The 121,896-nt window shown below is 57.0% G+C and overlaps 12 protein-coding genes across 17 annotated transcripts; 6 read left to right on the forward strand and 6 right to left on the reverse strand.

Annotated features, from left to right (window-relative positions):
* Positions 1–12,943: 12,943 nt before the first annotated feature.
* On the reverse strand, positions 12,944–27,777 carry TADA1 (transcriptional adaptor 1). Its single transcript, XM_059822129.1, has 8 exons — positions 27,674–27,777; positions 27,321–27,412; positions 26,114–26,179; positions 19,843–19,940; positions 16,678–16,887; positions 15,445–15,596; positions 14,272–14,434; positions 12,944–13,252 (listed from the first exon to the last, which is right to left on the reverse strand). Exons 1-8 carry the CDS (start codon positions 27,745–27,747, stop codon positions 13,100–13,102), a joined length of 1,008 nt encoding a protein of 335 aa, XP_059678112.1. The 5' UTR covers positions 27,748–27,777; the 3' UTR covers positions 12,944–13,099.
* Positions 27,778–27,936: 159 nt separating this feature from the next.
* PRDX6 (peroxiredoxin 6) lies at positions 27,937–37,639 on the forward strand. Its single transcript, XM_059822006.1, has 5 exons — positions 27,937–28,054; positions 30,285–30,441; positions 34,598–34,744; positions 35,340–35,486; positions 36,920–37,639. The coding sequence occupies exons 1-5, from the start codon at positions 27,963–27,965 to the stop codon at positions 37,049–37,051; spliced, it is 675 nt and encodes a 224-aa protein (XP_059677989.1). The 5' UTR covers positions 27,937–27,962; the 3' UTR covers positions 37,052–37,639.
* Positions 37,640–43,156: 5,517 nt separating this feature from the next.
* Positions 43,157–45,490, reverse strand: FAM78B (family with sequence similarity 78 member B). The gene is made up of 2 exons (XM_059822234.1): positions 45,228–45,490; positions 43,157–43,692 (listed from the first exon to the last, which is right to left on the reverse strand). Exons 1-2 carry the CDS (start codon positions 45,488–45,490, stop codon positions 43,170–43,172), a joined length of 786 nt encoding a protein of 261 aa, XP_059678217.1. The 3' UTR covers positions 43,157–43,169.
* A 736-nt stretch (positions 45,491–46,226) lies between these two features.
* On the forward strand, positions 46,227–49,354 carry PLPP6 (phospholipid phosphatase 6). The gene is made up of 2 exons (XM_059822101.1): positions 46,227–46,632; positions 48,541–49,354. Exons 1-2 carry the CDS (start codon positions 46,230–46,232, stop codon positions 48,909–48,911), a joined length of 774 nt encoding a protein of 257 aa, XP_059678084.1. The 5' UTR covers positions 46,227–46,229; the 3' UTR covers positions 48,912–49,354.
* A 3,571-nt stretch (positions 49,355–52,925) lies between these two features.
* On the forward strand, positions 52,926–56,630 carry LOC104261370 (flavin-containing monooxygenase 5). The gene is made up of 8 exons (XM_059821620.1): positions 52,926–53,087; positions 53,306–53,494; positions 53,581–53,743; positions 53,982–54,124; positions 54,537–54,736; positions 55,111–55,460; positions 55,827–55,899; positions 56,144–56,630. Exons 1-8 carry the CDS (start codon positions 52,956–52,958, stop codon positions 56,487–56,489), a joined length of 1,596 nt encoding a protein of 531 aa, XP_059677603.1. The 5' UTR covers positions 52,926–52,955; the 3' UTR covers positions 56,490–56,630.
* An 846-nt stretch (positions 56,631–57,476) lies between these two features.
* Positions 57,477–62,191, forward strand: LOC104264178 (flavin-containing monooxygenase 5-like). The gene is given in 8 exon segments (XM_059821639.1): positions 57,477–57,806; positions 58,993–59,181; positions 59,266–59,428; positions 60,209–60,351; positions 60,609–60,808; positions 60,899–61,248; positions 61,661–61,733; positions 61,834–62,191. Coding segments are annotated over 8 exon segments (1,806 nt in total).
* An 881-nt stretch (positions 62,192–63,072) lies between these two features.
* PRKAB2 (protein kinase AMP-activated non-catalytic subunit beta 2) lies at positions 63,073–71,283 on the forward strand. Of its 6 annotated transcripts, none has more exons than XM_059821732.1 (8): positions 63,073–63,108; positions 65,908–66,085; positions 66,309–66,475; positions 67,365–67,458; positions 67,996–68,116; positions 69,353–69,486; positions 69,798–69,866; positions 70,330–71,283. In XM_059821732.1, exons 2-8 carry the CDS (start codon positions 65,924–65,926, stop codon positions 70,405–70,407), a joined length of 825 nt encoding a protein of 274 aa, XP_059677715.1. In that variant the 5' UTR covers positions 63,073–63,108; positions 65,908–65,923; the 3' UTR covers positions 70,408–71,283. The 6 variants fall into 6 exon arrangements, with proteins under 6 accessions (XP_059677715.1, XP_059677714.1, XP_059677713.1 ...); XM_059821731.1 differs by having other exon boundaries at positions 63,092–63,108; positions 65,757–66,085; XM_059821730.1 differs by lacking the exon at positions 63,073–63,108 and adding an exon at positions 64,859–64,961 and having other exon boundaries at positions 65,757–66,085.
* A 207-nt stretch (positions 71,284–71,490) lies between these two features.
* LOC104256112 (myomegalin) lies at positions 71,491–98,405 on the reverse strand. The gene is made up of 38 exons (XM_059822155.1): positions 97,201–98,405; positions 96,040–96,078; positions 93,483–93,602; positions 91,615–91,734; positions 91,292–91,384; positions 90,963–91,178; positions 90,257–90,415; positions 89,892–90,005; positions 89,519–89,656; positions 89,024–89,203; positions 88,554–88,748; positions 87,489–87,632; positions 86,350–86,428; positions 85,709–85,797; positions 85,416–85,532; positions 84,721–84,858; positions 84,270–84,382; positions 83,372–83,499; positions 79,101–79,241; positions 78,869–79,016; positions 78,448–78,763; positions 78,199–78,367; positions 77,950–78,066; positions 77,391–77,865; positions 76,919–77,154; positions 76,660–76,711; positions 76,152–76,369; positions 75,604–75,798; positions 74,823–75,044; positions 74,514–74,654; positions 74,244–74,363; positions 73,974–74,202; positions 73,765–73,889; positions 73,440–73,517; positions 72,741–73,315; positions 72,524–72,662; positions 72,351–72,397; positions 71,491–72,055 (listed from the first exon to the last, which is right to left on the reverse strand). Exons 1-38 carry the CDS (start codon positions 98,329–98,331, stop codon positions 72,023–72,025), a joined length of 7,089 nt encoding a protein of 2,362 aa, XP_059678138.1. The 5' UTR covers positions 98,332–98,405; the 3' UTR covers positions 71,491–72,022.
* Positions 98,406–98,781: 376 nt separating this feature from the next.
* Positions 98,782–102,311, reverse strand: LOC132317620 (myomegalin-like). The gene is made up of 6 exons (XM_059822157.1): positions 102,099–102,311; positions 101,564–101,640; positions 100,653–100,776; positions 100,484–100,577; positions 99,786–99,820; positions 98,782–98,838 (listed from the first exon to the last, which is right to left on the reverse strand). The coding sequence occupies exons 1-6, from the start codon at positions 102,237–102,239 to the stop codon at positions 98,782–98,784; spliced, it is 528 nt and encodes a 175-aa protein (XP_059678140.1). The 5' UTR covers positions 102,240–102,311.
* An 8,032-nt stretch (positions 102,312–110,343) lies between these two features.
* On the forward strand, positions 110,344–113,940 carry PHGDH (phosphoglycerate dehydrogenase). Its single transcript, XM_059822008.1, has 12 exons — positions 110,344–110,481; positions 110,747–110,898; positions 111,082–111,147; positions 111,229–111,283; positions 111,372–111,470; positions 111,574–111,706; positions 111,797–111,945; positions 112,158–112,310; positions 112,439–112,571; positions 112,913–113,040; positions 113,243–113,471; positions 113,762–113,940. Exons 1-12 carry the CDS (start codon positions 110,344–110,346, stop codon positions 113,914–113,916), a joined length of 1,590 nt encoding a protein of 529 aa, XP_059677991.1. The 3' UTR covers positions 113,917–113,940.
* Positions 113,941–114,827: 887 nt separating this feature from the next.
* HMGCS2 (3-hydroxy-3-methylglutaryl-CoA synthase 2) lies at positions 114,828–118,115 on the reverse strand. The gene is made up of 9 exons (XM_059822003.1): positions 118,003–118,115; positions 117,308–117,747; positions 116,926–117,051; positions 116,457–116,621; positions 116,217–116,385; positions 115,961–116,131; positions 115,245–115,351; positions 115,015–115,140; positions 114,828–114,934 (listed from the first exon to the last, which is right to left on the reverse strand). Exons 1-9 carry the CDS (start codon positions 118,113–118,115, stop codon positions 114,828–114,830), a joined length of 1,524 nt encoding a protein of 507 aa, XP_059677986.1.
* Positions 118,116–119,329: 1,214 nt separating this feature from the next.
* Positions 119,330–121,643, reverse strand: REG4 (regenerating family member 4; the record flags this gene model as incomplete). The annotated part of the gene is given in 7 exon segments (XM_059822158.1): positions 119,330–119,403; positions 119,567–119,672; positions 119,752–119,889; positions 119,969–120,066; positions 120,185–120,272; positions 121,023–121,116; positions 121,555–121,643. Coding segments are annotated over 7 exon segments (687 nt in total), but the record flags the coding sequence as incomplete, so codon positions are not given.
* Between the last annotated feature and the right edge of the window lie 253 nt (positions 121,644–121,896).

Consider the following 121,896-nt stretch of genomic DNA (forward strand, 5'->3'; position numbering starts at 1 on the left):
AGCCCAGGGCTCCAGCCCCGCAGTTGGGTGCAGGGCGCTCAGAGAAGCTTTCAGCCACCTGCAGCATCCCCTTTTCAGCCCATCCCTGCAGGCATCCCCACTGTCACTGCCAGCTCTCTGCCTACACACAGAGGCAGCGAGATCCCAGTGGGCTCCATTTAACCTCGCACTCCAGAGATGAGCTGCAAGAGTGGGCCAGGAGGAATCCCCCCCATTATCTTGCTGGTATTTGCGTCACAGCTTCATCAGGCTTTGGAGGAGTGTTTCCCACCACGCGTGGCTGCCCAGGGGTTGTGCAGGCATCCGTTGGGGTCTGGCCATGGCCTCGGCCGGGCTGGCTGGGGGCTGCAGTGATGGATCTCCTCTGCTCCATTGTTCTCTGACTCGCTGACATGAGTCTGAACCAAAGCGCTCGCAAAAATACTACAGGAAGAAGGATGGAAAGATCAAGATCTTGTTTACCCAGACACCGCTGAGTCCTCTGTTTTTTCACAGACACATAATTCACTGGGTCCAGCCCACAACAAGGGGAAAAGCAGCATCCTCGTGCTGAGTGAGACCCCGTATGCCCTCCCCAGACGAGCACTTAGCCAGGGGCCAGCAGGGACCAGGAAACACCAAGGACACGCATCAGTCTTTGTGCTCGAAGAGTGATGGGCTTCTGCCTGGTGAACCTGGGAAGGAATTAGACTTTAGATGATGTGCTTTAAATAGAAAACTCACTTCTGAAGTGAGCAGAAAACCACAGATAAGGGTAGTGCAAAGATGTGGCTAAACTGCTGAGGAATTCCCCCAATGGAGTGAGCTGTGGCAGAAGCCCCAGCGCTCCCTGATCTCCCCACTTGCCCCCCAGCCACAGTCTCCACTGGCCCCACGCAGCCACCACTGACGAGCGGAGGCACGAGGGGATTTCTGAAAGACCCAAAGCAATGCATGGAGACACAGAGCCTCCCACAGCAGCACACCATGGGCTGGTCCTGCACCTGGCCCACAGCACCATGGCCATTTGTTTGCACAGAGTCAGTGATGGGTCCTGCAGTGCGCACTCGGCAAGCCATGACCAACGGGGGGGGGACATTGGCCATGGCTCCCAGGCATACACCGACATCCACAGGGGCTAGGAGGAGATGGTGTAACGTGGCGTCAGCATCCAGACGGCTGCATCTTGGCGGTCATGCTCAGCCTGTATAGCCCAGTATTTCCCCAGATGTTTCGCCAGTGAACACAAAGGGGCGACTGCTGCATGGCACTCCCTCTCTCTCCCTTTGCAGTCAGCTGTCCTGTGTACTCGGCTTGGGGTGGGCTCCCTGCAGCTTTCTTAGCCCCTGCAGCTCTGGATTTGACAGCGATGCCAAATGGGGCTGCTACAACCCTCCACGGGCTTTTTTGGGTAGATGCAGCTGCGAAGCACTGCCCAGCTGCTGGGAGTCCCTGGGACTGCAGCTGTGAGGAAGGCAGCATTGGTCTGGCCAAGGCCTGTGGTTCCAGTAACGCACCCACTCCAGAAGGATAGACCGAGCCCCACTCCCAACTGGGCAGTGCAGCAAAAGGGGGCTTTTGGAACCCCCCCCCCATCTGTGCCACAGGAGGACAGCCACTGCTCCCCAGCCCCCCAGCTCCCTGTGAGCCCCTGGAGAGGCATGGAGACTGGTCACAGCCTCTTCCTTCGTGGCTGCCAGCAGGTGCAGTTCTTCCTGCTCACCCGGCCCCTTCCCACCGTACTGTAACACTGGCTTTCTCCGGACTTTAAACAAGCCAGCAAGCAGCATGCTCCAGCCCCACTGTAGCAGGCAGCAGAAGGCAGCACCGTTACCCTGGCCAAAGGGAGTAAACATGCCTCAGACATGCCCCAGACATGCCTCCACTCTCTGCTCTTTAAAACAAATCCTTAGTGCTTCTCTCCCTCCCCAGTTTCAGTTTCAAAAGCAGCTACAGCTCCTCTTGCCTGTGACACCTACAGGAAACACAGACCCCCCCATGGCCAGGGCATGCGTGTGCCCCAGGGTGCCAGGCTCACAGGTACAGGACACATGGTGCCCTCACTGCCCGGCCATGGGGCAAGCCTGGCCCCACGGCACTGACATTGGCTCGGCAGAGAGGGGACCACGAGACTGAGGACAAGTTTCTGCAGGGACTGGAAATTTTGTTCTTACAAAAAACTGTGATGGCCAGGGTCATCCCAGCCACTTCAGCTCAGCCTCTGGCTAAGGACCACTTTTTTTCCCTGTGGTTGCCATTTTCAGAAAACATTAACAAACAAACCATCAAAAGCCCAGAAAGCAGAAGCCATGCCTAACCGCCTTTGAGCTTCCTCCAAGTTTAATACCAGAGCACTAAACAGCTACAGGACTAGAAATGAGACCAGGCAGCAAGCGAGCAGTCACTGGGAGTGCCAAGCTGCTCCTCCATTGCCTGGACAATCTAGTATTTGGCTAGTCAGGCCCATGCTTTTATTTTTTACATTTGTAAAGCAATATTGTTCCATATTGTAAAGCAATAGCCATTAAGTGCTGGGGGTGGAGGGGGTGGGGGGAGGTGGGGGGCGCGCAGGGCAGACGTGTTGGGGCACCCAGTGTGCCTTTGCTGCAATGCCAGCAAAGCTGCCCATGGGAGCCATGCTCCGCCTGCTCCTGTCCCGGTCTCCAGCGATGCCTCAGGACCATGGAGGACCACAGTGCTCCAGAGTGCTGGGTCCATGCCTGGTCTGGCACCCCCTGCCCCAATGGTGGGGCCAAAGCCCTGAGGTAGACCATGAGCAGCTCTGAGCTCACATGAGAAGCTTCAGAAGGGAGACCTGTCAGCTTATTCCCACAGCACACGCAGAAGCACAGCTGTGGTTAAGCACCAGCTCTGAGGTATTGCTCATTTGCATTGTGCGCTTACCTCATCTGCTTTGATGTCACGCATGAGGTTATGGTGCCCAGGGTGCCTGGAGCTCCCATTTACTCCAGGAGAACAGGTATGCCCATCCTACTCTCTGGTGAACACGACCACCACCATCCAGGCAGCTTGGTTGGCTGCAGGCTCGTCCGTGTTCCCTCCCTGTCCCCACTGTTGCCAGCTGAGCCAGCAGCAGTATAGCACCCAGGGGACCCGGCCCCACTTGCCCTTCTCCACCTTTCCAGGAGCCAGCGAGGGCTTGGGGGGGGCAGGGGGTGGACTGCGGGCCAGGAGGGTGCCTGCGCCTTTTTAGACACTGGGGAGGCTGCTCCTTCTGCTCCTTCCTCAGCTTATGCCTTCATGTCGTTTCTGCAAGATGGGGTATGTCCCTGTGTGCTACATGGTCAGTGCCACACACCCCCCCTGCCCCTGTACCATCAAAGATGGCAAGCTTGCAAAAAAGGTGCCTCTCAGCACTCGCCCAACGGAATGGCAAGGTGGGCTTGGGCTGCTTAGACCTGGCAGCACACGGGGTGAAGCAGCAGCCACCAGCTGAGGGCTGAGTGACCACAGTACATGAGGGTAAGGCAAGCCCAAGGAGGGTGGGGAGGTGGTGTGTGTGATGCCAACAATGCCGATACCTCTCTGAGGCGAGAGAGACAGGGCTGACCTCGATGGACCCCAAACAGCCCTCAGACTGGGGGTTTGTCCCTCAGGGTCACTACAGACACCATTAGGTGCAAACTGGCCCCACTGGCTGCTTCTTGGTATTTAAAGGTGTGATTTCCAGATGGTTGTGGCTGCTCCGTATTAATGATGCGCTTCAGCCTTTGTTTGCTTGCTTTCTTTCTTTTTCGGTTGCGAATGCAGAGGTTTAGTTGTAATGGGCTCAGCTGTGTGCAGGGGCCAGCACCTCCTTTGAGCATCAAGGTGGAGGAGGCCAGTTTAGGTGACGCAGGACATGGACTTCTCTACAATGCCAAAGCTGCAAATACAGCCGCCACTCACACCCCAAATCCTCGGGAGCTGGAAATAGGTGACTGGGGTGAGCCGTAACACCCACCACACAGCAGAAAACAGCCAGGCTGAGCAACAGCCTGCAAGACGCAGTGCGTTCAGAGCAGCAGCTCCCGGCATGAGTGCAGTGGCTGTTCATCACCAGCAGCCAGCGACTGGCAATGGCTGGGTTGTGCTCAGGTGTTTTTTTGTGTATGTGCGCGCTACTGGGTGTTTGTCTTTGCCTCTTTTGTTATTTTCCACGCGTGGGTGTCCTGAAAACTCAAATAATGCAAATCACCCCCGTCACTGTCCGAGTGGGGCGAGGGGAGCTGGAGCCCACAAAACCACAGGGAGCACACGAGGCCAGAGGGTGCAGCTGCCCTGCCAGGCACTGACACTACCCTCTGGCACTGGCTGGCAGAGCCTGCCTGCACCCGCTGCATGAGGCTGGCCCAAAGGATCTCATCTGAAAGCTCATCTGAAAAAAACCCTCAATCAAGCTCTGTGTGTTGTGTTTTACTGGGAAGCTCCAGGAAAAGGCAAGAGAGCTGGTCCAGGAGGGCAGGGGGTGAAGCCTTGGCAGTGGCGATGGGCTTCCCGGCCATCCCCACACCCTTCAGGGGGGGCTCACAGTGCCAGGAAACCACAGGAGCTGCTGCACAACCACACGGCTCCCAGCAGCCAGCCAGCTGAGCAAAGGCTGCCCACAAAGCCCCTTGGGGTTTGGAGACCAGGTTCTACCCTTCCCTCCTGTCTGTTTCCTAAATTGGCTTTTTCAACTCTTATCAAAAAAAAAAAAAAGGAGGAGGGAGGGAATATTCTCACCTTCCTGTTCTCTCCCCTTCTGCCCAGCTCTCAAGCTCCCCACGTTTTTCCCTTGGGAACATGGATGCTGAAGACTACAGGGTTGCACCAGCTGTTTTGGAAACAGGAAACTGCATGTCTGGCTTTCGCAGCCGGCAGGAGTGAAACTGAGAAAGCCGAAGTGGAGGGATAACGCAGGCAGCGTACAAAGAGTCCCAGGACGTATGGCTCAGCCACACTGGGGGTGTGGGGACAAGCAGCGGCACCCCCTCAACCCTTCAAATGTGGGTCAGCGAAGAGAGCTGTGCCTCAGCAAACCAAACAGTATGGGGGGTACAGGGTGCCCCACATGGAGCCTTATATCCCAGCCATGCTGGCAAGAGCCCATGGCAGCAGGCAGATGGGAGGCAGGGGCAGCTGGCGAGCAGCAGCCAGCCAGCACAGCCTCCCACTCTGCGGAGTGCGGCATGGGGCACATGTCCCCTGCTGCCCTAGGGACAAGGACATGGCTGTTTGAGTCACTGCTAACATGATTTATGGCTCGCTGCATCAGTGTGTACAAGCTAGGTTTGGGCAAGAGAGTAAATACTTGATTTTTTCTGTCCCAAGGGCTTTTTCCCCCTTTTTTTCAGCACTGCCAATATCAAGAGCTATCTGAACTGCAGCTGCTGACCCCCAGGATGGCTCCCAGGGCTGCACACAATGCCTGTGGCAGCTCCAGAAAGGACACCAAGCCAAGCTCTGCTCCATGTTCCTGGCTTGGGGACAGACACACACCTTGTCTCCCTCCTCTCCTGACAGACAGTCCTGACAGAACAAGGGCCACCATACTGTGTAGTGTCTGCTGCCCATGATGGCGGTCCAGCCCCCACGCTCGTGCATCCCTTGCTCTCAGGCTCCAGGGAAAGGCAGGAGTCCAGCTGAGATATTTCGCAGGGCAGGAGGAATTCATACAGAGGAGTCCCTAACACATGAGAAAGGAGAAAACCTGCTAAAAGGCCCCTGGATCACTGACCCTCCTGTGCAAACCATCAACCATCTGCAAAACAGCTGTGCTGTACCTCCACTAAGCACTCCCAGGGCACAGGAGCAAAGCCAATCACTAGACAGTCATGCTTTTGCTCCCACTTTTCCACAGTAGAGAGTGGATAAGGACAGAGGGGAAGCTGGTGGATAAGCATTATTCTGGAGCCATTTATTATGGAGTTGTTTATTAACTCTATTTTTTTTATAGAGTTAAAAAAAAACAGGTTTGACAACTTGGAACAATCTTCTGGTGAGTTATTTTGGAGAGGTTGAGGGCAGAGGCAAAAATAAAGCAGGCTAAGCTGCCTTGTGATTTCTTTCTGGTGGGAAAAAAGCATTTTAGTGAGAAATGAGTTTCAGTGGAAAAAGGTCTGAAATCTTTGCTTTTCCCTAGAGCAACACAGAGTATCCGCTACCATCAGCATTTCGTATAGTCTAATAACAAAATATTAAAATCTGAAAATCGAGCCTACAGTTCACAGAAGGGCTTTAGGCCAACTCCTACAGTACACAGACAAGCACCTGCTGATGGCTCTGCCAAAACCTGTCTGGAGCATCTGTTTCCAAGATATAAATAAAACCATCTGGGAGACTGTTCCCTGCAGTGGCTTTACTGCTACTTTACTTCAGTCCAGCCCGCACTGAAATGGAAAGTCCTAAAGGAGCCTTTTCTGTAATTACCTGTAGCAGGATGACAACTTCAAGAACTGCCAGGGAAGACTGCTCAGCTGGGGCCAAACTACCTCCTGGGATGCAGGAGCAAGCTGGCCAGCTGTGCATGTGGAGTGAGGTGTTAAGGAAGGAAAAGGGGATTGGGCCTTTGCCTGCATGCACTGCTGCCAGGACTTGGACAGGGGCACTGCCTCCACACTCCAAAACAAGGTCTAAAAACCTTCAAAGGGTTTAAAGAGGTTATGGGCTGCTCCATGGCAAGGCCAGCAGCCCTTCCTGCGAGACGAAAGCAACCCCAGCTCCTTCTCTTTCTTCTTACCGAAGCAGCATTTCAGAAGTTGCTGTCATTGCACAGAAGCAGAGATCTGATTGTGGGAGCTTTTAAATTTAACAGAGACATAACAAAACCCACCAACGGGAAATTGGTTTCAGAAATTCAAATAGAAACATACTTTTTAATGATAACCAACAACACCCTCCCAGTGAGGCAGTCATTAAGCTGATGCCTGCCAGCTTTCTAGGGGAGCTCTCTTCAGAGACGATTCCTCCAGGACTTACCCAGGCACCAGATCCAGACGGAGCAGAGCAAGCTGCCAAGCACCCTCCCAGCCAGGCATCCAGCCCTGCTCCCAGGCACAGCACCCCAGCAGCTGGCTCCACAGGGCGAGGGTAAGGGCTAGATGTGTGGCAAAGGGTCTGCTCACAGGCTGTGCAATGGGAATGGCTCCACTTGGCACACCTGAGCTGGCAAGGGGGCCACAAACACTCCCTGCAGTGGCGGTTTCAAGTTCTCTTCCACACACTGTACCCACAGCAGGGAAGTCAAGGCTCTGAGCAGAGCCCCAGGAGCAGCTTGTACTGCTCAAAAGCAGGAACTTTTGTCCTCACTTAAATGGCCCTCAGGCAGAACAAGAGCCCAAGTCCAGGCCTCCAATACTCCACCTGAGCATCCTCAGACTAAGGATAGTCTGCAGTCATAAAACCCCCATTGGCCAGATGTTATCTGGAAACACACATTTCCTGGCAAGAAATGAATCAAAAATACAACAAAAAACTTCACTTGAATGGACTTCTTGGTGAAAAATTATTATTATACAAGTTTTTTTGTCCAGTTATAATTTGATGCTGCCTCTGCCTTTTGTGATCTAGAAAAGAAAAATTCATCATCTAATCAGGACCTTGGACCAAACTCAGGGCTGGGGCAGATTACAGAGGAAGGTCAGTGGTGGCCAGCAGCCTGCGCTTGACCCAGTAGAAATCTGTACCATGTTCCTGTCATTGCTACACAACCCCACCTGGAGCTGTGTCTGCATAGCGATGCCCAGGACACTTAACAGGACTCCCCAGAAAACGCAAAGTCTTGGAGGCAGCTGAAGTGCCCTGGTCTCAGCGTGAACTAAGGTCTGTGTTCACCTGAGGAAGGCAGACACTAGTGTTTGTGCCCTGACTTTGCATGCTTTGTTAATTGTTTGCTGCTGTGCAAACAAGCCCAAGGGGTGCCAAGCCCACAATGGTCCCTTCAGCCCACAGTGTGGCAAATACTGACCTCAGGGACACAAGGTCCTGACACTGCCTGGCTTCCCAGCCTGCCCCAGGCTACAGCTACGCACGAAGTCTTTTTCAGAAGTAACTGCAAGGCAGACTGATGAGTTCTTCCTCTCCTGCCAACCAGACCACACCAATAACCACACTGGTTAAGAACGGCAATGCCACAAGCAAACCTTTTGGCTCTGAGAAATTATTTCCTTGTAGGAGCCTGTTGGAAGTTATGCTGCCGAAGCCCTCCTCTAGCAGTACGAGCTGTGCCTCTCGCTGGGAGGAGAGCGTGCTGGCGTCATGCTACTGCTACAGCACCACTGCAAACTCTTCTGTCCATCACTTCAGGCCAGCGAGACACATCCATCATCGCCTACAAGTCCCTGACAGGAAACAGCTACCACCACCCCTCTGCAGCTGCCTTGTCAAAACTGGGGAGGCAGCCCCTCTTCTGTGGAGACTTTCTTCCTTCACAACATTGGACTGCAGCAATAGGTCGCCCGCTTTCTTCCACCCCAGGAGCACAAAAGGTGATCTTCCTTTCTTGGTATTGTTTTCACTTGGTAGGACAGCAGAGCATTTCTGCAACCCCGCTCTGGGGCATTCACAGTTAAGGACACAAACGCAAGCAGTCTCATTTCCTCATTTTCCTCTCTTTGCCAGAAGTTTCCTAGAGGTTAAGCAGGAAGAAGATGATGCAAAGTCACTAGTTTAAACTTTTCTCTATTGAGAAACCAGAACCTGCACTTTTAGGCACTGCTGGCACACAGTTTCTGGCCCTCAGCCTGAAAAGCCACTCTTTGCATCAAGCCCAATCCCAGCTTTCCACAACAGGGGGAATTTTCTGCTAGGAAGGAAGAATTGGTGCAACAACCAAAAAAGTCCACTTCAGCTGCAGAAGAAAGAGTGGGAAGGCTGGGAGGAGATAGATGAGCAGTTAAGCTAAGAAAAAGGCAGTGCAGTGCATGTTTGATATCAAGTGCTATGCTCCAGGTTTCTGCTGTGAACCAGCAATGAGAAACATCTTTCCTGGTCACCAGTCTTGGGAGCAAGAGTTTGGCTATTTGGGGGTGTTGAGGAGGCTACATTCACATCTCCAGGATCCGCCTTGGCACCCAGCTGGAAAGGCTTGGTCAGACTTAAGCCAGGTCTGGCAGCTGGAACTGTCTGAAAAATATAAGGTATTTTCTTTCTGCATCCTACAGTCCCAGGGGCGTTGACCACATCCTGAGATCAGATGGCCATCTTCACCCAAACTCAGGCCATGAAGTGAGCCCAGTGAAGCTCTCAAGCACCTTCCCCCCCTGCCCCCTTCATGTGGCGGCTAACGGTTTTCCACTGCAAATCTAGAAGTGGAAGCTAGAAGCACTAGAAGCTCCCAAGTGGCAACTCTCAGTACACTGCACAGTTCCTACTGGATTAAGAACACAGGATGCAATTCTCACTATTGGGGACATGACAGATGATGTCTCATTCCTTCCCTTCTGACTTTCCATACAATACTCTGGGGTGAATATAACAAGTTCTAGACCTAAGCTGCAACAAGTCTGTGGAAAAAGCCTTCAGTGGTGAAGACCGCTAAACAGCACAACAGGTTGCCTATGATAACTCAGAAAGCTTCCATTGTAAGTTTTGCAGCTAACATCCATCAGGAACAGTTTTGCTCAAGCTCAGCTTGACATAGACCTGGGCAGGTTCTTGGTGGATCTTGGGGCAGAAGATAGACCCTTCCAAACTAATTTCAGTGCTACTTTGAAATTCAGCAATCTTATTCATTTTAGAGGGCTGATTACTGTAGTAAAGGCAGACATATGTCATGTCACAGTGAAAGCCACCAGGCTAACAGTGATACATATCAGCACCATCATCCTGCTCTCAGGGCAGGTCTCCAAGAGCAGCAGTCAGTGATTCAGAGTCCAGCTGACTGCTGGTTACTAGTGGCACTCAATACTGGGACCAATAGTTAGGAGTGAATACTGGGGCTTCTTATGCTTTAATACCTTTGCTACTGACCTGGATGATAGGATGGAGCATATGGGCAGCAAGTCTGCAGATGATGCCACATTGGGAGGAGTGGTTCATACACTGAAGGGCAGAGCTGCTATTCAGACAGGTTGGAGAAATAGGCTGAGAGGAACCTTAAGAAGTTCAATGGCAGACATGCAGCCCTGCCACTGGGATGGAATAACCCCCCTGCAGCAGAACAGGCTGGAGACAACAGGCAAGAAAGCAGCTTTGCAGGAAAGGACCTGGAAGCGTGGGTGGACAAGCAACCTGGCAGTCAGCAGCACATCTGCGCAGCAAAGGCCAACTGCTAGCAGGAGTGCAGCCAGTGGGGCGCAGGGAGGGATCTGGCATCTCGGCTTAGCACTCGTGAGACCGTCTGCAGGGCTGGGTCCAGTTTGGGTTCCCCAGCACAAGGACAATGACATACCAGAGCAAATTCAGTGGAGGCTATCCAGATGGTTTGGGCTGGAGCACACAACATATAAGGAGAAGCTGAAAGAGCTGGGTTTGCTCAGCCTGGAGAGAAGGCAAAAGGGAGATCTTACTGTTATCTGCTACTCTCTGATGGGGAGCTGCAGAAACACACACAGGAAGCTGAAAGGCAACAGGCATAACATGAGAAATTCCGATGAGATGCAAGGAAAACCTTCATCATCAGCATGGTCACACACTGGAATAGGAAATGCCACCACTTCTCTGGTCCCATCTCCAGAGACGGACAACCTGCTCTAACTTTGAACTTAGCCCTTCTTTCAGCAGGGGGTGGACAAAGCAGCCTCCAGACATCCCTTCCAGCTAAATTACCCCAGAAGTCTATGAAGCATCACTTCGCATGAGACCTTACACTTCGTGGGAAAGTGCATTGTGAACATATGCCTTTTAGTTTTCCCATCTGTGAAATGGGGCTGACAGGATTTCCTTATTCAAACCTTTGCTGTCTAGCAGGTGTCCCAAATAACCCACTTTTTTCAGTGTGGAATAGATGACTCAGCTCTTCAGAAGATGAGGCTTTATCTGCAGAGCCTTGCCCCTAGCACATGCAAACAGAAGAGAGAGGCACTTCTTGTGCCATACTTGGTATTTTGTTTCAGAACTCACTCGTGATGCTGTCGGTGGCTGGGTGCTTTCTTCAGGTCTGAAATCCTCTGAGCTGCCCCAAAGTTTCTAGCAAACAAACTTAATGATTTCATTTCACACAAGAAGCATAACAATTATCTGGGAAATCCCCCTCCCACACCCCAGAGTCCGTACTTTGGGTGACTTGATGATCTCACCACATACAGTTACTCAGGTTCAAAGTTGCTTTTAAAAACTGTCATGTAAAAGCCACCGGGGTCAACTTTTAAGCTAAGGCTCACTCTGAACAGCTATGTATGCTTAAATACAGAAAAAATGGCAGTTGAGAGAAAGGGACCAAAAGAAGTCTTCCATCTCCTCTCTCCCACTCTCCTCTTAACCACACACTGCCATACCTTAAGAGACATGACCTACCAAGTACAACTACTCTCATCCTGCCAGGCCCTGCTGTACTTCTCTGCTGTTGCATTTCCCAGCTTACTTCATAATCCTACAATAGTCTTCTCATGATGACAGCCACCGATATCTGCAGGGGCACTGCCTCTTGCTATGCCTAACTCCACAGCACTTCCCACAGGGGGATGCAGGAAAGCCAGGAACACAGTGACAGCTGCACAGCCCCTTGCTACGACTCTGGTCCAACATGAACAGTCACGGGGGTCAAGAAAGGGAGTTATAAAAAAAGGTAACTGGGAGGAAACATCAGGGACCTGCACCCTCTTCAGTCCTGGGAGGACAGTAGAGAAGGAAACTGCACAGGAAAGGGGAAGATGACAGCTCTCCTGTCCAAATACTTCCCAAACAGAGGAAAACTAGAATGGAGGGGAACCATGAGCTTCCCCTTTCATATTCCCCCAGAGGAAGCTGTTTCAGTTCCGCTATCTGGAGGCACAATAAGCCAAGACATCCTTCAGCAGGCACCACCATAGGTGTGGTTAAAAACAGGTAACATAGTAATTAAGACATTTTAATAGAATTCTCTTGTTATAATACACCTGTTCCCTTCAGCATCTGAGGAGCACACAGCTGACTCAGGATGACAGTAGTTACCTGAAACACAGCAGGTGGAATTTCCCCTTTTACACACAGTGATCTGCACAGCTGCCCATCTGGAGAGGTGTGGCTGCATATTTTTACAATGAAGTAATACAAGGCTATGTATTTTTATCATAAAGTAATATGAGACATCTTGTTCATGCTGCAAATCCAAGGAGTCTGCAACACCAAGACAGTGAATTGGTGTATGCATTCGGGAGTTGCTGTCCCACCTCAGGGATGGTCAAGCTGTCTGCTGGGACGGCTAAATCGTTAGCTGTACTGACAGGCACAGAGGTTGCCTCTTGTCATAGGTCTAACAACTCCTAGAACATCTGATTACAACTACTACAAGACAGGGGTGAGTCCAGGACTAGGCTGATAGGAAAACATTACTCACAACCCTGATTTTATTGCGTATTTTGGTAACTGGCGACGGATTCCTACAACAGTGCGCACCTTCATGTTTTGTGATGCAAAACAGTTCAAAAGACAGGCTAGAAAAGACCTTTCCCTTTTTGCCTTGTTTTCTCAGAGTTTCTCATCAGAAGTTTCCCTGGTAGAAGAATGTCAGCTTACAGAATTGCTCATGTTCACTTCACAAGAGCCCACCCTGTTTCCAGTTAAAAAGAATGGAAGAGGATCCCACCAACTGCAACACAAGTTGTACGAGGCCCCTGGAGGCTGTGCTCAGAAGGGAAACTACCTAAGATGGGAGGATGAGGAGGCAGATTCCCTGTGCTCACAAAAGAAAACACAAATACACCTTATTTAAAACCAAGTCTTTCCACCCTCACATTTATTTTCCGTAAAAAACAGTCTTTGCAAACAAATCTCTTGTTTCTCCTTTCCAATTCAGTGGGATTGCTGCAAGCACTCCATGGCACGTGACTCTGGGGAAGCAGAGAAAGTGTACCGCAACTCAGTCATATTTCCATAGGAAAAGTTGACTCATAACTTACACCATCCTTGAAATGCTGACACAGATTTGCAAGAAGCATCTGAATGTGAAGTCCAAGGAACAGCACTGTAGCCATCTGAGGCCTGACATGGCTGCCTAGCTCTAGCAGAGTAGAAGGCCCTCCTTTGCTGCCAAGCGCTGGCGATGGATTTTATCCTGCTGTAGCTCCTCGTGGTTTGGATGCCACAGTTTCATGACAATTCTCTCAATGTTTAGAGCGTAGACAGTGTGCGCAGGAATAACTTCTTTGTGCACCTGGAGATACATGTTAGAAAACAATTTTCATGCTTTTGTACGCATTTCCCCATATAGCCCACGGAATAACCTCCCTCTACCACAAGACGATCAGAGAGCCAGCCCTGCAGAGCAGGAATGCAGGCTGTCACACACAAGGAGAACTGCAACTTGCCCGCACTGCCACACCAGCCAGCACAGAACAACTGTCTGTTACACCATTTTGTAAGGGAGTGGCATGGTAAAGAAATTGTCATTTCGCTCTTATGATGACAAACAACAATTTGTCATCAAAATCTTACAAACAACAGTTCTATCTGACCAAACACATGAGATGAATATTTGATTACAGCTCTTACAAAGAATGGTCTGCCTCCACAGCCTTGAGACAAAATCCCAAGGCCTACTCACATTAGCAGAAATCAAGGGAGACTTTCTCACAGCTAAGCTTAGACATTCAAAGCAGTCTGAATGTCCCCAGAGCTGCCAGAGAGGGAATGAACCACAGGCATGCCTCTCCGCAGGAAGATTCATCCAGCCTACCTTAGATACCTCCCCAGGGCTGGGGTGATCATAGCTAAACCACTGCAGCAGCCTGCATGCCAGGACCAAGGATTCCTCCAACTACTCAGGGCAGAACACAAGGAGTAAGAAGGGACATGCCAGGCAAGTCATTTTGTTGCATCACTGTCAAAATCTCAGTCTAGCTCAGTTCTGACATAATCACTGCAGTCTTGCTACAGAGGAAGAGTTCACCCTTCTTATGTAACTATAAAAAGAGACCGGGATTTCCTCATCAACTCTCTGACCAAGAGGAGCAGAACAGGCATTAAACCATTAGCTGACTTTATGTTAACCGTTACCTAATAGTGGGAACAAGTCAAAGCCAAAGAATTGTACATTTGAGAGGGCAAGAAAGAAACAGACTGTAGGAGGAGAAATCAAATCCCCCTCTATGCATGTAAACCAAATCCGAGACTGCTAGCTGGTACTCAGGACAGCACTGCCTGCGACACAACAGTGTAACACAAACAGCTTACCTGTAATGCTTCAAAAAGGTCATACATGTTCACTGGCGGGAGGGATGCTGGTAAGGTGTCTCCAGAGCATGCTAGAAGTAGAGCTGCCTGCTGCTCAGCATCATCGGGCGGGGGCTGGGGAGCTAGACTCTGGCTGGCAGAAGGTGTTGCGCAGGTTGGAGGGCTGTAGACAGAGCAGGCAGTAAAACCTTCCCGTCAAGAAAATAGCACCACCTTTGGAAGTCACACGGGAGGGGCCTGGCCCCAGGGTTTGCTTTTCTGTATCAGCTGACTTAGCCCTTATGTACATGAGATTATTTCAGCTGTAACTAAAATCTCTTTAAAATTCCAGTTTAATAAAAATAGTGTAAACCAATCCTCAACACGCTTCAAACCTGCTTTGTAACTGATCTTGATTGGGCAACTTGTTATTTACAGCCAACAGTTTCTAGCCAGCACAAAAGTTAAGGCACCCACAATGTTAAATTGAAAGACATTAGCTGTTAGGCAGAATTGTTTGGAGTGGATTGCATTTGTAGTGTTTGTAGTGCTATAATCAAGTCTTGAAACACCCACGACCTTCTGTCAACTGCTAGAAGCTGTCATAGACAAACCCAACTGCCTTCTCATACACACACGCTGCCAGATGCACAGCACAAGCTGTTTGACATTGAGGCTCTGGAAAACAAGATGACCTTGAAGCTCTGCTAACTGAAAAGGCCTGCCAAGGAACCATAAATACATTTGGATGCATGAAATGACAGGATGGCAGTGTCCCACAGGTCTTCACTGACATTTCATTCCTGTAGCACAACAGCGGTGCACCCACAAAGGCCGGGCTCTTCTGCCCAGGGGCAGTTTCCCTGAGAGCAGCAAAATTCCTGTGTCACTCACTACAACTTCCAAAAAGCAGTAATTACTAAGGACATTCAGAGGGCCAGGGGTCACCTTCATAAACTGATGGGCAAGCACAGGCAAGGAAGGGAGACTTAACACTGTCCTAAACTCCACTGCTGAGAAACGCCCACATTCTTCCCTCCCTGTTTAGCTGTACAGTCCTCCGTATGATACCTTCTTAGTGTGTAAAAGCTAAACACCATTAACTAACAGGTGTTTAAGCAAAAAGAGAAACCGAACCATGGAGTAACTTCGCCACTAGTAAACTGCATTTGAAATTAGCCGAGAGCTCCTTACCACTCAATTAAATTGTTATAAGCAACAACACTGTTCTTCAGATACGGCTGAGGGTTAACATTGCTTCCGAAGGCATACTTGAAATGGCCATCTCTCAGACGATAGGCTTTCCGCCTGGATATCACAGATGTCAGAATATCCTTAAGATGGTTCTGCAATAAAAAACAATCTTATTACACATGCCAATTTATTCACCCTACCAAGCAACAGCTATGAGAAGTGCCTCACCAAACAGCAAGACAGAAGTAGTGCTGCTATGACCACAAGGACCTAAAGGCATAAGGGAACCAAGATCTGGACAAGTTATAGTATGTTTTCACTATCTGACACAGTTGGATACAGAGAACATGGCACTGTGTGAGAGTACTGTATGCATTAGCCTGTGAACTGTACTTTAATATCTGATGCGCTGCTTCAAACGTCAAAGAGGTTTCTTAAATGCTAGGAAATTCCCAACCCCTGATCCCTTTGATAAAGAGTTAAGAGATTTCTTAACCAGCACTAGATGTTACACTTGTACTGAAACACTGGCCTTAAAACTACAGTGAAAAGCCACTCGCTCCTCCTTTTCAGACTGTTCAGTTGCCTGGAAAGTGCCGGAGAAGCAACTGTCTGACAGACAGGCAGACAACTGCTTCTTAATCTGGCCTCGCTCCCAGATGGGGAATTCAGGTCTGCCTCCACCATCCTGATTCCAGAATACCATCCACACATCAACGTGCCAAGTAATGGCTGTATCATTCCTGGGATATGTCAGGTAATGCACCACTGATGGCTAAAACCAGCAACAGCAGGCACTTCACCTGCAGGTATTACCTGATTCTGTCACTTCACTTCCATGCCAGATACTTGCGCCTATAATGGATTATTTTTTATAGAACTGTTTAAAACTGGAGCTCCTATTCTGTCCCTGCTTTTAAGTCGAGCTCCCGTTCTGTCCCTGCTTTTAAGTGACAGGAACAGCATTTTCCAAAACGGCTACTTAAGCATGCCTGGAGTTCTTCATATGCAAGTACTTCAAAATTAACACTTGCAGGCAGAAATCCAAGACTTTACATTTATGATGCCACAAACGTGGAAGCCCTTTGATTCTCACCTTACTCCTCCTGAGGCAAACAGACAATTAGAGAAGCAGGTTTCTTCTCCCCGTTGAGGGACACTACCCCATACCGCACACAGAGCCTTTTGTTGCTGGTATAATGAGAACACCACGGCTGCCCAGCCCAGTCTCACCTCCACAGCATAAACAACCGCGGTCACCGCCTCCTCTGTGACATTATCTAGCCCATGCTCGTACGCAGTTACGATCATCCTTCCTTCTAACTGGCCACGTGTAGGAAGCATCATGGTATGAGAACAGAGCTTCAAATCATCATCCTCCTGCGGATCCTTTGCCACAAATTGCTGGGCTCCAGACAACGGATTCTGAGGTTGGAACCGGTGCTGTTATGAACACAACATTAGAGCATAAGACAACAAATACTCAGTCAGACCCTTTAGCTCATCTAGCCAAACACCCCTTCTCCAGTCAGAAAGCAAACACCTATAAAAACACATCACAGTAGTACAAGCAGAGTGATATTCCTCCCTAGGATACTCTCCCAACCCCCAATGATTTGCGACTGAAAAAAATTCTAAACCAATGTAGGTGTCCTTTTATTAAACAGCCCACGACCTTGTCCAGCAGCGCCCTGAACCACCTAAACTTTGGGTATCCGCAACATCCTGCGGCAAGAAATTCTACAGTATAACAACACACCACATGAGGAGTCACTTCCTCTGGTTTGCTCTGTACTTCCCACCTGCTAGATTAATTTGATTCTCCTGTAAGTCTCAAATGTGGTCAGTCATTGTCCCTCTTATCTCTGTTCACACTATTCAGGCCAGTTATGATTTTATGGACTTTTACATCTCTCAGTGACCTCCTTCCATGCTGAAGAGTTCTCATCTATTTAGTCATTTCTTGTACAGAAGGGTGCATTTTTACTTACTAACTGCACAGTTTCCATCAAGATTAAAAACCATAATCCTAAGCTTATGTGATTCAGTGGCTTATGTGATTCTTAAGTCATTCTTACATTTCTTTCAAGCTTTAAATGCAACAACTTAACCAAATTCCAGTTCTGAATTTCATACTCTAGTCTCCCCATGCACTTTCAATACTCTAAGCAGAGCTGTGTTACTGAGCAGCCACTGATTCTGAGATGGATTATGGCTATTTTTCAGAACTGACTCAGTTATTTAGAAAAAAAACAACAAAACATCACATCACAGAACAGGAATCCATACCAGCAGGTGGCAACCCCCATTTCCCAGGCCACGTGTACTCCAGCACAATTCCCTTGATATGCTGGTGTTTCATGCTCTGAGTGCTTGTGGTGGCTCCTGGGAAGTCCCAGTTCCCAGGTACAGGGGGGGAAAAAAAGCAGATGGGAATGATTGATCCTTGGGCTCAGGCAAGCGCTTGGCCCAGCCCCAACCCACAAGAGAGCAACACGGCCCTGGCTCATCAAGTACTCCCACATGTCCTGTCTCCTGTCCCTCAGTTCTCCAAGCCACAAATCTGGTGAGTCTGGAATGATGACTGCCACAAGGCTCTTACGGGGCATCAAGACAAACACATACTTTAAATATAAACAATGAACATACAGCAAAGTGGATTTCTCGCGTCTTAGTTTCAGGAGAGGAAGAGGGGCTGCTTTATTCAAAGGACAGTGTGGCATTTAACTCAGAGTGAAAAACCCATCCACCCACTAATGATGTGAAAGCAGGTTTCCCTCCCTGTAGTTCTGAAGACTTATGCTTTCATTACAGGAAAGCTACATGCCTGCATGCCTGGAAAAAAAGACCTTCAAAATGTAAGCAACTCTTTAGAGGAATGTGGTTTGGGAGAGCTGAAGCCAACTGGAATGAACCTGTGGTCATACACAGCTGTTATTCTGAGCAATGAGGGAAACATAAGGAAATACCAAGGCACTTCAAATTCACACTATTCAGGAATGCGACTAGGAATAGACAAGCCCATTAATCCTAACATACACTTCATAGAGTACTTACTACCAAGGATTCCAGAAACACGTGTATAAACACATGCTAGAAACATGGTGTAACGTAGGGGTATCTGAGTAAACCAAATTTCAAGACTTCCACTAAGTCATGATTTGCTTCTCAAACTCTCTTCTACTTGCTACTGAAAAGTTATGATGAAGTTTTAAAACAAAAAGATAACAGAGACTGCCATCAGAATTCAGGTCACAGCTGTGAACACTGCAAAATATTCCAGCAGTTTCTAAATACAACGAGCCTTCAGCTGGACTCGCATCCCTTAGAAACACTAGTCTCTAAAACACACACATATAATGCCTAATTATAGTCCCAAAAGTGTGTTATGCACCTTGGCTGAGCCAAGCTACCTTCTCACAGTGTACGAGCAGGAGGTTTCACATGCCCACTTTTCTCCCCTATCTCCAGCCACACAGCTGCCCCTTCTCCCTTTGCTTTGGCTTTGATATTCATCCAACCGCATGGAATGCTGATCCAGCTGAATAAACCAGCAAGAAAATCTTGGGGTTTGGGGTCTTTTTTGCTTGGTTAGTTTTCTGCCTTGTCAGAGAACCGAGCCAGATCACAATGTGCTCAGACACCTGATAAACCTGGCTCAGTAAGAAGACAGACACTCTCCCTTGCAACAAACTGTTAAATCACTTTGAACCATCTTACCAAACCCTACCTGTGGAAGACAGTGCCCCATCCCAATCATCTTTCACACCCACCCCCTGCCCCTGGTCTGGCAGCACAGAAACAACCATGGAACAGATGTGTGACAACACCAGATGGATGTACAGAGCCTTTGCTGCAAAATTAACTGGATCTTGTGAGTTTCTCTGCCACATACTAGAAGACAGCATCTTTGCAAAGCATTTTCAATTCTGAAACTTGACCCTCAGAAAAATTCCACCCAAGAAGCATCTTACTTCTAATACTTCAGATTGCAGAGTCCTGTGGAGGGGATCATGCAATCACAGAATTCTGCCTGACTGCCTGAATAAGGAAGTCACTTTTTCTTCAAGAATTCAGCAGTTGTGTGAAGTGAAGTTGGTTCCCGGAACACAAGCTTTTGCAACTTTGACATGTAGGTGTACTTCCATGGATTCTCTGGTGTCTGACAAAGCCAGGTCACACTGTAGCCTTTCTCCCAAGAGGCTTCCACAAGAGAGGCAGCAGCTACTAACCCCCAGCTCCAGCCCCAATCCAGAACTCAAAACAAGGATAACATACATCATTGCATGTCATGGACTTTCATCATCCCTGGCAGTAACAAAAACTGCATGCTGTGCAGAGCTCCTCACCCCCAACACAATGTCAGAGAGCCACGACCGTTTGACCGTGGACACTTACATCAAACTTTTGTCGAACCGAAGAAATCTTTTTCTTTCCTTTGGGTTTTCCAGGTTTAGTTGCAGAGCCACCTGGCCATGGCAGAGATCCAGCACCTTCTACAAATTGAAAAGAAAAAAACCAAACCACTTGATAGGTATTGCTGATTTAGGGCCAGGATGAAACTGTCCACACAGGAAAACCCTTAACTTTTGGCCCCCAGCTAAGCCTTAACCCAAAACCAACAGCCATGGCCCAGAGAAAGGGCTTCTCAGGGGAGAATGCTTTTGGCTGCCCTTCCCTTCCCTTGTCAGCCCCCTGTCAGCTTGACTTACTCATGACCCAGTACTTAAGTAGAAATTTCTGTCCACACACCACACAAAAACCCATGGTGGAAGGACAGAAACAAGCACAGCCTCCAAGGAAAGCCACAAGGAAGGAACAAGCCATTTGTTCCATCAGGAAGACAATAGGAGCTTGCCCAGAGCAGGATTCTCCTCCCAGCTACTCCTGGATCAGGTCAGGTGCTAACCAGCAGGATCAAGCAGTCTGACTCATTACACCTGCCTTTACAGTTCCCCATCAACTTTAGCAAGCTTTGTCTCGGCCCCCTGTTAAACATCATGGCTTATCGTTCTTGTTACACTGAGGGGAAAGGGGCGAGGGGGGAAGAACTGCAAAGGCCGCTGAGCCTAGGAGCAGGACAACACCAGTGTGAGCAGTGAGCTTGTGACTGACCAGAACTGGCAAGCAGCTGAAAAAGAGATTACCATGTAGTATCAATAAATAAATACATTTGGCTACATCACCTTGAGGAGACTGTTCAAAAGTCCACTGTATGCTTTTTGACAGCTACACTAACAGTAGGCCAAACCACATCCTGACAATCATACAGCTCTTGGCAAGGACAGCCTAGCAGATTTCCCACTGACAGGTTTACAGGATCCGTGCACAATTCCTTCAGATACGCTGGGGCTTAAGACAATGTTGCACTGGATGCATATGCGCTTGCTGACAGTGAACAAGTGCAACCCAAAGACTGGACAGCCCTCTGGTGGCTACAGAGACAGCCTCCGCTTTGTGTCACCAGTATCCTCCCCCCTTGGCTTTGCACAGGAACGGAGCATCCTTTTTCCTCAGAGCATCCTTCTTCCTCAGAGCAGAGTGTGCCCTGTGCCAGGGTCACTGCCCACCTCCAGGGAGCTCGGACAACTCAGCTCTGAAGGTACTTCAGTCGTCTCTGAAGTGGAGGCTGGAGCTCTGCTGCCAGGTACTGCTGACAGCATGTCCATGTCTCAGGCATTCCCTGGCTGCACCTGAGCCAGCATTTGCCACTTCCTCCAGACACAGAGGAGAAGTGACAGCAGCCATCCCACAGCTCGCCATCCACAACTTAACCAGCCTCAGGCACATTCACTGAGTACTGACAAACAACCAGCTCGGGCTCTCTCCTGTTACTGCAGGCTGCCACAGCTCAACACCAACCAGCATGTTTACCTCTGGTTCTCACAACTATGCTTAATTAATCAGGAATTCATAAATACAGTTATACTACAGCACTGTTTATAGGGAACGAGGCTGACTGGAAGTCCTTGGCTATGTGGAGCTTCCCACACTCATGGTTGAAGCATGAGCACAGTGTTCTCTGCCATGAAAAAAAAAAATTCTAAAACATGACTTTAAGGATCAGGCTAAACCAGAGGATTCAGGTGAACTTTATGGTTGGCTGCTAAAAAGGTATTAGAAACAACCTATACATACAGAGAGAGATGCCATATATTCCCTATTAAAAAAAGTTTGTTAAAAAGTTTAGCTACGTCCTACTAGTGAGGTGAAAGTCAATAGTCTACAAACCCTGTTGTCAAAATCCACCAGTCAATTATAGGAAATGAAAAGATAATAAATAAACCCTCTCCAAAAAAAAAAAATCAAAGCTGGTGTCACTACTCATCACTACTACGTAGCAGTAGAGGCCCTAACAAAGGGCTGTGGGAAAACACTGTGGACAATCATCTCAAGGACCAGTCTTGCCCTTCATTGAGATCTCAGGACTTACATCTTAGGATCTATCAATATAACGCTACTTTTCTCACAGGATGTTTTGCTCTTTACAGATGAGTCCTTTCTTCTTACTCCTGCTCTCCTCCATAGCAGATCAGAACCCTTCTAGGCAGGGGGGACTAGGTGTGTTAAGGACAGACAGAGAAATTACCTGGCCCTTTTCAAAGCTTTCAATAAAAGCACATCTCTCTAGCTTGCAACGTCACCCTACCCCAGGCCCTTCCTCCTTGTCAGAAGTCTCACACAGCTCCTTCGCAACCTCACTTACAAAAGTGTCCTTAGCCAACTGTGTGACGGGTGGTGGAGGCAGAGAAACTAAAACGGATGGAGACAGAAATAGCAAACACCACCCTTTCATCTGACAATGTCTTACAGATGAATAGGTTATAGCAGAGTCTGAATTTTAAAAATGCCTTATTAAAAAAAATAACATAGTAACTTTTAAACTAAATGGCAACTAAATTTTTAGGCTTTGACAGTAGACCCTGAAAGACACAACTTAATTGAATCTTAGCCTGCACAGTTAACAAAATCTTAGCCAGATTTAGCTTAGAACAAGGGAAAGGTGAGATACTATCTCCTATTCACCATTACAAAGAGCCAGAGTAGAACTTTTTTTGGCTCCTTTTCCAGGTTTTCATATTACCAAGCCTGGCTTGAACTAGATGAAGACAGCAAAATTTCCCTCTAGTATTCTAAGAAAACCCGTATTCGCCTTCCTGGCCACAAATGACAAGGCTGAGTTGGCTCAAGCGTGAAACTTCAGAGATGTTAGCAGTTTTTATTTAATCTTGCTAGCAAGAGAATTAGATCTTAACAAGCCACAGCAGTGGCTGCTGATATGCCTTCAAAGATGAGCAACAGATAAGAATTTTTTTCTAAGAGCTGCCACATCTCTCAGTGATGGCACCAGCCAGTCCAGACAGAACATGTCAGTTTTCCTGCCATGCTGCACCAGCACCACACAGGAGGAAAGGACAAATATACAAACAGAGAAGGGCACAACAGAGAAAAACAGCCAGGCCCAGGAAACATTCATTTTCCCACCCTTGTTTATTTGATCTTCAGTTGTTTTGGGTTTTTTTTTACCTTCTTGCAGGGGCAAGGGTTTAGTCAAATATATTCTGATGTTGACAGAGGTGGGACAACTCACACTCCCATTTTCTTCCTTTTCCTCCCTTCCCAGCTCTCTGGAGAGAAGCGGAACAGGAGCAACCTGAGCCCGTCTCACAGTTGGCAGCCCTTCAAGCAAAAGCATGTGGGCAGCCCTGATATAATAAAATGCTCCTGCTATCCTAGCAGGAGTTCAAATTCACTGAACCTTCTCTTAGCTGGCTCCAGATTACCAGTAAATAAGTTAAATCCTTACATCACTAACTCAAGTGCTTGCAGTTGTCTCAGTTTTATTGTTAACGTTTAGCTAAGGAGGGAGGTAACAGTTCAGCTGAGATACGTGTTAACTCAAGAAATCTTGCTAACTTCCTTGCTTACAATCGTCCAACAAACAAGATAAGCTTAGTGACAAGCCCATGCAAGGTTAAGAAAGGCTTTAAACTGGAGTTCCTTTTGATGGAATTTTGGGGAGAAGACAAACCCCAGACACAAAAATTCAGAAAAGCACTTCTGAAAATATTGGTAAAAAGAGAATACCAAAGAAAACAATTTTCTTGTAACGGAAAGTGTGCCACACCGCTCAGGCTGGCATAGTCAGCCTAAAACCAACATTAAGTCACTCTCTAGCATTTCGGATGGCACATTTCTGGGAACTTGCTCTCTCTTCAGGCACTTCGCAGCTTCCCAGCTATGTTACAGCTGGGTGCCACTTGAGTATTTATGGGTGTCTTTACAAACATGGCTACCAGAGGGAGCAGCATCACCCATTTTTAAAAAGGGCAGAGAAGTCAGATTTAGGATTCCTCAGGATCCTGCTGTGCCCTCAGTGGGAGCTCAGCAGGAATTAAAGAAGCTGGTCATTCTTCACATCGGAATAGACATGAACCTTCCTCCCTCTCCATCAAGCCCTAAATATGCCATGCCACACAGGTTGTTGAACTGGGATTTGAAGTTGCATGACCAACAGCCTAAGCAGATGAGAGGGAGAAATGGAAAGCATTCTCACAAAGGGTCACATTCACCCAGTGTTCCCTTATAAGCCCAGGTGGAACCACTACTACCAGAGGCAGCAAAACTTGGATCAGAAGGGTTTGTTTGCTTGGTTCAACATGTGTTACAATCGCTCCTTAAAAATACCTTCCCCAAGGTTTCCTATTCCAAATGCCACAATATCAAGTACACTTGTAATGCCAACCACGTTTTTTTTAAATACAAACTGGCATTTTAAAGATGGTTCTTTCCCCCTTGTCTCTCTCACACGAAGGCGGAAAGTACATGCATCAGTAACCCTTGTGATGGCGTGCCAAGCGCACCGAGCACACTTCTTTAAAGTTACTTGTTTCCACGAATCATGAAGTAAACACCTTCTACCCAAAGACAGTGCTGGAGACAAAAGCCTGTTAGCTTTCCGCTCTTACATTGTAGGGGGGTGGGGAGGCGGTGGGACATGACAGACCAACAGAAAACTATCAGTTATCAGACTGGTATCTAGGGGGAGAAAAAGAAATCTAGAAACAACATCTCTTATTCCATTTGTACTGCACTTTTTTGGGTTTGCATGTACAATCCACTATGCCACACACAGCAGACTGGCAAGTAAAACACAAGTGTAATAGATCTACCAGTCAATGGCCCTTGCAAGGAAATTAAAAAAGGTCAGGTGGGAAATAAGAGCCTAAGGAAGGCGCCTGTGGAGCACAATACTGCTTTGTGCTGGGGCTCATACTTTTAACACATTTCTAGACAGCCTTGGAAAAAGGAGGTACTGGGGAGCTGGTAGAGTTTGCTGACAAATTGGAGCTATTCAAGCCAGGGAAGATGAAGCCTGACTGAGCTGCACAAGACTGAGTGACTGGATAAAGCAACAAATGAAATTCAATACAGTTACACACAGAGTGGTGCACACAGGAATAAACCACCCCAACTTCAGTCACACAGCAACAGGCTCTAACCTGACTAAAGCCACTCAGAAGCAAGACCTCCGTGCTACGACCTCTACTCCAGCATTCACATTAGCTCAGTGCTGAGCTCAGAGAACACAGGCTCTCTCCCCCCCGCCTCCTAGACTCAGCTAGTTCAGGTAATACTCACAGGGGAATCACTGTTCTTGTGCTTTCTTTTCATAATCCAGTTGTAAGTACTCCAAGTCAAAAGCAAGGAGCAGGAAGATTTAGACGTAAATCTTCTGAATTACATGAGTGCAGAACACTAAAGAGGACAAGTCTGAGACTCAAAAGGTGTTTGTAAAGTTCAAGAGCAAAGAAAGCGCGTTTGGAGGTGGGGGAGATTAGCATTTAATTAGCACAGCTGGTATAGTTAACAACCAGCTACAACACAAAAAGCTGTGGGTATCCGCAAGTTTTTGCTTTTTTTTTCCCCTCCTCCAGCTACATCAGGTACTCTAATAACAGGTATTTTCTCCTTCCAAAAAACTCGTCTCTCAGGTCTCAGCCCGTCAAAGCTACCACACAGCAGTTTCATATCTTGAATTGCAGCTCAATTGTCTTTCCTATCAGATCTCTGGATTGAGAGTTCTTTCGAAGACCAAAACTTGTCCTGCAACCCTGACAACAGCCATTCTAAATGCTTACAAAGTTAAAATGTTAACTGTCTGCAGAAGGTTGAGTTAATTGGCCATAGCTCAATCAAGACTCACTGTAAGCATTCCCAGTAAGCATTCTTCTATCAGATAGGTACTTGATTTCATGATCAGTCAGGAAAATCCAGCTCCCCAAAATGATATCCCCAGCAGAGAGAACAAAGAGCATCACCAAGTTCAGAAGAGAGAGGAAGTGGTAAGCAAAGCAAATCAAAGACAAAGCAGCATCTCCCTTTACACTTCAGCTTGCAGCACACACCCAATCCAGAAATCAAACCAGTTTATCACACAGAGCAATCCAGCATTAGCCTCTAATCAAGCACATGAAGCTTATCTATAAAAGCATCTCTGCTGAAATCAGCCGGATCACTACTACTTTGCTACCCTTCTGCCTGCGTGGCAAAAAGAACATGAATATTAAGGCTCAGAAGATTAAGAGTGCTTTGTACAAAACCCAAACACACACGTGGGAAAGCGTTACTACCCGGTTGTTTTTAAGTGAGGCTTCTCGGGACTTACCTGGTGCGGAAACCAAGATCTGGCATCGGGTAAGAATGGCCAGGAGGAAATCGTTGTGAGAGTGGACTGCGTAAAGACAGACAGTTCATTAGCAACACATCAGTGCCCTAAGGGACCCCTCAAAGCAATCTGAAAGTAGCTCGCTATGCCTTTCCACAGTCGTGTTTCCCCACATGCTTAACTACATATGCACAACTTCCAGTTTAAGTTTTTTTGAGAGTTTTCTTCTACTGGATCCAGAATCTGCTAGTACCACACTAACAAAAAGGATACTACACATCACGGAAACAAGTTAAGTCACTTCTCAGTGTGCCACACACACAAATCCAGCCCTACAGCATGCAATATGAAACATCTGGTATATTTAGCCAGTCAGGGGAGGATCAGCTGTCCCTCCTACCCTGGTAGCAGGGCTTTTGGTTTTGCTAGAAAACGAACAGTAAGAGCCAGCCCCAGAAAGGTGAAGTTAAATCAAATAGGTTCAAGACAAAATACAACTTCCTCGCAGAGGGGTTACTGGAACACAGTGAGCAATTACACATTAGAAAGAACAAAGACAAACTTCATAAGCCAGGGTCAGAGGGTTACAGGATCCCCTTTGGCCTTTGAACCTGAGCACTGACAAATTCCCTGCCTTTCCCCACAGAGGTCCCAAAGGTAAAAGTCAGGAGCCCCCACAACACTCTCAGCAACGCCTACCAACATTTGCAGACCCGCACAGAGGTGAATACAAACTAATCTCACCCTTCAGCACCCCAACCTGCCACCCCCAAAGGCCAGGAAGGGGATCTGCCTGCTGCATAACTGCCTAGGTGAATTCAGGGTTTCCCTCCCCAACTTCAGCCACAGCACCAGTTCAGTCCCAGGCAAGAGGAGGGTGCAGTATGGAAACGAATGTGTCTCTACAGTGACATAAAAATAGGGCTTCTTGGTTGCTGGGACAGCATATTTTACCTTTTTACCGTATTTATGTAACACCAAATTGCCTGTCAGTGCCAAGGCCACAAAAGGACTTTCCCCTGCAGGCCAGGGCACCTCCCATCTTTTTAACTCTACTGCCAGAGAGAGCCCTGGTCATTCTTATTTCCCTCACAGCAATTTCCCTGTTTGGAAAGCAACATGCAGCAGGGAGGAGCTCCCCCCAGGCATGGCGGGGGTAAGGCAGCATTAGGGACAGTAGGAAAACAAACACAAGATGTCCGTTTACCATTGTCTTGCGTGAGAAGCCTGCGTGCTTCCAGGTCAAACTCCTCCTTACTGATTTTTTGCTTGAACCAGAGCTTCAAGTTGGCCCAGTACCTAGGGGAGAGCGGGGAAGGTGCAGACACCAAACGAAAAGCGTTGTTCCTAAGCCCACCGCTTTCCCCCAACGGACATGCCAGCGCTGAAGCTTCACCACAGACACGGTACAAACGCGCGGCCCTTTGAAGACCGGAAGAAGACGAACGGGCCGCGCAGCACCCAGGCCCAGTCAGCGCCGCCCTCACAGGCCCGGCCCGGCGTGACGCCCCGACCACAGCTCGGCCTCGGCCTCGCCCCACCCTCTCCCGCCACACTTACTGCTTCACATTCTCGCCCAGCGCCTCGCTCAGGCTCTTTTTGGCCGCCTCCAGCTCGCTCACGTACGTCGCCATCACCACCGCCGCCACCGGAGAGAGCGGCAACAGCACCGCCCGCCTCCCTGCCCCGCGCCGCAAAGCGCCATAAAGCGCGGTGGCAGCCGTAAAGCGCGGGGGGCGCCCATCACGTGACATCCCGCCGGGCGCCACCGCCCGAGGTTGCGCGGAGGGGGGCGCGCATGCGCAGAGGCGCCGGGAGCCCCGGTAGCGAGCGGAGCGGAGCCGCAGCCATGCCGGGCTTGCTGCTGGGCGACGAGGCGCCCAACTTCGAGGCGGAGACCACGCAGGGCCGCATCCGCTTCCACGACTTCCTGGGAGACTCGTGAGCACGGGGAGGGGGGGGGGGGCAGCGGGATCGGGAGGGCGGGGAGCTCCGCACCCCCGGCTGAGCGCCGGCGGTGCCCGGGGAGCAGGGGGAGCTCGGCGGAGAGGGATCGGGGCAGGGGGTGACCCTAGGGCCGGCCCCGGGAGGAGGGGGCCGCTCACCGGGCAGCACCGCGGGGCACGGTCCCCGGGGGCCGGTTGTCCTCCCGCGCCGGCGGGCAGAGCCGGGCCTGGCTGCGGGGCGCCGAGGGCGAAGGGTTTCTTTCCCGATGAGCACAACGGTGAATTCCGTGTGCGAGCCCGGCTCGACCGCGGGTGGGAGCCCTGCAGGCCTTGTCGCTCCCAGGGGTGCGTGACCGGCGCCAGGAGGCAGAGCTGGGCCAGTCCGTGCCACGGGCTTGTTCCAAAAATGGTGGTTTCTCAACGTCGAGCCGCAGCGGCAGCCCTGACGGTGTGCCCGCGGGGCGAGGGAGGCGGCCGCGCCTGGGCCGGGCAGCCGGACGCTGCGATTTCCCAGGGGAGCGCGGCGGCGCGGTGCACACAGGCCGCTCCGAGCGGGCAGAGCCACCTCTCCCCATCTTCCCCCATCCCCTCCTGCGGGCTGCACGGCAAGAGGGCGAGCCGAGCGCTCGAGGAGAGGGAAGAGGCGCTCTGGAAGCGGCAGAGCCCAGGGAAGGGGAAAGCCAGGCTTGCCAGAGCAGCGCTTAGTCCAGGCCGGTCCCAGCGATCAGCGCGTGTGTCACGTACATCCCTTGTGAGTGGGCCCGGGCGTGCGAAGGTGCGTAATCGAGCAGCGGCAAAGGGCTCTGGTCCTGTTTGACCCCGACGTGGAAAGCCACATGCCTTCAGGCGCTGTTTCCCGCAAAGCCTGTTGCTCCATTTCTGGCAGGAGCAGGAGGGTGCTGGCACTGCACGTTTGGGACTCGGTCCCGGCAGCGCTTGGCAGGCTTGAATCAGCGTTTGAGTCAGCGTTGTGAACTTGGGCAGACTGGGAAAAATGAACCCTCTTAGCGAGAAAATAAGCTGCGCGGCTTCTTAAAACTGGCTGTTCCAGCCTGATCACCCACATGGCAGCTTTCCTGGCCAGCTTCTACCCAGTTGTTTGCTGCCTTTTTATTCAAGTAGTATTTTTATTTTATAAAGAGACTTGTAGCACCAGTGGCTGGGTAGCTGTCCCATAACTTCATGGTGAGCCGTGGCAATCACACAGCTCTGGTAGACCTACAGGGTGCCTCACTTGATCCCTCCAGCTCTGTTCCCAAATCTCTAAGACAGGACTTTCTCCAGCTGCTCTGGCATGCGGCTGCATTTACTGAGTGCAGGGGGCCAGATGGAGAGCGGTGCAGTAAGACCTGTGAATGCTGAGCTGAGAAATGGTGCAACAACTCCCTGGTAGGGAATTCTAAGTGCTGGGGGTGGCTTTGCGTTAGCCTCTGGGAACTCCTGGGAGCTGGGAGCCATTTTGCCGTAAGCCCATCTCGCTGCTGGGCTGTACTGCTGCCTTTCTCTATGTGCCAGTTGCCTTACCTGTAAAGCGGGGTGACTTGTATTTGCCTGCTCTAAAGACTGCAAAATCCACTGATGGGAAGCAGTGGGGAAAAGTGAGGTGGCAGTAGTGTTGTAAGTGTAGCCATAATGTGATGTTAACTTCTGGCCTCCCCCATCAGTTGATTAATTCTTCATGAAGTACATTCAGCAGCTCATGGCAGCGGTTGGGTTAAGGCTTGGTCCTATACCATTCTTTTAAGTTGGGTGTTTAATGGGTGTTTCTCCTCACAGTGGTCGATGAGGTATGCAGGATAGTGAATAGCCTTGTAAATCAGTAATGATCTCCGCAATAACGTGGCCGGCAGGTTGGCATCTACATGCCCTCGCACATGTGGTCTCTGGGGTGCAGAGTGTACATGTGGCTCCCCAAAACTTCTTCACAAGGCATGGTGTCCACCTCCACATCAGGAATGGTGGGCTATTCCAGCATCCCCTGGGGGATCCAGGAGGGAGACAGGGAGCAAGGCTGAGGGAGTTTCTCAGAGCACGATGAACAGGGCTCGTCTTGTGAAGGTTTCTAGTGATAGGAAAAGAAGAGTTCCCAGGGCAGGATTTCCGCGTAACAGAATGACGAGCTGTTCCTACAGTAGTCTCCGTGCAGTGCCCTCTGTACAGCTTTTTGTCTGGAGTACAAACAGAAACGACATCTCACCCTAATGCCATCTGCTGTCTTCTTTCAGATGGGGCATCCTCTTCTCCCACCCGAGGGACTTCACACCCGTCTGCACCACAGAGCTTGGCCGGGCAGCGAAGCTGGCACCTGAGTTCAGCAAGCGCAACGTGAAGATGATCGCCCTCTCCATTGACAGCGTCCAAGACCACCTCTCCTGGAGCAAGGTGCGGGGCGTGGGGAGGCGCGAGGGGAGCTTGCACTGCTGCCTTGCTCTGAAGGCCAGAGGAAAAGCCCACACAGAATAGAGCACAGGCTCGGAACTACATATCTTGAATCCCAAAGCATGTGGGATAGGAGGTGCTAAAATTCAGAGCAGAAACAGGAAGGTCTGCTCCGTCTTCACAGAGCACTCCACAAAGTTCAGGGTACTCTGTGCACTGATGCTTTAAAACAAGAGGAGAACAATATTACTGCTCTCCTACCAATACCTGAAAGGGTAAAACGTATATGAAGGTGGTGCCAAAAGATCAGAGGAAGGCAGTATATCCACAAACCCTCAAAAAGTTCTGTAGTAAAACAGGAAAGGAAAGGAGGCATCAGAAGTGAAGAGGCAGTCTTCAAAGGGTGCAATTCATGCCCAGGCAGGGAAAAGAAATGGGAGAACAAACAGGGGCATGTTAAATGTAAAACCACAAATAGGAGCATGTTAAATATAAAATCATCATAAGGGAGTATAAAAAAAGATGGTAACAAAATAGCTTGCTGAAGGAACATAAAAGAAACTAATGAAAAACTTCAAAAGCAGCCTCAGCAGTGGTGTGCTTCCAGGAGTATGACTCCAGGGCTCATAGGTCGTAGGGGTGTAAAATAAGCATTTCAGACAGATATGGCCGGAGTGCAAAAATGCCTGGGTGAATTACCTGCCTCTTTCTTTGCTCTTAAAATTGGGAATGTTCTCACGCATTTTCCAGGAGTGGGACATGCATGCAATAAGAGGTAGTAAAGGTGAGAGACTTCCACACTCAAACATTGTTTCATGTCTGACTGGCTTTAGAAATTACCTGACTGCCTTATTGCTTAAACTGACCTTCATACCTGAGTGGTGCATGGCTGGTGTCCCACCAAGCCTTGGAAGGGCCTGGGAAGAACAGCATACAAATCCCACACCAGTTAATGAGGTTTCTGTGCTGGTCAAACTGGCTGAAACCACCAGTCAAATTAGCAGATAACATCCTGTTAAATATAGCAGAAAGTTTGGGTTTTGCTTTTGTAAGGGAGTCTCATCTCCTGGTTGGCTAAAGCCCTTTGAATAACTATAGGGTATTGTTGACTTTTACAAAGTCCTTGAATTTCCAAGAAGCTTTTCAAAGGAATCAGCTTTTTGAAGGGCAGGCTCATTTCTGCAGGGAGACAGGAGGAAGCAATAAGTTGGGACATGTGGGGTACAGCATACTTGGGTGATCTGGAAAAGAGATGAACAACAAGCTGACTTTGCTGATGCTATGGAATTATTCAGCACAACCTCAGGTAAAACCAGGAGAAGTTGCAGAACAGCCTCTCAACATTGACTGATGGGAGGCCGAGTAGCATGTTTGGAAAACTTTCAAGAACAAGTGCGGAGGAAGGCAGAGGGCAGCATTCCAAGCTGCGGTGAGCTTTCTGTCAGGCTGGGAGAGGCCTCAGAGACAGTGGTTTGGAAACGTCAGCTCAGCACCTGTCAAAAAGAAAATCGTGAAAGTCCTCCCGAGCAAAAGGTCCAATTGGTGAGGACAAATCCATAGCAGACTAGAGTCTTCCATGCAGCCTGTGTTTGAAATCGCTCATCTCGCAGACTACAGGGGAACAAGAAAAGGTGCAGAGGGGGAGCAAAGCTGCCTGCAGATTTGGGCGGGTTTGCTTCAGTGTAGAGCAACTGGGACTCTTTAGCCTGGGAACAGGAGGACGTGTCAGGCTGTGACACCATGAGCAGTGCAGAGAGCAATGAACGCAGCACGTGTGCATTGTGGAGGGCATAAGAGAGGACAGGGATGTGATTGCTCTGCTCTTAGACCTTGTCCATATATGTGATCCTTTTCCTTTGTCCTTGACAAAGCAGAGAACAACTTCAGGTAACACGGAGAGCCAAAGAGCTGAACTAGGAAGGCAGGTGTTAAGACCTACCACAAGTCTGGGACCAGGGGCAGTGCCCCAAAGGTTCTCGTGCCCAGCCATGGGGAAAAAAAGAGCTTAACAGAGATACCAAGCCTTGGCAGAAGCTGCCTGTCTGAACAAAAGCAGTCTGCCTTGAATGCTAGATTGGGATCTAGAAATTGCAGTTTCCTTCACTAAATCTTAACTTAAAGAGAAGTCCTAGGAGTGAGCAAAACTTTGGGCAAGCAGAGCTCTTTGTGCAACGTTCCCTTACATAGGTATGCTTTCTCTTTGGATGAAGCTCCTAGCAGTAATGAGAGGATGAAGCTGTTTTTATCTGGAGCACAGTCTGTGAGGAAGTAAGTGGGTGGGAGGGATGGCTGAAATCCTGCGTGAAACAACAAAGAAACTTCTGCTTGCTTTGCTGCCAAATTTCAGTGGGCAGATGGGGCCTGGAAAGGTGAGACCAGGTGGGACCAGAGTTTAGCCAATAATTCTCATGTCACTTTGCTCAGCTCTGCTTTCCCAGCCAAAGATGTCACTGCTGTTCTTAGCCATCCCTAGCCAAGACCCAGAAGCTTGCTCCAGGATTCAGAACAAGCTTGTAGCTCAGCCAGGGATTGATCCCACTCTCCTACCTCCCCAGTCTGTGCACTGCTTCTCCAAGGATTGGATGAATGCACGAGCTCCGTAAGCAGGGTTGACTGGCATGTGGTGCATGTCAGAGGAGGTTTTAGTGCTCCCTTTGGCCACTGATGCCTTTGCCTTGGTGAGTCAGGAGTAAGTAAATCACTCCAGTGATGTCTGGTTGCAGCTGGGACTCTGGGAAAAAAAAAAAAGTTCACAGGGAAGTGAGTGAGTCTTAAGTGTCTTATTGCAAAATAAGGTGGGGTTTGTGATGCTGTTTCGTACAGAGATCCCCCGGTCATGAAATTACGTGCATTTTTGAATGAGTTACAGTCTGTAGGATTCGGATAGTGCTTTTCAGAAGCTCTCTTCATCCTCCAGCCCCCAACTCTGAAGGGGGGGGCGGGGGGCATGTGTCACTGTCTGATCTTCATCTACTGCCTCCTGCGACTGTGTGGGGCATTTGGAAGCATTTCGCCTGGGCTGGCCTCTCCGGCTCTGCTTTCCTTCCCTGCTCTGCTTTGACAAGGCAGATCTGCAGGAGAACAGAACCAGTTCCTTCCTTCCACAACCTGACCTGACCACAACCCAGCTGAGATAAACAGCCCCTTTTGGCAGTGCAGTGCTGACTCAGAAAGCCCTGGGGAGAAAACAAGCAAAGAGGAAAGCTGGAAAAGAAACATCTTGCCATGTGTGCACCACTTGACCTGCTTGCAGCATCCTGAGCAGCCAGGGCAGGGTTACAGCCCCTTATGTCACCACCGTCAGCCTACGAGGGCTGAGGAGTGGTGCGGGGCCTGCCTGCTCTTGCTGCCTCTGGTGTGCTCTGAGCAGCAGCGGGCAGTGCCAAGGGGCAGCATTTCCAACCCTGCCCTCCCTGAGTTCCCTCCGAGCAGGCCCCAGCCTGTTCCCCCACATTCAAAGCCCAGGGCAGGCGGAGAGACTTGTACATTCAAATTATCAGCTCAGCTGATAACGCACCACAGTTGTGCGTGAGAGGCTTGCGTCAGTGCTGGAGTCAGTTTTGTCCCCTTGTAGCCTAAGGAGGATGGAGGGAACAGGCAGCTCTGTTCTGGGGCAGAAACCTTGGATTAAACTTGCTTTAATGCTGGCAGCTGCTCTGCTTGTGCTGCCTTGAGCAGGCTCCTCCCAGCCCTGCTGTGGCTCAGCGTGACCTGTACGGGTGGTACCGCAAACTACAAGGATAACTTCAATGCTTTGACCAAGTCCAGACCAGATTCAGAGATGCTCAAAATACAGTTTCCCTGTGAAGCAGGTCAAGTTTGGACTATCACAGAGAGCAATCTCATAAACCGTGGTCACAAGGGAGAGCGTGCCCAGCTATGGAAGGGGATGGTTTTCTGTCCCAGCCATGATTCAGAAAGGAACGTGCAGTGTCCCAGCACCTGCACTCAGGCTTTCACTCTGTTTTCAAGAGCCTTTAGTTAAGCAAGTCACAAGCTCTTGTAGAGCAGCTGCTGAACGTGTTTCTGCATGGCCCCTCTGCAGGAGCTTGCCCCACACACATAAAGCCTGCATGGAGGTCTCCCTGCCTGGCCTCTGTCTCCTGTGGTGGTACCCACAACAGGGAGCATGAGCATGCCAATGGTTTTGTCTCTACAGGACATCAACGCATACAACGGGGAACAACCTGAGGAGAAACTCCCCTTCCCCATCATTGCTGATGCGAACCGGGAGCTCGCTGTCAAGCTGGGCATGCTGGACCCAGATGAGCGGGACAAGGATGGCATGCCCCTGACTGCTCGTGTGGTGAGTATCTGGCCCTGGAGCACCGCTGCGCAGCAGCCTTCTCAGCAGTAGGCATCACCTGCCATCCTGCCCTGTGTCTGTGGGGCTGGGCTTGAAGATGGGGGCAGCTTACCTGGATGGACAGGACCATCTTCAGGAGCTAGGTTGACTTCCTCGGGCTAGATCCATGGGTTGTGCTGCAGGAAGAGGCTGGCACAGCGCTAGCCTGCTGGCAACAGCTCCATCTTACTGTTGCTGCCTGCTCATCCTGGTTGTGCCTGTCAGAGGGGACAAAAGTGCTTGATCTGCTGGACTTTCCTTCTCCCCTCCCATGCTTGCATTAGAAGGGCACAGGTGAAGAGGAGCAAACATTTCAAATAGCAAAACAAGCTGGCATTGGAAACGGGAGCTCCCAGAGGAAACGCAGTGTACCCTGTGCCTGGGCATCACTTGTTGCTCTAGGAGATCCCCACCATGGCACCTCCCCTGTCCCAACACCTGCCATCAAGCAGGCCACCTCCCAGGAAAGGGAGGAGCAGCAGGGCTGAGCAGATCCAGCAGGGCAGTTGGACAAACATCTTCTGCCCAGCCCCTGACTCTGTCTCCCTGTGCTCAGGTGTTCGTTTTTGGCCCAGATAAGAAGCTGAAACTCTCCATCCTGTACCCAGCCACCACCGGGAGAAACTTTGATGAGATCCTGAGAGTGGTGGACTCCCTGCAGCTGACAGCGTACAAGAAGGTCGCTACCCCTGTGGACTGGAAGGTGAGGAGGGGAGCAAAGCTCACTGCCAGGCGCTGAAAACATGCATTGAAATGTCAACCACCCTCCCTTGGAGGGGGACCCACAGGGTGGGGAAAGCTGCTGAGGTCCTGGGGTATGAGTTAGATCCCAGCCGAGGCCCCAGGGCTGTTGCAGTCTGGAGCCAGTCATAGGAACCTCCTTTCCCTGCCCTTAGTCCCTGGTGCCAGCAAACGCTGGGCTTGGCCCTTCTGGCTATTAGGACTTCAGCTTTGGGCCAAGGCAGGTCCTGCCCTTGTTGTCTGTGATAAGGAACGGCATTACTAGGAGTCAGTGTGCCAAAGTCCACTCAAAGCCAGCAAAGCAGCAAGCATGGGGCACTCCTCCCTGGGCCGGCTTGCTGCCCTCCTGCCTTTGAGCCAGGAAGGGTCAGTATGGGCATGGCCCCACTTTGCCCAGCATGTACACAGCCAAGTCCTATCCTCGTGGAAAATTACTAGTTGAAGTTGCTTAGTTGTGGCCATCCCTGTTCAGTAGCATTACTTAAAACTCCCAAAAAACAGTTTGGGCAGCCAAGGTAAAGCAAGAACAAGCAGCACAGTCTGGCTGCTTTAGCTAGCCAGTGTTTCCTCAGCCCAGCAGAGCTGCTTAGCTCCTGGACCTGTCCTGCTGCTGGCTTTGATAGCTGTTACTGGGGAAGCCTGCCTGTCTGAAGCCAGACACAGTCCTGCTGTTATAAAGCATCCTGGAGAAGTCATACTGTGTTATGAGGCAGGACCAGGCTCCCAGAGCATTGTCCCAAACAGCCGCTCCATCTGGGCACAAGCCCCATAGGCACACAAGCCTCGGAGGCTGAGTAACTTGGGCATTGGTGCACTTCACTGGGCCTCTCCACCCTTCAACACCAGCGTCCAACAAACTGCACCAGGGCAAAGCAGATTGTGGAGGCAGCCTTGCCTCTGAATATTCCTGTTTCCTGCAGCATAAGCTCCCAGCAACGTGGGGCCAGCTCACCCACCAGCCCACCTCCCAGGGAAGTACACCTTTCCCCGTGGCTTGGCATGCCAAGGGGGAGCCAGCACCGCCTGTCCAGGGGCACCTGAGCAGTAGGAATGGATGAGCAGACTCGGGCAAGCTGTGCTCTCTCTTGCTTTGTAGAGATGCCCAAATTCCTCCCTTGTTACTCCCCGTTCCTGTGGGGAAGAGCTGGGCTGTGGGATCCTGTTGGCAGGGCTGGCAGATGGCACAGCTCTCCCTTTCAACATCACCCACACCTCCTAGTGTAGCTTCCACTCAGTCCTCACTGTTGGCTCCAGGCAGAGCTGCAGCGGACATGCCTGGGGCGCTGCGGCTGAGTGTTCATGGGGAGGCAGTGTCACCTGCCAGCAGGGACGTGCCACCTGCATCCAAGCCTGCCAGCTCCTCTGCTGCTCTCATGGTTCCCATTTTCTCCCCAGCCTGGTGACAGTGTCATGGTTGTGCCCACCTTACCTGACGAGGAAGCCAAGAAGCTCTTCCCCAAAGGAGTCTTCACGAAAGACCTCCCATCGGGCAAGAAGTACCTGCGTTACACCCCGCAGCCGGAGTGAGCGGGCCTGCCCGTCTGCCCCGCCAGGCTGCAGGTCGTTCAGCGTTGGGAGCCTTCCCCGTGCCCGGCTCCTGCCTCCCTGACACCGTGTGATAAGCAGCCTCATACTGTCACACTCACTGATGGCGCGCTGCAATACTAAACCAATCCTCCCCATCCCTTTCATCCCCCACGTCCCCTCAAAACTAAAACCTGTGTGTTTTCTTGCCTTGAATCAGCCCTGCAAGGAAGAGGTTAGCAGACCTGTGGGGGCTCCAGGGTTCACACTGTGGAGTTTCTCCTGTTCGGCACCAGCCGAATTTTTTTCCGAAGGCATGGTGAGGAGCGTGGTGTCAGCAGCCAGGCTCCCGAGGGGTGTTCTGTTGGACTCACACACCTGCCATCAGGGAGCTTTGGGGCCTCCAAACTGCTGCGTGCCTTTCGGAGCAGCCCTCACTAACGCATTAACACCTTTGGTCCTGTGTGTAGGGGAGGAGCTGCAGAGCCAAATCTCTCACTTCTTACTGCTTTCTCATCTCTTGTTGGAAGTTGATTGTTTTCAGGTTTTACGGAAGAGGGAATAGAGCAAATAAACTGATCTTCAGTACTACCTGCAGTATCTCTCGTCTGCCTCTGCTGGTGTCCATGGCACCCTGCATCATTTACTTTGTTCCCTAGGCCTTGCAGCTGGGATGTGTGCCCATGCCCATGGGCTGGTTGCAGTGGTACAGATTGCCCTTGTTCTTGTTCTGTAAATAAGGCACTTGGGAAACACAGGTCAGCCCAGGGCACATAGTCTCAGACAAGGCAGCGGGGCCCAGGGCAGTTCTGCTGCCCCTGCTTTGCAGCAGAGCCTCGGTGGGGGGCAGGAAGAGATGTCTGCTCAGGGAACATACCTCCACCTGCCCTGCTGTTAGCTGCTGGGTGGGAGTCCTATCCTGCTTCCCAGGGCACGAGCAGGCACGATACAAGCCATGCGAACATCTCCCTGCTCTCCCGCACCTACACCTCAGGGATCTGTCGAGAGATGAGCGATGTTTTAATAACACTAGGAAAAACCTGCTCACTGAAGAGCTCACAGGCTGTCTGCCAGCATCTCTTTGTGCCCAGCACAATCAGCAACACTCAAAATGAGCAACAGTTAGTTAAAGAAATTGGCTGGCTCAGGCACAAATGTACCTCACAGCAAGCAGGGGCTAGCAGGGTTGATGCTCATGGTAAGGAATACACTGCATGCCATGAGCTACCCTCCAGCATCCTGCAGGCTCTAATCCTGGAGCAGCACCCACACCCACCTGGGACACGGCCCATCAGTCCTTGGACAATGTCCAGAGCTGCTGCCTTCTGCCAGCACCCATCGCTGTCCTCCATCACCCCAGCGTGAACACCAGGCCACCCCCCTGAGGACATCCTTCCCCAAACACGGCTGCATTTCAGAGAAGTCCCTCTTTCATTACAAAAAAAAAAAAAGGGTTCTATTAAAACAAAATCACTTCATCTCTGGGTTGACTCTTGTTCCTCCTCTTCCACTCAGCAAGAAGTGGGAGGGGACCTGTAATTTCGAAGGGGAAACATCCCTTTTCTGTGTAGTTTTTCAGCACTGTCAGGCTTGGCATCTTCCCTACGGCCACGCTGCAAGAGCTCCTGGGTTTCGTGCTGTTCCCTTGGCACACAGCTCTTGCCTTGACCTGGCTTCCTAAGGCAAAAAGAGCTGTCTGCCCCCGCCCCCCGCCAAAGCTTTCCAACTGACTGCCCAATTTCGGGAAGGCATGAGGCAGCCCAAGGACACAGCCCCACAGCAAGCTTTGTGCAAACAGGCTGCTCTGAGCATCCCCAGGGAAGGGGAACCGCAGGGCAAGCATAACCTCTCTGGGGCACCAGAGAAGCCACCTGCGAGTCAGGACAAGGGGGAGGGATTCCCATCACCAGACCAGGGGCTTAAAGCCAGCGGAGGCAGCCACTGCTCCCACCACCGAGCCAGGCAGGGGCTGATGGCCGAGAGCCCACGCATTGCTGCCTGCTCCCCCCGCGCCACTGTGGCCCCAGAGGTACAAGCCAGCCAGACGGACTCAAGCAAACACAGGGTTTGGTTCCAGTACAGCTCGAGTGGTTTTCTTTTAATCCCAGAGAAGTGAAATGCAGTATTTGTTCGAGTTGGTAATAACATCCAGAGACAGCAGTCCAAGCCCCCTACTCAGTAGAGTCATTTGTGTTTAAGGCACTCTGCAAAACCAGCTTTCCTCTTCTCCTCCTTCCGATTTTCCCCACACGGCAGCAGAATACCTGGTTTGGTCTTTTTTCCATAACGACACCCACACATCCTGGCTCTTCTCACCACCTCCAGGATTTGGCAACAGCAAATCCAGCGGGAGCTGGACAGAGAAACGTCGGGAGGCCGGGTCAATAAATACAGACGGGCACGGGAGGGAGCACGGCGCCTGGGGAGGGGGCACAGGGGCTTCGAGCTTCTGCGGGAAGGGGATGGGCACAGGGTGTCCTCCCTCCTGGCACCGACGTGATTCCCCTTCCTTTCTCCCCCCCCCCCCCGGCTCCAAAAGGGGACAGGAGCGCGGTGGCCTGCAAGCATCCCTCCCCAGCGGTGCTCCCAAACATGCAGCAGCACCCCAAAATGCAGGGGGCTGGGCGGGGGGGGGGACACAGCTGCCCCTGCCGTGCAGCAGAAATGACCCCCTGACTTCCAGCCGTCAATAAATACCAATAAATAACTTAAATAAACCACCAATAAATAAATATCAAATAAATAAATAAATAAATACATACATACATACATACATATATAAGTGACCCAAGGATGGGGACAGAGGGGAAGGGGCACCCCGATGCTCAGGGCAAGAGGGGAGCGCGCAGGTGGGCGTTTCTGTGACCTGCCCCTCCCTGAGATACCAGGATGCTGTTACAAAAGAGGGGCGTGGGGAAGGACTCCCACTTGAGGCACCCATCAGTACAGCTGCGGGCCATGGGGACGTGAGCTGAACCCAGTCTCGCACGTGGGAGCTCTCACCTGCCACCTCCCTCCCCTTTCTTGAGATCGTGATCCCTGGAGATGCTCACCCAGCACCTCCATCCGAGCATGAACACACACCTTTTGCGAAAATGCAAAATGTCCGCAAAGTTTTGCAAACATTGTTTGCAATCTTTTTTTTTGCAAACAATTTTTACAAACTTTTTTTTTCTTAAATGGGGAAATGCCCACGAAGACAACCCATGCATCAAACTGAGTTAAGTGTATCAAACCCAGCAACCGGAGAAGGAGTGGGCACAGGAGCCTGGAGAGGGGAACACAGGCATGGCCCCAGCACTCAGCCAGAGCCTACCTGCCAGCTGGGGCAGCCCTGGGAGCACAGGCACACGGCTGTGGCCAGGCACCAAGCCCAACACCAGCACCAGGCGGCACCAAGCACCTCCCTGGGGAGCAGACACACTGCTGCAGACACACACGGACAGAAACAGCGGCCGCTGCTGTCTTGGTGTCATGCCGATGCAGCCGAGGCTCCAGCTGGCCAGCACATCCCAAAAGACGGCAACTAATTCAACAGCATCCCTGCACCAGCATCCCTGCTCTCCCAGCCAACTGGCACCACGGTGGTGCCGCAGCAGCTCCCCAGGCTGACGGCCGGTGCACAGCCCTTCCCCATGGGTTTTGGGGAGCTGGCTCACACAGCCTCTCTGGATGCAGCATCCTCTCCCGGCTGGGAGCCCACTTCGTGGCTACCCGTTTGTCAGGGAAACCCTTCCTCTGGCTTTTCAGCTCTGATGCTGCCAGAGACATTTCTGTCCCACTGGGTCAAAAATATAGATCTGCCTTATTTCAAGATACTTATCCCTCCTCCTCCCCCAAATCTTAAGGAAAATTGTATTTAAAATTTCTAACCCCCTTCCACACATGCTTTTTGAAAAACAAAACATCAGTGATGGCAAAAGCTGCCGTCGATCATGAACCAGGACAAAACCACGGGCAGACACAAGAGCAGGACATCTTCCCGTGCCAGTAAGCTCCCAGTAGAAGTTTTGCTCCAGAAAACACAGCAAACCAAAATTCAGAGCCCCATCTCCTTCCAAACCTTTCCCACCACAAGGCTGTAGCCCCTGGCAAAACCCAGACGTAGGCACCGAAAGCAGCAGGTTCCCAGCCAGCCACGAGGCTGAGCGGGAGGAGCAGAACCGCCAGCCCCGGCACCGGGAAGTGTGCATCGAGGCGTCAAAATGCAATGCTCCCAGAGGAAAAAATAAAGAATTGAATCAGCAGCAAACACGACTGAGAATAATAAGTAGCACGGGAATTTCACAGGGATTTTTGGTCTAAGATGCCTGGGGAGCCCCTTCGCCAGTGGGCACTGAGGTGCACATCCCACCCTGGAAAAGCACAAGCCGCGGCTGAAGCTTTGCAGAAGTTCGGCTGCACTCTGCAGAGTGATGCCGCCGGGACGTGCCAGCACACCGCGGGGAGCAAAGCAGCACTGGGCTGGGCATCCCGACAGCCAGGCTGAGGGCAGCACTGCTAATACTGCAGGAAAAGCTTTGCACGGAAGTGCCGAACACGGCGACCCTCCCCAGGCTCTCCTGGCAGAGGGAATTACCCACATCCCCAGGGCAGCGCAGACCTCCTGTGGCACAAAGGCAGGGGCGTGAGCTGGAGGAGCCGCAGGGCTCATGCCAGGGCGGCGGACAGAGTGGAGAAAGCAGTGAGAGCCGTAACCATCTGCCCAGGAGCGATAGGGTGCCCAGCCTGGGCATTGGCTGCGCAGCCATAGCTTACGCCTCTGCTGCATCTCAAGGGCGAGATATTGGGAATTGCAAGTCGCAGCCCACAGCACCGCACTGCCCCACGGACCAGATGATGCCAGCCATCCGGGCAGCGAGGGGCGAGGAGAAAGGCAAATAAAACCCATTACCACCCAAGCACCTGCAGCAGCAGGAGGCAGCACCCAGGCAGCACGCTCGCCTCCTCCTTCCCAGGCAAACCCAGGCCTGCCCCACACAGCCTCCGCTCACATCCCTGCCTCTGACCCACGGAGAGGAGAACCCCATCCCTGCAGAGCCTGGGGAGTTACCCCAAGGCGTGCCATCCCCTCCACTGGCATCCCTGCCAGCAGCCACCCTGCTCCATGGGTGGCTGAGGGAGAAGAGGGTCTCCACGTGAGCCAGCATTTGTGTGGAAAATGAGCAAGCACCCAGCTTCTTGCAAGGGACTTGGGTCTGCAGTGGAAGCGTGCGAGTCCCAGGGTACCTCCAAGCTGGTTTGGACACCCCACACACACAGTCAGTGAGCACCTGGGCTGGGTGAACGGGCACCGCTCCCAATTGCTCACTCGTCTAAGAATCGGTTTTGCTTCCGTAAGAGAAGGGTCGGTGGGATTTGAGGGGGAGGAGGTTGAGGAACTGCAAAGATGTAGTGCACCTTAAAACGAAAGGACATCTAACTTGCCCTTAGATCTCACTCCAAGACGGAAAAGAGCTACGGCATCTCCTACACTCACAACTACTCCAAACACACCCAGACGCATGCAAAACATGTCCCGCTTCCCCTTGGCTGCGGAAAACCCCTCCTGGGCAGCGGCAATGGCCAGCATCGGGCTGCGGCTCAGTGCCCCAGCACGGCCAGCGCCCGCTCTGCTCCCGGGCCCTCCCGCCCAGTCTCAGCGAGCAGGGCGAGGGGTCGATTATCAATCTGAAATGCATAGGTAGAGACACCACGGGGACAGCCATGCCCCAGTGGGAAGGGTCACCACAGGAGCCCTCCACATCCGGCAGGCACGGTCTCCGCTTCTACCTCCAGTTGGGTGGAAAGCAGCATTTGCCACAGGCACTGTTCGATCGCACTCACGCTCCTTGCATTGCCCTGCAATGAAAGACGAGTCATTTAGGTCAGACAGCCTCTTTGCCAGCCACAAGCCCCTAGAAGTACTCAATTCTGCTTCCTGGGAAATCCTCCAGCTCAGCAATCCCTCTTCCGTGCCCCTGCACCGGCCAGGCTCTCTTTCTGACTAAGGAGGAGCCATGTTTCCAACCACAGCTACAAAGGCAGGAGAACCCAAGAGGTCTGCTTTGGCTCAGAAACCCCGTTCATCTGCAGCGGGCTGACAGCACCCAGGTACTCACACACGTGCACCGGCGCTGCTCTACTTGGGAGGTATCACAACTATAGGCTGGCCTCGCTTGGGTCTCCACATGAGGACTTGGGCATCATTGGCGTTGGGTTTCACTAGTGCGTTTGGTGGGATGGGCTCCATCCTGCTGAGGATCCGGGGCTGCTCCTGCTGAGTCCTTCCCACCAGCCGTGCCCGCTGCCCCAGCAGCTGCATGGGATCAACCTCAATGTCCACTCGCATCCTCCACTTTATAGTCTGCAAGATGATCTTTTCCTTGGTGGTGGTGTTCATGGCCACCAGCCACGTAGTAAAGCTCTGGTCCCTTTTAATCCTGGTCAGCAGCGGCACGTTACTGTTGCTCACAGGGACAGCCCACGTTACGCTGGGGTAGAAATTGTCATTCATGCTCACCGAGAACCTGGAGATCTTGTTAGTGGGCCCGACCAGGGTCACAGTTTCTGTGGTGTTTCCATACCAGGGGTAGCTCACGCCATCCGAATCGCTGATGGCTTTTACTCTTCCTTCTCGCAGGTCGGGCAGCTCCCAGCTTGACCTGGTGAACGGGAAGAGACAGGCCAGGTTAGCAGGGAAATGGCAGCGACAGCGCCCAGTGAGGGATGGGGAGGCAAGCAGTATGGGGACCCTCTGCCCGCCTGCAGCAAGCTCTCAAGGACCTCCTTCAAGAATAAATTCGGCTTCGGTTCCTTCACTGAGTCCCTCACGGCCAGCTGAAGCCTCTGCTCTGCCAGCACAACACTATTGTAATTAACCTGCAATCAAACCAACTGGGCCAAAACTCATGGCTGAGTCTCTCTGGGTCACTCTCTCCTTAATCAGCTCCTGTGCCAGAGGAGAACAGCCTTCCCCATCCACCAGCTGCAGCACCGTGACCACGGCACTGGCCAAGCCCGTCAGCAGCCCCTTCCTGCGATAAACGTCTGCAAATTTTATGCCTCTAAATAGACATGCCTGCACAGAGGCACGTACAATAATGAAATACCACAATTACGCCTGCCGCTGGTGCAATCAAAACCCTGCAATATGGCTGGGGGGGAAATTCCAGCCCAAAACTTGGCTGCCAACCACGTTAGCAACACTGCGCGGCTACGGCAAGGGAGACAATTGCCACGTGGCAATTACAAGCGGGGAGCTTTGGTGAAACCTCCTGCTGAGCCCGAGCTCTGGCTTCTAACGCATCTGGGCTCTGGAGCTGCCTGCGAGTGGCAGGGGACAGACGGCCGCCATCCCCCCGAGAAGTGACGACCTCCGCTTGCTCCAACGTCCCCAAGTGCTCCAGTGCCACGTGCAAATGAATCTGCCATGACGCAAGGACGCAGGCAGGCAGCACGAGGACCTGCGGCTCCCCCAGTGCCCGCGCACGCCGCTCTACCTGCCGCCCTGCGCCGGCAACCTTGGGCACCGGCAGTGCAGAACGGACCCCTCCGGCCACCTCCAGCCCCCTCTCGCATCACCCCTTTCAAACGGCAGAAGACACAGCGCCGGAGCCAACAGCTTTGCCCCTCAGCGTCCCCCCGAGTCACCCGCACACCCAGCCTTGGGAAAAGTCGGTCTCCGGCAGCCACTTCTGCCGAGCATGGCGACGCTTCTCCCTTCCAACACAAGCCAAGGGCGCAAATCCCCCAGCACCGCCCGCGCGCACGGCCCGGCCCTTGAAGAAACGCTCCTTGGTGGGGACGGCGGCCGCAAAGCCCTCGGACGAGCGAGCTCCCGGCCGGCGGGTGCAGGAGCCGGCTGCAGGCCGAGGGCAGCCGTGCCGCCCGGGCAGGGGCGGCGGTGGGGCGAGGCCTGCCCGCTGCGGGAGAAGGGGCAGGGACGGTGCCGGGAGCGGGCGTCGGGGCGAGGGTGCCGCCCGCACGTGGCCGTGGGCGCAGACGCGGGGCGGGGGTGCAACACCCGGTGCCGGGGTGCCCATGCCGTTCCCAGCCCGGTGCCCGCCGCAGGGCCTCCCCATCCCCGCTGCCGCCCCAGCGCGGCCGGCGTGCCGTGCCCGTCCCGGGTCCCGTCCCCCCACCCCCTCCCCGGTGCCGGTGCGGGTGCGGGTGCGGCGGGGCCGGTGCCGGTGCTCACACGCCGAGGTCGCTGTAGGTGTTGTAGAACTCCATGTGGTTGCAGGCCTGGATCCAGCCCACCACCCAGGTGTGCCGTCGGGCGATGGGCGGCATGAGGACGCGGGCCGAGGCGCGGAAGTAGGGCGTGCGGTACCGCAGCACCACCGGCGAGCTCTCCTCGATGGCGGTGGCCGCCGGCTCGATGGTGGCCGACACGTCCGACACCACGATCTGCTCCCGACGCACCCGCGCCTTGCAGGCCACGCTCTGCAGGCACCCCATCGCCGCCGCCGCCGCCGCGCCGTCGTCACCCGCCGCCGCCGCCGCCGAGGCGCGGGGCCGGGGGGGCGGCCCGTCCCCCCGCCGCCGCCCGGCCGCCGCGCATCGCCGCCCGCGCACCGGCGCCCGCACCGGCGCCGGCAGGGCGAAGGCGCCGCCGCCGCGCCTCTTGCGGCCCTCGGCGGCTGCCGTACGCCGGTCGGGGCGGGCACGTGCGCGGGGGGGGGGGGGGGGGGGAGGCGGGGCGCGCCCACGGATCCCCGCCCCGGGGCGCGGCGGGAGGGAGGGTGGGGAGGACCTCCCCGCCGCCAGGGGGCGCCGCAGCCCCGCCCCCGGGCGTCCTGGCTCCATGGCAACCGGTGCGTCACGGCGGGCGGCGGAAGAGGAAGCGGGGCCGCGCCGGGGCCGCCCGGTACCGGGGGAGCCGGGGTGCGGGCGCCCAGCAGGCGGGGGTGCCCTTGGGGGCTTCCGGGCACACACCGGGAGGGGGGAGCGGGGCCCCGGCGGGGCGGTAGCGGGAGGCGGGGGTGCCGGGCAGGGTGCGGGGGCAGGCCCGGGAGCGGGGCTCGCAAGCAGCGGGGGGCGGCGGGGCCCGTAGCAGGTTGCGGTGAGGGGGGTAGCATCAGGCCCGGGCAGGGGGTGACATGCGGGCTCCTGGGCGGCTCGCCCGGGTCCCGGTGCGACAGTAGGCCTGGCAGCCGGTGACCGGCCCCCACCTCTCCCAGGTCACCTCCCCTCCGCCATGCCGAGCCCCCGGAGCAGCCGCGAGCGACGCGCCGGCAGCAGCAGCCGCCTGGAGTTCCTGTCCCTCGTCAGCCAGCGCAGCCCCGGCGCCCCGGACAGCCCCTCGCGCCGCAAGGAGTCGGGCAGCTCCGCAGCGGCCCCGCTGCCCGAGGAGGACTGCATGAAGCTGAACCCCTCCTTCCTGGGCATCGCCCTCCGCTCCCTGCTCGCCATCGACCTCTGGGCCTCCAAGCGCCTGGGCGTCTGCGCCGGAGAGGGCTCGGCCTGGGGCAGTGCGCGCCCCATCATGAAGGTCATCGAGGTCTCGGGGCACGGCATCCCCTGGCTGCTCGGCACCTTCTACGGGCTCTGCCAGAGCGACAGCTCAGCGGCCAGGGAGGTGCTGCTCAACCTGCTCTTCGGTGAGGCTGGGGGCTCCCCAAAGGGCTCTGCAGGCGGGGGCCGGCTGGAGCCGAGGGGGGAGGAGGGGACCTGAAGGATGGGGCAGAACTGAGTAAACCTCAGCGTCCTACAGCCCCGAGGGAGCTCGCTCATTTTGAGGAACTGGTACAGGCTCATCTGGGGTGCCTGGTACCAGGGCGAGTAACCCTACAGCTGGAGGGCGTGGTGGCATGGGTATGGCTCATCTGTCATGGCTCCAACCACACATTGTGAAACTCCTGATAGCGAAACTGCTCCCACAGTTGCACAAAACTTTCGGGGAAGCTGAACTCCCTTTTAGCTCTTCAGCTTATCAGAACAATGCATTCCAGGTGCAGCTGCCTAGTGTTGCCTTTTCCTTGAAAAGCTGCTCTGGCACACAGATTTCTGCACCCTTGGGCTCCCTGCAGGCAGTGGCTGTGTGGATTGATCTGTATCAGCCAGTGAGGAAACTTGGTTTAAGGCATGCATTTTAATTTCATGTGGTGTAATATTCACCCCCACTAGCATCCTGTCCTATTATTATAATTATATATTATATTATTATTTTATATATATAAGTATATTATTTTACTTAAATTCTTCATTTTTGTTCATTTAGAAAATGTAGTAGCTCCAGAACAACAGACCTTTTCAGGTTCCTAATTCTTACTCTTTTATTAAGTTGCAAATAATTGGTATCTCACACTTATCATTTGAATTGATAGTTGCTCAGTAGGAAACGTATGATTTTGTGCATGTTTTTCATCTAGCAGCACGTGGATAAATGAGTGTCTCACAGCAGACCTCTGACCTAACCTCTGCTCTGAGGAGGTGTCCCAGCACCGGGGCCTTATCTGGCCCTCAATGCTCCAGGCCAGAGCCACCCATCTCTCTGGGGCCCTGTCCCAGGGTTGCAGCACCCATGTGGGGGAAGGAGTTTTCCCTAATTTTCAAGTTGAACCTTCCAAACCGTATTAAGAAAAGCAGTTAAACTAGGTTTATATGTGGAAAAAAATACTTGTTCTTAAATGATTAACCAAAGGGGATGAGCTGAAGTGACTGAAAGATTTGGTGCCCAGATACAAGCCTTAAGACAAGCAGAAATCAGTCTCTCACATAAGATTTCCTTGGAAGTAGCCCTGGCTGTGAGCACCATGCTAGCTGAGCTAACAGGGATGGAGAAAGCACCCTCTGCCCTACATGAGAAGCTGCTCTTGCCAAATACTGGCTGAACACTTCCCACATGTGCTTCACATCTGAATTCTACCACAACAACCTTTAGCTGGCATTATTTAAATCATCCTTTATTCAGCTCTTAAACCAAAGCATGGTTAACTTTCTGGCATTAATCCCCCCAGCAGCAGGCAGAAGCCAGACTGCAGGAGCCCTGGCAGCACCACTCAGGCCCCTCACCCTGAGCTGTGGCTGAGCAGTTGAAGTGGGTTGATCATTCACCCAGGTCAGTTTGACCCCCAGCCACAAGGCAAAGCAATGCTGAGTTGGCAGGGGCTGTCACGAAGGGAGTTGTTGGGAATATTAACCCCTCTGTTGCTTTCAGGTTAAGGGTCAAATCATGGCAAGACCAGATTTTACACAGAAAAAAAGAACCCATGGGCACTAGCCAGGCCAAGTCCTGTGGCTGGCTGTGGCAGGCAGAGGGTCTTGCGTGCAGCAACAGCGGAGATTGACAATGTGCTCATGCTGGAAAAGGTCAAGTGCTGGATGAGTGTCATGGTCTCCCTACCCAGCCATCACATCCATGGGAAATACTGCCTTCTTTTAGCAGGATTTGGTAGCCAAGTTCTTGTTTTCTTAGCTAATGGCTTTGGTTTGATTTTTGCCTTGTTTTCTATGCAGCAGGGGAAAACCCCTTCCTTTCTTGCTCACTCACTGTTACTGTCTCCTAGCATTGCTGCTGGATCTTGTGCTAGTGGCAGTGGTGAAAGGGCTCGTCAAGCGGCGGCGGCCCACCCACAACAAGATGGACATGTTCGTCACCATCTCAGTGGACAAGTACTCCTTTCCATCAGGCCACGCCACCAGAGCTGCCCTGGTCTGCCGCTTCGTTCTGCACCACCTGGTGCTCGCTGTCCCACTGCGGGTCCTCGTGGTGCTCTGGGCTCTCGTCGTCGGCATTTCAAGGGTCATGCTGGGCAGGCACAATGTGACAGACGTGCTCTTCGGTTTGCTGCTGGGCTACGCGCTGTACAGCGTGGTGGAGTACTGCTGGCTGTCCCCGCTCAGCGCGCCTGCCCTCTTTGCGCTCTGGAGCCATTGATGGCTGGGTCCCTCCCAAAGGAGGAGGCACGCACCCAGTTTTCTGAGCGTGCACAGAGAGGGGATACTGGGACTTGAACTCACATCCTAGACCCCATCTATCCAGCCAGGACTTCAACACTAGCGGTGCTGCAGGCTCCTGGGCCTGCACTTAGATGTTTGGTGCTGTCCTGCCCTCCTGATGGGCTGTCAGGCAGGGCATGCACTAGCCAAGCAGCTGCACTCTCTGTTCTCCTGTGACAAAACAGTCCCTGCAGAGCCCAGGGAGGGCTCAGCACATTCATCTGGCAGCTCACTGCTGATACTGTGAATCAGCATGCCCTTGCTGGGCACCTGTTGTGTTAGCCCATGGTGTATGTGGTAGCTGTGGCTTTGCAGAGATTTCTCTGCAATTGCCCATGTATCTGTATGCGGTAAATACACTGATCATGTTGCTGTCATGAACATGCCCTGCATAGCCTGCTCCATAATGTCTGCCTGGAGGGGACTCACTGGGGTCTGTCCTCAGGTTTATAAAGAGCTCTGCCTTCCTAAGCAATATGCCTCTTCCCTATTGCTCTTGATTTAAACACCGCACGGAGGCCAGATCTCAGCCAACAAGGACACAAGCACCTAGCTCCCAGTGCCATAGGGAAAGGATGGTGCAACTAGGGTTTGGTCCATCCCTACCACCTCTAAGAGAGTGGGTAACTGGGGAAGCAGCTCCCAGCTGCAGCCTGCTCCTGAAGTCCTTGTGCAGAGTGTTACAGCTCCTTCCCCCCTCCACAGGTTTTTCAGTCTCTCAGGGGTACAGTGCATTCACAGCAATTCCTGTTTGTCACACTAGCAGTGCTGCTGACAGCATACTGCAGAGTGAGCCCCTTTCCCACAGCCCTGGCTAGCAATACACCCTCACCCAGGCTGCTGGGCCGTCCTGGGAGCTGAGCCTTACCTGCACCTCCTGTAGCAAGGGGCCCTGGCTCTGCCAACCACCACCACAGCTCCCTGTGCTCTGGGCAGGTTGTCTTTCCTACCCTGGCATCGCTGGTCCTGGTAACCTGTTTTTCATAGACAACCATTTGTCCTTGGCAAGAGGAGACCATGAGGAGCCTCCATAATGAGTCAGGGTTGAGTCTGAGCCAGAAAAGCACAGAACCCACATCAGCAAGAACCACAGTCAGGCAGGAAGTGAGTAAGGGCTCGGCACTGAGCTTAAATAGTGCTCCTGGCATGTGGGTGGGGGTGCTTGGGCCCAGGTGAGGCTCATCGTGGCCATTGAGGTCTATCAGTGCACTCAGGCCCTGGAAAGCACTGATTAAGTGGTAATAAAACCAGTTTAAGTGTGCTGTTCTTCTGGGTGAAGTATGCAGGAGCAGGCTGAGGACCACTGGTACAAGCACCCTGTCTCTGCCACTCATCATCAGTTACACAGGGACTGAAATGAAAGTGCTTGACATGACAAGGTTCCCCCAGAGCTGAGCCATGACTTACTGGCACCGTGAGCTGGGGAAGGTACCAGCTGTGGGTTTGCACTCCAGTTTGGGACTCATATGGTGACAAACAAAAAAAAAATCCCCTGAGTTGTACTGCATGCCCGGCAGCCGGCTGGGCTGGCCTGACCCGACACATGCACGGCAGCAGCACCCAGGCAGACGAGCTCTGCGGTGGCTGCGGGATCGTGGGCGGGTGGCACGCTCCAGTGTGGTCAGGGTTTGGGGCGATCAGGGCTTGTTGAGCTGTGCCAAAACATCTTGGCTCTACTTTGTCCCAAACGCAGGGTGCTTTTTGTCCAAGCGGTTCTTACAGCTATTGGGGTGTTCCTCTCTAGGCCACGGAGGAGTATGACAGCAACTCTGTGCATCCACGGCTTGTTCCCATATGTATGTGCGTGCCAAAAGTTGCTCCCGGTTCACTTGCAGGACCCTCCATGAGCTGCTTGGTGGCATCCGCCATCACCAGTGCACAGCCCTGCTGGGTCACAGGCTGCCCTGCTGCTCTCCCACCTCTGCTCTGCTTCTTCCCACCTCTGCCAGTGAGACCTTTGATCTCCTCTTGTGCTCATGACTCGTCACCACTCCTCCAAGCACGGGTGCCAGCCCACTGACAGGAAGGAGGAGACTGGTGCTTTCTGCTTGGCTTGTCCCACGGCACCTCTGCCTGCTGCAGAAGCCCTGAGCAGATGTGCCTGCATGCACTGCCCACCACACTGTCCATCCTGCGTGCTTGCCAGGCATGGGGGACCATGGCTTTCCTGCGGATATCAACAAGACGGTTTTGACTGAAATGCCATGGCTTCACCCTGGCTGCGCTCCCGCAGTCCCCTGTGCCTGTTGGCGCGTTTCAGCCAGACCATGAGCCCAAGCACAGTGGGAGCAAAGTCCAGGGCTGCGCAGACTCTTGTAGCCGCCAAGGGAGAAGGCCAAATTCGAAGGCACCTCTGAAAACAGAGGTTTCGCAGCAGTTGAGAGCTGGGAGAAGTCCCCTGTACCTGTCATCCTTGGGCAGTCCCTGCAGAACTTGCAAAAAAGCCAGAAGCCAGCTGAGAGTGGAGCAGAGAGGGTGGCGCTGCCAGTGCTGCTTCCTCGCCGTCCCCGTGCCGATCTCCCTGCCTGGTAAGAGATGCTTTTGATGCTTTGCAACAGGCAGGCACAGAGGGTTGGCAGCTTGGCGCCTCTACACCGGGCAGAGATCAGCCCTTGCCAACAGCAAGGGACAGAAAGAGCTTTATTACATTTACTGCAAACATACTATGAGGTTTAGAAGGTTAAAACTATTTCAGCTGCAGAGCTTGGCCCCTCCGTAACCAGGTGCCTTGCTCAGCTCCCTGGACACAGGGGAGCAAATTTCCCCTGCAGCCCCAGGGACTGTTTGGCTGCGAGTGCTCCGGGAGCCAGCGGCGTGCTCCCGAGCTGGCTGGTCTGTGCCTCGCGCTGCTGGAGAGAGCCTTTTCCTAACCAGCCCCACCACCCTGGCACCAGCGACACCCTGGTGGCATGGTGCTCCTCGCACCAGGGTCCCACTGGCCCCGGGACTCCGATGGGCCAGGAGTGAGCTGCAGCTACGGGGACGCTGTGCCGACTTGCCCAGCTCAGGGACAAGGGGGACGTGGGCGATGAGGTGCCGGCTGCCACCAGAGCAGCTGGAGCCACGTGTGCCCCCGGGTACCAGCATAAACAGGGTTGAGCTGATCCTGATAATCCCAGAGGTAGAAGTTCAGGGCAGTGTTTGTTTATCTGGTGTGCATGCCACGGGGACCGGCTGCATCTCTGTCTCTCCTGCAACCCCATATCCCCACCATGTCTCCGCGTGGGGGTTCCTGGTGAGGAGCGTTGGACGGCTCCTTACCCTGCCGTCCAAGGCTGCGTGGAGAGCCACTGCCGGAAAAGGCGAGCAGGCGGCCGGGAGCCATCTGGGAGCTGGCTTCCTCTCCCCAGCCGTGTGGGAGGAGTGACGGAGGGGGAGGCCCCGCTCGCCACAGCCACACACCATAAAGCCAGGGCGCCGTCCTGCGTCACGGATCAGGGCAACCCGGCAGAGACCCTCGCGCAGCTCCCTGCCTGCCACTGGCCTTCCCCGGGGCTGCAACTCCCACGGCCACAGGTGGGTTGAGGGCCTCCCCACGGGCTGCCAGCATGCAGTGGGTTCCGGGGTGGCGCGACGGGCATCTCCCCAGGGAAGGGAGAGGGTAAAGGGCAGCCAGCGGGACCGTCACCCACCTGGGAGAGAGCCATCAGTCCCCGAGGCAGGGCACGGCAATCCGGCACGCCTCCATCGCTGGGACTTGGCATGGGCAGGGAGATTTCAAGGCTCCCTGGCACTCAGTAGCATTTCTCCCCGTGGCATCCAGAGGCAACACCATGGTGGTGCAAAACCCCAGCACTGGCCCGGTCCGTGCCAGGGCAGGAATAGCAGTTGCCTTGCAGCCCCACACAAACTTTTAGGGGGCTTCCTCTCAGCTTGGGACCTCTGGTGCACAGGGCCAAAATTGTGCATGGGTTTCCCACTCGTCCCTCAGCCCCGTTCTCTGGCATTGTCCCCAGTCAGAAACCCAGTGGTGGAGGGCAGCATGGCGAAGAAGGTGGCCATCATCGGAGGGGGCAGCAGTGGGCTGTGCGCCATCAAAGCCTGTCTGCAGGAGGGGCTGGAGCCCGTCTGCTTCGAGAGGACCGGGGATATCGGAGGGCTCTGGAGGTTTGAGGTAATCCCTGTGAGCCACATGTCCTGCTGGGGGTCAGCACTGCAGCAGCCGGGGACCAGCAGCAGTGGCCAGTGGGGTGGCACACAGCCGGCCACGGCGGGGTCCCTGGGGGGAGGCTGAGGGCAGGGGCTCCACACAAAGGGCCACCACATCAGCCCCAGCCATCCCTCCCCATTGCTGACCCTGTGCCCACACTGAGCCGTGCCCTGCTCCCGCAGGAGCACCCCGAGGAGGGCCGTGCCAGCATCTACCGCTCCGTCATCATCAACACCTCCAAGGAGATGATGTGCTTCAGCGACTTCCCCATTCCTGAGGACTTCCCCAACTACATGCACAACTCCAAGATCATGGAGTATTTCCGCATGTACGCCGGGCACTTCGACCTGCTCCGCCACATCCGCTTCAGGGTGAGAGCTGGGGGGGCCCAGGAAGAAGGCGGTGGCAGAGCCGGGTGGTGTGCAGGGTGCCTGACACCCGCTCCCCCCACACCTAGACCAGCGTGTGCCGTGTGGCCAAGCGCCCCGACTTCTCTGCCACGGGCCAGTGGGAGGTGGTGATGGAGAGCGAGGGGAAGCAGGAGGCAGCCGTCTTCGACGCCGTGCTGGTGTGCACCGGGCACCACACCGATGCACACCTCCCACTGAGCACCTTCCCAGGTACCGCCTCGCGCCCCAGCGCAAGGAGAGACCCCGGAAAGCTTGGCCATGGGAACCCGTGTTCTCTCTGCTGCTCTTCCTCCCGGCCTCAGCGTTGCCCTGCTTTGACTCGGGGAGCACTCCCATGGTCCCCAGAAGGGGTCTGGCAGGGCCAGGGAGGGTGCCTACTTCAGTTTTTAGGGAAGTAACCCTCCAGCCCAGCACCAGGAAGCCAAGCATCCCTCCTCCCCGGCCACAGGCATCGAGAAGTTCAAGGGCCCATACCTCCACAGCCGAGACTACAAGGATGCCAGGGATTTCACGGACAAGAGAGTCGTTGTCATTGGGATTGGGAATTCAGGGTCGGACCTGGCCGTGGAGATCAGCCAAACGGCCAAGCAGGTGAGCAGCGGGAGCGGGGTCCCTGTGGGCATGGCACCCCCCCGTGGGACACTGCTGGCTCCATGAAGACACCAGGACCAAGGCACTGGCACGGCCACCACTCCATCCCGGCACATGCTGCATTCAGCAGTGCTGGCACACAGCAATCCCAGTTGCCAGGCAGCAGTGGCAGCTGAGACTCGATTCCATACAGACACCCCAATTTCCATCTCCAAGCCACGGGCTGGGGCTGCCCCTGCGGCTCTTCCCTACCTCTCCCTCCCAGGTGCCCACCCCTGGTTCCCTCCGAGTCTTCGCCCAGCACCTGAAGAGGAGTGATCCCGGGGCGAGGACATGCCCCCCCCCCCCTCCCCGGGGCAGCCCCCCAGGACTGTCACAGCCTTCAGGAGGCGATGCTTCCTTCCTCACCCAGGTCTTCCTTAGCACCCGCCGGGGTGCGTGGATCTTCAACCGTGTTGGAAATCAGGGCTACCCCATTGATATCATCTTCACCACCCGCGTGAAGATGTTCCTGAAGAAGCTGCTGAGCCCGTCCTTGGTGAGCGACTTCACAGAGAAGCAGCTGAACGCGAGGTTCGACCACTCACACTATGGCCTGAAGCCAAAGCACAGGTGACAGCAAAAGCTCCCCCTGCCCAGGAGGGACTCCCCAGCTCTCCCTGTGTCCAGCCCGGCTTGGCCACTTCCATGCTCCCTGTGCCCAGGCTGGGGCTGAGGCACCAGCCCCAGAAACCCAGTTAATAGCTGTGGTGTGCCCAGGCAATGCTTGAGGGAGCCACCACTGCCCCTTCTGGGGACCCTTGATGGCACCAGTGCAGTAGCAGCTGCAGAGCATTCCTGGGGGACCAGCCCCATTGCTGATGAGCATCCTCTGGGCTGAGCATCCCTAGGGATGAGCATCCTCGGAGCAGGGAGCAGTGGCCGGAGCAGGACACGGAGCAGAGACACCCCACCCCAGCACCCTGATGGCTCCTTGTACCTTCCAGGATCCTTGACCAGCACCCGACCATCAATGATGACCTGCCCAACCGCATCATTTCGGGCAGGGTGCTGGTGAAGCCAAATGTCCAGGAGTTCATGGAGACATCTGCCATCTTCGAGGATGGCACCAGGGAAGACATCGATGCCGTGGTCTTCGCCACGGGATACAGCTTCTCCTTCCCCTTCCTTGAGGGCTGCGTGAAGGTGGTGGAGAACCAGATCCCCCTCTACAAATTCATGTTTCCCCCCGACCTGGAGAAGCCGACATTGGCTTTCATTGGCCTCATCCAGCCCCTGGGTGCCATCATGCCCATCTCCGAGCTCCAGTGTCGCTGGGCCACCCGCGTCTTCAAGGGTAAGTGAGGCAAACCTCCCCTGTGGCTGCAGCCCAAGCCTGCACCCCCAGAGTCAGGGCATATGGTGCCCAGCCATATTTGGGAGGCAGCAGCCAGCTGTGCCATCCTGGTCACAGGCAATGGCATGGCCACCTTGCAGCTGTCATGGTGAGCCAGGCTTTTGCTTGAGCAGCGCAGGGACATCCGTACCCTGAGCTCCCCAGGCTGCTCCTTCTTATACCAAGGAGCTTGGACATGCCTCGGGTGCCAGACTGCCCGCCACGGTGGTGCCAGCAGGGGCACAGCACCCAGGCAAGGGCAGCACCAGAGCAGCCACTGTTGCCAGTGGGGTGCAGCATCCCCATGCTGTGGCTCATCCTCCCTAGAGCTGAACAAGCTGCCCCCACGGCACGACATGGAGGCTGACATCAAGCAGAAGAGAGAAACGATGGCAAAGCGGTAAGACCCCCCTGGGAACAGGGAAGGGGCCAGTTTGGGCACAGCTGCTTGTGGGCACCCATCCTGTCCCGTGGCTGCATCCTGGCATATTTGGCTGTGCCAACAGCTGGCAGGGATGTGCTCGGCCGCACTACCCCCACCCCACTGATCCTTCCTGATCGCGCTCCATCCAATACTGCCTTGCTGGCGCATGGGGCATCTGCCGGCTCTGCCGCCAGCACCCACCTGACCTCCCTGCCCGCAGGTATGTGAAGAGCCAGCGGCACACCATCCAGGTGGATTACATCCCCTACATGGACGAGCTCGCCTCCCAGGTGGGGGTCAAGCCCAACCTGCTCGCCCTCTTCCTCACCGACCCCAAGCTGGCACTGGAGGTGGCCTTCGGGCCCTGCACACCATACCAGTACCGCCTGCGGGGCCCGGGCCAGTGGGCGGGTGCCAGGGAGGCCATCCTCACCCAGCAGCAGCGCATCATCAAGCCCCTGCAGACGCGGCACGTGGAGGAGCACCCCTCGACCTCCACCGTGCCCCTCGTCTTCAAGCTGGTTGGGGCCGTGGCCGTCCTCGCCATCGTTTTTGCTTACTTGTAGGTGCCTGCTCTTGCTGGGTTGCACAGAGGGAAGGGAAGCTTTGCGATGCGCTAGCAGGCCTGGCAAGCCACCCCCTGCCCCACAGCAGTCTGTGCACCCCAGTGCTGGCAGGAGCCTTTGTCCTGCCCAGCACAGCCCCACTGTGGCCGTATCGCAAGCTTGGGGTGCATCGAGCCTCCCCAGCTGCTGAAATAATGCCTCGGCGCCCGCTCTGCACTTCTTCCCGGGGAGCCACTGCCGGAGGCAAGGCAAGGAAACCTGCTCACACGCAGGGTAAAATCCAGTCACTCTCGGCCAGTGCTTTCAACCCAGTGGGGATGCACTGGCTTTCCTGTCACCCATAACCCGACTGAGCCACCACCGGCTACACTTACTCAAGAGCTAAGCAGCAAAGGCACAAAGACTTCCTAACTGGATAAAGGCATGCTACACAGAGTCAGGTGTCTGTCCTGTTACTGACACCACCCCATCCCCCTGCGGGCCAGGGGGGCGCGCACGGGTTTGAGGTCAGCCTCGTGCCAGCAGCACAGCTCCAGCTCCGCGGCAGCATGGGCTGCATGCATGCACACGCGTGCACGTGTGTGTATCCACAGCAAAACAGCCTTGCCCAGGGTGTGTGCCACCGGAGCAGGTCACTGTAGTCACAGTGGCATGGCTCGGTGCCACCCTCGTCACCTACACACAGCCCCTCTGGAGGACTGCTGAGTGGGTTGGGGACCCCCAGCAGTGACAGGGGGTCCTGGCCACCACACACTGGGGCCAGCACAGCTGCCAGCCACCAGTGCCCCGAACATCCCCCCAGTTTTGTTTTCCACGCCACGACCTGCCGAAATCTGGAGTGTGGCCACATCTTGGCCCCCGCACCCAGGAAGGCCCCGGGACAGTCGGCATCGTTAAGCGCTTACAGAACCTAATGAGTCCCTTGCGGAGGGCAGGCGTGGGCAGGAGGTGTGGCACAGTGGTGGGGCGGGTGGGAACCTGTAGATCATGTCTGGAAGAAATATATCTTGTGACACCCCAGCTGACCTTGGTCACCCGCGGGAAGCACAGGGACAGCCATACCCGACCGAGCAGCACTGCGCGTCACCCCGGTGTGACCCGCAAGGCTCCGCAACCCGCCAAGTGCGTGCTGCCCCCGACTGAGGCTTCCCCACCAACCTTGCCACCACTGCACCACGGGACATGGCTGCCCAGCGAGTAGCCATCATCGGGGCCGGTGCCTCTGGCCTGTGTGCCCTGAAATGCTGCCTGGATGAGGGGCTGGTACCCACCTGCTTCGAGAGGAGTGGGGACATCGGGGGGCTCTGGCGCTTCGAGGTAAGCCCCACACTGTGCCAGCCTGCCCCGCGGCAGCAGCACAGATGGGATTGGGATCAGACGTTGGCAGCTAATGAAGCACCGCTCCCCTGCTTTGCATGCATGCAGCAGGTGGGTTGCTGAGGAAAACAACGGGGAAAAAAAATCTGCTACGGCAGCAGGAGGTCCCCGTGGTGCCAGCTGGTGTGCCAGCCACACTGGACCTGTCTCCTTCCCACCAGCAGCAGGACGGACCCTCCCCAAGGACCTTACCCCAGGGCTCACTTCCCCAGCTCAGCCTTCCCCCTTCTCATCCCTCCCTTCCTGGTCTCATCCATCCCTGTCCCCTGCTGTTTTGCTCCTAGTCTCCTCCAGCCCTTTCCTACCCATCCTGCTCTTATCTGACCCCGCTGGCTGTCCCAGTCTCTGTCCCCGTCCTGCCCAGCCCTTCCCTGGAAGTCCTGGTTGCTCCTCTCCCTGCTTCTGTGCCGCTCACCAACGCAGAGGCATCGAGCGCTGCCTCCTATGTGACTTGGCTCTCCCTGTCTCTGGGGAAGCCCCAGAGCTCGTTTCTGCCCCCACCTAATGAGGCTGCTGACTTTTCCCCGGGGGATGCACTGACAAGAAGACAAGCCTCACCACCACACCCCAATATGCAGATGGGAGAGTCCAGGGGGGGCGACGACACACTGCACCACACCAGCATGGGGTTTGGGGTGGCTCAGTTATGGTCCGCTGGTTCTGCCCATGGTGGGTCAGAAATGGGGCTGGTGGAGCAGAGCCAGGGCAGCAGCACGCAGCTGCTGGGGCAGAGACCCAGGAAGCAGGAGCAGCCACTCAGCTGGAAGTGCCGGAGCTGGCTCAGCAACCGGTGAGACCTGATGTGGGAACCACAAGCAGCTTTGGGAACACACCGCCTCATCAGGGCAGGGGGTGGGAGCGGCGAAACTGAGACACAAGACCCCACGACCCGCTGTCACCGCTGCATGGCCCCCGCCAAACCAGAGCTTCCTCTGCCCCATTTTGCGGGGCAGGTGGTCACACCTATGGGAGGGTGCTGGGTGGAAGGATGGGTGCTACAACCACCCGTGGCTTAATCCTGCACCCGCGGGCACGGCGAGGTGCCAGGTAGGGGAGGCAGGTGTCCACTGCAAACCTGCAGCCCCGGGTCCCCATGCCAGCACCGAGCTGTGCCCTGCTCCCACAGGAGCACCCCGAGGAGGGCCGCGCCAGCATCTACCGCTCCGTCATCATCAACACCTCCAAGGAGATGATGTGCTTCAGCGACTTCCCCATTCCCGAGGACTTCCCCAACTACATGCACAACTCCAAGATCATGAAGTATTTCCGCATGTACGCCGGGCACTTCGACCTGCTCCGCCACATCCGCTTCAGGGTGAGAGCTGGGGGGGCCCAGGAGGAAGGCGGTGGCGGGGCTGGGGGGCACAGGGTGCCTGACGCCCGCTCCCCCCACACCTAGACCAGCGTGTGCCTCGTGGCCAAGCGCCCCGACTTCTCTGCCACGGGCCAGTGGGAGGTGGTGACGGAGAGCGAGGGGAAGCAGGAGGCAGCCGTCTTTGACGCCGTGCTGGTGTGCACCGGGCACCACACCGAGGCACACCTCCCACTGAGCACCTTCCCAGGTACTGCCCCGCGGGCTGCTCGCCTACTCCCTGACACCCCTGGGAGCACCCTCTGCTCCAGCTTAGCCCCCACGCCACTCTGGCTGCTGCCAAAAATGCCCCCACAGGTTAATGTACCAGGTGGGATTGCACAAGCATGATGCTATCCCACCCATCTTGGTGATCTGTCCTTGGTGGCTCTTGCCACACCATCAGCAGCTGACCAAAGTGCCCTGCTGGCAGATGCCACCACTGCCAGTTCAATTCTCCCACCAAAGACAGGGTCCCTGAGCTGCTGGCCACACACCCGCTGGGCTCTCTGGCTCCCCGGCAAGGCTTGAGAGCTCGGCGGTTGTGGTGGCCTTCTCCTCTGGGTGCTAGGCAAAAATGCCTGGAGAGCTTTCAGCTGTGGAGACCCTCTTTGGCTGAGGAACAGGATGGAGCACACCGTCACCAGGGTCTGGCAGGATGGCACAGACCCCAACTGCTCCTCTGCCCCCAACACCTGGCACCAGGCAGGAACTGCAGGAGGATTTTGGGATGGGAGCATGGAGGTCTCTAGTCCAAGCCCTGCTCCAAGTCAGGCTAGCCTCAAAGACAGAGCAGGATGCTCAGGGCTACACTGAGCATCTCCCAGGCTGGAGATGCCACTGCCTCTCTGGGCACCATCCCAGGGCTGCATTGCTCCCGTTGATCACACTGCTCCCAGCCTGTTCCCAAATCACACCACCAGTCTGAGCAGGGGGACAGCCACCCCCTGCCCCACGTCCCTGCCCGGCATGGCTTCCCTCTCTCTTCCAGGGCTGGAAAAGTTTGAGGGCTGGTACCTGCACAGCCGGGACTACAAGAGCCCACAGCCCTTTTTGGGGAAGCGGGTGGTCATCGTTGGCACTGGGAATTCAGGCATTGACATTGCAGTGGAGCTGAGCCACGCAGCCAAGCAGGTATGCTGGAGAGCCGCCGGGCCTGGGGTGCTTATTATTTAGACCCTGGAGGGCACCGACCAATCCCCTGCCACCCCTGTGGGCTCCCCTCCCTCCAGCACTGCAGCCGGCCATGGAGCACCCTGTCCCCTCTCCATGGGGGTGGCTGTTGTGGTCCCAGCAGCTGTGCCAGCATTGCTGTCGGAGGAGCACAGTGGGGGCCCAGCCCAGTCCTGAGGATGCTGCCACTCCACCACCTCCCGTCTCCTTCCTCCCAGGTCTTCCTCAGCACCAGGCGTGGGACCTGGGTGATGCACCGGGTGGCAGATGGCGGATACCCCTTCGACTTCGCCTACATTAGCCGCTTCATACAGCTCCTCCTCAGCCTGCTGCCTCAAAACGCCAGCAACTTTCTCCTGGAGAGGAAGCTGAATGCCCGTTTTGACCATGCGCTCTATGGCCTCCAGCCCCGGCACCGGTGAGCACCCTGACAGCACCCCAGGCACCTGCCCCAGCACTGCCCGTCCCACTGCACGGGCCCCACATGAGGTCTATCTGTGCCTTCCAGGATCCTTGACCAGCACCCGACCATCAATGATGACCTGCCCAACCGCATCATTTCGGGCAGGGTGCTGGTGAAGCCAAATGTCCAGGAGTTCACGGAGACATCTGCCATCTTCGAGGATGGCACCAGGGAAGACATTGATGCCGTGGTCTTCGCCACGGGATACAGCTTCTCCTTCCCCTTCCTTGAGGGCTGCGTGAAGGTGGTGGAGAACCAGATCCCCCTCTACAAATTCATGTTCCCCCCCGACCTGGAGAAGCCGACACTGGCTTTCATTGGCCTCATCCAGCCCCTGGGTGCCATCATGCCCATCTCCGAGCTCCAATGTCGCTGGGCCACCCGCGTCTTCAAGGGTAAGCGAGGCAGGGTGGGAGCACACAGCCAGGCTCTCTTGGGCACGGCAAGGCTGAGTCGTTCAACTGGCAGCATCCCCTCACGTACCGCCTCCTTCCACTCACCTTTGCTGTCCTCCTTTTGCTTATTCATAGGGACAAAAACCAGCGCTGCATTTTGCAATGAGCCTTGTGCTCATCTTCTCTTGCAGGGGCCACTAACGGGTCCTGTTGCCTGCAAACAACCTCCTCCCTCTCCTTTCCTGCCATTACTTTCTTCATCCATGCCTCCTGCTTTGCTCCTGCCATGGTGGCACGTCCCCAAAGCCCCAAAGGCTTTTGTGTGCAAGCAGAGGCCAGACTGGGCTGCAGAGCCAGCCATACCACAGCAGGAGCACAGCCCTCCCTCCAGTCACGGCCTCCTCTTCCCCAGGGCTTCAGGACCTGCCGCCATCCACCGACATGCTGGCTGACATCACACAAACCAAGGAGAAAATGGCTGAGCGGTAAGGACCCCGCGCAGGCATTGCCCGTGCCACCGTTACCCCTGTGCCACCATTACCCCCGTGCCCATGTGGCAAGCCTGCCTGCCTTCCCTGCCCGCAGGTACGTGAGGAGCCAGCGGCACACCATCCAGGTGGATTACATCCCCTACATGGACGAGCTCGCCTCCCAGGTGGGGGTCAAGCCCAACCTGCTCGCCCTCTTCCTCACCGACCCCAAGCTGGCGCTGGAGGTGGCCTTCGGGCCCTGCACGCCATACCAGTACCGCCTGCGGGGCCCGGGCCAGTGGGCGGGTGCCAGGGAGGCCATCCTCACCCAGTGGCAACGTGTGGTCAGGCCCCTGCAAACCAGCGCCAGGGACCGTCCTCCCCGCTCCAGCACCATGCCCCACACCTTCAAGGTCTTCTTCAGCATCGGTTTGATTGTGGCCACCCTTGTCTATGTCTCGCTCTCTCCTTAACCTAAAATGAAGGAGGCAGCGGGTCCTCCTGGCAATCTTCTTCCTTTCCTTTGGGCTTGCGTGTTTCTGTAGTCTCGTGCTAGGTCTGCCACCACGTCAGGAGGCACGGAGGGAATCGGTTACTTGAAGACGCAGCCTGCTCTTTCTCACCTTCCTGCTGTGCCAGGGCCACACCAGGTCTCGTCAGGGGCTGCTCTGAGGACAGGGTTCTCTCCCCTTCCCTAAATCCTGGTCCGGCAGCTCTGCAAGATCTACCTGTGGGCTAGGCCAACGCAGAGGCAGTGGGGAAACCGGGAACTTGCCTGGCCAGGGTGCCTCGGGAAAAGGGCAATGAAGTTTGTTCCTGTGCCGAGGGGACCGAGGACCATGCTGCATGGGCTGTCTCAGTCTCCAGTGTCCGTCCTGAGGTGTCTGTCCTGCCCGCGCAGGGCCTGGCCAGCCCACGGGCAGCACTCTGGCTACTTGCACCCCACAGCCGGCCTGCCCACCCCACAGCCGGCCTGCCCACCGCCTAGCCAGCCAGCTCACCTCACGGCCCACCCCGTAGCCAGCCTGCCCGCCCGGCAGCCCAGCAGCCCAGCCCCACAGCCATCCCTGACCCCTTCCCCGCCATCCCCGGGCCCCAGCCCTAGCCCTGCCCTCAACCGACATGGCCGCCCGCCGGCTGCGGCGCGGGTGAAGCCGCGCAGCCCTCCGGCGGCATATCCGCTCGCCAGGCCGCCCGCTCTTAACAACAACGGGCGAAGCCGCCCTCAAAAAACATGGCGGCTGCCCGGCAGCGGGGAAGCGGGTCCATGGGGGGCGCGGCCATAGAGCGGCGCGCGGGGGCGGGCCAGAGCGCCCCGCAGAGGCTGGCGGTGGCGGCGGGGGGTGTCGCCATTTTGGACGGAGGCGGAGAGCGGGGCGGCGGCGGCCAGGTGGGGCCGCGGTCGGGGCCGGGCCGGGCCCCGCGGCGGGGCCGGGGGGTGGCGGCGGGGTGTCACGGCTGGCCAGGCCGCGGGTAGGTGGGTGGCAGCTGGCCGGGCGTCGCTTGGCCGGGCGTTGCTGCGGGAGACGGTGGGTGAGGCTTGGCTGGGTGTCCCCACGGGTGACACTGCGGTGGGCAACGGCGGCCCGGGCCCCGCTGGCGGGGCTGACCCCAGCCGTGCCCTGCAGCCGGCTAGGAGCCCCTCAGGAGGGCCCTGTCCCTTGCCGGTGCGGCCCACTTCTCCTCAGGGCCATGGCAGACGCCGCTTCACCGTGACCTGGCAGGGAAGGGGAGCGGGCAGCCGTGGGCCGAGCATGCCGCGACGGCCCTGCCACTGCCACCGCCTTGTAGAGCCTTCGTCCCAGCCGTGCCCGCTTGCCGTGAGTCCGGGGGAGGGAGACTTTCCTCTCCCCGGTTTCCCAGCTCATCCCCTTCGCCCTACGGCAACCTCGCGGCTGAGCTCTGGTTCCCTTCTCTGAAAGAGGGAGGTGGGAGAATCCAGGCGAACCGGGCCTCCCTGCGTAACTCCGGTACCAGGAGGTGTCAGCCGAGCAGGCTGTGGGCAACTGAGGGTGCTGAACAGAGACCCCATCTCTCCAAAATAAACCCCCTCAGGCTGGCTGCCGGGGTTTCCCGGTGCGGGTCACCAGCCGGCTGGGAGAGGCAGCAAGCTATAGGTACATTTCGGGGGGAACTGGTGTATTTCACGTGTCATTTTCAGAAGCAAAGCGGGGAGGTGGGGCTGGGTGAAACTGAAGGGGCCTTGAGCTCTGGGCAGCAGGCACCCACCTTTCTGCTGGCTGCCGCTGGCGGCGGCTTGCTGTCAAATTGGGACCGGACGCGCTGAGATGCTGTGGAGGTTTGCTTGGGCTTTGGTATGGGCAGTGTTTCCGTTAGTAACTTGGATGTACTTGTGTCACACCATCAGTGCGTGCTGTGTTACAAAGGCTTGTCTGAACGCAGGAGGGTTTGAGCTGTAGAAGTTAATTCGGTAAAATCAAATACTGCAGGCTATGCTCAAAGAGCTCGCTGTCCCAGCGCAGAAGGGTGCCTGTGTGCACGATGCAGGAGGTGGAGTGGTCTTGTCTGCACGGGGTTTTGGATGCCACGTGCTGGAAAGGAGCCACTGCTTAGGAGAAACCTCAGGAGGCGTTTGGAGAGTGTGACCTGTAGGGGACAGCCAGAGGGACCGGATTCCTTTTAGAGAAAAGAAAGAGAAGCTTTCACATCTGTTAACACCTGCACATATCTCTCAGGTCTGTCTTGGTACAAGAGGATGTTCAGCCTTTCCTACCTTCCTCCCCATAGATGAGAAGTAAGGGAGCCTTAGCAGAGATGCTGAGGAAGAAGCTCCTCAACAGCAGGTCTAGTGGCACAGGGGCAGGTTTTGTGAGGAGCTGGCTGAGCCTCCTCCAGGGCAGAGGGGGAAGATGTCAGAACAAGTGGTGCAGCTCATCTCAGCTGGATCTTCAGGTACACTTGATCCTCACTGAGAGCGGGTGGGGGTACGGGTTAGCTGTCCTCTCGAGCTGCCTTTTAGCCCTCAGAATTTAAGAAATACTTTAGTAATTGCTCCATAATGTTCTAAAGCCTGGCTTTGGCTGACAGCCTTGCCTAGCACCCTTCATATAACTTGATCTTCTAAACAAATCCCCAAATGTCGCAACTGAGTGCATGAAGCAAAGCTAGCTGTCCTCTTGCCTTGCCCTGCGGAGCCCATGATCAGTGCGGTAAGCTGAAAGCTGCAAAATAAGCCTGGAAAGGGGGCAAGAACCCCGATCCATCTCAGCTGCTGGAAACTGGGTAAGGCCTGAAGAGTCCCACATAGCTTGCAGTGGCTCTGTTGTTTGTCCGGAGAGGTGTGTAGTTGTTCATGGCTTGGCACCATATGGCCGGTTCTTCTGCTTTGCCTTCTCTGAGCTGGGTGAGATTGGGGGTAATGGCCCATCTCCAGCTGTGGCGCGGCACTGAGGTGGCTGGGATTGCCCTTCCATTGTCGTGTGCCTTGGGATGGCTGGGCAGATGCTGGAGCACTCGCGGTGATGCTGCTGCTTAGGGTCACAACAAGCGGACCTCCTCACTGCACTGTGCTGCAGCTGACATGGTGGCTTGTCTGGTGAATCATAAGTGAATGCCATTGAGAGCTGAGCTTTTTGCAGACACCACGGCATTAGCCCCACGCCTTGGCCAAGCTCCAGGTTGGGCGATTCCACTCGGACACTTTAAACGCTCCTGTCACCTTTGCCAGGCATGAGGCTCTGCTCTTCTGCCCGTGAGCTCTTGGAGACTTGTTGGGAGCTGTTAAACAGCTGCTACTTTCACCCTCCAGCTGTTTTCTTGCTGGATGTAGGGGATTTGTCTGTAGACCCAGACTGTGGGACTGTGAAAAAGGCTCTGTTAACGCCAAGCAATTGATTTGCCAATAAAGGTTTGCTTTATTTTTCCCATCAGCCCCTCCTACTATGCCAGCTGCGTGGGACGCAGTGTAACTGGTATCGGTTTTGGAGTACAACAATTACCAGCTTAACTAGAGTGATGGTTCATGAGGATACTGCTATAATTAAGTCAAGCTGTCTTGTTTGTTAAATTCCCTTTCAGCTCCCAAACTTGGCAACGGGAATGAACTTTGGGCCTTTCTTAGGATCGCTGTCAGTCTCCCCTGGCAAAGAGCATTGGGAAACGGTGCCATTGCTCCTCTCCTCACTGCCAGAGCCCGTGGGCACAGGCACACTGCCGTTCTCTCTCACAGGGGCTGCTGAGCTGTCATGGGGAACACTACCAGTGAGCGAGTGTCTGGGGAGCGTCATGGCTCCAAGTCCCACCGCTCAGACGGCTCCGGTGCCCCCCACCCTGCCAAGGAGCACCCACACAAGATCATGGTGGGCAGCACCGACGACCCCAGTGTTTTCAGCTCCCATGACTCTAAGGTAGGTGCTGGCCGCTGCCTTTCCTGTCCTGCTCTCTGGGGCCCTGGCTGGGGCTTCAGCTCACTGGCTGTGCAGGGCTGTGCTCCCAGCCACAGGAGGGATCTGTGGAGAGCTGGGAAGGTGGAGGAGCTCTGCGATGTGCAGGTGGGCTAGGAGAGGCCAGGGGGAAGTAAATGTGATCCCGGTTGTCTTTCTCAGTCACGCTCTGGTTTTCTTTGCTCAGATTCCTGGGGACAAGGAGTTTGTGTCATGGCAGCCAGATTTGGAGGAGTCAGTGAAACCGTCCCAACAGGCTCGTCCCACTGTCATCCGCTGGGCCGATGGAGGCAAAGAGGTCTTCATCTCCGGATCTTTCAACAACTGGAGCACCAAGATCCCGCTCATCAAGAGGTAGCCAGTCCCTCAGGTCACTCTATGTTCTCCTCCACTCCATCACAGGGAGCATTTTCCCTTCTCTGTGCTGGTTGCTGTTCCCTTTGCTCACCTGGCTTTTCTCAGTTCACCCAATCTGGAGGGTCTCAGCAGAAATACATAGTCAGCTTCTTCCCTGGTTGGTGCTGCATGGTGGTGGGAAGTCGTGAAACAGAGGGACAGGACAGGATGGCCCACTTTGCTTGCCTAGCTGGATATCACGCAGTACCCTATCCTGGCAGCAGAGCCCTGCCCAGGTATGCGGCAGTCCCCTGGAAGCTGTCAGCTCTTCCCTTGGCTATGGCCTTACCCCATGCCTAGTTGTGTTGTTGCCAGCGGGGGCTGTTTATTTGTCCCTCACGTGTCTTCCTGCCCTAATGATGTTCTTGCTGTTCCACAATACATCTGTGATTTCCGTGGAAACACTGTGCAGGACTCTGGGCATAATCCCAGCAAATCATCTGGAATGGGTTTATCTCAATTGCAGGCTTAACAGAGCTGCTACACTTGCTGCCCCCATTCTGCGATGACAGCGCAGGGTTAGATGTGTTGCCCATGCATCCTCTCCAGTGTGTCTTGCACAGGGTGTCTGGCATGCCGATTTTTCCCTGGGCATGCAGGGCAGGTCTGCAGGCTGCCTCCTGTGCTCCTTGCGGCTGGACTCGTAGGGGTTTGAGCCATGCTGGTGCTCTGAATGCTCACACCTGTTGTGTCTGTGCCTCAGATCACTGACGATGAGTAAGCCTAACCCTGGGGTAGAGGGGCTGGGCAGTGCATTAAAAAGTGCCGTTTTCTGGGAATCCGTGGAAGAGCAATGTCCAGAGCATCAACGGGGTAATGCTGTTGCACATCTGTTCTCTCTGCACAGCCACAATGACTTTGTCGCTATCCTGGACCTCCCAGAAGGAGAGCACCAGTACAAATTTTTTGTGGATGGCCAGTGGGTCCATGACCCATCTGAGGTAATGCTCAAAGCTTTATCCCTGCAGATCTTGTCTTCTTCAGGGGGCTAGACATGATGTAACTGCAGCAGAGGGGGAACAGGAAGAGCAGAGGGTATCTGCCAAAACGAAAGGGCACCTCCATCCCATGAGTCTTTTCAGAGGCTGGTTCCTCTGGGCTTAGACATGCTATATGGGGGAGTGTCAGGGGGGTACTGGGGGGCAGGGAAACACCAGAAGGCCTTTAAGCCCCATTCAGAATGGGCTACATGGGAAGATGGGCCATGGGGTCAGCACTCACTTGCAGGTTCTACTCCAAACTGAATCACACGATAGCAGCATGGGAAGGAGAGAACACTTACCCATCGACATGTAGCAGGATGGAGGGTGAAAATGGGAGCAGAGATCTGCAGGTGTAGAGCAGAGCTAGACAATGGCCACCTGCGCTCTGAGTTAACAGCGCTGCAAAGACAGCTTGGGCTGGGAGGATCTAGGAACCATCACGTGTGCTTTGATTGGAGGTGAACATAGGAAGACTCTTACCTCAGTTCTCTCCAGCCTGTGGTCACCAGCCAGATGGGGACAATTAACAACCTGATTCACGTCAAGAAGTCTGACTTTGAGGTGTTCGATGCTTTGAAGGTGGATTCCCTGGAGAGCTCAGAAACCTCAGGTCGGGGTGAGTTTTTGTGGCATTACAGCTTTGCATGTGCTATTTTCCACCTCCTCTGCTCTGAGACTCGTTGCTCTGGGGGGTGAACAGACCCCCTGAGCAGAGATGTGGGCCTGCACCTGGGAAGAGTAGTGTTTGGCAGCATGTCCTCAGCAGCCCACAGATGAGGCCTTGTCTCCATGGAGCGGCTGTGCTGGTATAACTTGTTCTGTGTTAGCACTGTCCCAGAGCAGGGTCAGTGCCTGTGTGCAGCTGAGACAGCTATTTCAGACTGGTGAACCCCGGAAACATCATCCCTTTCTGTCTGCTCAACTGTGAGTCATCTGATCTGGGGTACAAGCTAGGCGAGAGCAGGATCCAGGTTATTTTCAGCAGCCACTCTTCGCTTTCATGCCAAGGTAATTTGTACTAGTGCTAGCACATCAGAAACCTCCCTCTCCACTTGCATTACAGCAGCAGGTTAGGTTACCATGCGGACACCAGCAGCACTGGCTCGGTGTGTAATGCTGGCAGGTAGCTTCGTCGTGTTTCGGTCCAGGGCGCTCTGAGTGCAGCCTGCTGTCCCTGGTACAAACCCGATCTCAGATATAGCCTCAGCTCCACGTCCATGCCCAGCCTGGGCAGGAGATACTTCGTTGGAAAGAAGTCAGCAAGCAGCTGGAGCTCCAGGGAGGTGGAGCCCTTCTGGCTGCTGGCTGCTCCAAAACAATCAGGTCAGATGTGGCTGAGAGATACAGCCAGTCCAGCTTCCAGTGACTATGAGCTACCATGGTCCCTCACACAGGCTGAGCAGCTGCTCGGTCTGGCCTTCCTATTTGCCCTTTCTGGGTCCTCCTCGTCACACAGTCCTGCAGCACTGAGAGTGGGCAGGCATGCTGCTTGCTGTGGCCCTGCTGCAAAGGGTACAGCTCTGGGGCAAGCCAGCTGCCTGCTACAGGGAGAGGGACCTAGCTATGCTGAGAGCCATGCGCAGGGGTCTTGGGGTGGATACCACAGGGTGCTTGTGTTGTGTACCAGCATGTACCAGCTTACAGCCCTGCTTGGAAACACCCAGGGCTCGCCTGGCTGCTTACTCCGCTGCGAAAAGGCTGAGTTGTTGCTATAGGATACATGGCCATGGCTCATGGAAGATGTTTGTGCCTGAAAGACCCTGCTGGGTCCTTCTCAGTGTCTTGGGAGCTGCTCTGTGCTCGCCAGTCCTGCTTTAGCCGTTTCATGTCTCCTCCCACCTCTTCTCTTTAGACTTATCAAGCTCACCACCTGGTCCTTACGGCCAAGAGATGTATGTATACCGGCCCGAGGAGCGCTTCAAATCCCCACCCATCCTTCCGCCTCACCTCCTCCAAGTCATCCTCAACAAGGACACCAATATCTCGGTGGGTACCAGCATACTGCCTGCACACAGAGAGCCACACTGGGGTTGGAAGGGGAGTCATGTCTGCAGGGAGCCTGGTCTCCCCTTGGCTCGTGCCTGGACCTTGCCGTTTACTGGGAAAGGCATCAGTTTTCCCATTAACCATGCTGGTTTGTCCCCTTGCTCTGCCTGGTGCTTAGCTGAGCTCTGTTCCTGTTCAGAACAGCCAGAGACACCAGCAGCTCAGATTGCCTGAGGTGGCAGCTCCCTGTGATGGCTAGGGCTGGGGGATCAGGGCTCTGCTGTTCTCCTATGACACTCCTCTTGTCCTAGTGTGACCCAGCACTGCTGCCCGAACCCAACCACGTCATGCTCAATCACCTCTATGCGCTCTCCATCAAGGTAAGGGCAGGTCCCGCGAGGCTGCTGGGTGAGGGAAGAGGAGCTGCTGTGGCTCCCAGGAGCCTGCAGCGAACAGAACCTGGACAGCTGTGGGGTAGAGACAGTGGTGCAGGGATGGGAGGACCCACACAAGGACAGCTTGGCTGCCTGGTGAAGCGTGGCACACACCGGGATGTAGGTTGTGGTCTCCTTATAGCCCCCAGTTCCCTGTAGCTGCCTCCCCACAGCGTGGTGGAGCTGGGTAGCCCTGGGCTCTCCTGTTGCGTACCAGACACTTCCTTCACTCTGCCCTGGCTCCCTGTCATGGGTGTTAGATGTGTCTTGGTGTCTGTGAGGCTTGGGAGAGCAGGGACATGCTGGGGCTGCTCCCTGAGCCCACAGAGCCCTCTTCCTGACAGCTGCCTTGGGGGTGCCACGCTCCCGGCTCTCCCACCTGCTCCCACTGACGCTGTGCCTCTCGCAGGATGGTGTGATGGTGCTCAGTGCCACGCACCGCTACAAGAAGAAGTATGTCACCACGCTGCTGTACAAGCCCATCTGAGCCAGGGCCTCGCCCGCCCCCACGCAGGACACGAAACGCCGCTTTGTCTGCACACACTGGGCCACGGGACTGTGTGAGAACTGGCCGCTGGCTCCAGCCTCGAACCTGGCAGGGACACAGGCTCCAGCGATGAGCCCAGGGCCGCTGGGGCCTGTGACACTGTCCCATCCTACTGGTGTGGTTTGATTTAACCCTTGGTTTCCGCCCACCAACAGCTCCCCTTGGCTTCTGTGAGTCTCTGGGGCCACTTTGTTTGCTGCTCACCAGAATAGCCTTTCCTCGCGCCCGACACGGAAGGGGCTTGACCCTACCTGTCTTCTCCAGCCTGCAAGAGTCCCGAGGCAGTCCTGGCACTGCCCCCAGCCCAGGCCTCCAGGAACATGTCCTACCTGCTGAAGGTTGCTGTGCTGCCCTGGTGATGAGCCTCCAAGGCCACCGTGATCTCTACGGGCTCTGAGACACCCCAGCCTGCCACCTGGCCCCTGTCCCACACCCTGAGTGTGGGGCTGCCCCCCTCCTTGTACTCCCCAGCTTCAAGGAGGGCTCTCTGCTCTGGCCCCAGCCCCAGCCCTTTGCCAGATTCAGCATCAAGCCAGCAGGAGGGAGGGTGTAGCTGGATGCAGCCGCGCTTACCTGCCACTGAGACAGCACCGTCAAGGACTGAACACCTGCCCTGTCCCCAACATGGAGTGTTTCTGCGGGGCAGGGCTGACCATCACAGCCAGAGGGGCACCTGCGCACACCCACGCTGGAGGGGGGCCTGGGGAGAGCAGAGCAGGGCAGGTACCCCAGGACCCCGGCTACACCGCCTGCTGCTGGAGCAGTGCCATGTGACAGGGTTTTCTCTATTTATTACAGTATTTATTGTTCTCTGTGCTACTGGCCTGGTGTTGGCGGGGGGCTCTGGAGCAGCAAGGGGAGGGAAGGGAGTGCCTGGTGGGGCACAGAGCTGCCCTTAGGGTGCTGGGGTGGGGCTCAGAGCCACCCCCCCACCTTGGGGCCAGCCAGTGCCTATGGCACTCTGTGCTGAGGGTAGCTTGGGGAGGGGGGAGCATGGCTGCAGAGACAGGCATTCCAGAAATATCACAACCCAAAGGAAACCTTTATTGGGGGCTCTCCAGCCACTGAACAGAATATGGCATTTCTTACATCTTCCTCCCGCACTGGGGCCCCAACATGCCTGGGGAGCCCCCAAAATGCAGCTCCGATACCTCTATCTATGTACATATACATACATCCACGAGCAGGGAGTGGTACACAGCAGGGTTACAAAGGGGACCAAGTCCCAGGGCAAGAGATGCTCAGTGTGGAGGGCTGTGACACCCCGCTCTAAGCACCATGGGTGGAAGGGGGCAAACGCTGAAGCATGGGGCAAGCAAAGCCCAAGGCAGCAGCTGCTGCTGTGATGCCCCAGCAAAGGCAGATGGAGGGCATGCAACCACCACGGAAACCCAAACCCACTAACTGTGCAGCACTGGGCACCCCAGACCCTGTCCACCCCAGCCCTCAGCAGTAGCAGGGGCAGGGTCCAACTCCAGCCCTACGGTGTGGCACGGCTTGGCAGCCAGCAGGCTGTTCTGCAGCTGGGGGCATTGCTCCTGGCCCTGCCTGGGACTCATGCAACAGGCAGGGTCTGCTGGGCCTTCACCTGGTAAGAGAGCACACGTGGCAATAAGGGGGAACACTGCCAGGGCAGGCCTGCGCCAGAGGGCTGCTGTGCCCTGGGAACATGGACATGGAGGCTGGGACAGCCAAAGAAAATGGGTCCCTGTATTGTCCCCCCCACACACACTGCACCCAGCTGGCCCCTCAGCACCCCCATCAGCCACCACTCTGCTAGCAGAGCACGGGGTGTCTGCCATCTGTGCCCATCCCCAAGGCATCAGGGCTCACCAGAGCAGGGGCCCACCCCTATCCCATACTGGCTGCCAGGACAAACTCACCTCTAGGTTCATCCTGGCCTTGCGCAGCACATTGTGGGTCCTGGTAACTGCGAGAGAGAGAGAGAGGCATGGGGTCAGAGAGGTGCCTGTGCTGTTGAGCCACCCCAGGCACATGGGGACCAGGCCAGCTTCGCTGTGCCACCCCGCAGCTGGACACCACCCAGGCCACGTACGCTGGCTCACAATGAACTGCTCCATGCTGTCCTTGAGCTGGGCAGTGCTGCGCAGCCTCTCAGCTGTGCTCCGCAGAGCATCCTCCCTCTCGGAGAGCTGGGCCCGCAGTGCTGCAATCTCACTCTGTAGTGCCTGCTCCTGGGATGAGATGAGTGCAATGAGCAGCAAGCAAGCATCCAGACCCAATGCCCTGCCAGCCCCCAGCCTGGTGCTTACCTTGCCCTGGTGCTGGACAGGGCTGATGGGCAGCACGGTGCTCCAGAAAGCAGCAAGGAGAGACGCACACTCTTCCAGGACGCGGTGCAGGGTGCTGGCGCTGCCCCAGAGGTGCCCCGCGCCTGCCCACCCCAGGGCCTGGGGGAGAAGGGTGCGGGAGCGGGTGCTGCTGGGGCACCTGCATCCCTCTGCACCTGGGGACTCGCCGTGCCCAGCGCAACACTGCAGGGCAGTACCGGCAACAGCCCCCAGGCTGGACGCTACCTGCTGCTTGCCAGCCCTGCAAGGCTCGGGGCTGATAGTGGGCTCAGGAGCCACTTTATGCATGGTGCACAGAGCAGGGTCCGTCCCCCTGCCACCACCAACCCCATCCTGCCCGCACTTTACCTCCTTTCCCGGGAGTGGGCAGTTGGGCAGCCCGAGCGCCGGGCGTGTGAGACACATCAGCTCACAGGCCAGCACCTTCCCCTCCAGGATGTGCTGCTCCAGGGCCCGGTAGGTGTCCAGGTGTCCAACAACGTGAGCCCCTGTCGGTCCCTCACTCTTCCTCACCAGTGGGTCTGCCCCACATGGCTCTGGGAAACAAGCAGGCCAGAGTGAGGACCCCTGCCTGCTCCCCCTGTGGCCCTCCCCATCCTATCCCAGGAGCTTGGCTCTGCCCTGGGCTCTCCATGCATGCGGAGAGGCTCTGGTACCCACCGTCACAAGGGAGTGAAGAGAAGTGGGGAGCTGCTGAGCTCGTGCCAACATCTCTTACTGGAGGAGATGGGAAGCAGCCTGGAACAAGAAGCATCTGAGCCCCTGTGGACAGCCATAGCTCCATGCCTGGGGCAGCTGAGGGGCCTTCCCTCCCTTGCTGCCTGCCTGCAGGGCCACCATGTCCCTCCTGCTGCCACGACAAGGAGAGGTGTTTGGGACAGCCCAAGGGTTGCAGAGGGGCCAGGCACCCCAAGACCAGGAGGAGCTGGGCAGAAGAGCTGGGGCTGGTGGTGGCGTCTGGGGGTGCTGGGTGCAGGTCCCATACCTGCACGGGTCTCAGCCGAGGGGCCAGGGAGGTTCTCGTAGATGTGCAGCTCTGCACGCAAGGTCTGCAGGAGCAGGCGTTGCTCCTCACACTGCTGCTGCAGGAGCGTCACCATGTGCTGCAGCCTGCAGAGGGATGACACATGGGTCCAGGGCCAGCCATACCACCCAGCCTTGCTGGCCCCAAGGCCACAATGCCCCAAGCCTTACCTGTTGCTGTCCTCCTGCAGAGAGCGCCGCTCGTCTCGGAGCTGCCGGATGCTTTCTTGCTGCTCGGCGAGCTCCTCCACCAGCCTCTGCTGCTTCCCACACCTCTGGCCCAGCTCTGCTTCAGCCTCCCGCGCCCGGGAGCAGGCAGCCAGGAGTGCCTCCTGCACCCGCGCCAGCTCTGGGGACAGAGAGCATGGAGGTGTCACTGCCACCCCACTCACCCAGTGCCCTCTGGGACTCAGACCCAGGATGCTGGTGGCCTGGCCCTACCTTGGGAGAGGTGGTCACACTGGAGCCGCAGGGTCCGGTTGTCCTCACGCAGAGCCTGGTTCTCCCCACTCAGCTGCAGCCCTGGCTTCAGCCCCCGGGGATAGACATCGCTGGGCAATCCTGCAAAGGGGGGACTGTGCCGATTCTCTCTCCTGACACCTCACCGTGCATGGGGTAAGTGCCCTCCCTGTGCAATGGGGTGTGCCAAAGCCTGGGCCCCCCCAGAGCGCAGGGTTCCCCAGTAGCCCCAGCCCCAGTGCAGCACTGTACCGCTGGCCTTGCCGATGGAGGCCAGACGACGTTCGAGCTGCTCCCGGAGCCGGTCGTTGGTGCAGATGGACTCCTCGAGGCGCTGGCGCAGGCTGCGGATCTCCACCAAGTGCTCCTCCAGCAGGTCTGCCCCTGCTGCAGCTGAGGAGATGGCTCAGGGCAGGGATGGCTGTGGTGCCTGCCCCATGCCATGCCCACTATCCTAACCCATACCACAGCCATGTCCCACAGCCATTCTGGTGCTGGATCTCCTCCCTGTTCCCCCACACCCAGTCGAGATGCCCCCATGCCCTCCAGCATGGACTTTACCTGTTAGCTTCTGGCTGGAGGGGTACCCCGATGGCCGGGCCCCGTAAAGCGGCTGCCCGGGAGGGGTTACATCCCAGAGGGTGTGGGTCTCACTGGCCCCGGGGATCTCAGCCAGGCTCTGCAGCGCACTGTGTCGGCAGAGCGACACTGGGGCTTTGCTGCCCTCTCCAATGGGGCCCAGTGGGGCTGTGGGCTTTGCTGGTGCCACAGGCAGCTTCACACCTGCATGTACAGGGCAAAGGAGTGAGGAGGAGGAAGGCAAGGAGCAAGGAGGAAGAATGGGGGTAACACACTCCTACCATGTGCTTTTTGCCCCCTTCTTGCTCTGCCCAACAGTGCAGCCACATGTCCCCCCATGGTGATCCCCCATTATTGACCTTCTGTCCCAGTCAAACCCATTCCCCCTGAAGAGCAGAGGCTCTCCCAGGGCTTGCTGATTACATGACATGACTTGGAGGGTCTCAGCCCCACTCCTACAAAACAACTAACCAAACCAGCCCTTTCCCAGGAGCCCTAGATGTGCAAGTGCCCACACCAAGGGCTAGTGCTGCCTCAGGCTATGTCCATCCCACCCACCAGGTCCTCTGTACATGAGACCCACACGTCCCCATCATCCCCCAGCCAGAGTGATGGAACCCAGCCTCAAAGCAGTGGCCCCAGGGAGCAGGAGAAGGGCCAGGGCAGGACAGGCAGGTCAGACAGGGCAGGGGGCCATGCAGCATAGCACAGCATGGCATGCAGGGCAGGCAGGACCAACCCCATGCCGGAGGCACACGCTCACTTTCTCCCAGCTGCCTCCGGAGCACCTGCAGCTCCTGCTGTGCCTCAGCCAGGGAGCAGATGGGGGTCCCACAGCAGCCCAGGAGCGGGGCAGTGGTGGGAGGGGGTGGCCTGGCAGGCAGGAAGGGGGACAGTCCAGGGGCCAGAGCAGGCAGGGGGGCACTAACGGGTTTGGACAAGAAATCAAATTGAAGGCCTAGAAACAGGAGAGAGACGGACAGAGATGTTAGCGCGGCTCTGCCTCAGGCTGGCAGGGAGCCCTCCTCCCCAACCAGAGTCTGGAGGCACCGCGGGCTGGGACGGCCCATGCAAGACCAGTCAGATTCCAGCCTTGCAGGGCTGTGGTACCATGGCAGGGCTTCCCAAGACGCTCCCCTGCAGCTGCAGGTGCTGTGTGCTCACCACCCCCAGGCTGGTGTCGGGGCATGGTGCCACACGGACAGCCCTGGCCCAGGCCTGACGGGCATCTACTGCTGCAGGCACCTGCAAGCTACAGAGGAACTGCGTGTCCCCAGCCCATGGTTGTGGCCCCCGGGCACCCCGTCGTACCTGCGAGTCGGGCGGGCTCCTCACGGCACTGGCTGCACTCGCTGGCCACGTCCCCATCGGAACAGGGCTCCAGCCCCTCCGACACAAAGGAGGCGCTGGTGGCAGAGCGGGACAACTCAGAGGGCGGGCGGCTGCTGCCTGGAGACTCACAGCGCTCCTGCAGCTTTGCCTCCAGGCTCTTGATCACCTTCTCCTTCTCCTGGAGCTCCCGGCTGAGCCTGCAGAGGTGGCCCATCACCAGGACTGGCAGGACAGGATGAACCCCATCCCACAGCCCTTCCCTGCTGTGCTGTGCATGCTCCAGCATGACACCCCACATGCCACATCCCACCCATGCTGCAAGGCTGCCTGGAGCTCCCCATCCCCAGAGGAGAGGCAGACACAGGATGGGATGCCCACCTGGAGCAGAGACCCCAAGGGGACCCCAGACCCTCACCCCAAGAGCAGCAATAGCCCCTGGGGTGCCCACACAGAGCAGGTCCCTCAAGCCCTCCCTGGGAATAGGTACCTCAGTGCTAGGAGTTCGTGGCTGGTTTTATCCTCCCCATCTTGTTGATCTCCTGAAAAAACAAACCAGACAGGAGCCAGTCAGTCCCCAGGCCCCAGGCTGCCCATTCCCAAACAGAGCCATAGCAGGACAGCCCAGCTTGAAGCGGGTAGCCCACACAGCACAAAGTGTCTGAATGGCCCCAGCCCTTCACAGCACCCATCAAAGCATCCCTTCCCGTCCTGCCATGCCCCACGACGCCCACCGCAAAGGTACTTACTGGTGCCCAGCTTGTCACTGAGCCTCTCGGCCAGCTGTCTGCCCTGGGCCAGCTGCTCCCGAAAGCCCTGGCCCAGGTAGTAGTCAATGTCAGTGCCACGGAGGAGTTCCTCAAAGGCCCGCAGGGCATCGTGAAGGTGCTGGGCAAGGCTGTGGCTCACCCCGCGGCCCTCCCGCAGTGTCTGCCGCAGGTGGGAGAGCTCCCGAGCCTGCGCTTGGATCAGCGAGTCGTACTTCCTAGGGGGGATCAGCAAGCAGGGGGTCCACAGGGCTGCCAGACCACCCAGAGAGCATGGCAGGGACAGGGTGCCATGGGGGAGTCTGTGCACCGTCCACCCCTACAGCCCTGCCCCACCGCACAAACGCCCTTGGAGCCCGGCTGTGGGAAAAGCATGCAACAAGAAGCCACCACCTTGGGCAACCCCTGGAGACCCCCATAGCCCCCTGTCTGGCCCCAGTCCCCATGGCCATACCCTGGCCAGGTGGCAGACTGCAGCTCCTTGGGCAGAATGCCTCCAGGCTTGGTTGCGGGCAGCTGTGCTTCGAGGAGGGCAACACGGTGCACCAGGTGCTGCAGGTCACGGTGTGCCCGCAGGGCAGGTGGGCAGAGGGTGCTGTGGCCATCTGACTGCCAGCCCTCGTCCTCGTCAGTGAGGCTGTGGGCTGGGGAGTCCAGGGATGTGGGACCTGGTGGGGGCCGCTCAGCGCCCGAGGCATAGCCACTGGTGACTGAGACAGAGCGGGCACGGCGCTGCAGGCTCTGGATCACCTTGTTGGCGTTGAGCAGCTGTGCCTTGAGGTCCTGTATGTGCTGGTGCAGGGCCCCCACATCCGCTGTGGCCATGGCTTTCTGGGCAGCCTTGCCCACCCTGGGGATCCCTGGCCGGCACGGGGACCCCAGCTCCTCACCCAGGCTGGGCTCGCTGAATACATCTGGCTCATCGCACTCTGCAGAGGAGACAGGGCATGGTGTCACTTCCCCATGCTGGGTGGGCAAGGCAGAGGGATCCACAGAGCCCTAGCTCTCCTTACCGGGGCTGGTAGTCTCATCCCGGTCAGCCTCGGTCTCACTTCGCCCGCATGTCTCGTAACCCAGGTCCTGAAAGTCCACCTGCACTTGCTTGCTGAGCTGCTGGGCGTGGGGTTCACCTGCTGGGCAGCACCATGAGCTCAGGGTCCCCCTCCAGGTAGGATTCACCATCCCTGCCCCACATACAGTGCCGTGCACAGGGGACGCCAGGCTCAGCACAGACCCCCATCCCGCCTGGGGTTTTAACTCACGGAGTAGGACGTGGTACTTCTCCAGCTGCTCAGCTTGTGCCCGCACCGTGGCCTCCGAGGCGGCAAGCTTGTCCTGCAGCTCCTGGCACTGCCTTTGGCCCTGCTCCACCTGGGAGCGCAGCTCCGCGCCCAGCCCTGGCCAGTCCCTGCCAGGGGCCATGCCCTCCGTCTGCCAGAGAGGAGACGGGTTGTGAGCTCCCCACCGCCATCAACATGCCCATCCCAGTCCTTTGTGCCCAGGGCACTTACGTGGCTCCCATCCCCTCCACCCGGGGTGCCAGGGCAGCGTCTCTTGGGCACATCATCCTGGGATTGTGCCTCCAGCGCTGGGCGTTTGGCAGGCACATCTCCCCTCTCTGCCGTGAGCCCCTGGTCATCCCTGCTGCCACGAGCCGGGCGGTCCCCAAGGGTACTGCGGCTCCTCCGCTGCAGCCTGCGGGGCTCAGGGACTGGGGGGGCGCCTGGTCCAGCCTCCTCCTGCTCCCCACTCTCCAGCAGCGATGTGGCTTCACCCATCCGCTCCTTCAGCTCCGCATTCTCCAGGCACAAGCTCAGCATCGCCTTCCTGGGGGCAGCACAAGGCACTATGAAAGGCAGGCAGCAGCCGGGATGCAGGATATCTCCCTCAAGCCACTGCTACCCGCTAGCTCTAGCATCCCAGGGCTCTTGCCTGATGTGTGAGACAGAGGAGAAGCCGGCTTCCTCCAGCTGCGCCTTCAGCTCCCGCAGCTCCTCTTCCGCCTGCAGCTCCCGCTCCGGCACAGCAGGTGCCGTGCTCCCCATCAGAGCCCTCTTGGTGCCCCCAATTTCCCTAGGGGCCCAGGGGCTGATCTAGAGGGACAAAGGCAGAGGTTGACAGGGACATTTCCAAAGATGCTAGGACACAGCTGGGCAGAGGCGCAGTGCCCAACTCTGCCACCCTGTTCCCAGTGTCGTGCTGCCCCGACTCACATGGTGGGTCACTGCGCTGTGGGCTGCCTCCTTCTCGATGCTGTTGGTGAAGTTGGTGCTAGCATCATCAGCATCTGTCCCCGTGGCCTGACCTAGGGGACAGCACAGCACAATTAAGAGTTCAGAGCTGTGGCAGTGGTGGCACTATCTCTGCTTCCTCCTCCCTGGTGATGCCTATGGCCACTGTGGGCAGCCCCAGGGCAGGTGCCTGCTCTTCCCTGTACCTGATGCCAGGGCACTCCCAGAAGGACTGAGGTCTCCCCACTGTCCCTGTGCCCTGCCACCCTCTCCGCATGCTGGAGCTCCAACCCAGCACCCTGTGCTGACCCTGCACCAAGGGAGAGGACAGCCCCAGCTGCCTGCAGCCCCAGGGACAGCACCCCAGCAATGCCACCTGCCCCATCCACATCTCTGCCTTCACACCACCTTGTACTTGCTGTCCCAACACACATGCCTTCATGCCACCCACCCTGTGGCCACTTCACAAGCCATGGCCAGCAGCAGCAGGACATGCTCAGGCAGGGAGCCTCACTGGTGCTGCCTGACCTGGCAGGCGTGCAGGGGTGCACCCCACATGATGGCCTGCCCAGGCAGGGGCAGCTCAGGGAGGGCACCAACAGCCGCCCTGCCCACACCACCCAAGCCCTGCTGCCATGCATGGTACTGAGCTCTTTGCAAGCCCTGCGCTGGCCTTGCAGAGCTGCAGCAGAGTTAAAGGGACACTTGCGTCCCATACCACAGTGTGCAGGGGGCTTGGGCCCACCCTGCCCCACAGAGCTGAGCTGGGAGCATGCTTTTCTGCTTGCATACAGCTCTGCTCCCGGCCACTTGGTGCACAGCCAGGGGTGAGGGCTTGCACCCCTTGCCTGGGCAGTCTTCCTCCCACCTACCTGCTCTGCTTAGGCTTAGACTGCCTGGGGTCATGCATGGGTGTACCCCCCAATCCCTCTCCTCCCCAAGGAGAGAAGAGCTGGGGCAGGGCCCAAGAGCAGCCCCTGGGGCTGGGCAGGGCCAGGTTTTGCAGCCACCTGTGCCCTGTTGGAGACGCAGCTGCTTTGCCCATAGCCAAATGCAGCACCATCAGCTCTGGAGCTCACAGGCAAGGCTGAACAAGGTGCAGGGGGAACACAGAGAAATCCTAGCAGAAGGAGAGAGGCCAAACATCGCTGGTGAAGGAGAAGCCAGCAGGGAAGCATACGGTGCCTGGGAGGGAGAGCTGAGGACCAGCTAGGGGCACACCTTGCAGCAGGGCAGGTGTTGCACAGCACGCTGTGCACATAGATGGTGGCACACTCAGGAGACCCACTCATGACAAGCAACTGTCAGGAGGTTGCAAACATCAGGCACCTCACTGCCGAGCCTGGGCAGACATGACCCTGCACAGTGGAGCCTGGTCACTGAAACAGACGTGCCCCAGGGAGCAAGGGCAGCCATCACGGAGAAGCACTGTTCCAGGAGCAAAATGCCTAGAAGCAGCTGGAAGTGGCAGCAGCACCCCTGTGAAGAAGCAGTTTCCATGGGTGGCATTCAGCATAGCCAAAGCACAGCCCTGTGAGCCCCCAGGGACACCACCTGCCAGGTGACAAACCACCTAGGGGTATAGCTCAATGCCTGCAGGGCCCCAAAGGGCGAAGGGATGCAGAACCTCGGTGCAGGCTTTACTAGAGGGGTGAGGGACACATGCACATGGCTCTCAAGCTGGGTCACCATGGCTGAGAGGCCAGGGCAGCGTGGCTCACAGCCAGCACAGGTGCTCTGGGGACATGGGAGAACCACCTCTCGTGCCAGGACACAGCACGCCACTTCTCACCATCGTTCACAGTGCTGCACGGCTCGCAATGCTCCAGGACTGGGGCAGAAAAAGGGAGCACAAACCTCAAGAGGAGAAAAAAAAAAAAAAAAAAACAAAACAGGGGAAGAAGAGGAAGCTGGTGCTGGGGGAACAGAGAAACATGTAGATAGAGCAGACTGTGCCCAGGCTGGTGTTCACCAAGTGCTTGAACCCTCCACTGTAGCAGGAGCACACCAGGGTGCAAATTCAAAGGGACGGGGGCTGCTCAGCTCTCTGCATACTACCAGCAAAAGAGACAAGAGATGCAACCGCAGCGTTGTTTATCAGAAACTCCTGTTGCTCTCACACCTAGCCTGAAGGCAGAGAGAAGTAGTTGCATGGCTTGAAAACTGCACATGGCCCACAGGCACAGGAGGACACTCAGGTGCACTGGCTGTGCTGGAATTCTCCAACACTGTTGGGAACAAGGGAAGGGAAGCAAGGTCGCTGGGGAAATTGAGAGACTTCCACAAAGAGCTATGAGACAGCACAAAGCACTGCACAGTTCAACAGAGGGTGCTCTCGGGCATGAGATGCTCAGGCTGGTCCTTCTGTGGGGCAGAGGAGCACACAACCAGGTGTATCAGGGATGAAAGGAGGCCCTAAAGGACAGAGCAGAAAAGTTGGGACACCTCAGCCTAGGGTAATGCTCCCCTCTGGGGCACTTTACATCAGTGATGCTAGCAGAGGCCAGGGATGGATATATAACAAAACACACACAAGAAGATATGGAAGCTGCCAGAGCACCAGCCAAGGCTTCCCTCATGCCATGCCAAGGAGTCTGTGCTGGTGCTGGGCTCCATGGTACCCAAGGGACCAGGGAGCCAGCTGGGCATCAGAGCCAGGATGGAGGAGGGAAGGAGGAAAGATAAGGACAGGGACACAAAGGCTCCTACAAAGTGAGAGGCAGAAGGAGAAAGAGAAGATGGTGCTACACAAGGAAGTGAGAGGAAGGGTATGAGATGAAACACAAGAAAGGAAAAGCTAACCAAGTACCAGAGCTGCCCAGCAGCCACCAGCTGCGTCACTTCAGGCCACGTGAGAACTGCTGAACTCACCCACAGCTAGGTGTGGACCCAGAGGAGTAGTGCTTGACCTGCTGCGTGTGAAGGGAGAGCTGTTCTGCCTCCTATCCCTGTCTGAGGCAGGGAAGAGAAGACCTCAGCACGGGTGCAAGGCATGGGATAGGTGCTGCCATGTGAAGCAGTCACAAGATGTGCAACAGGGCAGTCACAGGTCCAGGTGGTACAGCCCAGCAAGACAGAGCTCTTCTGCTCCACCTGCTCCTAGTTCAGCTTCCCCAGCAAGCAGAAACAGATGCTCAGAGGTACAAAATTTGCTCTTGCCACCTTGGGAAGTGATCAAGTACGAGACAGCTGATCCATAGCCCACTGCTCAGGGGAAGCGCTGGTTATCAGAAAGCTGTTGCTATTGTTTTTCATCTCTCATGCCAGACCAAACACTCAGAGGAGGTGAAAGATGCCCTAGAAAAGGTATGCAGTGGTGCAAAGTGGGACTGTCCCCAGCAAAGCAGGAATAGGGCCCTGCCCGTTGCCCAAGGGGTACATGGAGCCTTTAAGTGAGATGTGAGCATACAAGGGAGGGAGCAGACCCAGCCCAGACCCTGGGAGCAGGGACAGGTCTCAGTCACCCCAAACCATCTGTCAAAAAGAGGAGGAAGCTCTCCTTCGAAGGCCCTTGCAAGTCAGGCTGAGAAAACTTACAATTAGTGAAAAAAAAAAGTCAGTAAAATCATCAGTACTGGAGTAGGATTTGGTTTAAGCATAAAATGAATCATTGGCTCTACACTCAGACTCTTACTCAGTGTAAGAGCCCCAGGGCACCAGGTCTTGCAGCACTTCTCAAATTCTCTGGCTCTGGAACCCACTTTTCCATATACACCTTCTCCTTTTAGGCCAGCCACCATCAACCCAAGAGGGGGATGTCACTGGGTAAGAAAAACAGTGAGGGAATACAAAAACTCACACTCATGCACTTGGGAGATGACAGAGAACATTTGGCGTTTCCTTCAGAGAAAGGGAATCTTTATTTGGCCCATGGGGGTGGGAGGAGAAGGGACATGGAGGGAAATCAACTAAAATGGAATGATTTGAATGTGCAAATACATCAGTGGCCACCAGGGTGAGTCAGACAGGAACATACACGAGACACAGGTGGATTGCACTGATCACCGTTTCCGAAGCAGCTCAAAAATAAAACAAAAGAGCCCTGCACCAGTTCTATCGTACCATTACTAAGTACCAAAGCAACCCTCCCAGAGTCAGTGAGACAGGCTCGCTCAGTTAGTGAACCGTTTCCGTGGCAGGCGGGCGAGCGCCAGTGCTCAGAAGGCATGCTGGGGTAGGACTCTCACACGCTCCTGTTCCCCACCTCCTATAGTGCCCTGCGTCTCCAGCCTGCTCAAACGCTCCAAGCTTCTTCCAAGAGCTTCTTCCAGCTGTCCCCGGAGCTCCTGGACCCCCTCCAACTCCACCTGCAGAGTGTGGTCTCTTGCAGTGCTAAGTGGACATGCCGCACAAAAAGGAAGAGGGTTAGACAGGCTGTGGCAAGCGCACACCGAATTGGCCCCTCCACCCGGGACTGCCACTTACTCCAGGCACAGGCCCTGCATGCTCCCCAGGCAGCTCAGCCACCTCTTGCCTCACCTCTAAACCTCCCCAGAGCACAGCCATCCCCAAAAAAGGCTCCAGCCCATGGTAGGGGACTCCTAGCCACAGCTGTTCTTCAAGACTTACCCAAGCACTCCACTTATGTGCTCTCTTGCTATCAGGTAGCTCAAATATCCCAGAGGCTGCAGCCCCATGAAGGGCAGGGGATTAGTGCGGAGGACAGAGAATGCAGGCCGTACTGCGCTGCGGGACAACCGCCCAGATAAGCACCTAGATAGATCTTTATCAACCCAACAGTTGGTTGGGAATTTGACAGCAGCCTCTGAAAGGTGGCCAAGTGTGGGTGGGAAGCTGAGCCGGGAAGGCATAGGTCAGGGAACAGAGATGGAAACCCCAGGGCCTTAACAAGAAGTGGCAACACAGGGAGTTTACGTAGCATTTAAAGCTGGCCACTGCAGCCTCTTCAAGGGAAGAAGGCAGCCCAAAACTTGGACTCCCAGAGTCCAATTTGTCTGGTTCTTTGCCTGGATTCCCTCTTTCCCACTGAGGGCTCTCAGACTTGCAGAATGATCACTGCTTCAGGAACAGCCCCACTGGACCACCCACGCTTGCCCCAGCAGCGGAGCAGGGCAGCACGGCACCAAGGCAGCCTCACTTACCTGTCTGGGTGCGTGTGAAACTTTACCAGGCTGCCATACAGCTGCCTCTCTGCCTGGAGAGCCTCATTTAACCGATTCCTTTCAGCCACCAGCCCTTCCAGCATCAGTAACAACTGGTTGGAGAGAAGAGACAAGATGCAACACTTTAAAAGAGACAGAAATCTGAAGGAGGCATCTGGCTGCCCCAGAGAAACAGGAGCTTCCCCTTCCTCTCTTGCTTGTGTCCAAGTGATGAAGTTGATCAGTGTCACCCCTGGATTCCCAAAAGACTCTGCCCTTAAGACAAGTGCTAAAGGGAACCAATCCTCTCCTCTGTATTCCCCCTATCGTACACAGCCAGCTTCCAAGAACAAGCACATCTCGGCATATTCAAAGGCTGAAAACAAAGCCTCATAACTGAGCACCAGCAGAAATATAAACACATCCAAGCTTGCCCCACGTGGCACACTACCTGCTGCCTTCTGTTTCCAGTAGCCTCCTGTCCTCGTGACTCTGCTATGGCCACTTTCTCCCGAAGCACCAGCACTTCTTGTGTCAGCCTTTCCACGGCTGGAATTTCTTCGGGATCCACCAGCTGCATCTGCAGATCCTGAAAACCAACAGCAGGAGAGCTCAGTGAAGAAGGGATCAGTAACAAGGACAGCTGGACCTTCATAATCCTCCCTGGAACACAACTGCCAAAAGTTTCCAGTGTTTGGAAAGACCCAGGTCTCCTAAGAAAGAAATGCCAAAGCACCCAGAGTGTATTAAGCACAGACAACAGCCTGGAGCAAGAACTGAGAAGGGACACAGTGCACTCTGTTTCAAGGACTCTTGAAGAAGGGTGTTTGTACAAAAGGAGCAAAAAGCCAAATGACAACACTCTGGGGGTTTGGGGCCTTTGCCTTCTGGCCAAAGTAACACACAGGGCTGTAGGCAAACCAGCAGCAATACCATACATGGACAGCCAGCCACATTACTCTGAAGAGGCCCCTTGCTCCTTAGTGGGGGGTACCTACTCACGCTATCACAGAAAGCCTGCAGCTTGGTTTCTATGTCTTGCCATTCAGTGTGAGTGACTGAGCATGAGGGAGAGGATGTGGGGAAAGAAGAGACTCCACTGCAGCCTTCCCATGCAGTACTGACGAGCACAGCATGTTATCTCACCTTGATGAGGTCCTCTTTGATCTGGATGGTCCTGGTCAAGGACTCTATATCCGAGGCCTGCACCTGCAGCTCTTCCTCCTGCGTGGCCACGACAGACTGGAGAGCAGTGAGCTCCCGCTAGGGAAGGAAGAGAAGTCCATGAAAGACTCCAGAAAGCCAAAACCCCACTACAAGCTGCTGCCCCACTTCTCTCACTGGCAGTACCCTCAAAATAGGGGGGTCCAAAACCTCCAGTGAGCCCAATAGTCTCCTGTAAGCAAGGGAGATCAGCACAGGCTCCATCACAAGCTCACCCTGCTTTCCCTTTCCTTCTTTGCCATTAGCTCCAGCTCCTCTTTGGCATTAACAAGATCCTTCTCCAGTTCTGCTGCTGACGTCGTAACTGCAAAGACAGCTTGGTTACTGCAGGGTTACCATGTGCCAGCTGCTCCCTCTGACCCCGGGATTAGACAGAATCCTTCTTTGGCAAGAAAGGTCCACGATGCTTGCGCTCCCCCTCACACTGCCTCTTAGAAAAAACTCTTCTTCCCTGCTTGATCCTTAAACAGCAGCCCAAGGCAACAGCAACAGACCAGGCCTGCTGTCCCACCCCTGGCAAACTTCAGGTGTCCTGGCCCCAAGGCAAAACCCAAACCAGTTGCACTTGTCTCAGCCCAGCCTGAACCATAAAGTCAAAAACCCTTCACTGGACAGTGTCAGCTCTTCAGTGGAAGCACCTCATCTCAAACCCAACACCAGCCTTTCTCTTTCCATACTCCCATCCCCAGACATCCCTGAACCATCACTCGAAGAGGAGGCACAGCTTTATTTCCAAAATACTTACTCTTGCTCAAAGCTCTTTATTCTCTCACAGTTTCATGTAACCACATCTCACCCACAGCAAAAAGTCCTAGTCATGTTTGGGGACCTTGAAAGAAGCTGTCACCACACTCACCTCCCTCTGTCCTGCAGCTGCTGTCCCCCTGTGAGGGTCTGGCAATGGCTGTAGCTCCACAAGCTCTTTGCAGTATTTCCTGTAAACATAAAAGCCTCCAGGTTTGCACCTTTACGGGGAACCTAGCACTCGCAGCTTCCCCAGAGCTCCAGGACTGCAGCAAAGCTGCTGGCTGCTTTGTTGATGCTCTGAAGTGTGAGAAACCAATGAAGGGGGTCTAGCCAGGCAGCAGGGACAAGTGAATTGTGCCCAACCTAGAAGCTGTATGTGTGGGCACCAAGGGCTCTGGCCTTGTTTTATTTGGCACAAGGAGGTTGCTGGCAGTGAGCGTCTTCATAGTAAGGATTAAACAGGTTTCACTCAACTGCAGCAAACCCATCTTTCAACTGAGACTCTACAAAGACCTACATCTTCATCCAAGAATGTGGCCCAAGAGGGACCACACAGGAAGGAAAAAACAGAGCTCGGCCCATATACACATCCCTGGAATTCTCTAGAGCTCACTTTGATCCTGGGAATAGAAATGAGCAACCTGTTTACAGCTGCTTAAAAACATTCAACATGCCAGCTCACCGATAAACCATTAACAGCTGCTCAAGCAGGAGCATGGCATATGTAGCTTCGGAGTTGTGTTCAACCTCAAAGGGGTTTTTAGCAAAGCTGCTTTAAAAATACCAACTCCAATAGTGGAAGAGACAGCAAACAGCCAGCAGGCTCTGCCAAGAATTAGTGGGACCTAAAATTAGCTCTCTTGTCCCCTCCAGAATGTGACAATGTCAGGGAGGGGATTACAATACAGCGAGGCAGCCCAGCCCAAGGAAGGACTGGGTCAATGCTGGAAGGTCAGAGGGTGGATTTCTTTCATACTCTCACATGCTCTAAAGACTCAAATACTGCCTGATCAAAATGCAAGGAGACACTGAGTGACAAAGGCTGGTGGAATTAAGATCAGAACATCCAGACAGCATTTCTGCTCCTCAGTTTCTTCTCCTCCTCCTATAGGAAGTCTCTTCCCTAATCTCACTTTCATTTCTATCATTCTCTATGGTGCTCCCCTCTCTCGCATTTCCTCCTGTTGTAATCAGTTCTCTCTGGAGCCCCAAGGCCACAGGCAGAGAAACACAGTGCACGATTCTTACTTGCATAGGCTGTTTGTCCTGCTTCAATAGCCTGGTACCAGCTGACTGGGTCGCAACAGGCTCCTTCCCCAACACATGCTGGCGTAGGAGTTGTAACTCGCAGCTCCTTTCAGCCAAAGCGTGCGCCATCTTCTCAGCAGCCGTCTGATTGAGCGGGAAAAATAGGGAAAGGCAGGGCTGTGACCAGGGGTAGGACGCCTGTCCCTCACCTTCCCTACAGACTAAAGGGAAACCATCTCAATAGTTATCTGTCACTCGAGACTAGATCTGATCTGCAAACCAGCCTGGGAGCCACTGCTCCTGGCCACTCACAGCAACTCTACTGCAGCCCTCCCATCTCTGCTTGTCAGACAGCTGCAGCAAGGCTCAGCCTCTCTGCCTACAGAGGAACAAGCTCCTCAGTTTCTTACACCCCATGCAGGAGAGGAGAAAGACAGAGGACAGACAAAGAGGAGGAGACAGTGCTTGGCTTTTTAGCCCCCTTTTTATGAAAGGAAACTCAATGCAAAGTATCTTGGGTAACATCGAACTGCACCCAGTGTGCAAGACTAGGCAGAGTAGGAACTATGGCTCTTTAAATGGCATTTACATGCCCAGGACCATGCACTAGTTTGACTAACGTGTAAGTTAAGAGGCGATGAGCAGAGCTTCATCAGACTTCTGCGCTACACAAGAAACAGCTCAGAGTCTGTGCTTCTGGTCTGGTAAAACCCACATAAAGCAGCATCCCTCCCACAGCCCCTCTGCTGCCCCAAGCTCAGGAGCACAGATATCTAGGAGGATTTGCACCTCCTTCCCCACCACTCACACAAACCCTGCCCAGTCCACTTAATGACAGGGACCTGACACCTGAACACTGCTACAAGAGCTGCTGCTTCATAACTGCTCCCATGTGATGGGTTAAGACCAACCTAGAAATGGCTCATGGGATCTCCTGTGGTTCTTCAACACTCAACAGCTTCACCAGGCTACATCAACAGCAGCCAGACAGCAGCTTCCATTTGGTTAATGCAAGACAGTGCCATCCATCCCAGCCTCCCCACGGTGGCATTGCACACAACTCACTCTACTCTGCTGTTCCTTGGTGCTCAACGCCTGCAGCAGCTCCTGGATTTCAGCATCATGCTCCATGGTCTGATGGCTCCTGTCACTGAGGAGATCCTGCAGCATTTTCTCCTTGTGCTGGAGACGCAGGCACAGCTCCTCTACTACTTCACTCTGTCCTGGGCCCAGCTTGCACAGCAGAGTTGCTGTAAGCTCCTGAACAACGGGGAGGAACAGAGAGATGGAGAGACATCAAACTGCAAGCTGTTCAGGGAGGAACAGCTCTTCAGCCTTGGTGTAGCTGAGAGAGCAGCATCTCAGCAAGCACAGGTATTTACAGGTGCCAAAAGCAGCCAGCTTCCAAAGCACTGGGTACAGGTTCAAGTTCAACTGCCCTCATCAGAGGCAGGCAGCCAAAAGGCTCTGGTTTGGGACCACTCTCTCTGCAGACAAACTGGCCAAAGGGTCATGAAGCCAAGCTAAGGCCTTACCTCCACTTCCTTGTTCCTGTCATGCAGGCAGGTCTGCAGCTGCTGGATGATCCCCTCCTGCTCCTTCTGCCTGTTGCAGGATTTGGCCTCAATCTCCTCCTTGAGCCAGCGGAGGTTTTGGCAGGTCGCTGACATCTGCTCTAGTTCCAGGGTTTTGGCTTTCAGGAGGCTCTCCAGGCTCTGGGGACCACAACAGAAGCAGCTCAACCAGGGACAAAGACTTTATCCTGAATTAAGCAGAACTGGAAATACCAGTCTCTCCTGCTAGTGGAGTCACATAGATTCACCCCTGTCCTCTCCAGACACCACACTCACCTCTACACCCAGCCCAGAAACATAAGTGACCCAGGAACTTGCCCCACACACAGGGCCAGAGGAAGGCCAACACCCTGCAGCTGCTCTCCCCAGCAACAACCAGAGCATTCACGGGAAGGTTTGTCCAGCACCACAGCACAGCCAAGCTGGACTCCACATGCCCAGGTAACAAGCACTCACATGAATGGTGGCCTCGTTGCTGGATAGCACATTGCGCAGCCTCTCCAGGTCACTTCCATGCTCCCTTATTGAGAGATGGAGCTGTTGCAGCTCTTGCTCCTTCTTCTCCAGCGCACAGAACTTCTCATCTACTGCTCGCTAGGGTGAGAGGGGATGATCGCTCAGAATGGGGTAGTAGGGCTCTGCAGGCCACCGCTCATTTGTGGGGCACCACAGCTCTCCCTTTCAGAGGGCTCCTCTGGAAGGCTGAGCCATCAGGAGCATGTAGAAGACATGGTCACCCCTGGGGTCAGCCTGGGACTGCACCACTGATGGTAGCCCAAAGGCTGAGCCTCAGGGAAAACTGAGACATCAACCAACAGACTGTGCTCACCTCCAGAGCAGCATCCCTATCACTGACTCGCTGCTGCAGTTTCTCCAACATGGCATTCATGGCTGCAGGGCTCTTGTCCAAGCTTTGATGGCATTTCAGAAGCTCTCTTGATTCCTAGGAGGTCACACACACACACACCTCTAGTACAACTATCAGTCCAGAACCCCTCCAGAGAGCAGCACAGGAGAATCAGGGCTAACTACCAGTGCCTTCTTCCTCATCTTGGGAGCCCAGAAGCACCTCTTTCCTACCCTTCTTTGAAGGGCATGCGTGAAAGCTACAGACTGACTTTGCATCACCAAATACCAAAGGAGGAGCAGGGGCCCTGGCTAGTTATGCTCAACTTGAATCTTTCTGCATCTCACCTGCAGAAGCTGTTCCTTGCGAGCCAAATCCTGACTCAAACGCTGAACTCTCTGCTCCTGGGCGTGCAGCTCACGGCATTTCTCCCACTCCACAGTCTGGAGCTGCTGAGCCTTGTCCTGCAGCTCTGCCTGCAGCTGCTGTACCACAGCACGCAGCTCCTGCGAGGGAAAAGCACATACCTTGGCAGTCAGTCCTCAACAGACCTGTAAACAGCAGGCCAATCTGAAGAAGCAAAGAGCAACAAAAGCTGTGGGAACAGCCAAAAATGTTCTGCAATACTACAGGTTCCACATCTCAAAACACACTTCCATGGTGATGAAGTTTCAAGTTCTTTCATTTCCCAGGGTATCCATCCACCTAAACCCCTTGCTGTGGCCACAGGAGAGCTTTGCAGTCAATCACAGCTAACTGGTGCAGCAGTGGACATTAACTTTACAACATCACAAAAAGAGGCGGGACATTTGCACCAGTGAAAGACATACAAGTGACAACATACCCACTATCACGTGTCTTTGACGATTCTAAATCCTCAGATATGAAGCTAAAGAGGCGGGAGAATTCTCCCTGCCACACGTGACAAGGGGTTAGCCAAGTGTGCCCAGACTGGTGTAGGCAGAAATGATGAATGAGAGCGGAGTACTGATTATAGCAGTGCTTCTTAAGTCATGTAAACCCAGAGACTTCCAGGCTAAGTGCTTGTCATACCTGGTTGTGTTTCCAGGTTGCCTCTTTCTGCTGCTCTTCCTCATGCACCATGGTCTCTAGGAGCTGGGTTGCTCTTCTGGCTTCAACCAGTTGATGCTCTTTCTGGCGCTGAGCTCTTTTCAGTTTCTGCACCTCCAGCTTGGTGCAGAAAAGCGTGTTTTGAAGATCTAGCAGCGACATTTGCTGCTCCTGGGATGAGAGTGGGCTCTCTGTCATCTAACAAGAGTGGGATGCAGAGAAACTCAAAGATTCACTTCATGACAAGGATTCAAAAATCAAGATCCCTGCAGAAAGAAAACTGATGTATTTGAGGCTTTCCAGGGACATACCTGCAACTGTCCCAGATGGCTTTTGTGCAACATGTCCCGCAGCTTGGCCATTGTCTCATTCTGCCCTTTGATGATATGGTACAGCTCTTCTGCCTACGAGTCAAAGGATAGGAAGCCCAGCCATTGGCAAACCAAGCAGAAACCCTCCTGTTCCAAGCCTCCCGTGTGGATTATGACACGTCAGCATCACACAAAATTAAGAGCTTCGCAAGAAATAATTTAATGAGATCCAGGATGCCTAGCAACGGCTTAAGCATTCCTTTTCAGGGCTAGCACACTTTCCCCTTTCGGTGAGCACCACCCTGTCCACCCAAAACTATTACCTTACTTTCTTTGCTCTTCAGGGCCTCATTCAGACTCTGGATTGTACGATCTTGCCTCTGCGATGTTTCTTGGACAGATTTTAATTCAAAATTCAATTCATTCAGCTTTTCCTGTAACAACTGAAGACAGAAATACGCTGTTTTTTTAATCCTGCCTAATGCTCTACATAAACACTCTTAGGACTCCCTGCACTCCCTACTCAAGTCCATACAGCCCAGGTGTTCACTAGATCAAGATCAACGTGGCTCCCTCTAGAGTCTGTAAATACTGAACTGGGTGGAGACCATCGACTAAACACAAAGCCTTCAGTCCCTCCACAGGACCATTCCAGTGCTTCTGGTCCCTCCGATGCACCCCCCACATGCAGAGCGGAGGTTCCAGGCTTGGGTTCACATATCATACTGCCTCCCACACACTCCAAGGAGAGTCTTGCTCAGGCTGCCCAGCAGCTTTCCCTGCTTCTATCATTTGTTTCTATTCCCTTAAGAGGAAAGGGGCTGCTTCAGCCCAAAAACCTCCCAAGAGATCTGGGGGAAAAAAAAAAAAAATGGAGAACCTACACATTCCAAAAACTGTCCCCTTTGCTTCTGAGGTCCTCCAGAGCACTGCAGCTGCCTCTTTACAATCTTCCAGCCCCTTCTCTTATTGTCTCCTTCGACCACCCAGGCACTCTTGCAGCAACTGCTGGTCTAGGTAATTCTACATTTGATCAGATCAGCGGCTTGTTTAGCCTCAAGTTCTGGCTTCAGCACAACAGAGTCTAGCCAGGGCCAGCATGCCAACAGCACGGCTGCAAAGCAAAGGAGAATGTCTCACTAGTCTCTGTGGCTGGTTTACAACCTGAGCAACTTTTGCCTTAGACTTTTTCACCCTAAAGAGACTACCATCTCAAACAGTTTTAGGACAGTTCTCTGCTTTCACCATAATGTTCATGACGCAGCGCACGTTGTGCATTTAAGCAACTGCTTGTTAGCCTTTCTAAACATGCCGCCTGTTGGCATTCTTAGTCTTGGATGATATGCATCTTCCTTGGAACTTACTCAAGCCTCAATTTCTTAAGGAGTTGGTACTACCACATGATTTCCTCTTGTTGTTCATTAGTTTACACACCTGTCCTGTTATATCTTCTCTGAGAGACACTCCCCCTAAACTGTTTAAACACTTCCAACTGCATTTACTGGGCCTTGGGCCTCTCTATTTCTTGTTAACCTCTGTGGTCCAGGCAGCTCCAACAGCTTACAGCTGTCCCCAGATTTAAATAAAGATCCCATCCCAATGTTTTTTCCCATTTAATCCCTCTGTTTTCCCAGTGGGTATAATTTACCTTAGAGTTCAAGAGCATAACTAAGAACACCAACCCCTCACAACATGTGTTAAATTTGATCTGCCTCAAGACAACTCAGCTGTATGTTTCTTTCCTAAGAAAGCCTTTAAACTGAAATGAAAACAGGACCCCCTCTGTGCTGATTTCCCTTACTGCTTGCAAAAAAGAAGGCAGCTGTCTCAAAAGGCAGATGCCTCCCTCTCCTGCACCAGGCTCAGTCCATGCAAATCCAAGAGGCAGGGAAATAGCCCTGTGCATCTCTCCCTCATCAGCTCCCAGAAGGCTCACCAGGCAAGTGGGAAGTTCTTCCAAAATAATGGTTTGCAAAAATAAATACGGAAAATTTATACAGCACAGCTGCAGAAAAACTTAAATGCTTTTAACTCAAGCTGGCAGACAACAGCCCTGAGAATCATGTGTCAGTGCATACCCTTGCTGGAACAGAGGTGCAGATGCCTGCCTCTGGCCAGCCTAGGAGGCATCCTCCAATACTAACTACATCAGACTCACTAGGCACCCAATTTGTTGTTCATGAAGAAATACCTTGTTGGCAGCTTCAAATTGCTGGATTTTGCCCTGCAGCTCTGCAGCACACAGATCAGACACATGCTCCCCCACTGCAGGGTCACCTGGAGTTGGCTGCTGACGTTCATCCTGCAGATTCTGAAAAAAGGGAGAGAAATGGCTCAAGTTTTGCACTGGCTTCTGTTCAGCTGTCAGCCCTCAGAGACCTTGCACCGTGGGCTTAAATATACCCCACTGGGCTTTTCTAACTGCCACTGAAACACCATGCTGCCCATGTCTCCCTTCACCTGGGTAGCACTGCCTGACCTGCCAGAAGTGCCCTGCTGCCCCGAGGCTCCGGTTGGGCTCCCTGTCTCTCCTCACTCCTATATCATGAACCCAGCAGCTTGTCTGGCTCTAACCACTGTCTGCAGGCTGATGACAGATCTGCTCCACACACCCAAGCCACATATCTGACACCTCCCCTCCTTCCCATGTGCCCCTGCTGGCAGCTTCAGAAAGCTTCAAAACAAAGCCAGCACCGAACTGAACTCCTTCTTCCCCTGTTCTGCCAAGCTTCTCCATCTTAATCAAGCCCACAACCTTCAATCCTTCCCACCAGCTACACTCCTGCCATGACCTGGCAGCCACCCCCCACTCTGAACCTCTCCACTTGTGACTCTCTGGGCTTTCCTTCACAGCTCCCCATGCTCCAGCACCCACGCCATGTGCGATTCCCTGCAGGTCCACAAGCCATAGCAAATTCAGTGCCACAGCTGAGATTTTTTTCATGACACATACCCATTTACTGAGAATGGAAACAGCCTACTTTCTGACACGTGGCCTGCCAGACCCTGGTTGCTGAGCACACACTAATCCTTTTTCATCCCTTCTTACTATTTTGCTACCTCCCACCCAGCTTGTTGTTAACTCCTGAGTGCAGCATTCAAACCCAGCCACCCGCCCCAGCCCTCACAGGACTCGTTAAGTAATCCTGAATACCATCAGCGATACAAGATCGATTGTATTGGTGCCTGTTTCAAGCGGGAGCCCTGGCAAGTGCAGGGTTGCAATGCAGAGGCTATGAGAATGTGGCAGAGCTTGTCAGAGCACACGCAGGAGCACCAGCTCCAGGCAGCACAGAGCGGGAAGAACAACAGCCGACTCCAATTAGCCCTGTCAGACTGAATCCTCATCTTCAGCAGCCACAGAAATGCTGTCTCTGGGAAAGGCAGGCAGTGCAGAAGAGCTCCCTGAGGCCTGTGCCTTGCCTCTCACATACAGAAGCTTCCATACAGAAGAAATGCTTCCCTTTAACCTGATGTTTTGTTAGGATTTTAGTGAAAACTTAAACAGTCACAGGAAGTAATTTCAAATTTGCCCAGCCCAAAGGCTTTGGATCAGACAGGGAAAGCTGCTGGAATCTGTCACAGAGCAGCTATTTTGAAATAAGGTTGATGAAAAGAAAACAGAGGAAAAAAAAAAAAAAGGAAAACACACCTTTCCTCAAAATTTGCACATTCCAAAGAAAAATAAGGAGAAAGCCTGCAAAGAGCTAAGAGCAGGGAGGGGAAAGGCAGAGCCAGCTACGAAGTCCAAAGTCCCAAAGCCCAAGCTGCCTCCCTCGTGCTTCACCGCAGCCATGTCAGGAGCACGGCTCCCCAGCGGTTTCTCCTACATCAGCATTTTACTGACAATCTCTCCTCAGTACAGCTCCAGCAATGTCAGCACACACTACCCTAGGCAGAACACTGCTTCAAAAAATAAGAATAATAATCAGGGCATTGTCTAAGCATGCCAAACTCACATCTGCAGAGAACAGTGGGTAAAAGACTGGCTGTCAGTAGGGCAATGCTTCCCTTGCTGCCAGCACGGCACTGCAGGCAGCTGCAAGAGTGTATCTGATGAAGGCTGGGTTTGGTGGCATTTTCCTGGGGCTGTGGTGATGAAGAGGAAGAATTGCTGGTTCAAGAAAATGCCCAAGGAGACAGTACCTACGAGATCACGTGCCCTGACACCAGATCTCTGGGTCATTGTAGCTCACAGCAGTAAATTTAAAGGAGAACGGCAGTTTCCCAAAAGCAATAAAGGTACCGTGGTCCTATATATCCTACATGTTCATTTCACGTTACCAGAAAGGCATTTACACACATGAATTGCTGGACAGCAGTACCTGACTTTTAGAAAGAGTGTTGCTTGTACAAAAGGAAAGAAAAATCATTTATACAAGAACCATTTAGTTTCCTAGCTGTATCCAACTTCTCATTTTTGCTGTTAAAGCCATCCAAAGGATTCAGTGCTTTCCCCCTTCTGCCAGACCCTGCACCAAAGACCACAACTGCTGCTGCCACGGCAAGAAACAGGCAGTAAAAAATCCTGCAGGATGAATTGCTGGCAGGGACAGTCAAATGGCAGAGGCTGAAGGCTGGAGAAACTCCTCTAAAGCAGTTCCAAGAGGAGGATGGTGACGCATGACACAAAGCCAAGCTGTAAACATGCCACATTGATTGCACCACATTCTGTTAAGAGAAAGCCTATTTTTACGCTGTAAATATACCCCTAGCAGTAAAAATTAGTAGCAAGCAACACAGACTACAGGAGCAGCAATGCCCTGCTTCACGTCTTCAGTCAGTGGCTGCCCTCTGTGCACCAGATGAAAATTAGTTTTTTCTACATTCCTCCCTAGCATCATCTCTTGAGCAGGCTTTCAAGGGAAAAGCACACAGCTCTGGGCAACGCCCAAGCAGATAGAACAGCAAGCAGTGCTGGGCGAATAGGAAGCGTAATTCAGCACAGCCACAGTTGCCATAGTAATAAACAAGCATTTTTCTAATCCCCCAGGCTACCTAGAGCATTAGACAGCACTAAGGCTCCTAATGGGAATGCAATTAGGCTGACATGGATATTCCTGAATTGAAGCTGACTGAGGCCTTCTATTCATTAAGGAAAGTGGTAAAGGAGTTACAAGTTCAGCTTTTTGACTGCATACTAATGAAGATTTCATTAAAGCCAGCAAAACAGAGGCAATCCGGAGCTACACGAGGACTACCATCGAGGCAGAGAACAGCACCAGGAAGTCCCGTGAAAGCAGGAGCTTTCATCGCCTCTCAGCAACACCTGCCTTTAACTGATGAATCTTTTTCAAAGGATCAGAAAATAAACCAATTATCTAGAATACCAACCCTAAAGTCATCCTCTGGCACAAATCCACCTGCAAGGAAAACACCTTTTCCTCAGGGCACGCGCCACAGATCCCTGAACAGATCTGCTCGTCAGGCAGGTTGGACACCTGATCTGCAGAGGCAGGCGTTCCTGATACTGAACCATTACCCAGGCACAAAGAACACACATTTGCTCAAAAACACATGCCCAGAAGCTTAAAACACTCCCTTTCGTTGTGGGTAAAAGTCACACTGACTTCTTAAAGAGAAAGCTGAAGTGAAACTGGTGTCTTCTCAGCAGAAAAATGACAAAGCATGTGAAGAGCTTAGACTCATCCAGCAGGCCGCATTCACAGGGAGAGCCGATGGAGGGGGGGGACAGGTTCATTTCCCAGAACACAAGGAGGAAACAGACGACAGGAGAATGACAGAGGAGAGAGGCAGCACACCTAAAAAGGACTGAGCTGCCTATTCTTAGCCCTGGGTTCAGCAACACATGGCTATCTGTATTATCTCAGCACAGAAGAATCCCTAGTGGGCACAGCATTGGGCTGCAGGGATGCTGCTCAATTGAAAAGCGGCACAATGACCTCTACCTGTACCCGCAGTGGCATATAATCCTCACAGAGGTCGTCCCACAGCTCCTGCAGTTCAGAAATCTCCAGGGGAACACCCAAAGGAGCTCTGGAAAAGGATTTTCTGTCTGCATTCAGGAAGGCAGAACCAGCACACACTAAGCCAGCAGAAGTGCTGCCATCTGCCAAGTCACGGCTGAGCTTGGGAGGGCGCAAGCTGGACTTCACAGGAATAGGTAGCCTGCTGCCTTGGGGGCTCTGCAGGGGTTTGTAGTCCAAAGCCTTGATCAAGCTGAGGGCCAGCTCCAGCCTGTTCCCGCTCAGTGAAGAGTTTGGGGTCACGCGGTCATCTGAGAAATCGTCACATTTCCCATTTCCTTTCACCCCCTTATCCGCGTCTTCGTCCTTCTGCAGAGGGCTCGTCTCCACAGTAGTGTCCAGGGACTCAACAGAGGACACAGGCGTGCCTTCCTCCATGCTTTCCCCATCCACAGGCCCTCTGGCACTGGCAGACTCTGCTGCGTCGCACACAGATGACTCCTCATTGCCCATGCTGGCCGACCACCGGCTGGACAGCCCACAGGAGATGCTTCTGGCCACCTTTCGTGGCACTTTGCAAATCGCTTCATAGTCAGCATCGGCCACCCGCAGCGCGGCACAGCCACGGCACCGCCGTGAGCGGTTACTCGCTCCCTCTGAAGCATGGCAGCTGTGCTCTTCTTGATCTGTCCAATATTCATACCCAGAATAAGCAAAGTCCTCCTGAAGGAGGGCAGCGTACCGTATATCAGGCAGATTAGAAAGGTCCACAGTCCCATCCCCAGCTCTGTCGTCTGTGCTAGAGTCTTCGTTGTTCCTGCGGTACATGCTTGCAATGCAGAACTTGAGGCGGTCTTTCTCCAGTAGTAGTTTCTGCAGGCGCTCGATGGAGAGAGCTTCGATGCGTGCAATGACAGTATCAAACCTGTAGATGCGGTCCAGCATGAAGGCACACTTGCTGCAAGCGAACTCGGATTTGCCATCCCGGCACAGCTCCCTGCCCAGGACGTGGGAGAGCAGCACCTGGAGGTTCAGCTTGGCTGCCGTGTGGAAGATCCATCGCCGCTGGTTGCCACACAGCTCCCGGGCGCAGATCCGGCAGGTTTCCTTCATCCTCCTTCCTGACCAGCACCCAAACCTACTTCTGGGTTTTCTCAAGAGACCTTCCTGAGGCCTCTACCACTCACTCAGCGCATCTGCTGCAGCACAGCTCCCTCAAGCCCTGAGACCACCAGCACTTCTCACCCCACCAATTTTAGGAGGGTGACAGGCTGGGACCCCTGGTGCTACAGAAACATCCCACCCTACAATACCTCCTTCACATCTCAGCCCAACCTCACCAGGGCTGACCCCCTCTCCTGGTGGCCCCCCCGCTGCCTCCCCCTCTTCGCCGCCCCCCTCTCCTAACAGCTCCGCCCCCCCACGATGCTGCCCCCTCTCTCCTCACTGCCCCCCTTCTCCCGGGGCTGCCCCTCACCCCGGGCTGCCCCCCTGCCCCCGCTGTTCCGCCTCCCCCCGCCGCCACCGAGGATGCTCCTGCCACGGCGGCGCCCGGCTTGTGGCTCAGATTTCAATATGGCGGCGACAGCCAGCCGCACGCATGCGCGGTGGCCGCGGCGCCTGCCGGGATTTGCAGTCGCCACGTCCGGAAGTTGCGCATGCGCAGTGGCTGCCCGCAGCCCGCCCCCCGGCACACGTGGGGCACAGCGCAGCGGCGGGGACAGCGACGGCGGCAGTGACCGGGACAGCGACAGCCACAGCGACAACGACGGTTCAGGGCCAGTGCCGGGGACCCAGTCGCAATGCCAGTGCCCAGCCCCAACGTCAGCCCCTCCCCAGTGCCAGTGTCTAGCCCAGTCCCAGGTCCCCACCCCAGTGCCAGCGCCATGTCCCAGCCCCAATGCCAGCCCCAGTGCCAGCCCCAATGCCAGCCCCAGCCGGCAGCGCCACGGGGGCATGTCCCCACAGCACAAGGCCACCAGCACCCATGCACCAGAACCTGCGTGGCGCCCCGTGCCACCCAGTGGGCACACACTGGGGTACCCCCGCGGGACCACCACGCACTGCTGGCCTATGGCTGCTGGGGACAGCGCTGTGCCACCAAGACGCAGCATGGCCAGAGCCGTGTGGCTGCCAGGGACTTGCTGCTCTGATCCCTCGCAGCCCCAAAATCCCACCCGGCACCGTGCCGGGCTGCTGGGGGTGTTTTAAGACCCGGGATTTAAATGGCAGGCCGGCGCAGGAGGCACCGACACCCGCAGGATTGCGCAGGCTGGTGGCCTCTCCCCCACACCACACACCCAGTCCTCCCATCCCCTCTGCCACCCCCAGCACCGCAGCACAGATGTGCAAATGCCTGACGCTGCCAGGCTGGACATGGCACAGCCCAGGCCACAGCCCCAGTAGGGCAGAATCACAGAATCACACAGAATCACTACGGTTGGAAAAGACCTGTAAGATCATCAAGCCCAACCATCAACCCAACACCCCCATGCCCACTAAACCATGTCCCGAAGTGCCACGTCCATACGTTCCTCGAACACCTCCAGTGAGGGTGACTCCACCACCTCCCCGGGCAGCCTCTTCCAACGCTTCACCACTCTCTCAGAAATTTTTCCTAATATCCAGCCTAAACCTCCCCTGGTGCAACCTGAGGCCATTTCCTCTTGTTCTGTCGCTAGTCACTTGGGAGAAGAGACCAGCACCCCCTTCTCTGCAACCCCCTTTCAGGTAATTGTAGAGAGTGATGAGGTCTCCCCTCAGCCTCCTCTTCTCCAGACTGAACAACCCCAGTTCTCTCAGGATGCCAGCTGCTAGCCAAGCCCTGGGCAGGTGCGCTCCTCCCTGGGGTGCCGGGCTGAGGTCCCCCTGCGCCTGCACACCCACCTGCACCCCCATGGCCGGGGGCTCCGCCAGGCACTGCTGCAGTTCGCGCTTCTCGGCCGACAGCGTCTCCACAAGCTGTTTGCTAGCGGCCAGCTCTTGGGTCAGCTCTTGGATCCTCCTGCAAGGGAGGTAAGGGTGGGGGACGTTCAGCATGGTCCTCTCTGCCACAAACCGTCTCTCTCCCCTAGGAGTGACTCCTCTATCCCCCTGGATGCCTGCAGCTCTCTGGCCCTGCACAGCAGCAGCTGCTTGTGGTCCCCAAGGACCAGCACAGGGCACAGGCTGGCAGCACAGAGGGGACGGGTCCTGGGCACCCACCTCTGGGCCATGGTGCTGCAGCCGTCATCACTCCTGTCCTCCTCCTTCATCCTTGCAGCTTCCTTCAGCTTCCCTGCCAGCTCCCGGCACCGCTCCGCCTCGGCTCTGGCCAGCGCCGTAGCCTGCTCGGCCTCACTCCGTGCCAGCCTGGCCTCCTGTGTGGCAGCAGGGTGAGCCCCCAGGCACTGGCTCCCAGCCCCACCCCGGGCCCCCACCGCCCCCAGGCTCACCTCCTGCAGGAGCTGGATCTTGTTCTCCAGGAGCTCGTAGACATGCTCCGACTCCCGCTGCCGCTCCTCATACTGCTGCCGGAGTGCTGCCTGGCTGCGGGTTGTCTGGTTCTCCGCAGCCACCCTGCCAGGCACAGCATGGCATGGCACGGCACGGCACAGTATGGCACAGCACAGTATGGCACGGCATGGTATCTTGCAACATGACATGGCATGGCACTGCCCAGTATGGCACAGCACGCTATGGCATGGCATGGCACATGACATGGCATAGCATGGCACAGTATGGCACAGCATGGCATGGCTCGGCAGGGTGCAGCATAGCCTGGCACAGCATGGCCTCCCTTTGCAAAAGCCCCCCCCTCGCAAACTGGCTGGGTGAGCCGTGCCACCCTGGGTGCCCCCAGCCCAGCTCCCCCCATGCCTGCTTCTGCAGGACCCCTGGGCAAGGCCTACTGTAACCTCCCAGCGCTGCCGTCCCGGGGACACGGCTCCTCCGGCAGCACCAGCTCATGCTCAGGCTCTGAACCACCAAAGCAGTCCCTGCATGTTCTCGAAACCAGGGTCTCCCTGGCTGCCATGCCCCCGGCCCCCCGCCCGGCAGTGCCCGGCTGCAGGACACCCGTGCCACAGCCCCGGGCATGGCGCTGCCCTCCCCCGCTAAACAGGTGCTGCCCTTTATTTTTGGCTGGCGCCGGGGCTGTAAGAGGACCCCCCCGTGTGCCCGGCCCCACGGCAAACCCTCCAGCCCCACTGCAAACCCCTCCAGCCCCACTGCAAACCCCTCCGCTGCCTGCTGCAGGCAGGGGGCAGGCAGACAACCCCTGTCCCCCATGCCCACGCAAGCAGCGCAGACGCTGCGTGGGTGCCGCGTCCGCCCGGGGCTGAAGAGCTTGGCCAGCCCCTCTCACCATGTGTTGTCCAGGGCTTGTTGCTTCTCCTGCAGCTCCCGCTTCAGGCTCTCCACCTCCACCTTCAGCTCAATGTTCTGCGGGGTGGGAGGCAGGTGGGTAGGATGCCCCCATGCTTGCCCGGACCCCCCAGCACCGCTGCCCACGGGAACGCATCAGAGGTGGCATGGGGGTCCCCCACACCACAGCAGGGCTTCAGGTGCTCCCGGCACCGAGCGGCACAGGTGGTTATTTTAGCCCACTGGTGCTGGGACAGGGTGTACCCGCTCCATCTCTCTGCACCCAAACCGGCACCGCCACCCACCCCAGGCACCCCACCAGGCTGGGGACACCCTCCCCGTCCCTCTCCCCACTCCGGTCAAAGGTAGCAAGGGGCAAACTCCCACACAGAGGCTCCCCCAGCCCCAGTGCCATGCCTGATGCCCTCCCCAGCGTCCCCACCAGTTGCACTCCCCCGGCCCCATCTCCTCCCAGCAAAGGGGGGGGCATTGGGAGGGAAACCCCGGTCGGGCTCCCGTCCCCCATGGGTGCTCACCCGCCGGTAGACATCGTCCCGGCTGCCCTCGCCCTTCTGCTGGACGCGCTCCTCCAGAAAGTAGATGCGCAGCTTGAGGCTGAAATTCTCCTTCTTGAGGTCGTTGAGGTGCTGGGAGAGCGTGCGGTACCCGTTAGCCATGGCCGGTGCTCCATGGGGGGGGCATCCCGGCACCCCTCACATGGCGCCACCGGGGACACGGCGCAGGGTCCCTGCCCGCAGCTCCCACCACCTTCCCCGCTGCGGCCTCTTTCCTTTTTTTTTTTTCGCCTCCCGGAGCTATTTGAGGAATCGCCGGAGCGGGATGGCAGGGACGGGCGGGTGGTGAAACCCGAGCCCCGGCGGCCCCTGCGCGCCTGAGCCAGGAGGGTGGTGAGGGGGAGCGCGGCACCCGGGGGGGCCGAGCCCCCCAAGCCCTGTCCCACTGCCGCCTGCCCTGCATCCCCCTTCACCCTCTGCACCCCACTGGTGCAGCCAGGGGATCCGGCATGTATCCTGCAAGCACCCAGTGGTGCTGGGGGGGGTCCTGGTGGTGCCATGGGGGGGAGGTCCCGGCACCCCGTGGTCTCACCTGCTCGAAGTCCCGCATGGTCTGCGTCTGGGTGAGGGGACCCATCTCCAGGTCCCGGAGAAGACACGTCTGCACCAAGGGGCCAGGCTGGGGCTGAGTACCCGGGGGGTCATGGGACCCCCCCGGCTCAGCCAGCGTGGGGTCCTCGTCGCCCTTACCCCATGGCCCGTCTTGGGAATCTGGGAGGGAGCGAGGGTGAGTGGCACTCAGACAAGCAAAGCGGTTGCTCCATATACCGCCTGCCCCCGAGATGTCACCGGCGGGGACACCGGGATGCCTCAGGCTCTGGCTGTTCCTTGGGCCGATGCACGCTGCCACGGTGCTGAGCACCAGTGCCATCACCCTCGGCAGGGCACAGAATTGGGGCGTGCAGGGTACAGGGAGGTTCTTGGGGTGTCTTACCCGCCATGCAGCTGGCTCCGGGGAGCACGGCCGGCCCGTCGCCACTGCAGGGGTCCCTGCAGAGAGGAGCACATGGCCGTGTCATGCACGGCATTGGGGGTCCAGCCCCCAGGGCTCCCCACACACCACCCAGCTGCTGTGTCAGAGGGCTCAGGGAGGGCTGTGGGGGATTTTACCAAAGCCTCTGCATGGCTGGGGAGGGGGGTGGCGGGGTGCGCTCCCGACACCATCATGCAAAAGCCTGCCCAGGGTGGGGGGTGAACTCCAGGAAAGGAAAAACCCCTGTATATCGCGGGGGGAGGGTGTGCATGGGGGGGTGCACCCCTGTGCGTGAGTGCACAGGGGCACACGGGCGTCTGTGCACACGTGGGGTGCCCCTGTGTGTTCCGGCAGCCAGGAGGCATCTGCTCTAAGTGCAAAGGCACGAGGCCCCGGGGGCTGTGCAGACGGTGGTGCCCCCTTAGGAGCACTTTAGCCCCATTAGCAGCTCTGGTAGGGCCACCTGAGCCCCCTCAGCAGCCCCCCGCGGCCCCGGGGAGAGGGTCGGGGTGCTGGCAGCGAGCAGGGGCTGCCTAAGGCAGGGCTGGCCCCCGGTCGCTCTCCGAGGGGCCCCCTGCCTCCGTGCTATCACAGCTCACCAGCTCCCCACCGCAGCCACAATCAGGTTTATTTTCAGCAGAGAAGCATGAGTCATTTCATGATTTAAAAGAAAAAAAAAAACAACCCACAAATAAAAAAAAAAAAACCAGATTATTTTCCTTAAAAAAAAAATCAGAGTATTTATTTTCTAATCCCAGCGTGACAGCTTTTTGGTGGGGTCCCGCGAGCAGGGCAGTGGGCACTCGCCCCCAGCGCCATGATGGGCACAGTGCCCTGCCCACGCGCATGATGGTGAGCCCCACGGGCAGGGCAGGGCATGCAGGTCCCTACAGCACAGGCCATGGCATGCAGGTCCCTACAGCACAGGCCATGGCAGGGGCCCTGGGACGGTGCCCTCTGAGCTGGGGACACCATGCCGGCACCTCATGGACAGGGGGACACAGCACTGCCAGCCTGAGAGGGAGCATGGGGAGGCAGCCGCGGGGTGTCACAGCCCCGGCACCAACAACCCACCACGAGGGGAAACTGAGGCATGATGGCTTTAAACACACCAGCACTGGCCAGGCGTGGCCCTGCGCCCTGCCAGGCACCATAACCAGCACAATACCCAGAGGCATAGTACCCAGAGGCACGATACCTAGAGGCACGATACCCAGAGTCACAGTACATGGAGGTGCAGTATCCAGAGGTGCAGTACCCAGAGGCACGGTACCCAGAGGCATGATATCCAAGGAGGCACAACACCCAGAAGTACAATACCCAAAGGCGTGGCACCCAAGGAGGCCCGATACCCAGAGGCACAATATCCAAGAGGCATAATCTCTGGAGGCATGACACCCCAGGAGGACTGATACCCAGGAGGCATGATACACAGCGGTGTGATACCCAGAGGCCAAACATCCGAGGAGCCACGATACCCAGATGCAAGATGCACGAGGGTGCACAATACTCAAGGAAGCACAGTACCCAGCGGCACAATATCCCAAGGCATGGTATCCCAGGAGGCAAAATACCCAAAGAGGAACAACACCCAGTGACATGACATCCAAGGAGGCATGACACCCAGAAGCATAATACCCGGAGACACAACAACCAAGGAGGCATGACAGCCAAACGCCTGATACCGGAGGAGGCGCAATACCCAGGGGCACAATACCCACGGAGACACAGTACGATACCCAAAAAGGTGCAATACCAGAGGAAGCACAACACCCAAGTAGATGCAACGCCCGGAGGGATGATACCCAGAGAGAACAGTGGCCAACCCCCATGGCTCCAGTGCCATAGGGGCTCCTCGGAGCCACCCGGAGGCAGAGCCAGCCCAGCACCGTGGCTGGCCATGGACTCTGGGGTGAACGAGCAGAGCACCCCCTTTCCTGCAGCCTGGCTGCAGGGCCAGCACCCCCCAACACCAGGACTGGGAGCCCCATGCCGGGCCACGGGGAGGCTGGGCCAGTGGGAGTCCCGGGCTCTGCCACGGTCGGCTTGGCTGGACGGGGGCTCCCCCCTCCCTGTCCGTGTACCCAACACTGGGAATTTGTTCACTGCTAAGGGGAGGCCGCTGCGGTGCTGCTGGGGCTGCGGGAGGACAAGAGCCCTTTCATGCCGGCCATGCCACCCCGGGGCGCAGAGCAGAGCTGCCAGCACAGTGTGGAGCCAGAGCGGGGCACAGCCCCAGGGCCCCCCACCCGCCGGGCAGCACTTTCCACCCCGATGTACCTTCAAGCCCTGGCATGAGGGGTGCCACGCGGCCCTGACTCAGAGCACCCGCTGACTCACAGCATCTCCATGGCATCACACCAGGGCCACCGCGGCTGCTTGCCGGCACCGGCACTCCAGGGTGCCACGCAGGAGAGGGGAGAGCGCAAGGGTGGCTGCCAGGGCCACAGCACGTGGGCTGCGTGAAGGTGGCCACTGCCCCACAGGAGAGCATCCCCAAAGCACCCAGCACCGCTCAGTGCACCGACGGAAACTTACCTCCTCCTGCTGCTGGATTACCTCCCGTAAACAGACAGATGGACAGAGGGATGGACGGAGTGATGAACGGCAGCCCCCAGCCCTGTGCTCAGCCACAGCAGCTCCAGGTGCCAGTGACTGTCTCCAGGCTGGCAGAGGGGCCGTGGCAAGGGCCAGGCAAGGCCAGGGCGAGCGTGGCAGCTCAGTGCCGGGGCCGGGTTGCCGACCGTGGCACAGCCCAGCTCCCTGCTGACTCGTCGGCACAAATGTTTCAGGCAGGGGCTGAGTGCCGTCACAGGGGAGGTGAAGCCAGGGACAGCCAGCCACGACCACGGAGGCCGCCTGTGCGCCTGGGCGTGTGTGCACAGCACACGGCACACGGAACGACCGCCTGCCTGCACACAGGGCACGGCAACAAGGCCTCCATTGAGCGTGGCAGGATGGGGGAAGCAGGGGGCCAGCATTACCCACACTCCTGGCGAGGACGGCTCCCGGCGCTGCACCGCACGCGTGGCAGCCGGCACGGCTCCTGGGGCCCGGCAGCCCTGGCCAGGTGCCGGGATAAACGGTTTGGCCGGCGGCTCAGGCTAGAATTGGGGATCGGCAGAGCCAGGGGAAGAGCGGGGAGGATGCAAAGGGAGCTGGGGAGATGGGGCAAGCCAACCTCTCCACGCCAGCACCCCAAACCACAGCCCTTCCCGCAGGGCCACCCTTGGCCCAGCGCCTCCCAGCAAACCCCATCTGCCTGGCGCCCCAAGGAGAGCCCAGTGCTGGTGCCGGTGCCAGCCCAGCCCCGCAGGACCCTACAGCCTCTGCCCTCTTACTTGGCACAGCACATGCTGCCCTGGCACCCCCGGGTCCTCACGGCACAGGGCAGCGAACACCCGTGTGCCCCCAGTGCTGGAAAAGGGGGGCCCTTCCCTTCCCGCACGCCGGCAGCTCCCCCAAACCCCTTGCCTGCATGCTCCGCAGCGCTCCCAGGCTTACCCCGTGCAGGGCCTGGCGAGCTACAGCCCAGCTGGAAGTGGGGTGTCCCACAGCCCCGCTGGCAGCCCCAACCTGCGGGACACCCAGCAGCAGGCAGGGGATACCCACGGCCCAAGGGGGATGGGGTTGGTGACAGGCAGTGGCCGGCCCCACACAGCCCCGAGGGAGCACACCCGCATCCCGGCTGCATCCCGGCCACACCGATGCCGGTTGGTACCCGGGCCTCAACCTGCCGCGGCATCACCACAGCCCAGCGTGGGCACACGCAGCCCCCACGGGCGTCCCGGGCACACGCAACCCCCACGCGTGCCCAGGGCACACGTGCATCCCGACCCGCATCACCCACGGACACACGCACCTACGGATGACACACGCACGCACGGACACGCTCCTCACCTCCGCCGCGGAGCTCGCATACTGCCCCGGGCCGGGCACCGGCGCACCGTGCCGGGCTCCACCGGGCCGGGCACCGGCGGTACCGGGCGGCACCGGGCCGAGCCGGCTCGTCTCCGCAGGCGCTGCCGGGCCGCCCCAGCGTGCGCCGGGGAGGCGGCTCTGCGGCACCGGCCGGCTCCGCCCGCCGCTGCATCCCCTCCTCCTCCTCCTCCTTCTCCTCCTCCTCCTTCTCCTCCTCTTCATCCTCCTCCTCCTCCTCCTCCTCCTCCTCCTCCTTCTCCTCCTCCTTCTCCTCCTCCTCCTCCTCGCCTCCATCCTTCATCCATCCCTGCTTCCCTCCATCCTTCCGTCCTTCCCTCCATCCTTCCTTTCTCGCTCCATCCCTCCCTCCATCCCCTCCCTCCTCCCTCCCTTTGCCCCCCTCGCTCCCTCTCTCCATCCCTCCCGTCTCCCCAGTACCCCCGCCCAGCAGTCAGCCTGCCCCGACTGACACAGCCACCCCTGCCCCAACCCTCCACTGCCCCCAGTCCCTCTGGGCTGAACCCCAATCCTTCCCCACCCTGCAGTCCCCCAGGCACCATCCCTGATCCCTCCCTGACCTCCCAATCCTTCCCCCAATTTCCCAGTCACCCCAAAAGACCCCCATTTAGCCAACATCCCCCATGGCACTCCCAACCATCCATCCTGACACCCCAGTTACCCCCAGTCCTCCTCATCATCCCCTACCACCCGGGTCTTCCTTGGATGCCTCCATCCCAACCTGACATCCCAATCCCCCTTGTCACCCCCAGAGCCCCATGAGGCCCCTGGGGTACCCTCCCAGCCCCACAACACCTTCACTTGCTTTCTAATCTTCCGTGACTTCCCAGCCCTTCACTGGCACACCTCTGTCACCCTCAATCCCCCTTGACCCCACCATCACCCCAACCCCCCTTTAACACCCACCTAACACCCCCAGTCTCCCTCACCCTCCCCTCTCCTTTGCCACCCCCTATCCCGACCCTAATAACCCCAGTTCCCTTTGACCCCCCTAATTCTTTTCCCTGCTTGATACCCCAGTCCCAGTGCTGCCCCTGCCCTCTCCCTTAGTCCCATCCCCTCTGCAGGGACCACCCCCCAACACTCTCCTCCACCCTGCACCCATGGCCCCTTGGCCAACCCTCCCCTGTGGCCCCCCCCACCTGCCACCAAGCAAAGCCCATCCAGGACCCTGGTGTTAATGGGGTCAGCAGGGGGTTTCCATGTCCCCATAACCCCCAGATTTCATCCCAGTGGTTCATCGGCCACCACAGCCCATGTCCCCTGGGCACCCATCCCCCTGGCCCTGCCAGCTTTGGGGTCCCCGCCAGCCTGAGGGGCCCTTCCTCGGGACACAGGCAGGGACCAGATTCAAGTCTCTCCAGCTGGCTCCCCTGGAGGGCCAGGAGCGGGGGGACATGCCTGCTGGCACCGCCACCCTGCCAGCACCCCATGGATCCCAGCAGGCCCCCCGCGAGGGACAGGGTGTCGGGGTGCTGGGGTGCCGCGGGGCTGTGCCTCCAGCACCGCTCCCCAGGAGAGGGCACCAGCCGGCCGGGAAAAGCCAGCAAATATGACTCGGTGGTGGTGGCTTGGCCACGCGTGGCCTCCGCACAAGCGGGACACAGGTGCCGCGTGGGAGAGGGGCCACGGAGATGTACGGAGGTATTGGGCAAACCCAGGCGGTGCCGGCACGGGGAGTGGGGCACCAAGACGCCGGGTCGGCAGGCTCGGTGAGCAAGGTCTTAATGGTTAACGGAGGCCAGGGCTGGCGGTGGGGCTGTGCCAAGGGCCAGCGGGGCTCCCTGCGGGGCCGTGTCCCAGCCACGTATGTCCCACAGCGTGGGTGCCCCCAGCCCACGCCTCGTGGGAGGCTGTGGAGAGAGAGCACTGGCCTTGCCTCCGGGGGCCAAGGGCCCATTTTGGGACCCCACTGCAGATTTCCCCAGCCGCTACCCTTGACCCTGTCTTTTGCTCTGTGTCGGCTGCCTCGGACTTTCTCCCCTCTGGCGTCATGGTTGTTCCCTGGCTGTGGCTGCGGTGTACGTAGCACCAGGGTTTAGGCAGTGCCAGGGTGTGCATAGCACCGGGGTGTACGCAGTGCCGGGGTGTATGTAGCACTGGGCTCTCACACCTCAGCAGAGCTGTTCCATCACTTGGGCTCTGTTGGGTTTAACAGCCTCTGGAGCCACCCCAGGTCTCACACCGGGCAGTTTGGTCCAGCGCTGTTGCTTGGGGCACACACAGCCCCGGGGAAGGGCTCAGTCCCATCAGGACCCGGCCTGGGAGCGCCGTGTCCTTGCTGCTCACCCGAAGTGCATGGGAAGTGGTGGGCAAGGAAGGGCCAGATCCTGGCTCCCCCCTGGACATGCCCCAGGGTCTGTCTGGTCCAGCTGCGCTGTGAGTTTTTGTCCCCATGAGCAAGGGGATGTTCTCCATCCCTTGCCATCCCTTATGCTGGGTTGTGCCTGGCCCCATGGGGTCCCCACGCCGTCCCCTCTTGAGGGCCAGCACTTTCCCCCACGAGGTCACTGGACACAGCCATGTGGCTCTTGCCCCACGGAGGGCGTTTGCTGGGTGGCTCCCGTGCACCCCACGTCATTGGGAGACAGTGGCCAGGGCTGGCCCCATGCCCCTAGCCCCTTATCGGGGGCATTGCTCAACAGCGGGCGCAATGCCGGGGGTGGGCAGGGGCCATGGCACTGCCTCACCTCTGGGCTGTGGGGCCTGGGGAACCCCCATTCCTGGGCGAGATGGGGGGATGTGGCTGGGCTTGCCATGGGCTGGGGCCCAGGCTGCTCCTCTGCCAGCAGCACCCTCAGCTTTGCAGGGAGCCACCCACGCCACTGTAGCTGCCACCACTGTTCCCCTCCTGCCTCGCTGTGCTGTGATTTGTGGGGCAGGGAAACTGAGGCACGGCCGCGGTGCGCAGGGGTGGGGACACGCCGCCCCCCGCTCCCCTCGGCTTCGTGGCTCCCCGGCCCGGGGGCAGTGGCGTCCTGCCGGGGCACCCCCTTGCTCTGGGGCTGCTGGGGGGCCCACCACAGCCCTGGCCCCGCTCCCCTCCGCCTCCTCCCTCCCTCCGGGGGCGGGGGGGGGGGGGCCCGGCCGGGCTGGGGCGGGGAGGGGAAGGGAAGGAGGTGGGATTATGGAGACGGGACCCAATGAGCCCGAAAAACGTGCCCCTCTCGCAGCCCTTTTAGCGCGGCGGGCGGGCGACAGCAGCCTCCCGGCGGCGTGCGGAGAGAGCCGGCACCCCCGCCCCGTCCCGTCCCGTCCCGTCCCGTCCCGTCCCGTCCCGTCCCGCCGCCCGCCATGGCGCTGGGGAAGCTGCAGAAGGTGCTGATCAGCGACAGCCTGGACCCCTGCTGCCGGGAGATCCTGCAGGCCGGCGGCCTCCGGGTGCAGGAGAAGCCCGGCCTGAGCAAGGAGGAGCTGCTGCGGGAGATCCGGGTGAGCGCGGCGCGGCCGGGCTGCACCCCCGGGGGGGGGGGGCCTGGGGGGGCGCAGCTGCCGTCCGGCTCTCCCGGGTGGCAGCGGACCCCCCTCGCCCAGCGGGGCCGGTCCCCGCCTCCCGTCTGATGCAAGAGCCCGGCCGGTTTCGCACGGCGGATCCCAGCCCCCGGCAGCGGCTGTCCCCAAGCCGCCACCCCCCCGGGACCACCCTGGGACCGCCAGTCCCGGCCGCGGTCCCACCTGCGATGCCTGTCCCCCCCAGGACTGCGATGGGCTCATCGTCCGCTCGGCCACCAAAGTCACGGCCGACGTGCTGGAGGCGGCGGAGAGGCTGCAGGTCGTGGGCAGAGCGGGCACCGGCGTGGACAACGTCGACGTGGAGGCGGCCACGAGGAAGGGTGTCCTGGTCATGAAGTAAGGGCAGGAGCATGGGGACATCCCTGCCTGTGCTCCTGGAGAGACAGGGGAGGCTTCAGCAGGGTGCCCTCCCCACCCATGGCACTCCATGGCACCACCCTGCGGGTCTCCATCCTCGCGGGGTGCATACCTCCATCAGCCCGGGGGTGACACACCAGTGACACCACTCTCCATTCCCAGCACACCCACTGGGAACAGCCTCAGTGCCGCTGAGCTCACCTGCGGGATGATCCTCTGCTTGGCCAGGTGAGCGTGGGGCAGGATGGGGGGACGGGCGTGTGCCCCCCAGCCTCCTGCCTCCACACTGACCACAGCCTCCCCTTTCAGGCAGATCCCGCAGGCAGCTGCCTCCATGAAGGAGGGCAAGTGGGACCGTAAGAAGGTAGGAGGCAGGCACAGCACCCTGGGCAGGATGGGGTGGCGGGTGGCCATGTGGGGTGCGCTCGCTCACTCTCCGCTTTACACCCCAGTACATGGGCATGGAGCTGAACGGGAAGACGCTGGGTGTGCTGGGGCTCGGGCGCATCGGCAGGGAGGTGGCCACCCGCATGCAGGCTTTTGGCATGAAGGTAAGGAGCTGGGGCAGGGAGGAGTGATGGGGAGCATGGACCCCCCCAGCCTGGCCGTGAGCAATGCGCCAGGCTGCAGGAGCAAGCGGCCACTCTGCTTCAGACCATAGGCTATGACCCCATTATCACCCCCGAAGCCTCAGCCACCTTTGGCGTAGAGCAGCTGCCACTGGAGCAGATCTGGCCCCGCTGCGACTTCATCACAGTGCACACGCCGCTGCTGCCCTCCACCATGGGTACGGGGCGGGCACAAGCGCAGGGGGGTTTGGGGGGAGCTGGGGCAGCCCCCATTGCTCACAGCCCTCCCTCCCACCCTCCCTCCTCAGGGCTCCTGAACGACAGCACCTTCGCCAAGTGCCGCCGCGGTGTGCAGGTGGTGAACTGTGCCCGTGGCGGCATCGTGGATGAGGGCGCACTGCTGCGGGCGCTGAGGTCGGGGCAGTGTGGCGGGGCTGCCCTTGATGTTTTCACACAGGTGAGTCAGGCCGCAGGGACCCCCTGAGCTTGGCTTCGGCTCAGCAACACCTTAACTCTGCCCAAGCTGGGCCAGGGCAGCCTGGCAAACCCCATGGAGCCAGGGACAGCCTTCCCCAGCTCCCCTCCTTGCAAGGGAAGATGGTGTAAATGCCCGCCCAGGCTCCCAGGTGAGTGCCAGGGGCTGATGGTGGAATGGGACTGTGTCGGCAGGAGCCTCCAAAGGACCGTGACCTGGTGAACCACCCCAATGTCATCTGCTGCCCACACCTGGGCGCCAGCACGCGGGAGGCGCAGAGCCGCTGCGGCAAGGAGATCGCCATGCAGATCGTGGACATGGCCACCGGGAAGGGGCTGGCTGGCGTAGTGAGTCCCTCCACTGGGCACCTGACCTCTGTGCCTCAGTTTCCCTGTCTGTAAAGTGTGGGTGCATTGGGAGTGACCCTGTGTGCTCGCTAGCAGGTTCCCATTGTGCGTCCTGCTCTTCCTCGCAGGTCAACGGGCAGGCTCTCAGCAAGGCTTTCGCACCCCAGACCAAGCCCTGGATTGCCCTGGCCAGGGCCCTGGGCACAGTGCTGCGCACGGTGGGCAAGCAAGCGCAGGGCAGCGTGCAGGTCTGCACCCTAGGTGAGCAGGGCAGGCTGCACCCCATGCCCGGGCACAGGGACCCCAATGGGTGCGTGGGGACCCACTGGGCTGGGCAGATGGGAGGAGGGATGGGTGTGCGGCCAGGTGGAGGGATGGATGTGAGGGTGGTTGGATGTTGGGATGGGAGGATGGTGGGAGGACAGGGTTGTGGGGGTACAGATGGGTATATGGATGGGTGCATGGATGGGAGGGAGGATGCAAGTAGGGATGGGTGTATGGATGGGTGGATGGAAGGACCAGCCCCAGGCTGGCTGCTTCGGCATGGGGTTGATCTCTCTGCTGCCGGCCCATCCACCCCCTGCCTCCTCCCTGCACCCCAGGGACACCCCTGCAGGAGGCCGGGAGCTACCTGACGCCCTCCGTGGCCGCGGGCATGCTGGCTGGAGGGGTACAGAAGGAGGTGACCCTCGTGAACGCCCTGCTGCTGGCCCAGGAGGCTGGGCTGAAGGTGCGTGGACACCCGGGGCTCCACACGTCGGCCTGGTGCACCCAGACCCTGTCCTTCCCTGCCAAGCAGCACGAGCCGGGGTCACCCCGTGGGGCTGCTAATGCACCTCTCAGGCTGGGGGGGCATCACTCTGAGGACATCCCTTCCCTGTGACCTGCCATGTGCAGGACCTGGGTGCTGAGTGGCCACATCTCTCCGGCAGGTCACGACCACCCACAGCAACGTGGCCACTGAGCCCGACGGCAGCACCGGCTTGCTGCAGGTGGCCCTGCAGGGCACCCCGCACCGGGCAACGGGGACGGTGCAGGGCAGCACCCCGGTGCTGCGGGAGCTCAATGGGGCCACCTTCAAGCAGCCGGCTCCGCTGGCAGGCCCCACCCTCATCTACAGAGCCAAAGCCTCTGAGCCCAGCGTGCTGCCCACACTTGCCGGTGAGCTCCCTGTGTCACCCCCGAGCATGGGGGACAGCCTGGGGGGACCCCACATCCGCCCCAGAGCTGAGCTCCAGCTGCAGCAGTGAGGGGGCAGGCGTTGCATGGAGAGACAGGGATGGGGGGGCTTGGGCAGAGGGTTGGGGTTTGGAGTAAAGGACTTGGGTTGGGGGAAAGAAATGGCATCGTGGACCTTCTGAGGGGTTTTGGGGTGGGCAAAGCCCTGCTACCTGCCAAGTGCTGGGGCAGTGGGGCAGCCTGCATCCCCTAACCCCTCTCCTCCTCTCCAGGGCTGCTGGGGAAGGCAGGGGTCCAGCTCCAGTCCTACCACAGCTCCAGCACGGTGGCAGGGGAGCAGTGGAGCATCGTGGCGCTCTCGGCCCCCCTGTCCGACCTTGGCGAGCTGAAGCCACGCGTCACGGAGGTCTTCCAGCTCCACCTGTAGCCCCCGACAGCCAGCAAGGACTCTCCCCACAGCCACAGCACCTGGACCCCCCCGCAGCCAGGGGAGCATCGCACCTGGCCGCCCCCAGCCCCCACGCTGGGCTTGGGGTGGCCCCGTGCTCAATAAAAAGTCCAGGAGGAGAGGGCGTGTGATGCCTTTTCTGTGCGGTGCCTTGTCCCTGACCCCAAAGCTCCTGCAGCTCTGTCCCTTCTGCCCCCTCCGGCCCCGCTGCTGTTTGCTCAAGGGTGCAAAGGTCTCCATGGCTGCTGCAGCCCTGCTGAGGTCCTGTCCGGCCATGGTCCCGTGCCGGGGCATGGCCCAGAGAGCAGGCAGCACTCCAAGGGGGGCTGAGCCCTCCCAGGAGCCCCCACGTCACCTGCCTCTTCCTTCCCCCCGGGTTTTCCCATGGGGATGTTTCCGTTTGCCAGCATCATGGGGAAAATGGCACCTTACCACCCCAAAACTGGAGACTGGGGAGCTGGGGTTTACTTTGCTCCCCCAAAATGTTGTGGCATGCTCCCATCCTGGGGAAATGGGGGGTACTGAGGCACGTGTCCAATGGGGCAGGTGGCTGCATCAGGTGCCATGGGATAAATCCTGTAAGGGATCGCGATCCAGCCCCGTGGTGGTTGAGGGAAGGGCCCTGGGGTGGGAGGGGACCACTCGTGACCAGGAGCCAGAGCCGGGCTGCTGCCCCCTCTCATCGGTGTGTTTATTCCCCCATGCTGCCTGGGTGTTTGCAGAAAACGCCACCGTCTCCACCAGCTCCAGGGCCCGAGGCGCCGCCAGCTGCTTCCCGGCCATCCAAGGTGAGGTTTCCCTGGGAGGCCAGCCCTGGATTTGGGGGTGAGCAGGAATGCCAGTGGGGAGGACAGCATCCCCCTCCCTGGGGCTCACTGCTCCGGTCCCCCCTAGATGGGCTTCCTGGTGTATTCCCGGCGGTACTTGGCATCTACCCGCGTCAGGTACCAGGTGCCGGGGAAGAGATCCGCCTGGGAGCCGTGGGGAGCATGGTCGGCTGTGGGGAGAGGGTGGTGATGCTCAACGGGGCTGTGGGGCACCAGCAGAGAGGTGTCGCATCCCCCCAGCCCCACTCACCCAAGTGATGGGTCTCCTCCCGCTGCTTCATGATCTCGGCGAAGTCCTGTGGGGCCACACGCTTGCGGGCGTCCAGGCGAGCCGGCAGGTCAGCCAGGCTGGAGACCAGCTTATCCAGGGGTGAACCTGGTGGCGGGGACCCCTCAGGTGAGACGGCACTGCCAGCGGCCCTGGCCCCACAGCCCCACGCCACCCTCCCCTCCCCAGCCCCCCTCTCCTGTGGGGCTCACCTGGGGATGCATCCTGCGAGACGCGGAGGGAGAACATGCTGGCGGCCAGCCCTGAGCCATAGGAGAAGGCGCCGATCCGGGAGCCGGCCAGGTCCCGTGCCGAGGATCTGCAGGGAGGGGTTAGCACGGTTAGAGGGGATTGGGGGCTGGCGGGGGGATGCAGGGCTGTGCGAGCGGCGTAAGGGGTTGCCTCTTGCCCCCTTCACAGGCAGGGGTGTCCTGGGACTTGGGGCCGGATTAAATGGCAACTCATGGCCTCATTGCCAAGGGTGGGTGGCCCCAGAGCAAGGGGGTGCCTGCGGCGGGGGCTGGGGGCCAGGGAGCATGCGGGCTGCCCAAGGAGGGGCAGTGGGATGAGGCTTTTGTGTCCCCCCTGGTGCCTGGCTGTTCCCACGGCTCCTTTGTCACTGCTGGTGGCAGGGGACAGCCACTCTCCCGGGTGTGACAAGGGGGTTTTCATCCTCCCGGCGCCAACAGAAGGGCTTTATGCGCCAGCCCAGCTCCAGCGAACTGGGATGAAAAGGCTGGCTGGGAGGCAGCGCAGGGTGGGAGGTGAACATGCCAGGGGTTATGTGCAATGAAAGCATCGGGTCTCTGCTGCGGTGGAGAGGGGTGAGTGCTGGCACCTGCTCCCTGAGCAAGCCAGGCCAGGGACTGCCCTCCTGGAAATGAACTCCCCCCCACCGCCCCCCAAGCCAGCTTTTGGGGGAACTTACTGTGCCAGGAGGGAGGCCAAGCAGCCGTACATGGATGGCGTGTACATGTTGCCGTTGCGGGAGGAGAGGAGCAGGGAGGGCTTGGTCTTCTGGTTGAAGATCTCCTGGCTGGCCACCTGGAACGCCTTCTCCACCTCCTTGCTGGTGTAGGTGTCCTCCAGCTTCACACCGCTGCCCAGAGAGAGGCCAGCTTGAACCCCGCACAGGCACATCCCCGGCTGGGCTGGGGGACGGGCGACACGGCGCGTGGACGCACCGGAAGGGCTGCAGCCCCTTGTAGAGGCCGGCGGCCGTGTCGGGGTTGGGGGCGGCCAGGAAGTCGTTCAGCAGCAGCCGCCCCACCGACTTCTGCACCAGCTTGCAGAAGGGCGTGTGGAAGATGATGAACTTGAAGTCATCAAGGGTGAAGGGCCGCTGGATGCCAGCTGGAAGGCAATATGGGGGCTGTCAGCATCCAGCGGGATGGCGTAGGCACCCCAGGGGTGCCGCCACTTACCCTGCTGCCACTGGCTCTCTGCCTTCCGGCGGTACACGGCGTAGCAGCGGTCCAGCGCCCGCAGGTAGCACTGGATAGAGAGCTGCCCATCCACCACCGGGTACTCAGAGGCCAGGTCTGGCTTGTAGAAGTCGTAGGCATGCTCCATGTGGGTTCCCCGCAGGCCTGGGGGCACAGGGAGAGCCGGCTCTCAGGGAGTGCCGGGGGGTCCCAGACGGATGGCAAGCAACCACGGGCGCTGCCTGCCACGCCAGCCCCGGCACCCACCAGCCTCCCTGGGTCACTCTGAGGTGCCCACAGGGATGTGGCAGGCCAGGATCCTGGTGTACCCAGCTCCAGGCAGCCACCAGGGCTGGCAGAGACGGTGCTGCCAGAGCTGAGCAGCTCCGTCTGGGGCTGGGACATGGATGTACGGTCCCCAGGGATGGCACCCATCAGCTCATCGCCCCTGGGGTCTTGCAGCACTGACCTCTCTCCAGCACCAGCGGGGCGTTGGGTCCCACCAGCATGGCGATGGCACCGGCACCTCCCGTGGGCCGTGCGTTCCCCGTGGCATAGACGGCAATGTCCCCACACACCACCACGGCATAGCGACCTGGGGGAGGACAGGGGGGCCGATGGGGCCGTCAGTGGGTAGAAGCCTCCATCCTGCAGCCCCCGCACATCCCCGGAGGGCCAAGGCAAGTGAGAAAGGGGGGCAATGGAGAGCCTGAGGGGCAGCAGCTCCCTTTGAGGCTTGCTGGAGCATCTTTGCTTTTCAGGCCACCCCCTGCCTCCTTCCCCCATCCCACAGCACCCACCCCATGTCCAGCCCCCCCCATCCCCACCGCACGATCCCGGCCTGCACCCACCGTCCCAGGCGCTGGACTCCACCCATGCAGCCGCGTTGAAGAGCGAGGCTGTGCCTCCGTAGCAGGCATTGGTGGTGTCGATGCCCTCCACGTCAGTGTTGCCTGAGTCACGGAACAGCTGCATGAGGACGGTCTTGACGGCCTTGGACTTGTCGATGACGGTCTCGGTGCCCACCTCCAGGCGGCCGATGGCGTCCCAGGAGAGGCGCCCGCGCTCCACCAGCCGCTGCACCACCGTCAGACACAGGGAGTTGATGTCCTCATGGGCGGCACAGAAGCCCATCTGCTGCTGACCCAAGCCCCGCGTGTACTTTCCAGCCTCCACGCCGTCATACCGCTCCAGCTCCTCCTGCTCCACGTACTGGGCGGGGAAGTACACCTCCAGTGCCAGGATGCCCACGTCCTTGGGCCAGGCACCCGTCCCAGCAGCGCTGGAGAGGCTGCAGGGCAGAGGGAGAGGCGATGGTCCTGTGGCAGCCCCAAGCCTTGGGGACAGGCAATGGCCCCAAGGAGATGCCTCCAGCGAGCACCCCAGGCCGTGAGCACCCCAAATCCCTGCTGGTTCCCTGTGCCCGGTGCTGCTGCAGGGAGGAGGGAGAGCATCCCCTTCCCCAGGAAGGTTTAAGAGCGTTGCCAGCTCCCCAACCCCCACCCCGGTTATGCCTCCACCCCACCCGATCCGCGTGCGTGCTCACCATGCCCTCTGCATGGCCATGGGGTGCTGGGACCTGTGGGGTGCCTGCTCTGGCCCCGGCGGTGCCCGCCTCGCCCCCCAGCAGCGTGCGGCACGGCCGACCAAGCGCAGCATCTTCGCCCCAGCCGCTGCACAAACAGAGGGACAGATGGCAGGACAGACAGACAGACAGCGGGATGGGCCTCGCGTGGTGCTTTTATAAACTCTGCAGGCGGCACGGCACAGCCCTCCCGGCCCTTATCAGTGCGCCGGACCCCAGCGCTCAAAGGTCACCAAGCGCTGGCCAACGCGACAGGGACAGCGGAGCAGGTGCTGGCTTTGGAGGGGGGGACTTGCAAGACATCTCTGTCTTGTGCCCCAACGCCTGGGGAAGTGCTGGGTTGGAGCCACGGCTGAGCAGCAGGACAGGCTCTCACGCAGCCCCGGCTTCCTGTGCCGTGGGGTGGCGGAGGCTCTGGTGCCTGTGGCTTGCCGGCACGGCTGTGGTCACGGCGTGGTGTGCGAGGCGCTGTGTGGCCTCCCTGACTGCCCCTGCGGTCCTGGGGAAGGAGCAGAGGGCGGCTGGGGGTTTGGTGCTGGCACCATCCGTGCTGCCCAGGATGCGGTCCACCTCCGTCACACGCTGCGGCTCTGGGAGGGGGGCAAACCCATGAGCTGGGTGGGGGCAGAGCCATCTTCAAAACAGCAAAGCAAACAGCCACGTGATGCCTGTGGCAACACTGCGGTGACACAAGAAGGGACCTTTGGTCCCGGCACTGCTGTCAACACAGCCACAGTGCAGCATCGCAGCCCCCGGCCCCCTGTGAAGCCATTTGCACCGGGGGGGCACCCATCCCCATGCCTGCGCACCCATGACAGCTCCGATCCCCACCCACATCTGTGCCCCAGCTCTCCTCCATACCTGCACTCTGGGGACACTTCTGTCCCCCCCACCTGCACCCCAGGGACATCCCGTACCCCCACCCCTTCTGTGTAGCATGAGAGGGCTGGGGGTGAGCAAACACAAGCACCGAGCCGGGAAAGCTGCTGGACCTGCAGCTCCCAGGGACTCACCCCCAAATGACTCCACCGGCACCAGCAGTACTAAAGCCCCCAGCAGCCGGGAAGCTCGGGGAGCCACGGCAGCGCCTGCTGCTCCCTCACCCAGACACCCGCGGGTGGACGTTACCAGGGCTTTGCACCAGCACCAAACTCACACAGCCCTTGCATGCTTGTTTTTTTATAGATGTATTTTTAGGAGTTGGGGAGGGAGGAGCAGAGGTGGCAAGGAAGGAGCATCGCCAGTGCGTGGTCCTCCATGGGGTGCCCCACGGGCTTGGGGGCCGTGCTCACTGTGAAGGCGTGAACTTGCAGATGTAGTGATGCTGCTGGGTGCAGTTGGCGCTGGACCACACGGTGAAGCCTGCCGGAGAGACGGGCCGGGGGTCAGCGGGGGCCACAGTGAGGACAGAGGCACCAGCTCTGCCCGATGCAGCCCCCCGGCGGGGACTGGCCCTGGAGGAGGAGGGGTAGGGATGCCAGCCTAGACCGAGTGCTGGAGGTGGACGTGGGGTCCGGGCACTCACCGCTGAGGTGGGTCAGCATGCCGCAGGTCCCCCCGTGGGCACCGTTCCCAGCCAGCCCACTGGTGACGCTGTACTTGTCCCCACTCGCCCACTGCCAGGCCCGGCTCTTTGCAGGGAGAAGGGGTCAGAGGCATGGCCCCGCTGCCCCCCAGCCCCCTGCCACCCCCCGCCGTCCCCCACCTCACCTCGTGCCTGTAGCGGAGGCCGAGCCAGACGGGCTGCACGCGCTGGTAGTAGGAGATGACCCTCTGCAGGGTGGCTGCCTCCCGGGGCTCCTCCACCCAGGCCAGGTGGGCACCGGCGTGGCTAGCCTGGCACTGCCTCTGCAGGGAGAGCCATCAGTGCCGGGCACTCCTGGGAGATGGGGGATCCCCGGCCATGTGTGCACCCCAGCGGGCTTACCTCAGCCTCGTCCCAGCTCTGGAGCTGACTGAAGTACCTGAAGCAGCTGAGCTTGTAGTAAGACCAGCCCTCCGGGCAGTAGTCTATGTACCGGGCGCCTGTGGAGGGAGAGCCGTGGGGAGGGATGGGGGACAGTTGGCATCGCTGGCTGGAGGCGAGCACGGCTCCCTCCCAGCCCTGCTCTGAAAGCTGCTGCCCCCAAGTCGTGGGACTCACCGGCCGGCTGCAGGAGCCCCACGCAGCCCAGCAGCAGGAGGGCAAATCTGACCACTGCCGCCATCGTCCTCGCTCCTGGACGCATCTCCTGCAAGAGCTTGGGGGGTCACATCAAGGTCCCTCGGGGCCAGGGGATGCAGCCTGCACCCGGAGGGTGCAAACCCGCTCTGCTATGGACTGAATCTGGCCCCTTGCAGCCAGCTGGAGGAGATGGCAGCCCTGGGGTCTGTGCCTCCCTTGCCTCTCCCTGGCACAGGTCACTGCCTCATGCCCGCACCCCATCCCACAGGCACGGCTCGGGGTCCCCAGCCCACACTGGCAGTGGGGTGTGCCGGCCCCACCAGTCCCAGCCTTGGCGGGAGGCAGCTGGGTGAGCCAGGCTGCTCTGTGGGGACATGGGGAGAGTGCTGCCACGGGCACAGGTGGGGGGACCCCAGCCCTGCCCTGGCATCGGGCAGCAGCAGCTATGGCACAGAGCCGGGGCTGGTAGGGTTGCAGGGACTACGTGCACAGCATCGTTTTCACCCCCCAAGCTCCTAGCACTGGCAGACCCAGGCTGGGGAGGCAAATCGGCCACATCAGCGCAGTTCCCCTTTATCTGGGCTAATCCCCGGGCACCGGCGCTGATTTGCAGACTCAGCTCATCTTCCCCTCAAAGAAGCAGCGACAAAAGTCAATGCGGGGCTGCAAATTGCATCGTTGCTGCCTGCCCCATCCAGCAAGGGCAGCACTCAGCTCCCCTGGGAGCTGCTGGGGCTGGGACCAGCTCCTGCTCGCCCACAAGCCACCTCAGAGCATCCTGAAGCTGCGGCTGCCCCACAAGGGTCCCCTTCCTCACCTGCTGTCAGGAGATCAGGAGGACTAACGGCTTCTCGTGGGTCGCTGGGAGAGGCGAGGGGCTGCCCTTTATAGCCCAGTGCTCACCAGCACCACTGTTTGCCCAGCTCAGGTGATTCCCACCACAAAAATCTCACTGCTGACTCCCCTCCATCCCCACCCCGCTTTGCTGGAAAGCCGCCCAGATCTCCGCTCTGTTTACATTCAACGTTTGTCCAGAAAAGGCAGGAAGAACCTCTCCTATTTGGTCAATAACCCCCCTGCAATTAGCGTTAGTTACTAACGCAAATACAGATACAACCTCGCAGCAGAAAGCAGCCTGGCAGCGGGCAGGGATGCCTGCTGGCCCAGGCCTGGCTGGCCCAGGGGCTGGCGGGGATGAGCCCCAGGGGAAGCTGCCCTCACCCCGGCCGGAGCATCCCTGCGGTGACCAGCCGGGCCGTGGGTACCACCCACCGGCATCGCCCGCGTCCCCAGCCGAGGGATGGCACGTGGCCAGGCCCCACACCCTGCCCACCCCTGCCATGCGTCACCCACACACCGCCCTTGTTTGAACTGCCTGGGGATGTTTGTCAGCAGGATGCAGGACACAGGGATGTGGGAACAGCCTGCGGCCGGGGGCTGGCGGGCACCATCAGAGAGCGGTGGGGGTGCCCGGCCCCCACGCCCGGCGGTGACGAAGGGCTTCGCCAGTTCGCATCCCTCCAGGAGGAAGGGGCAGGTCCTGCAGCAGCAGCCCCCCACTGCCCACGCAGGGAACCCGCAGCCCTGGCGAAGCTGCTGCTGGCATGGAGCTGCAGAGGGGGGCTTCCCCAGACACCAGCAGCCAGAGCCCTTTGGCACAGTCGGGCACAGCCTTCTCCACCATGGTCCTC

The sequence above is a fragment of the Gavia stellata genome, chromosome 10, assembly GCF_030936135.1.
Source record: "Gavia stellata isolate bGavSte3 chromosome 10, bGavSte3.hap2, whole genome shotgun sequence".
Lineage (NCBI taxonomy): Eukaryota > Metazoa > Chordata > Aves > Gaviiformes > Gaviidae > Gavia > Gavia stellata.

What these genes read in the sequence shown, in the direction of transcription:
- TADA1 (XM_059822129.1), bottom strand. Translation starts at nt 27,747, where the DNA reads ATGGCGACGTACGTGAGCGAGCTGGAGGCGGCCAAAAAGAGCCTGAGC. An exon ending in CTGGGCGAGAATGTGAAGCA is followed by an intron (nt 27,413 to 27,673) that starts GTAAGTGTGGCG and finishes GCTCTCCCCTAG; the next exon opens with GTACTGGGCCAACTTGAAGC. An exon ending in GCTTCTCACGCAAGACAATG is followed by an intron (nt 26,180 to 27,320) that starts GTAAACGGACAT and finishes GTCTTTACGCAG; the next exon opens with TCCACTCTCACAACGATTTC.
- PRDX6 (XM_059822006.1), top strand. Translation starts at nt 27,963, where the DNA reads ATGCCGGGCTTGCTGCTGGGCGACGAGGCGCCCAACTTCGAGGCGGAG. An exon ending in TGCCCCTGACTGCTCGTGTG is followed by an intron (nt 34,745 to 35,339) that starts GTGAGTATCTGG and finishes CCCTGTGCTCAG; the next exon opens with GTGTTCGTTTTTGGCCCAGA. An exon ending in CTACCCCTGTGGACTGGAAG is followed by an intron (nt 35,487 to 36,919) that starts GTGAGGAGGGGA and finishes TTTTCTCCCCAG; the next exon opens with CCTGGTGACAGTGTCATGGT.
- FAM78B (XM_059822234.1), bottom strand. Translation starts at nt 45,490, where the DNA reads ATGGGGTGCCTGCAGAGCGTGGCCTGCAAGGCGCGGGTGCGTCGGGAG. An exon ending in ACCTACAGCGACCTCGGCGT is followed by an intron (nt 43,693 to 45,227) that starts GTGAGCACCGGC and finishes CCCGTTCACCAG; the next exon opens with GTCAAGCTGGGAGCTGCCCG.
- PLPP6 (XM_059822101.1), top strand. Translation starts at nt 46,230, where the DNA reads ATGCCGAGCCCCCGGAGCAGCCGCGAGCGACGCGCCGGCAGCAGCAGC. An exon ending in GCTGCTCAACCTGCTCTTCG is followed by an intron (nt 46,633 to 48,540) that starts GTGAGGCTGGGG and finishes ACTGTCTCCTAG; the next exon opens with CATTGCTGCTGGATCTTGTG.
- LOC104261370 (XM_059821620.1), top strand. Translation starts at nt 52,956, where the DNA reads ATGGCGAAGAAGGTGGCCATCATCGGAGGGGGCAGCAGTGGGCTGTGC. An exon ending in CCCACTGAGCACCTTCCCAG is followed by an intron (nt 53,744 to 53,981) that starts GTACCGCCTCGC and finishes CCCCGGCCACAG; the next exon opens with GCATCGAGAAGTTCAAGGGC. An exon ending in GGCCACCCGCGTCTTCAAGG is followed by an intron (nt 55,461 to 55,826) that starts GTAAGTGAGGCA and finishes CATCCTCCCTAG; the next exon opens with AGCTGAACAAGCTGCCCCCA.
- PRKAB2 (XM_059821732.1), top strand. Translation starts at nt 65,924, where the DNA reads ATGGGGAACACTACCAGTGAGCGAGTGTCTGGGGAGCGTCATGGCTCC. An exon ending in TCAGCTCCCATGACTCTAAG is followed by an intron (nt 66,086 to 66,308) that starts GTAGGTGCTGGC and finishes TTCTTTGCTCAG; the next exon opens with ATTCCTGGGGACAAGGAGTT. An exon ending in ACAAGGACACCAATATCTCG is followed by an intron (nt 69,487 to 69,797) that starts GTGGGTACCAGC and finishes CTCTTGTCCTAG; the next exon opens with TGTGACCCAGCACTGCTGCC.
- LOC104256112 (XM_059822155.1), bottom strand. Translation starts at nt 98,331, where the DNA reads ATGAAGGAAACCTGCCGGATCTGCGCCCGGGAGCTGTGTGGCAACCAG. An exon ending in GAAGTACCACGTCCTACTCC is followed by an intron (nt 78,067 to 78,198) that starts GTGAGTTAAAAC and finishes GCTGCCCAGCAG; the next exon opens with GTGAACCCCACGCCCAGCAG. An exon ending in AGGCCAGGATGAACCTAGAG is followed by an intron (nt 72,056 to 72,350) that starts GTGAGTTTGTCC and finishes CTCTCTTACCAG; the next exon opens with GTGAAGGCCCAGCAGACCCT.
- LOC132317620 (XM_059822157.1), bottom strand. Translation starts at nt 102,239, where the DNA reads ATGGCTAACGGGTACCGCACGCTCTCCCAGCACCTCAACGACCTCAAG. An exon ending in AGATCCAGCTCCTGCAGGAG is followed by an intron (nt 100,578 to 100,652) that starts GTGAGCCTGGGG and finishes GCTGCCACACAG; the next exon opens with GAGGCCAGGCTGGCACGGAG. An exon ending in GCTGGCAGGGAAGCTGAAGG is followed by an intron (nt 99,821 to 100,483) that starts AAGCTGCAAGGA and finishes AAATTTCTGAGA; the next exon opens with GAGTGGTGAAGCGTTGGAAG.
- PHGDH (XM_059822008.1), top strand. Translation starts at nt 110,344, where the DNA reads ATGGCGCTGGGGAAGCTGCAGAAGGTGCTGATCAGCGACAGCCTGGAC. An exon ending in ATGATCCTCTGCTTGGCCAG is followed by an intron (nt 111,148 to 111,228) that starts GTGAGCGTGGGG and finishes CTCCCCTTTCAG; the next exon opens with GCAGATCCCGCAGGCAGCTG. An exon ending in GCAAGTGGGACCGTAAGAAG is followed by an intron (nt 111,284 to 111,371) that starts GTAGGAGGCAGG and finishes TTTACACCCCAG; the next exon opens with TACATGGGCATGGAGCTGAA.
- HMGCS2 (XM_059822003.1), bottom strand. Translation starts at nt 118,115, where the DNA reads ATGCTGCGCTTGGTCGGCCGTGCCGCACGCTGCTGGGGGGCGAGGCGG. An exon ending in ATGGCCATGCAGAGGGCATG is followed by an intron (nt 117,748 to 118,002) that starts GTGAGCACGCAC and finishes TCTGCCCTGCAG; the next exon opens with CCTCTCCAGCGCTGCTGGGA. An exon ending in GGAGGAGACCCATCACTTGG is followed by an intron (nt 114,935 to 115,014) that starts GTGAGTGGGGCT and finishes CTCTCCCCACAG; the next exon opens with CCGACCATGCTCCCCACGGC.